General features: G+C 43.6%; 1 protein-coding gene and 1 long non-coding RNA gene across 2 annotated transcripts; both read right to left on the reverse strand.

Moving 5' to 3' along the window:
• Window positions 1-42,568: 42,568 nt before the first annotated feature.
• On the reverse strand, window positions 42,569-43,192 carry LOC115338643. The gene is made up of 2 exons (XR_003922477.1): window positions 43,076-43,192; window positions 42,569-42,978 (listed from the first exon to the last, which is right to left on the reverse strand). It is a non-coding gene; the product is annotated as an uncharacterized LOC115338643 (long non-coding RNA).
• Window positions 43,193-47,367: 4,175 nt separating this feature from the next.
• On the reverse strand, window positions 47,368-96,690 carry SH3BGRL2 (SH3 domain binding glutamate rich protein like 2). Its single transcript, XM_029997909.2, has 5 exons — window positions 96,556-96,690; window positions 95,952-96,356; window positions 73,418-73,603; window positions 52,617-52,697; window positions 47,368-51,483 (listed from the first exon to the last, which is right to left on the reverse strand). The coding sequence occupies exons 1-5, from the start codon at window positions 96,688-96,690 to the stop codon at window positions 51,469-51,471; spliced, it is 822 nt and encodes a 273-aa protein (XP_029853769.1). The 3' UTR covers window positions 47,368-51,468.
• Between the last annotated feature and the right edge of the window lie 23,341 nt (window positions 96,691-120,031).

Consider the following 120,031-nt stretch of genomic DNA (forward strand, 5'->3'; position numbering starts at 1 on the left):
AGATGGCAATGCCTACTTTTCAAGAGGAACAAGGAGCTCTGCATCTCTCCAGCCCTGCCAGGGGAACTGTAGGGTGCTGGCGTGGTGGGTGGGCAGCGATTCCCACGGCGGCAGGCCTGTGCGGCCACGCTTTCCCAATGCCTCCAGTGACTGATCCACTTGGCAAAGCAGCTCTTCTGGTTACGTTTAGTTCCTTAATCCTTTTCTTTTCCTTTCCAGAAGTGACAACTTTTCTGTTTGCACCTCCATTGCATCACACCCCCCCTTAACAGCTGCCCTGCATTTTTTTGCCTAACAGCATGTAATTAGTCAGCTCAGGTTTGTAATAAAATATGACGCCCATTTAATAGACTGAGTCACCAGTAGAGCCAAGCAAAATTAGCCGATGGGAAGGATGGCAGGGGAGATAACGCAGGGCTGTCAGCAGGCGAGGGGCAGGCCTGCCTTGCACAGCCAACGCTCTTCAGAGGCAGCCTGGGCGACACCAAGACCGAACCTGCTCGTCTTTCAGTGTTGCTTTGTGAGGTTTTGGCATCTTTTCCCACCTTAGCCAGCGCTTCTGCAGCGGGAGCCAGATTGGTCAATCCTTTCCATAAGCGATGGGCATGAGGGGAGGGTTAGGCTGGGAACTGGGAAACAAAAAAGAGCGGGTAGAGCCGAGAGGGACCGCTGCCCCTGCAGGGATGCCCGCCCTTGGGAGCACGGGAAGGGGTCAGACCCCAGCGAGGCGATGACTCTTTCGGGGGGAGCCGCCAGCCTCATCCCCAAGCTGTTGCTGGCATTTCAAACATTGGGCCGATTTCTATTTGTAGCATTTTTTGTTGCCGGTTGTGGTACAGTCACATCATTAGTCTTCATTAGAGGGTGATAAAATACGTATGTAAAACCTCCATAAAACCAGCTGATCACCAGCATTGTACTTTACGTGCTCTGGAGTGGCAAGATGCGGCAGTTCTGTGACATTATAAAAATCTCCCTCTTGTGGCTCAGAGATAATCAAAGCTAATGAAGAGTTGTTCTCGTGCAGCTGATAAGGGCTTTGGGGCCTTGCATACAAACAGCTAAACTGATTGTGGTGGGTTGACCCTGGGGGTCTGCAGGGCTGGTTCTCTCACATCTCACTCCTCTCTTCTCCGGCTAGAATTGTGTGGGGTTTTTTCCCCCTTCTGAAATCTGTTCTCCCAGAGGCACTACCCCCGTCACTGATGGGCTCGGCCTTGGCCAGCGGCGGGTCCGTCCTGAAGCCGGCCGGCATTGGCTCTGTCGGACATGGGGGAAGCTTCCAGCAGCTGCTCACAGAAGCCGCCCCTGTAGCCCCTCCCCGCTACCGAAACCTTGCTACCCAAACCCAATACCCCCTGTTTTCCAGTGCCATAGGAAACTCTCTGAAGCCTGCTAAGTGAAAGGGGGAAAAAAAAAATTCTCTCTTATCCGTCTCTAAACTCTCAAAGCCAAACCCATGGACTCACTAGCTCTGGAGAGGCTGCTGGAGCCTCCTGTGTGGTGGACGCATACTCGCAGAGCGTGTCTGCAAAGCCAAGACTGTGTGTGCTGTGGGGGCCAGTTTGTTATAAAACCACTTTTAGTGTTTGCTGATGCTAGTTAACTTCTTCCTGCGGTCCCACGCTGTCTTGTAGGTGTCTCAGAGCCCTGGCTAAGACACAGCCAGGAATGATACAGATTTTGAATGTATTATTAGTAAACCGAGGTGACTCATGGCTTTCAAAACAGCAGTGTTATCACTGCCTCATTCACGCGAGAGTGCGGGTTTTTCGTAACAGAGGAGCCAACAAGGAAAATGCACATCGTCGGGCTGTTGGGTACATCCCTGGGCGGTAGGACCGCAGCCTGGCATCAATGGAAACACTTCAAAGCAATTAGAAAATCATTGGATTAGGGAGTATAAAACTAAAAAATGCTTACACACTTGCTGGAGATTTTTACTTCAGGAAATAAAATTTTTCAATAATTCTGGAGGTTTTTTTTCAATAATGTACTTGAGTTACATCTTGTATCTCCTCCTGTACCCCACTCTTGCCTCTTTAATACTTTCACCTATCTTACTATGTGATATACCATATTTTTACATAAAATTATGGAACAATTTAGCCTGGGAGGTCTCTCTGGGGACCTTCTGGTCCAAACACCTGCTCAGGTCAGGGCCAACTTCCAACGAGTGAGAAGCTCCTCAGATAACCCCAGCCCATTACTGAAAATGTGTTCTCAATGAACACTCACCCTTTGGAAACCTCGACCAACCCAGGGACAGGGCAGAGGGAGGCTGGAGGTGTCTCAGCTCTTAGTGGAGAGGGTGGACTACGGAGGATCTGAAATAAGAGGTTAGAGAGAGGGTTCGAGGCTCAACTGGCCCATCATTTACCTATGCGTATATAGAAAGAGTCTGGTTTTCTCTTAAATCATGACAAAAGGACAGCCAGCTACTTGCTGGAAATAATGGTAATTCCCAGCAAAAAGCAAAACTCCACCCTTCTGGCTGGTTCAGAAATTGAACGTTCAACAGTGACCAACATTTGGCATAAGAACGGTGCATGAGGTCCAGCTTCAGGAGCCATGGCCAAAAGCTCCACAAGAAAAGATGATGTCAAAAAAGGACGTGATCTTACAACGTACCACCAGGAAAGGTCCAGAAGCCTTTTAAGCTGGCAGAGGTACTGTATTTTTTATGAAATATCCAGCGGACCAGCGTGGAGCTTGTGCTCTTGGAGAGAAACGAGATGTGCCTGATGGATGTCCCTGTAAAACAGCAGGCAGCAGCTGCAGCAACTCCCTACTAAAGAGATGGGGGAGAAGAGGTAAAGACAGATAAATATTTCTGTTATGCATTTAGAAAGAAGCAGGATGGTATATTGAAGCAAAATGAGAGAAGTCATATTTTTTAGCTGCTAAGTTATACGTGAGGACATTAAAAATCTGTATTAGACATAAATAGGTTTAAGTCTTGCTACATACCCAGGAGGCCTGGAAGATCTGCCTAGGAGATAATTGGCCCACTCATCTTCATCTTCAATACATCCTAGTGTACCAGGGAAATTCCCAAAGCCTTACAGAGTATTAACATTAAGCCACTGTTAAAAAAGAAATAAAGATGAGCCTGGTAATTCTAAGACATTTAGCCTGACATCAACCCAAGGCAAACTGATGAGACTGCTGACAGAGGGACTGGACTGACAGATGACAGGAACAGAAGCTAATACTGCTTGGTGCGATGAAGAGGAGAAAGGCATGGAGGCTTTTTTTCTGCATGGAGACTGTTTGTCTGCACTCTGTGTAGGCAGATATTTGGGTTTCTGTGAGTCTTTTGGTTCAGTACCATGCAACACTAGTGAAAACATTATGGGTAAGTTGTGTCAGAAAGGGTAGGAAACGCTGGATGGGCAGAGGAGAAGGGAAAATTGAGGAACAGCAGAGGGGACACCAAGGTCAGGGGAGGAGAAGGAAGGGGACGGGGGAGGAGGTGCTCCAGGAGCTGGACCAGGTATCCACCACGCTGCTGAGGACCCGCGCTGGAGCAGGTTTATCATGAAGGACTGCAGCCCGCGCAGGACCCCGCGCTGCAGCAGGGGAAACGTGTGGGGAGGAAGGAGCGGCAGAGAGGAGCTGTCAGGGACTCACGCCAGCTCCCGTTCCCATCCTCCTGTGCAGCCTGCGGGGAGAGGAGTCGGGAACGAAGCTGAGCCTGGGAAAAGGGGGAGAAGAAGACAGGTATCATTTTAATGTTGGTCTTTGTTTCTCACTACCTGAATCTATTTTAATTGGGAACAAATGAAGGTATTTCCCCCCCAGTCAAGTCTCGTTTGCTTGTGATGGTAATTGGCAAGTGAGCTCCCTGTCCTTACCTTGACACAAGACCTTTCTCACACTATTTTCTGAGGAGGGGAGTGAGTGGGCAGCTGGGTGGGAGTTTGGCTGTTTGTGAAGGCTAACCCACCACATACAGTTCACAGGAAGCGAAAAGCAAATGCATTAGCTGGTTTTAAAAAAATAGGTGATTAATAAAGCTAATAAATAAAGGGTAAAGAAACCAATCATGGGGATATATCCTTGCTCCTCCCAGGAGCTCCCTGCCATGATTTCCAGCCTGTCCTTGGATGCCCTAAGTTGGGGGCCCAATGCCATCTCAGGTTATTCCAAAAACTGAAAATGAATGCTATTGGCAGGTTGCTTTTTCGTTACAGGTATTTTTGCCCTTGTACACATCTACTAGTTCAAACAAACTCAAGCAGTTTCTCCCTCTGAAGTACTGATTTTTAATCTTGTTTTTCCCTTCATGTTTGATTTAACTAAAGAGAAGGAGCTCTTGTAAGAGTTTGCAACTCTTAGCATGTGCTGTACGTACTGTAATCCATCCCCTGTGTATTTTAACTATAAACACAAGGCTTTCCAGAGAGCTGCTGGTAAATCTCCAGAGACCAATAAAGAGCTGAGCTATATTTCCAAAAAATAACCACTAGAGGGTAGTCAATGACCTTCCAGTGAAGGCAGGCTTGCAATCTAGCGACTGGGAGAGGAAAGCCAACAGAAAATGTCACCGATAGTTGCATTAACAATAGCAGAGCACAATATAGGACCGGAAAGCACAGTAAGGAGGATTTTAGGGAAAAGAAATGTTGGACTAGCTTAAATCCAGCAGGAACATCTCTGTACCAGGGCTCCAGTGATCCCAAGCTGCCCGATGGAAACGAGGGGTTTGGTGGCCCTTTCGCCGGGAGCGTGAGCCCACGTCCAGACCCACTGCGGGACAGGAATGCGGGGCTGGCTGGGAGCCCAGTTCACAACTCCATGACAGCACACTGCTGGGTTTTCTTTCTTTTTTCCCTGCTTTTGTTGTCCGAACTGCGAGGAGAGAAGCTTTGGGGGTCATATCCGTGCTGGTTGGTTTGACACAGCGGAGGTTTTCTGAAAAAAACACATGCATTTTTTTATTCTGCTGGCCATTGAGAGAGTTAGTCTGAGATATTGGAGTATAAAAAAAATCTTGTAAAACAACAACAATTGCTATTCCACTGTGATCTATTTTTACTGTGCTAATCACTCGTGATCATTTTAAATGGGCAGCTGATGACTGTCCTTTGTAGGCAGGCTGGAAAAGGAGATGATTTTACCATGCAGGTAAGTCACAAACATTCATGGAGGCTTTATAAACCTGGCAAATCCCCTGGTCACAAATTTCTGTTTGTATTATTATTCCAGGCTTTTATTTCCCCATTAAATGCTACAAAGGGCATGTAAAACGCTAGGCATGGTCTCAGAAAGGCTGGCCCTGCAAGGATATGCCATTCATCTTTTGCCTTCTGCTTCCAAAAAATCAATAATAAGCATCTTATTTCAGGGTTGAAAGAGAAGATTTTTACTATCCAGCAGGACATCTGAGTTATTGACCTTGAACGCTAATCAGTATGTTTGAATGTTCTCACCAGGTTTAGAGCCAAGGCTAAAAAAAAAAATCTAATTAAATCAGCAGGGGGCACGATTTCTTCAAAATATCACAGGATTACCAAGCCGTGTGCCGGGTTTTCTTTCTATTACACAGGGCAGGGCTGCCCACCAATACTGTTTTTAAAGATCTAATGTGGTTTTTCTCAGTTAACCTGTTCAGCCCCTGAGCTGCCCCACAGGGAACCCTCAGGTTTTATCAGCGTAGTTCGGGGTCCTGCAAAGGGACCCTCCGCCCCAGCAGTGGGTCAGTCCTGCAGGATATCCCTTTAATCATCCTGGATTCCTTTTTTCTTCCTTTTCTGGATGTCCCAGTTTCCTGCTTTGCCATTAACCCGCAGTGCACTGAAGGAGAAGTGCTGAATCACATCTGCCTGTGGCCATGGGTCACGGGCACCAAGCCCAAAGGTCCTGGTGGGCTGCTGGAGGCTTGACTGCACCCCTGAAATCCTTCTTAGCAAGAAGCAAACTGGAAGGCAAAACTGAGACAAACATAGACTAGCATGTAACATCTAGGAGAGCCGCTTTTGGAGGCAGCAAGAAGAACATCTGGGGGGTTGTTACAGCAACACAGGGACTGCCACACCAGAGGGGACCCTAAAAAAGACCAGAGAAAGGTCCACCTAACTCAATGCCTGGGCTCTGCCAGGGGACAGCACATCTGTGGGGAAGGTGTATAAAAAGAGGGCACATTTAGGGTATCTGTCCTCTCCTTCCAGAAATCAGTCAATAGCATTGGGATTTCCTGAGGCTGGATCCGATCGATGGTGCCTTATAACCACGAGTGGCTTTAGCCACGGAAAGGCTGTAGTGGGGAGGCAAGCAAACATTTTGGGTCACCGTCCACCCAGCTGAGTCTAGCTATGGTGTTCTATTTTGTACCACATCTTGAATCTTGAAAAACTCAGGTTTTGGTCCTGTTTTTTCCTCTGAAAGCTTATCCTTAAAGGATAGGGACTCGAGCTGTCTGGCTTTACAAACAAAGAGGGATGAATTCCTGAAAAAATTGACTCTTCTCATTTTTAATTAGCAAACTGCAGTTAATAGCTATGAGTGGCTTTAGGTGTGTGGTTTGTTCCTTTCACAGACATACCCATGAAATGGCTTTACCCATTCCCAGTACATGTGCTAGCTCTCTGTCAGAGCCTTCTCTGAGGAATACACCGGTGGGGAGAATACCTGGGAGGGCTGGAGGTGACAGCGGCAAAAATAACCAGTGCTGATTATGAGCATGGATGAGGGAGCACTGTAAGCACTTGCTGCCACAAAATGTGGTGTGGCTCTTAAGGAAACCTTTTAAATGCTAAAATGCTGAAAGTGAAGACCTTCCAGTAGCTTCCTGGGGAATTTCCCCCCCCCCCCCCCCATATTTAGCTTGTTCCCTATTATGTCCCCTTGCAAACACTTTGCTTAAATATGCCTACAGACTGGATTCAACACTCAGGGACAAAGCAAAGGTATAGTCAAGGGTAACTGTAGGTGAATGGATTATATCCACTTTCAGTTCAGGATAATGCAATTTTCCCACTTCTCTAGCACACCAGCTGGGTGAACTCGCCATTTCTTTACCAGTTACACTGCCAGGTGTTTTTCACCTGCAGAATAGGCAGGACAAAAGCAGCGGACGTGCAGAAGGTGGCCAGTGGGATGGTGCTCGGAGGTGGGAAGCGGTCAGGTCTGGGTGCCCACAGCAGTATGGACGGATAACAAAAGAAGGGAAGACATCCTCCTTTATTTTTAGTATGTCATCTTGGATACCTGATCCAAAGGCTCATGACATTTTCATTACGAATTCCTATTCAAACTCCACCTCAGGTTCTTGGAAAGTTCAAGTTCACCTTCAGTCTTTGATCGTTAGAGAAGGGGATTTTCTCCTTGGCGTCAATGGCAGCGTGTAGATTTGGGGACTCAGATTGCCTGTGTTTGGTTTGTCTTGCTATAAAAGTTGGCAATTAAGACATAACTGTGTGAGTCAATCAAAGTTCAGCATAACCCTAAATATGTGGTTCATCATGGTTTATAAAGCAACACGTTAGTTATTTAAGAATTACACAGTGTCTTTTTGTTTCATCCAAATTCCCTGCCTTCACTTCAGTGCACTTATCTAGGCCTCTGATTAGGTCCCTTTGCTTCAGCCGTTAGTAACCTTTCATGTGCATCTCCCCCGTTCTGGCTTTTCGGTACCTCAGAAAACAAAATGGGGCTGGTAAGGGGCCTGTTTGGGCTTCGTTTCACAAGTCTGAGTGACAATATGATATTCCAGTTCCTGCTAAGATGCTGTCAGGAGGAGATCTGCATGCTCAAGCAAACTTCAAGGAAGATGAAGTACTTCAGCTTTGATGCTTCCCCAGTGAATACGCAGGTGTGGATTAAGGGCCACCCACCTTCAGATCTCAGGGATAAATCATGCACTCTGAAGTGGGTGCATGTTACTATGACTGCTAGTTGCTAGAAAACCTTGGTGTTGCATTTAAAGAGAGCTATTAAATGCTGAGAAAAAAACCCAAACAAAATATACAAACAACAGTTTTCCACTTGACAAATATTTTCCAACCATATTTAATGAAAAGGCAGAGGTGACAGAAGGCAGGCTGCAAAAAGCCCGCTTCTTCTTTCTCCCCAGTCCCCCCAACTGACGCACGTGCAGCTCCACGCATGTGCCAAGGACTACCTTGATCTGGACACGCAGGTCTCTGTCTCCTGCCTAGTCAAGACCTGCAGACCAGGCAGAGGGACGCTTACGCCTGCCCACGGCCCCCCTCACACCTCCTTGTGGACATATGTTCTAAATGGGTTGACTGGGCTGGATTGCTCGGTAACATGGTGTGAGCCGACTGAAGAAGCGGTGGCCACAAGAAGAGTCAGTGGTGCGGTCAGCAAACATTGGCAACTTACTGTCTGGGTATTCCCAAGAGGGGAAAAAGGAAGAGGACATACACAAATAAAACCTGATTTTGTAGCTTCACAGTTAGGGAGAGGAGCAGATATTCCACATTCGCTCACCATAAAATCCATACATCTCAACCAATGGATATAAAATAAGGACTATTTAGGTGTTCTTGATAGATTTTGGACATTTCCTTATAACCAGAGCATTCCCATTTCTTCCCTGAGCTGGTTTCTACCAGGGCACAATCTTGCCAAAGGCCGCACAAGCAAACCCCTCGCCGTCGCCGGCTGATCTGCGTTCGTGTCTCTCTTCGGGGGCTGCTACGGGGAGGATGCACTTCGTCAAAGGTGGATGGTAGGTCAGTTCGTGATTTGCGGCCCTCCATGACATACAACAAGTGTTGAAAGCCAAAGTGCTCTTTCAAGACGAAGGGAAAGCCTTCAGCTACCTCCACCTCGAGGTGGAAGTAAGAAGGCCTTTTCCCTGTGTTCACTTGTTTGCCAACCCCTCTCTGGAGCCCATCGGTTTCAGCTTCATATGTTTTAAGATGAGGTGATTAAAACGGGCTAAACCTTTCAAAATGCAGGAGGACTACTGACTTGTTAAGTGGCATTTTCTCACGTCTCTATCCCAGTCCTTTCTGTGTTTTGCTGAGGGTGCCTAGATCAGAGCCTGCTGTTGGATTATAGCCCAAAGGCTGTCCACGTCTTCTCCAAAATGGTCAGATTTAACTGAGAAATGAACAAGGGGACAGGCCAGCTCAACTTATTTCTTTTAAGGCTCATTATCTCATACTGACAAGAGCCAATTTCCTCTATCATCCTTCTTCATAAGTGCCTTTCTTTTGCCACTTTTTCCTGGAGTTTCCTTAGTCCAGGAAACACCAATTTGCCTAAAAAAGCACTGTCTTTAGCAAATTATTACCTCTGTAGTCTGTAATTTTAAGGTCTCTAAACATGTTTTAAAATGGTTGCTACATTTGCTTTATTCCAGTCTCTCATTTCTGTTTCTGTTTTTACTAAAAGTTGGACCTTTTTTGTTTTGGTTTGGTTTGGTTTTCCCCTTGTAAAGAGCTGAAGAAATCTCTTCTATGTAAGCCCTGCTCCCGAGCCAAAATCACAAGTGGTGTATGACGTGTGGGTACTCTTGAAAGTCTCTGTGACTTATATCACGTGAACCACTTCCCATTTTACTACTTATTTAGCAAAATTTAGTGACATTGTTTGCTTTTCAGTCTGCCAGTATGTTTCCAGGTAAATGCTATGTACATAAGATGAACATCATGCAAAATATTCATGAACTTAGGGACTGGGAGAGAAAGTCCACATCTATGCTTGCAAACCTGTCTGGTACCAGTCTTTGGCATAAATATATCTATATATACACAGAAATATATATATGCACACAAATATATATATATATACTGTGTAACCCGGGTACCCTCCAAAAGAAGGATGCTGCATCCAAGCTATCCGTGGGAGCTGTGCCGCTGGAAGCAGCAGGAATTAGCCAGGATACTTCCCAGCAGAGTCCATGCTTGTTGAGGAGAGCAAACGCTGGCCCAGGCGCCAATAATCTTCTTGAGCTGGAGCAAACCCCAGACTTTACATCACGGGGCTCACACCTTTCTCGCACCACTCGTAGGTGTCACCCCCGTCTGCGATTGCTGCATCTGAGCCACCAATTTGGCAGCTCAGGGCAAGAGCGCTGGGAGCTGGAAACCAAAAGGAGAAGCAGCACGGCCGGGAGGGAATTTCGGCAGGCTGAGTCTCACGGGGGCTCGTTTTGGTTTTGGAGCCCTGTGGGAGAACTGCATTCCCTTAGATATGTTTTGTCGCATTTTTAAAAACTGAGGTTGTTCAGCTGGCACTCAACTTATCATATGCACCCGTTGGGCTAAATTTCTGAAGCAAAACGAGTGATATTACAGCAGAGATGGGTTTCTCGCTTTACTAGATTATGTCGTCATATTGATGTATGGACGCCCAGGAACAAATCTATCTTGATTTACGCATTGCAAGTGGGCAATGCTCTCTTTGTTTTCCAACTTCTCAGCAATGCAGGCCATTAATTAAAATGTATGGCTCTCTCAAGTGCTATTTTAATTGCATTTCAATTCCAACTTAAAGGGCCGGCAAATAATAAAGCTGGGTATTATGTACACTTTGAAATGCTGAGGGATGTAGGAGGGAATAAACAACTCCTGCAATCAGTTTGCTCTCCCACACTGCTCAATTCCTGAGTGTGCCATTTATTTGATTAACGGATGTTATTTTTTTCTGTAAAAATCAACAATTTTAATATTGTTTTCCATCAGAAACTATTTGTGCCTTGCTTGCGGATTAAGAAGAAAGTTCTTTAGCATCTCTCCGACGTGCTGGTGGAATCATTGATCAGAGCAGCCTCTCCTGACCTGGAAGGATGGGAGCTGTACGGGGCACACCACACGTGCGCGGCTCGGTTGCTCCGCCTGCTCGTTCGTGTCCGTATAACTCCGTTGCCTGCCCTGCACCTCCTTCCAACGAACCTCTCCTTTCTTTTTATTCTCACCCACCTTTCTCCCTTCACTTTTCTTCCTCCCACCCGTTTCGGCGGGCGGGCTGCGCGGAAAGCCCACGTGCCCATCCAGGGCAGCCCGCGGTGCCGCAGGGCGGCTCGGCCGGCCAGCGGACGGCAAAGGCTCGGTGCCGCATCAGCTACAGCAACAGGGTAGAGGTTCACACCTCACGCTCCCAACCCTGGTAGGACCATTAATACCTTCACTTTCATGTTCAGCTCGCTGGCATCAAAACCCACATTGCCCGTGGTCGTCCTGCCACCCACTCCTGCCCCGCAGACCCCAGGACCCACTGCGGAGGGGACATCTCTGCAGGGGGATGAGAAGCCCCAGAACTGCGTGACGAGACCTCGATGTCACTGTCATCTCCTGCACCTTCTTCCACGGGGATCTCCTGTTCAAGCAGCTTGTCTCACTCCCACTCAGCATTTACCAAAGCAGAGCTTTAAACTTTCCCTCCTCGGTCAATACTGTTTTATCAGGGTTTTCTCTTGATAGAGAGGTTAAGTAATTATGTTGTGGTCAAGCAGCTGCATCCTGCTCCTGGTCACCACTGACTCCATCAGAAATACCTCCCACCAGCATTTCTTTCCACATGCCACTTTTCTTTCTTAGCAGGAAAATCAGAGGAAAACTGCAGGATTGATAGCTCTTTTTAAAATTACTAGAGGTACTAAAAATATATGCTTTTAAAATATAGGAAAAGCTTTCCAATAAGAAAGTCTACTCCTTGCTTTCTGTTGCGCTTGCTTTCCAGCCTCGCTTCTTCTGACTTGGCCAGGGCCCAAGTCCACCCTCAGCCCCAGCCCATCCTCCTACGTGGCTTTCCTGGACCGGGGCAAAGCCGTACTATCTCCTTGCAAGTGAAGCAGAGGAAGGCTTGCCTAGCAGTTTCCATTCTGCCAAGGAGGTTCTTTTGGCTTCAGAAGGCTCCTGGTTGTTTCTGAGCTTTGTTTGAGACTTGGTGGGTAACCTGGGGCATGACACAGCTGCCGCTGGCATGGACAACGGTTGTGTTTCAGCTCCAGCTCGCCTCTGTGAACTCAGTCTTCATCCTCCTTCTTCCCTGTTTCCAAAATGTCACTAACACTATTTCACAGTTCACAACAGGATGGTGGGTCACAAAGAGTTTCAAGAGGCTAAAGGTTGTAGATGATGTAGAGGCACCGTCGTGGTTTAACCCCAGGCAGCAACTAAGCACCACGCAGCTGCTCACTCACTTTCCCCCCACCCAGTGGGATGGGGGAGAGAATCAGGGAAAAAAACAAGTAAAACTCATGGGTTGAGATAAAGACAGTTTAATAGGACAGAAAGGAAGAAAATAATAATGATAATAATAATAACAATGATAAAATGACAATAATAATATTAAAAGATTTGGAATATACAAAACAAGTGATGCACAATGCAATTGCTCACCACTCGCTGACCGATGCCCAGTTAGTTCCCGAGCAGCGATCCACACCCCCCAGGCCACCTCCCTCCAGTTTATATACTGGGCGTGATGTCACATGGTATGGAATATCCCTTTGGCCACCTGGGGTCAGCTGCCCTGGCTGTGTCCCCTCCCAACTCCTTGTGCCCCTCCAGCCTTCTCGCTGGCTGGGCATGAGAAGCTGAAAAATCCTTGACTTGGTATAAACACTACTTAGCAACAACTGAAAACATCAGTGTGTTATCAACATTCTTCTCATACTGAATCCAAAACATAACACTATACCAGCTACTAGGAAGAAAATTAACTCTAGCCCAGCCGAAACCAGGACATGCACATACATTTAAAGGTAGTTTAAAGTCAGTATATGGCTATGTATTTGCAGGAGCAGTAGCTGTAACAGAAGTCACCATTTCTTGCTATTCATGCCTTCCCAAACATACCTGCTTACCTGCGCGGAGTATAGCACACATGTCTGCCCATTGACTTCATGTGCATATATATGAAAACTAGGATTCCTAAATCATCATTGTAGAGGAAATGTTTTTCTTTATTAACTATTAGCCTCATAGTGGCTCATTTGGATGCAGTTCGCTCTGCACTCTCATAAATTTTATACCACTCCTAGGAATATATAGATTAGTCCCGTGCTTAAGAGTGCAGCTGGTATCAAGAACAATGAGCAGTTGAAGAGACCATTGACTTTGACAAGAAGAATCTGTGTGATTCACATATGAGCAGCTGAAATGGGCAGCACCTGATGCCTGCCGTAACAACCCATTACTGAACGTCAGACATGCTTACCGCATACGAACGGTGAGGTTAACAGATTTCATGCCAAGACCCCCAAATTCTCACACTGGGACTTCTCATTTGCCATTTGAATCACAGACCTTTGAACCATTTTAGCAGACCTAATTATTAATTTCTGAAAAAACCCAGTTGCAACAGATACTTCTTTAACTTACACGGTATAATAGCTTTGCTGCCTATTTCATCACTTGTTTCACAGTATTTGGTCCAATCTGACACCTATCTGTTATATGTTAAAGCTTGGAAGAGAGCATTCCTGACTTAGGCGGTAGCAGACTTCCAATTTATTGAGAATTCCTCTCCCTCTTTTATCAAGATGAACAAGAGTCAGCTAATACAGAGATGAGCATGTCTAATACTTACTAGAAAATCTGAATTTGTCTAGTATTCCTTTAAATATTTTAATCAGACAAGTGGGAGGGGGAAGCTTGGTCTCATTAATCGGTACACTGAAAATGTTCATGGATAAGGTCCTGAGGGAAAAATCGCAGGATGTGGGTTATTTTAAGCAGCATTTGCCTGTCTATGCAGAACTGAAAATGCTTCTGATCTACAACAGTTGACAAATAAAAATTTGAGCAATTATGTGAAGCCAAGGAAACCTATTCTGTGCTGAATTACAAATAACACTACATAGACAGGTCCGAGGGAACAATTGCTCTGGCTAATGAAAGGCCAAACAAGTCTAATTACATAACAATGACATCAAATTCAACTTTTTATCTCCCCTCAGACCCATGTCAATATGAGAAAGGGAAAAATCTTGGAATGTTTAATTCATCATCAAGCATTTAAAATGTATTAAACACCTGGGGAGCCTTAAGAACTTAAAACCTGTGCTATTTTGAACAAATTAAAGTTGGCTCTGAATAAATGTTAATTTCCCTTTCACGTGTTGCCTCTTAACTCAGTCACGTGTCACCCCAAATCCTTTCCCAGCACAGTGTGCCTGGGCAGGTCTGGTCGCACCAGTCAGGTACTGATGCAGGGTACGGCTGAATTGCTTGAGCATATATACTAAATAGATATATAGGTTTACTGAAAGCACATTTTAGGTCAATGATTACCCATAACTTAGCAGCTGACTGACTTACTGAAGCTATACCCCCTGCCAGGCTGCCATTTGACAAAGGTTCCCTTTGATGGCTCCTGTCCTGCCCCATCTCTCAGAGCTCCCAGCCCCATGTCACCTCCTCAGTTTTGCCTGCACAGCTTTTGTGGGACCATAAAATGACCCCGATCTGGGTCTTAAATGAACCTTCTTTAATGGATTACTCTTAACCAGATCGGTTCCTCAGCCTGGGTCACTGTATGGCCTCACATGCAGAAGCATTGGTGTGATTTTTTTCCACCAACTGTAAGTACTGCTTATTGTCTATTTTAACAATGATTACAGAGTGACCTATAGCGTTTTTGAGTTCCAGAAATAAGTAAACAAACACATAAATAAAACATAATGGCCTTCACCCAAATGGCCAACTTGTGTAAATCTGCTTAGGTTTGCCTGATTTACAGCATTTGAGATCCCAGATCCCCTCTACCTCCCCGTATACAAACGGAGGACATGTAGATAGCATCTGAAAAGAGTTTCCCATTACCTTAGCCCTCATAAAACATTTAAGCTGACAATAGTGGTGCAACAGAGCCTCCTATTGCTGCAGTACCTCTGCTCCCTTACATGTTTCATCCAGACAAGATGACCACGGGATAAGGAAGTATCTTCACAGAAAGAAGCACAGACATTTTTTGGAGCTAAGAGGTTGACTTATAAAAATGCACGTTGGCACCCAAAGTTGAACACTTCTTAAATTTGCAGAAAAGTCTGGCATGCTGAACTACTACTGAAATGAAGTATGCATCCAAACACGTTGTCCAAAATTCACACAGGACATTTATGGTAAAAGTGTCTGCAAACAGGCCAGCTCCTCAGTCCCAGCCACAGGGAAGCACCGAGAATGATTATTTTGGACTCAGTGGCCATATTTTTGTTAGTAAATGAAAGGGACCAGAGCTCACTTTCTGGCCTTATGCTCAAGTGGCCTGGCAGAGTTCACAGAGGACATTCCCTAAATTCCCTGTCCACCCACCCACATTTAAACGTGGTGGATAATCATGTGCCAGGATTTGATCCAGTTCCCTGGCTCCATTTTATCTACTCCAACAGACATGTCCTTTGAATATCTGAGAGAAATAAATAATGAATTAACTGAAGAGATTGAAAGGAAGATTGGAAGTATAATTAAGGTCCAAGACACAAGGCAGGAATATTGTAATCACCTCGATACACCCCAAAATGCAAAATGGTTTGTCGGTGAAAAATAAAACAGTCTCTAGAAAGAGTCCAGACCTGGGCACCTGGGCTGTTGCCTTGGGTCCTATGGGGTGGTCCTGTGACACCCTTCCATTTCCACCTGCACATTTGGGCTGGCCCTCAGTGCTTCAGCCTCTCCCACATTGCCTGAGTGATCCTGGACATTGGTTGCAACCCACAAGAGTCCACGCCGGAGGTTTTGTCGGCTATAATTTCAAGCCTCATTTAGAGTCACTAGCAAGAGGCTCTTTGGGATGTGTCTGTAGAAAGGAGCGAGCTTTGGGCCAGCTTCTCCTGACGAAAATCAGGACACCCTCTGTTAGTGAATTGGAGAGCACCACGGGTCCCAAATGGCTCCCCATAGCCTTCATCCCACAGAGCTGATGGTAGGATGGGCTGACGGAGAGGATCTGGGAGTCCCTGGAAAATGGTCCCTCTTTCCCACAAAAGTGGTCTGGAAACATACATACCTGCTCTCTTCCACCTGCATTTCCACAAGGGCAACAGCAAGCTCACATCAGCTTCCAAGTTAAGGCAGGGAGACCGGGAGACCCTTTTTTAACGCCGTGGTGCCGTACTTTACCTGTTTGTTTCTTTTGAACACCCACGCACCTCAGGTGCAGACTGCAGCCATCAAAACGTGCCGCTGCAGAAACGAGCTCCTCCGGGAGCTCTCTTGAAATAGTGTCAAGGAATGGCACTATTTCAAAACAGTTGATTAGGTCTTATGACAAGAGATAGCATTACCTATCTCTAGTCCCAAACGTCTTTGGGAATCTTATTTTTTTAAGCTTCTAAAGCTTGCTATTCTTGCTGGGCAGCAATAAAACGGACAACAAAACCACAGCTGAAATATTTGGACAGATGAACTTCTATGAAGTACAGTTTTAACGACAGATGGTGGAGGTTGGCAATAAGGTTAAAATTCATTGATTTCAGCAAAGAAATAGATTTCTGCTTAAACCTCAAGGATTTGTTATAAAGAAGTACTTCCAGCCTCCAAAAGCCTCTTCAAAAATCTCTGTCATAGCCTGACTGCATGCATGGCTATTTTATTAATGATGTTGCATGGTACCTTAGTGTTTAGGGACACCAGATTCATGAGAGACATTGTACATATTAGAGAAAAGATCCCTGCCCCAAAGATTTTGGGTGAACTGTGGGCACTGGGGAGCTGAAGGTAATTCTGAGACAGTGTAAAGTGGCACAAAAGCAGAAGCCATGCTCCGCAGCTGCAAAAAAAAATTAAACTGTTGCTTCGGAGACATCTTGATACTGCAGTTGTGACCATGAAATCAAGCTGAGGTTTTGAAAGAGAATAACATGGTAGAAGGATGAGAGGATTTTGTGGATTTTTATTTATTTGAACTTCTCATTGCTCAGAACTTACCCCTGAAGCAATCTAATATCCCATGGAATAATGGCCCATGTACACTCATCTCAGTTCCATCAAATACTATGATTTAGAGAACAAACCCAACATCTTAAAGGGTATTTTGTTACTGTTGCTCTAATGGAGCTAAAAAAAAAAAACATGAAAGAAGTTAGAGATGCTGCTTGCTAATATAATTCTCCAAGTTTACTTTAGCAGCTGCATGAATCAGGTTAGTGATGTAATTGCAAAAGCCAGCAAGTTTGCTTCAGTGTGAAAAAAATGGCAATATTTATTCAGAAAAAATAACTCTCAAAATGTTTTTGTCAAGGTATTGATTATGAAATGCATGTTGGTTGTATATAAACTATATTAAGGGAGAAATTTTGAAACACCTGGAAGGGACAAAGCTGTGATTATCTCTAGTGGCAGCTAATGCACATCCTAAGAGAAGACAGAAAAAGTGAAATGGGACACTGTGCTACTATATGTCTCTTTTCCTCAGCATAACAAACCAGTACATATAAATAAGCAGCTGGTCTCCTTCCTCCCCCCGCCAAAAAAGTAAATGGATTTCTTCCATCTAGCAGGAGGATGATGTGCAGTAATTATGATGTCTGTAATCTAGGAATGAGCAAAAATACCAATTACCATAGCAAGACACTTCAAATGCCATCATTTGGGAAATCTTACATTTCTAAATAATGCTGTCTAATTAGAATCTGACTGCCACTGAGCATCTACGCACATAAAACTAAATATTAAATGCAATGAAGTGTCTGGAGTCCAAATGTGAGAGGACCCATAAAGCGAGGATGCGGATGCATTTCTGGTAAGCAGAGCATTATAGAGCAGTAACGCAGCAGCACAGTTTTGCTGATTTCAGGGTTCCTGTTTTCCGTTTGCAGTGTCCTTCCCATTATTCCTCATACATATTCTCTTCACAGAGAGAAGGTGATTTGCTCCGTGTCTTTGATAATACCGTGCCATGGTCTAACTGCCTGCAACGGCACAAGAGTAAGTTTCAGTATCATCTCCCACACCAGAAAGCACTGAGTTGTTCAGACTTCCAAAAAGCTGGGGTGGTCACGCCTCTGTCTCTGCAGTCCAGGGATAAAAGGACCATATTCACGCAGTTCATGCCTAAGTGTCTAACCCAACCTGCCCAACTCCTTCCATCAGCCGTAGGGGTAGAATATGGCAATAGAGAGTCTACATCAGTCATTGCTATCTATCTTCAACACTGGGTCTGTTGCAGATGGTCTGAACACGTCCCTTTGTGACTAGCGGCTGTTTCATATTTATTGCTTTACTAGTTAATAAAGCAGGATACTTGAAAACAGAAAGTTAGGATTTCAGCTCTCCATTGTTTTGCTTTTGCTCAGTTGTTTGGGGTCTTGTTCCAAACCATGCAGATGCCGTCTCCTGCCACCAGCAGTCGTCTAATTCTCTGCTCTGATGCTTGCGATGAGCAAGCTGCAGGAGTTACAAGGAAGATGGAGATGTCCCCGTTGGTTTTGCTACGGTGCTGATCCCAGGGTCCCAGAAGCCATGGTCCCAGCCCAGCGCCTTGGCATGTCAGGAAGGACAGAGAATAACGCCCAGCTAGAGCATCTCCTTCTGACTTCAGGCAGGGCAGGATTTTGCCAACCCTGCACTACCAAAGGGGTTCAGGGGGGCTCTTCAGTACGTACACGCTTGAGCAAAATTCACCGAAGTTTCCTTCTCGCTCCTCCTGCCCGCACTGTGAGCTCGCCTCGGGCCAGCCTTCGGTAGGCAGCAGTTCACGTTCGTCACGCTGTGCCTCAGAAAGGCTGGAAGCGAGGCCAGCCGTGCCTCTCTGCTGCTGCAGGCATGTTGTGAAGATAAGTTAATTAATGTTTGCGACGCAGCCACGTTATGGGGTAATGAATGCCACAGGAAAAAAAGGTGTTAGGGAATTAGTATTTGAGAACAGGGTTTGGCTAGCGTGCAGTAAATAAGGCCTGGGGCCACACGTTCGACAGCGAGGAGAAACAAAATATTGAGCAGCCTGCTCCCAAAGCAGGGCTAGGGCTTCCGCAGCTCCGAACCGGGCAGCAGCCTGGCACCGGCCACAGCACTCCCACCACAGCCTCCGCCTCTCCTTCCCGCGCTTTTAATTTAATTTAATGCAGCTGCGTGTGCCTGTGGCTGCGCGCGTGTGCGTGAGATGTTATCACCCAAGGAGAAGTAAAGCAAGGCACGCTGAGCCGAAGCTCGCAACCTCCTAATCCCGAGGAGCCGGGGGACGGTGCCGGATGGTGCGGGAGGTCCACGGCGAGGGCCGGCGCGGGGATTTGCTGTACCCCCACTCACATCAGGGCTGTCGCACAGCCTTAAGAGCCATAGGAAACTAATACGAGAGAGGGTAATTTCAGCCCTCATCCTGTAACCAGTCTTTTGTTTGCTGAAGGGGTTGAGTGTAGAAATGTATTTCAGCATAGAAATGTATTTCTGCGATGAAGAGAGCTTGCGGTGAGTTAATCATGCTAGCAGCGTACTTCGCACCATGGCCCAGCAGCGTTTGTCTAACTACCATAGCATCTCATTAGACTTGGAGCTCTCCCTAGGAAATACTGTTTGTGTGAAGAACTGGGAAAGGAGAAGTGTTGTGACTGCAGTGAGCCAGATGCCCTGATTTACCTCTCATGGAAATTTGGACATATAAACGGTCAAGGAAATGCAATACAGGTGCCTCGGAGCTTTATTCAGAAGATTAATGTGAAAACCACATTTCGAATCAGCAAGAGGGAGGAGGGAAAGAAATAGCCTAATTTAAGTCGTGAAAGAACACTGATTTGTTTCCATGTGGAGCTAACACGCAGGGAAACGTGCCTTCCCGCTGGCAGCCCGACGCTGGCGCGGAGGGCTCGTAATGGCACACAAACACCTTCTCGGGCAAACGCTCCGGCTGGATTTAAATCCAATGAAGCCAGCTTTCACGAGGAGTGCTGAGAGAGCAATAACAAATGATTCTATTAGTATTAATGCAGTCAGCTTGTGCTATTTATAATGTAAATATCATCTGAGTATAAAAATTGCCCCATTGGCAGAACAGAGGTAAAATTTCCATTCATCACATTTTAAAATAGCCTAATCACACAAGATGTACTTGGTAACCATAAATGAAAGGTTGTCTTAACATAAAGATGATTAATAACGGGCAGGTATGTCTCATCTATTTTCCTACTGATGGAAAACATAAATATTTTGTCCCAAACATAAAAACTCTGATTGTATAATGAAGTGTTTACATTAATCTACCAAATAATTTCTTTTTATTCCTGCAGGGATTAGGGCCTTTAAGAGCATATAAAGGAAACACAATTATATCTTACTTGGCTGAAGAAGGAAACATACTGCAAGACCTATACATGCACTTATATTTTCATGCTGTTCTGATCCACAACCTCGGGGCATGGAGCTGCACCGCTCTGAGGCGGGAGGACTGACCACCAGTTCCAGAACTCAAACACCAGCAGCATTTTGGTTGGGGATGCTCAGCCGATTTTATTACACAGATGATGCTCTCCCAACGTAGTCAGCAGAGGAGCAGCCAGAAGGCAAAGGAAAGACCTTTTTCGGGTGCAACACCTTGGAAATATCTGGAACGTTAAGTGTGAAATAATAAAAATTCCTCCCTCCCGAAGGCTTCACGGGTGTTTGAACGCAGGGCCGAGGGGCAGATGTAGCGCCCAAAGCAGAGGTGCCGATGGCCTGCGCCCCTCCCCAGCACGCGGGGGGCACAGCCCCCCTCCCAGCCGCCGTTCCAGTACTCCCCGCTGCCCACGGCGGCTACGTTTCTTCTGGGGACGAAAAGCCTGGGAGATCCTGACGCCGCGAAGCTGCTCGGAGCTTGATCTCCCGTCTCATCCACGGGAGGATTTTGAAACCAGGCGTTTCCCCACCTGCCTTGTCTGCAAGGTCCTACCAACCCAAGAGCTTTTCTCAGAGCCTCTCTGCTGAGCCAGACAGATGACACGGCTGCTCACCTGACATACAGAAGTATGGGTTTGAAACCCTGGCTTCCCCAGTTCAATCTGAAACACTTGTCCTTGGGAAATACCCAGTCGCCCTGGTCTCTGGCTAGGGTGGACGTCCCCACCTGAGCAGCACGTACTGCCACGCATTAGGGACCACGGACGCAGAACCTGTCCGACGGGAAGCTAGTGCCATGCCCCGTGTGACGTGCTCCCTGTGTCATGATTCGGACTATCCCATGAAAAATAAATTCCAGCATCTAAGTCATTGCAAGTAAGGCAGCTTAGGTACTTACTTACCTTACCTCATCCTTCCCATATATTGTTTAAATTCTGCTTTGAAAGCAGATGGCTTTCTGCATTCAGTTGGAAGTTGTTCCAGAATTTATATCACATGTGGTTAGAAAACTTTTATTTCTCAGTGTAAGTTTATTCATGACCAGTTTACATCACTTGTTGTTGTATCCATGGTGTCAATAGCTCGAATAACTCCGTCCTTTCCACTTATCCCCTCCCGCCCTTTCAGTATCTGAATGCAGTAAACACATCCCCTCTCTGCCTTACTTCTGTTACGTAAAACAAGCCAAGCTTCTCCAATGACATGCAATAAGAAGCTCATGAGTGGAAAGAGACCCTCATCACCCTTTTCCGCCCCTGCTCCAGTTTAACTTTGTCTTTCGTGAATGTGTGTGCTGGTTTTGGCTGGGATAGAGTTAATTTTCTCCATAGTAGCTAGCATGGGGCTGTGTTTTGGATTTGTGCTGAAGACAGTGCTGGTAATGGTGAGATGTTTTGGTTCCTGCTGAGCAGTGCTTACCCAGAGCCAAGGGCTGTTCTGCTCCTCACCCCACCCCACCAGCGAGGAGGCTGGGGGGGGCACAAGGAGTTGGAGGGGACACAGCCGGGACAGCTGACCCCGACTGACCCGAGGGGTATTCCAGACCGTAGGACGTCATGCTCAGCACACAAAGCTGGGGAAGAAGAAGGAAGGGGGGACGTTGGGAGTGATGGCGTTTGTCCTCCCAAGTCACCGTTAGGCGTGATGGAGCCCTGCTGTCCTGGAGATGGCTGAACACCTGCCTGCCCGTGGGGAGTGGGGAATGGATGCCTTGGTTTGCTTTGCTTGCGTGCGCGGGTTTTGCTTTACCTATTAAACTGTCTTTATCTCAGCCCACGAGTTTTCTCAGTTTTACCTTTCCAATTCTCTCCCCCATCCCACCGAAGGGGAGTGAGCGAGCAGCTGTGTGGGGCTGAGCTGCCGGCTGGGGTTAAACCACGACAACGTGGAAGACCAGCACTATACGCAGTATGCCAGACAAAGCCTATTTACTTGCTTGTTGGTGTTTCCTCCTTGTTGCTTTCGGCAATTTTCAGTTTGGCTGGGTGGCCCTGAGGTGCTCCCAGTAGCCATCTCCCACAGGGAGCCTGGGCATGTGATGGGCACAGCGCGTCCCCGAGGAGCAGGGTGCCAAAGGGTGCGTGCCACAGCTCCAAACCCTTCTGTAGGTTTTGCCCTTAGCCCTAGGAACTGCCACTGGTTTTAGACATGGAGAAAGTACCTGGCAGAGGTGGCCCGCTGGATAGTTTGGAGGTGCAGCTGAAGGTGTCATTTACATTTTCAGATGCACATTTCAGACTAGAAATATTGCCCCAAAGTAGGCAGAGAGATGAGAGGGCTTGGGTAGGATTTTGATGTAGTAGATGGGGGGAAAAAAACAGCTAAGTCAAGGACTCTTTTTGTCCCATTTTATCTAATTATTCTCATGAGTGGCGAACAAAGTTTGGCAGAGACCATGAGTATCACCCAAACCCAGATCACTCACACAAATCACTCGGAATTATTTAAATTCCAAATAATGCTCAGGAACAGTGAAATATTGTTCCAAAATTCATGTCAGAATAAAACTGCCCTTAACACTGCTGTACTGCTCTAGCAGCTGGATGTGAGCAGTGGTAGCATCCGTAACCTACTCGACAGTGACGCTTACACGCTCTTGTTCATAGAAACTGCCATGACTTGTGATTCAGCCTTCTGTGCCACCGAGTCTCCCACTAATTCAAAGGACGCAGCATAACTCAGCAGTAAGACAGGCTGGTAATGATGTAAGTAAAAATAGCAGCGAGCGATGCCTACGCTCCATTTCGAGCGCTCCTTGCTTGGTTCTCAGAAGAGGTAGGAGGCTGTGATGACAAACATCCACTACCAGGCACCATACCTGCATTTTAAAAATGCAGCACCTCACATTCCCCTTGCACCAGCAGGGTTGTGCCCCCTGTGCTGGTGTAGGAGGACAAGGGGACCCTCACAGGGACTGAAGTGGAGTTTGTCAGGGATCTGACCTGCAATTCCCAACCCAAAGGTTTGCAAAGTCTACTTTATCATGTGGCTCACCATTATGAAAACAAAAAAATAGTTCCAGATTAGTTGCTTTTTTTCATGCAACCACGGCACCCGAAGCTTCAAATTTTCGCGGAGCACAAGGATGGCTGGGTTTATTTTGGTTACTAAGCTTACATTATATTTATTGTATCAAAAAGATACTTAATGAAAAGCTTTATATAAAATGTTTGTATGCAAAGGGCTCCACTTGATTATGTCTGAAAAAGTTGCTGACAGAAAGCAGAAAAAAGACATTATAGTGTTTTAAAAGGACAGAACTGTGACCGCCAGCACTTTCCAGGAGTATGAGGATGCACAGCCAAAGCCTTACTCCAATAATCTCTCTGAGATCCAGAAACAGGTTATTCCCTCTAACCTATTAGGTAGCCTAGAAAATATTAACTGTGTTGTTGATGTGACTTGTGGAGACACTAGAAGGACCACCCTCCCATGCCCAGGGAATCCTCAGCACTTCATAAGCATCTGTGCCTGTAACACCTACTGTAAGGATAGGGGCAGGAAAAAGAAGGTTTTGAGCATTAGGAGGCTCAGATAAACATGTTCCTGGATAGGCTTTTCCTATCAGTATAGTCTGACAGAATAAACTTTACAAATAAGAGAGAGAAAGGAGGGGGAAAGGCAGCCCATGACCCCTATTCCCTGCATCCCTGCAACTACAGGTGTAAGGAGTATAATTTTCAACAGACTGTGAGTAAGTATGATACAAAAAATATCTTTCAGTTTGGCTAAACTTGCTCCATACAAGGACTCACATAAACACTGCCTAACTTCCAGCAGACATGGCTTGACCGTAAGTATTTTGGTCCTCAGACACTCATGCACGCTCCTCTGCCGCCGCCTTTTGGGACATTCTGATGTCCGTAGCATCGTCTCTGCTCATAACTCTTACCAGCGCCTCAGGTGTGATCCTGGCTGAGGCTGGAGCAGCTCCCAGACACCCACTGCCTTGGCAGATGGGGGATTTACTCGCTATTTCACCCGCCAGTCCTGGCCCAGAGGCATTTCGGAGCACACCGGCTGCTTCAAGCCTCTGCAAAACCCCGCTGCAGAAGTGCTCGGCGTGCCAGAGGAGACCGTCCTTCGCCGTGCTTGGTTCCCCTGCTGACCAAAAAGGACCTGAAACCCCAGAGGTATATTGGCTTTTTGGTAAATACTTCAACGAGGAGGCGATTCCAGTGCTGGGCTGCCCCAAATTATCTCCCTGGGTCAATATTGCATGGAGGGACACGTATTATCTCCAGTGGTTATTTAAGGGGGACGCGAAACACACACATCCTCACAGCCTCAGCTGCTTGGCGAAGGTATCATACCCTCTGTCTCCTCCTTAGCTAGATAAGTAGCAGTCACTTGATTTGCTGGTCTTCACTTAAGAAGCAAAGAAAGTAACATTTATCATGCAAACAAAATTGTACATGCTATTGCCCTGCTTTCCAAAGGTGCTCCTGTATGTACTATGATTAATTCTGCTTCTCTGTAATTTGAAAATTAGAGTTGAGTTGTGGAATTTATCCAAAAGAAAGAATCCTCTGGGCTCTGCACTGAGGAAATTGTATTATTATAAATGAAGTGGAAAAAAAATTTGGTTTCACTGAGTTGGTAAGGACAGCAAGGTTTGGCTACAAGTCTTCCAGGCAAAAGAAGGCAAACACTCCTCTAAAATTCTCTAATCTTTCTTTTGCTTCTCTCACTAGAAAAGAAAAGCAAAAGAAAACATAGGAATTCAAAAAGAGCATGTGAAATGAGATACAGAATTGCCTCACATTATAGGGTTGATCACTGGAAAAGAGCTGAAATAACAGTATTTGGAATAAAAATTGGTACTGAAATAGGCACTATGGAGTAAACTTTCCCCTTTTTCAACTACCTCAGAAATAAGATACTTTACAAAACGAGCGTTGTCTTTCAAGGAAAACCAGGCTCCCGCATTGCCATTTCTTTGTGACTTAGCTGTAAAAAACCCTCACAGGAGCACCTGAAGAAGCAATCTGACTGTTTTCCAGCAGAGATAACACATGCTAATAGAGCAGAGCTCTCGGTGAAATGCTGAGAGCAGGTTGTATCCCCTGCTTTTATGAAAGATACTTGTCAATCACACAGCTTACTTTCATGTTGCTTTATCCATGGCAGCCAACTAAAAATCATGCAAAATGGATTAGAAGAATAGAGCGGCATGGACCCAGCCTGAGAAGTAAATTTTCGAGTTATTTGGCAAGAAATGGAAGATAGACAAAACTGCAAATGACAACTGGACTTAAGATTTTAAAGTTGTAATTATAAACGATGAATGTACTTGGAAAATGGAGAAGACTTTGAGGGAATCATCTCCCAGAGGAGGGAGAGAGGAGCGACCTGGCGAGACCACAGGTCTGCGGGTTACCCGAAGATGAAGATAAGTGCAGAAGGATGCAAATAACAAATGTCTAAAAGACTCACGAGGCAAAAGGGAATTACTTATTCTCATGTCTACTGTGAGAAGGACGAAGAGCACGAGCCTTAGCCAGAGGGAGCTGGGAAGACGTAGCTGGAATGCTACGGAGGAGCTTTCCAGCCATGAGGACAGTGAAGCTCTGGCATGCATAGCCTGGGGAGCAAGAGGGGTCTCTGGCACTGGAAGGCTTTTAGGTTCCCCAGACCTCTGTTGGGGATGGTTTAGGTGTAGCTTAGCTTCTCTGGCGCTGGAGGGTGGATTAAAAGGTCTCCCGAGAGCCTATTTCTGTAGCTGTATGTTCATAATCTTCCCCAGCTACAATAAAATCTTAGTATGTCACCAGAAATAAAAAGGCACAAAAATTTAATTAATTTTAGCCATCTAGGTGCTGGTACTTGGTCATTTAGGATTCCTTGATAGCCCGGTGTGAGAGATGGGACCGAGCCAAAATTTATCAGTTTTTCACTGCAGAAGACTCACAGGAACAATTATCAGCAGCAGCCCGCATGGTCCTGGAAGTGAGCGTGCTTGGTACTGCTGGGGACACAGCCGTATCCTGCCTCCACCGGGAGTTTAAATCAGTCATTTAACCTCTGTGCTTTTCGGATGTAAGGTGGTCAAATATAAACTGTGGATAATACTGAAACCTTGTTCTTAAACACAGCTGCCCTGATGCAAGCCGTGTGGAGCGTGAAGCGACTTTCCCATGCTGATGGTGGGGGACTGAGCTCACAGTTCTGGCTCCAAACCAGGCATTTTCTTTTGAAAATGAGAGTTTAGGCTTTAAATCATTTATGCAATTTTCGTTATTTTGCATCTTGTAATAAATCACTGGATTTTCTAAGTGAATTGAATACATCGGTCAAGGCTAAAGAAATTTCAGCATTTCCTAAAGATGTCCGAATGGATTGATCTGTATCTGGTTTGAAGCAATGAGTCATCCACACTGTGCTGTTAGCAGTGAATTTTTATCTTGATACAGAAAATCAATCCTATTCTAAAGTAACAGGTTGTTTAATTTGTAACTTGAAGTGAACACCTCTTTTTTAGGAAAAAAAAATATATCTGATTGTACCTATTTTGTACAGAAACTCATTTATGTTTTGAAAAAGGTGTTAGCGAGACCTGCTCTTATGCAGCTTTGTCCATTTTGAAATGCAATCAGAAGCTGGCATTCACTTTTGGCGAGCTTACTAGAACCCCTGTTCTTAACCCTTTTTCCCATAGTTTTTTTTTTCAGTCACCCCAGGAGAGAAGGAGATGGCCTGGCTGTCTGAACTGCTTCTCCCAGGTAACCTTCTTCTCCCCTATAACTTTGAACTCATTAATCAATGATTCAAGCTACTTTGAGGAGGAAATCAGAAGTGCTGGGTTTTTTTAAAATTTTGTGAAAACTGGCTGGTTAAAGGCAAGAGAGCAGCAATGCCCCCGCTGAAGGGCACGACACCCCGTCTCACTCCTAATCTTCTAGATCAGAGACTTGGTGGGGGTCACTGTGATAGTGACCAGCATTATCAAATGTGACCCACTACAGTAATTATAGAGGAAGTGCTCGAAATGCCTACTTTGGCTTTAAGTCTTTTATCATCTTATAAACTAGAAATTAAGGATCTGCTTAGAAACAAGACAGTGTTATATGGAGGAGAGACACAAGTGTCCCATGACGTATAACGACTCCACACACAGCTCTGATCTAACAAATCTTCTTGTGGCCACGCTGGTGAAAGTAAAGTCACCACGCAGGAGAGTGGAAAGCCCCTTCTGTTAAATTGGAAACTATAAATCTGTACATTAATGAACTCTTTCTTCAGAAATTCATCCAAGCTGAGAAGACTTTTTCCCAACTTTCCTGTCTTAGAGAAACTGTTCCGGGCATTGCCACTACATTGCCTTGTGCCATTGCAGTTTTGCTCTGTTTTAATAGCTGATTTGAATTGGGGTTGTTTAGCCTGGAGAAAAGGAGGCTGAGGGGAGACCTCATCGCTCCCTACAGCTGCCTGAAAAGGAGGTTGTACCAAGGTGAGTGTTGGTCTCTTCTCCCAGGTAACAAGCAATAGGACGAGAGGAAACAGCCTCAAGTTGCTGCAGGGGAGGTTTAGATTGGATATTAGGAAGAATTTCTTCACCGAAAGGGTTGTCAAGCATTGGAACAGGCTGCCCAGGGAAGTGGTGGAGTCACCATCCCTGGAGGTATTTAAAAGACGTGTAGATGTGGTGCTTAGGGACATGGTTTAGTGGTGGACTTGGCAGTGCTAGGTTAATGGTTGGACTTGATGATCTTAAAGGTCTTTTCCAACCCAAACGATTCTATGATTCTATGAATGCTAACGGAGACCCATGGGCTGATTCTTCTACCACTGGAGATAAGTAGTCTCACCAAATTTTAGCTGTCAATCAGATTTTGAAATGGGCTTTACTAAATAAGAAACAGAGCAACTCTCTGATTTTTCTTACTGTTGAATTTCCTCTTGATGCCAGGAAAGTGAAGCATAGGAATACAAAGATTAGTAAAATCAAGCTGGAACTACAAATCTGATAAACTGTCTGATGAAAGCTGGAATAGAAGTGAAAACATTAACATTATATAAATAATGTTATATATAAATATATATAATGTTAAATAAATAATGTCATAAATTATATAAAGTATATAAAAAGTAGACACCAATATGTAGCTTTGGTCATTAAATTATAAATCAGAAATAATGAATTACTGAAATGAAGCTATTATCAGAATTCAAATTTACCAGACTCATGGATGTATAATGCTTTTTTCCCATGGAATATTTAGGAGGAACACCACTAAGCAAGTCAGAACTGTGAACTGTCTGCAAGCAAAGGCCTTTTTACTATGTCAGCACTTAGAAACCAGAATATCAGTGAAAACCTCCAGAGACAGTTAAAAATAAATGAATAAATAGAACTAATCCATAAGCTTCTGTACAAGTGTGAATCCTGCAGTTTTAAACTAACCCAGGGTCAGTATATGGCTGGTAAAAATCACTGATTTCCATCACGCTGGGTTTTTTAGGGGAAATCTGTGTTGGTTCTTGATGGGGACCCTCAGGCGATTGCAGGGAGTACATACTGGCACGGTCTGGTCCATCACGTGTGATGCTAAAGCGCTAGAAAGGGAGGACTAACGACCCCTGAGATGAAGAGGTTGGAGGGGAGCAGGGATGGTGGTGGGGACACAATTTCGGAATGGCCAGAGGCCCATTTAAGCATCACAAATCATAGCAGATGGTCGTTCCTGCCTACTGAGAAACGCTGAACCCCCATGGCGGATGCACGTATAGGTTTTCCCCACGGGGACCTATAGGAAGCTGTGCTTTGCAGTGGTGACTGGGCGAGCTGGCAGAGAGGGAAGGGTTGGAGTTTGCTACAGGCACAAACAATCCAGTCTCTTTTCAAAGGTGAACAGGGTAAGATACAGCAATGTTTTTAAATTAGGAAGGGAGCTGTAATTCCAGTAAAACAGTGAATAAATCTTGCTGAAATCTTTACCAAATCTGGCTTAAAAACAAACTCAAGCATTCCAGGGTCCCAACATATGGAAATCTGTCCTTGTTCTCCACTTCCCACACATGACGGTTTCTCATTTCTGTGTAAAATGAGAAATAGAGTATGACTTCATTTCACAAAAGGATGGGTTTTTTTTTCTTTAGGATAAACGGAGAGACTTGGTAGGTAAAGACTTAACAACAATCCTTCAAAGCCTCATAGATTTTGTAGCTACTTCATCACTCTCTGAAGAAGTAGCTGACCTCCAAAATTGTAATTGCATAATAGACTGGCTTCATGCAAAGCTGGATTAAGTCAGTCCTCCTCAAGGCAGAAGGCACTTCTCTGTGCCACTATTCCCTTTCTCCCGTTCATTTTCTGTCCCCCATTCTGCCGTTGTTCACTGAGGTCCCCACTGCGAACAGGATCGGGGAGATGAGAAACAGCAACACTTCTCAAGTGTCAACAAACTGCAGTGCCTGGGGATGGAGAAACCAAGAAGGGGAACAAGTGGCCTCAGGCAAAGGCATTCGGGGTGGGAATTTCTCAGGCTAGCATCACAGCAAAAAGAAATGCATCTAGTAGGAAGCACGATGAGATGGCAATAAACTCCAGAAGGTCCTTCAAGAGCCACAGAAGTGTGGTGGTCTTCCACGCATGGTCAGCGCAACACAGGGCAACAGACATAGCTGATGGTCTCATTCCATGATCTCCTACAAGTGTGAAGTTCATATCTCTGTAATAAGTGTGTTCCCTGCAGAAAATGATAACAAATATAAATGTAAGAATGTTAATTTTTTTTTTTTTTTTACTTTATTTACAGGGACAAAAACACTTCAAAGCCAGGAAAAAAAGAGTCCAAATTGGAAAATATTTCTGCAGAGAAATTCTAATCCATTTTGATCAACTTCACAAAAAAAAAGTATACATGAAGGAAGAGATTCCAACTATGCTCTAGTCCCTTCCTTTCATCCTAGAAAAAGAGAATGTATATTAATCATTAATGATGATAAAGAGCATGGGACCTTTAACATGATAACCGCTTGCTGCTTCTGCAAGATCTTCTAAAGGAGTGAGGAGTCATCTTATATACTCACATACCTATAGTATGGTGCCAATTTAAAATAAATGCAATGTGGAGTATATTAATAATATAAAATGATTATAGAAAGTCATGCAGAATCATTGAAAAAAAGTAGAAGATCCTGTTAAGATTAAATGCAGATGATCCCTGTGGGAATACAGCACAGATGGAAAGAGAGGTGGTCAGTTAAACTCCTCCAGAGCTGAATCCGGTGAGGGACACAAAGCAAATGGCTTCTTCAAGTATATCAGCAGCAAAAGAAAGAAAGGGCAAATGTCAGCCTGCCGATGAATCGGACAGGAGACCTGGTGACAGAGGATATGGAAAAAGCCAAGATCGATGCCTTCTTTCCTTGGTCTTTACTGGTAAAACCAGCCTTCAGGAATCACAGGTCCCTGAGGCCGGTGGGAAAGTCTGGAGCAAGGAAGACTTACCCTTTGTGAAGGAGGACCAGGTTAGGAAACATTTAAAGAAACTTATAAACTTTATGTAAGTCCATGGGACCTGATGTGATGCACCCATGGGTGCTGAGGGCACTGGCCAACTGCAAGGCCAGTCTTGACCATCTTCGGAAGGTCGTGGCAATTGGGAGAGGTTCCTGAGGACTGGAAGAAAACAAGCATCAGTTCTGTCTTCAAGAAGGGTAAGAAGGAGGATCCAGGAAACTACAGGCAGGTGAGCCACACCTCGATCCCTGGGAAGGTGATGGAAAAAGCCAAGGTACTTAATGCCTTCTTTGCCTTGATCTTTCCCAGTAAAACCAGCCTTTGAGAATCCCTGGGATTGGCTGTGGCTTCATCCTGGAAGGCAAAAGGAAGTATTAAAGACCTGATATTACACCAAGTAAATCGTCACTATAGCATTCACATCTGAGGTATAAATAAATATTTGAAGTAAGGAAATAAAAGGTTGTATAATGGCAGATTTTCAGTGATAACTTGAACAGCATCATATCACGCTGCATTTTCAAGATAGAGGCCTAATTCTATCCCCGTCCATGCAGCCAGCCCCCTCAAATTGGTTCACATTCATATTTATGTATCTTTTAAAAATCTAAATATAACATAACGTATAGGAATCTTTGTGCTTCAAGGCATTCAATGAGCACCATGGGAAAGAAACGCCTGCTCTTTTTCTGAATTTAGTGTTATTAGTTCTGCTGGAAAATGCACACTTTTTTTCCTGCAACGGTTATTTGCCTTTTGTCTATTTTGTCAAATTCTCCAAATTAACAGCAGATTATCATCATCATCACACCCAGATTTCTTCCAAACGCTCGTGCAGGCAAGAGAACAACATGCCTCTGACTGATGCAGTAGCAATAATTTTGAGTGGGGCCAGCATGCTGCCTTCGCACACAGTCTGAGACCCTCCAAAATTTGTGTGGACTGAGATGACCCCCCCCCCCCAGGCAAGGTCAGCAGGATCTCAGCCGCTTGCTTCCCCACCAGCTTAACCAGTAAGCAGATTATGAGTGCACTTGGAGAGTTTCTGATTGCTTAACCCAATGAGAGCCTTTCCGTATTTTGCACTCCCAGACCCATGTTGATGTGCAAGACTGCAGAGACCGCTGCATTCTTGATAAGACGGCGCTTAGTGCTGAACCATTATCTTCCAGAACAGATGGTTAATAGGGAACAGTCCCACATTATTAGTTTACCAGCCAGCTCATAAATAATGAACACCACTCTGTCACTTTCTAAAAGCATACATGTTTCATCATCATTCATCATAAAGAGGAAAAGCCAAGTTAACTATGTATCTCTCAACAAATATTTCACCTTAACTGCACGTGTATTAAGAAATGCCTGTTGAATGCAAAGATGTTTTTTCAGGAACAAAAAGGATGTTCAAAGCCTCATGCAAAATATCTTTTCTTTATTTTTGGATTAGATTATATTTATTTTTTAGAATGGGTGATAGCACTGGTTTTTCCAGTGGTTGACTGCAGTTTTATCTATCTGTTTGTGAGACCAAAAGCTGTAATGGCAATCTCTAAGAGTCCAGCAGATCACACCTTGGTCATTTCCAAAGGGTCCCGGCTCTGCCACCCCTCGCTGTGCCGTCCCACGCCACACGTTACGGCAGTGCAGTTCCACCCCTCTTTGCTCTACCCTCCCACGCACGTCCTTTGGACATGGACCTGATGGAGAGTCCGACGGGTTATTCAAGGGGTTTCCTCCAGCGTCCTGGTGGGCTTGGGACTTGCCCATCAGCTTCAGCACTGCCTGTAGGTGTCCATGCTCCTGCCAGCAAACATCCCACCTCCTGCTGTTTGCTGACTGATTTCATGCCTTGTTCTCCATTTTTTTCCCCCTTTCTGCTCTCCTTTTCACCACCTTTACCTCCCTTTCCCCATCCGGTCTCCTTCCAAACAAACCACCTTGTTATCCCTATTTTGCTACAACCGTTTCCAAATGTGGTGTTTCCGATACCATTACATATGCAATCTCGGCATTAAATGGCATTAATGATATGGGTTCCTCGGTACAGCTGCCCTTGCAAGGCTCTGTTCCCCAAAAGAGCCTCCAAAGTCCCCTTGAACTATGGAACTACTGGTTTCGGTTTGCTTCCCTTACATGCTTTCTGAGACATGCCATCCTGCTTGTGTCTTGCTTCCTCTATTCAGCTCCAGGTAAGCTCAAGCGCCGTCTTTTCCCATACACAAAGCATGTGAAGGCTCATCCTGTAACATGTTTTTCTCGCTGTTTTTGTGCTCACAGCGCATCCCACTCTCCGTGTGCTGCTCAGTCACAAATCATCACCCTGGACACGTTCTTCAGACACCATCCCACTTCCCGCACAGGCACCATCTCAACACCATCCCGATCCTCTGCAACCTGGCACCCTACGGCGATGCTTTCCTGGCGTCGGGAGGGACGCGCGGTCTGAGGGCAGCATCCGTCCGGACACCGCGGCAGGGGTAGGGCAAGGGGGCAGATACAACCTCCCATTGACTGGGGGCCACGCAACATGTCTCTGGGGCTCAGGTCTGCCTGGATCTGTCACTGCTGGGGGGGGGTCGATCTGCTTCGAGGGTTGCGCTTGAGCGGATGCGTGCGCTGCTGCTTCGTTTCAGGGAGCAAACACATTTTCTGGAGAACACACCTTTGATGACAATTGACCAAGTCTGAATTTGGCTAAAAAGGGGAGTAAAAAACCAAAACATTTTGCCGTGTTACTTGACATCTGATGGGGCCAATGCCATTTTCCTTTGTAAGTATCTGAGAAAGATACTTTCTATTGGCAGATATTTTAACCAGAGGTGATAAATCATTTATTGTAGTAATTTTAGTAGGAACGCAAGCTTTGGGTGACCTCTCTTGTCCCTGCAGCTGGTCTGTTGCCTTCTCAGCCACTGGCTGCGAATTCAAGACAAGCAATTACGTGAAGCTGAAAAGAGGATGCTATGATCAGGACAGTCAAAGAGAGGATAGAGGAAAATACAGAAGAAACCTGGACTTTCTTTGAAACCAAAGTGCACCGAGAAAAAACAGGCAGTGATGTTTCACCTCCCAAGCATGGGTGAACAAGACTTTATTTCTATTTCCATCATTTATAAAACACTTCATGAAGGGAGTTGGCCAGTGGGAAAGGAGTCACTTGCTCCATTGCTTGATCTTCCTTCCCAACACCTAAATCACATTAAATGCCAGTTGAGTAGAAAAGTTTGAGTGAGCGTTGTCCACATAAGTTTGCATTTTTTTCCTGTGATCTGGTACCAATAAAGACCTGATTATGTTCTTACCTGATCTCCACTTCACAGGAAATGTTTTTGAAGATTATCATTGCTCATGTCGGTAATATTTCTGCTAAGCACTGTGCCTCTCCTGCTCCTTCCTGCTGCTGCTGCCGCTGCATCCTCAGTAATCATATCAAAAAGAAAGTCATTCTGTATTGTTTCTAGTTCAGTAGTTTACTGTGGTAACAAGCCGTGGACAACGGTAGTATTTACAGAGGTAGTTAGAAGAAGGAAATTAATTAAAGGTCATTTTGAAAAAAAAGATGATCCCATTGCTTTGAAAAATAAAATCAAGACCATGCAGCTGTAACTGCTTTGGAAGGTTTACTTCCACTTTTAAAGCAGATGTCTCTGATGTCATTTAATTATGAATAAACCAGAATAGCTGGATGCTATGGGAAATCTGCTGTAAAGGGAGATGTCAGCCAAATTGTTTTAGTTCATACAAAGCACTTGTAAACTCTAGAGGGTTACAGACTCTTTTAGTTAAACTACAGACACTGTAACATATACTGCTTACTGTTCATTAAATGCTGTTCGTTAAAAGCAGCTTCTTAGGGAACATTGACATCGGCCCATTCCCTGACTCTCTTGCCCTTCCCTCAAGAACGATTCGAGGATGTTCTGCTCTTTTTTGGTATGTAAAATCAGGTACAACTGTGTTAGTATTTTATTAGCAATAAGTATATTTTCAGCCAAAAAGAAATCCAGCCTTTTGCAGAGAGAAGCACACTCATAATGTATTTTTAGGGTTGCATATTAGCACTCAGAAGGGGGGGACCTTTGTTGCCCACAGATGATGCCATAGCCTGTGTTTTGCAGTTGCTCGTGCATTGCTCGTTCCGGTGTTAAGACAGCAGGAGGTAAAAGTCAGTCAGTCACTGCATGGTGAGCATCTGTGATTCCAGGCGCTATGGCGAGATACTTCTGCATTGGGCAAGAGTCGATTTTGCTGCCAAATACCCTTCGTTAGACCACCTTTGTTTTTTAAAGATGTTTATTTGAAGAAGATAATGATACATGGGGCCTATTTATAAATCATCTTTGAGATATAGGTACACCAGTTAAAATAAATATTGAATATTTTCTGAACTTACATTTATTGTGATCAATGTAATGTAAACATACAGGTTTGGAGAAAACCTTCTTGAGCACAGCTCAGACTTTCAAAGTTCTTGTAAGACCAAATTTGGCTTCTATTGGCCTTTCATTTTATGCTGAAATAAGTTTTTTCTCTAAAAGATAACCACTGCTAAATAACCTCAAGCAGACTTTTTCTCATTTCCCTCCATCCCCAGAATCTTGCCTCACAGTGACTGTACTAAAGTTTGGGGCAATTGTAGTAGAACAAGCAGGAAGAAAACGCGTCCCTGGGAGTCTGGGAGCTGTGACAGCTGGTGCATCGGAGATGGGCATGGGATAAAATACGGAGATTAGTTATCTTCTTTTCCACAGAAGACAGGATTTGGGTCCGGGCTTAGATACCCAAATGCCTGCATTCAGGCCGCTGAACTGAGCCTTCCCTAGATGTCCATTTGCAGTAATGGGAACTTTGATACCTTGCTCGCTTAAGAACATGCGTTTAGATATCTTAAGGGGAGCTAAATCGCATCCCGCTGTTTGTATGTTTTCTAAACTGGATAAGATAACACAAAGCCAAAGGACGCATTCAGTTGTCGGACTGTAATTAATGTCAACAGAATGGTGACATGTTTGTTCAGTGATAAAGCCAGCTGATGAGGTACGGGTGATGAGAAGGTATTTATAGAGTTGCTATGATCTTGATGACATCGTTAATGTTGAAGGGTTGTAAACAATATTTAAACAGTTGAAAATGGTGCTGCTTATGTCTTGTGGCTGCTATGACCATGGTTTGCTTTAACAGAACTTGTGCTTTAGGTGGCGTGGGTTGTAAGAAAGCACATACCTGCTTTCAAAATGTACCGGTAACATCTACTGGTCACATTTTGACTGTCCAGCCAAGCAAGTGTGCGGGGACACCACTGCCAGCAAGCTTCTGCTTTCTGTGAGTGCCTCTCTGAATCCAGCCATAAGGAGGGCTAGCTTTACCCCACGAATTTTGGTGAACTTGTGTCACTGTATATAATTTCGGTCTGACTGCTCAGAAACACGTCTAGCAGAAGCAACGCATTTTAACAGGGGGCCTGTCTAATCTGAGCCTAATTTGCTGTCTGACAGCAGCACTGAAATTCTCTGAGGGGTTTTTCCCATTTCTGTGCAAGGAGAAGCATTTCGCTCCGGCTCTCCCCCAGCAGCGCAGAGCTCCTGTCAGCCTCAGCAAAACAGCTGCTTCCCTGGAGAAACCACTCCCAGGTACGCAGATACCGCTGCAGAGCATCAGCTCTTGTAAAACTGGTTTAAAATTGCATTTTTTATTTTAAAAATATATGCGGTAAATATTTTGCTCTGCATATCATTATTAATCTGTATTTCAGCTTTTCTTTAATGTATTTCTAGGCAAAGTAGGGATGAAAATAGGACTTTATATAACCCTGATGAAAGCATCTGTCAAGCAATGGGAAAGAAATAAGTACGAGAGACTTGTTAATAAAACAGTAAAAATATCTAGAGACACAGCATTACAACAAGGGAGGCTGGCGCTCTAGTTAAACCATCTGCTTTTAAAATTTATTTCCTTTAGCAATCAGCTTAAGCGCTGGGGCATCATCCCTGCGTGGCAGCGAGCTGAGCCCCCCGACCCACCTCGACCAGTCTTCCCCGGGCACGCAGGCTCCATCCTCCGCGCCGGCTGTCTCAGGGGATGCAAAACAGCCCCCAAAGCCATCGTCCTCGCGCAGGAGCACTCTGGAGAAGTGGCTTCTGTGCCAGGGGTGTGCTGTCTCCCGAGACGGGAGCGTTTCTGCCTCACGCGTACGTCTCCTTCACCGGGGTCCATGCTGAAACCATACCTGACAACCCCTCGTTTGGGGGGAGGAGGGAGGAGGAATAAAGTAACCTTTCTCCTTCCAGCCACTGACAAAATTTCCCTTGGTCTAAGAATAGTGGCTACTGGCTGGTTTGTAAAAAGTGAAACTGCCAAAGACCTGGGGGTTTGGTCCCCAGGGCACAACTGGAAGAACTTTGCAATCTTAAAGCTTTGTGAAGAAGTCAATCCCTGTATCATCCAGCTCTACTGAAAAACCGCCAGGTGTCCACCGCCCAACCACACATAACACGCTTTCATTGCAGATGAACAGGTTTCCTCCCTTTTTTCCAGTTGTGTTTGTCTACTGTTCCTGGCACGGTGTGCAGGAGGAGCAAAAGGGCTATTTCCAACACCACAGGCATGAGGACCATGCTCACTGATGATGTCTCTCTACCAGAGATCCTTCATCGATCCAATAAAATAATAAAATAAAATAAGCCCCTGGAAATGTCAGCCACTGCAAAAGCAAATGTCTAGGAGCCTTCCTGGCTGCAAAGTAGGCAGCAATGGGGGTGGTTGATGGGAGCCAGCCAGCCTGAGGAGCTGCTGGGAAGCAGTGGCACGGGTTATGCCTACCACATTACCTGCCCTCGCTGACCTCAGCCCTGTAAATCCAGAGGTCAAAGCTGAACGCATGGGCAAAGCTAATTAAATGCAGCGCTCAATTAAAATCCCTCTAAAAATTTTTTTATTAGCTTTGCGCAAAAGAGTTTCCTCATCCTTTTACAATTCTGCTCATGCTCTCTTTATGAGGACAGCCTGTTCAGGAATGCTGGAAAACCAAGGTGTGGGGTAATCCTCTGATTCTGGGAAACTGCGCCATTAAGTGCTGATTTGGCATGAGCTAAGCAGGGCGAAGAGCTGCTGTGCACATGCTCAGCCACCCTGCGAGGAAGAAGCGGCTCCTTGGCTTGAAGTGATTACCAATCGCCTCCTGGGGCAAAAGAAACCAGCCCAACCCAAAGAGCTGCAAACAGTTAAAAATAATCCCACTAAAGCTTTCTGGAAAGGGTATGAAGCGCTGTTTTGGCCCCTTCAGTTGTTTCCTACATCTGCAAAAGCTTGGTGCTGGCGTAAAGATGGAGAGAAGGTGCCTGTCTATTATAACTTCCATCTTCATCCTCTAGCTGTGCCAGGAAGAGGAGCCTACTGTGAAAAATCTGTCTCTCAAATTAAAACTAATTTCCCAGGAGCCTCCCTACTTATTGTCTTTGCTTTAAAAAGCTGTCTTACCTTGCATTAACAGGGGTTTGAACAACATACTCTTACAGATGGATGACAACAGGATCTCGTAACGCTCCCGGGCGCTCCCCCAACCGGGAGGGACCCAACCCAGCCTCCCAGCCCCAGCACAGCGGGGCAGCAGGACCACCTTGCAGCAGCAGGTCTTGCTCCCAGCAGCATCCCGCAGCATCCCGCAGCCTCCTGCCGACGCCACGCTGGGCGCAGGGTGCCGGGAAGGTGCCCACCGACCCCGGCATTGGAGCCGTGGGGGCTCTTCCAAAGCCCGGCTTCCCTTCGATCCCCGGTTGAGTAAAGCCCGTGGGCTTCACGGTCATGGTGGGTGACGGCAGCTGCCTGCGCGTTCCCCGTTAGGCGACGTCCGTCGCTGTGAGGTGGTTTGGTCAGTCTCAAATTTTGTGTGTTTGCTGGGGAGAGGAAGGCGAGAAGGGCCCCACAGAAGATAGCACCGCTGGTGGCTCACCACCAACAAAAAAACGCAATGTCGGTGTCCGGACTGGGTAAAATGCTTAAAAACAGCCCAAACACCAGTTTGGAAAGCCAGGGAGTTTCAGCTGCGAGGGCTGCTGTGCCCGTGAGCCGTGCCAGGGCAAAGGAAGACTCCTCACGCCGCAGGTTTGGTTACTTTAAAATGCTTCCCAACGTACACACTGTGCTGTCCTCTAGATGTCAGTGACAGACAACACATCCCCACTCCCACCCACACCCCGTCACGGCTGGGCCAGACTCTTCCCTCATTCCCCTTCCCTGGCTTCATTCTCTCTGCCCTACCGAACTGACCCTTCGTGGCAGCACCAAAGGAGACGGTCCTCCCAACCAAGCTGAGATGCAAACCCGTGACCTAATTTTTTGAAAAGGCCAGGCTCCAATTTTCCTGTGGTTACCAGTCTGTTGTAATATGTTTTTTTTGCTGTGCATTGGTAGGACCAGGCCACCCAGGTCACCAAGCTACCACGGGGGTGATTTCCCAAAGCCGGTACGCTCTCCTCAGAGGTGAGGGGAGGAGGATTGCTGCATCCCCCCGATCGGGACGGGGAACGCCGTGCCAGCGTGTGCTGATGGTGTTACAGGAGGATCTTCAACAACGGATAGATACGGAGGTGCAGGAGAAACAAAAGACTATTCAGCAACTTGCTATGCTAATTTATATGAGGGTGAACTTATTATTAATGGAGCTGCTGGTAAAAGAATTTTCCATCAAAGCCTTTCTCAGTGAAAAATAAGGTGGGTGAAAGTGCACAAAAAAATGGTCAGTGTACCTACTCTCTTCGGGGCTTCTATCTTTTAAGGAGAATGTGAAAAAGAATTCGTTTATTTATTGTGTGGCCTTGTTTTCCATCATTTTATTCTACAAGGGAAGTGGACAACATTTTTCTAAACATCTCTAACGTGAAGATCTTCAGTTAGCACAATGTGAAAACCATATTTACTACAGAGCCTCATTCTCTAATGTCACTCTCTTCTCATCCCCTCCTCTTTTTATTCCTGCAGGGTGTCAAAAAGGTCTTCAGGAAGGTGCAATCATCATTTAGTCTGCCTTTATTGATCCCCTACAGTGTTAAGTCTCTGTAAGAGGATCTTTTATAAGGACTGTTGTTTCTGATCGGTTGAAGACATTGCTAAGAAACAGGTATTGGGATGCACGGTTAGGTGGGATAGAGGAAGCTAAGAAAACCTGAAATGTATTTCTAGTTTCAACCGTCACCATCCCTGAAGACAGATTAATTTAAACTTTTGGTCATACATAACCCTGAGAGGATGCCGAGCAGGCCTTAATGGTAAAGAAGATCCTGTAAAGTTACAGTGATCAAAACTCTCCCCAGTCTTCAGCTGGGAAAAACTGCTGAAGTAGTCACCATTTCAGGTTTTATTCTCAGTGGGTTTAGGACATATGCAACACTGTTTTTTCTTATTATTATTAACCATAAGAGCATCCGTCCCATTGGGGTTTGGAGAGCACAAACTCCATAGCACCCCTTGGGGCAGTGATGCATCTGCTCCGTGGGCTTTCGGCTAACATAGTGAGAGGTGTTTTCTGACGGGTGGTGCTTTGTAATGGCAATTTATTATCCTGGAAAGAAGATAATCGGGATGTTTGTTACACTTCCCCTTATCAAATATCCCAAAATACCTCACGCGTCTTCATAACCTCTCAGCTGGTGACGCAAGGCAAGGAGACTGGTGTGAAGTTGGGGCGGGTGGCAAAGGGAAGAGGCCACCGGCACGGAGGTTGGGTTTGAAGACACGACAAAGCGTAAAGCGAGGAGAGAAGACTGGAAAATATAATGATAAATGTGCTGGAAGCCCAGCTAGGACGGTACGACAAGGGGGAAGGACTCAGTTGTGGGAGCCTGCTGAGGCATGCGTGCAGGGAGCAGGTTGGAGCAAACGCCACAAGAGTGATTTTGGGGGCAAACACGGTGATTTTGGCTTGACATGCAGGAAAGTCAGGCAGCAGGACCGCGCCGGGAGGTGAAGGGGAGGCAGCGGCAAGAGCCGGCAGAAGAGGGGGAACGGGGAGAGCCTGAGCCCCGGGCAGCAACAGCAGGCAGCATTTGGCTGCTGAAAGGCAGGAGACAGATTGTGCTCGGGGAAAAACGGCCTTTGCCCTTATCCCACTCGCCGCAGCACACACAAATAAAGCCACGAGCGCAACAGGTCTCAGGCCCCTCGCGTACGGGTTCTTATGCCGGGGTAACTGCTGTCTGCCATGGAGAGTCATGGTCCTTGTTCGAATTAGTGGGGAATTTGCACCTACCTTTACCAACTTTTTTTAATATATATGTCTATATATTAAACTGAAATAAATTTTTAAAAGGTGGCTGGCTACTCATGGTCTTTCCAAGATCTGTATTTCATTCCTGCAGCTGGTGTAAGTTCAAGGAGCGTATCCCAGGCTATTGATTTTTCTGACACCTTTGAATTAATCAAAGGTTAAAGTCTGTCAAGAGAATGTTTAATTCATGTATTTAGGAAACACAGTTCTTTCATCTGCCCACACAGTATGCCCAGGAAATATGCTAAATTGGAGCAATAGCTCAGTCAGGGCTAAAATGAGAAACTGTTAAATGGCAAGACTGCTACCAAGATCCTGAAAGCATCAGGATCATCTCTGTCTTCGTTACACCTCTAAATTACAAATTCTGCTAGCTGAAGTAATTAAAGAGCTCATTCTGATCTGGCTTCATGGAGTTACTCCATGCTATTGTATAGGGGAGACCTCCTCATCCCAGGGATCTCAGTTGTCCCGGACTCCGCGCCGGCTCAGCTGCCTCTTCCACCTGACAAAAGCGTAGCTAAGGCAGTAGAGAAAACCCCTGCGTAAGTACATAAGACAGGTAATTCCCGTGTGGGAGACTTTTTTAAATGAAAGGACAACAAGGATGATGGAGATAAGCTGGTCATAAATAAACTTCAGCCGGGATTTGGAAGAAGGTTTATTTTTTGGTGCAAGAGAAGCAGGATTTTGAGACAATTTTCCAACTGGCATAGCAGAGCCAAAAAAACACAGGAAAAAATATCAACCCAGACCCAGTTTGGTGCTTTTAGCTGGAGTTGGGTAGTTTTATGAGACAACCTCTGTGACGACAGAAAGGGCAGAGGATCTGGGTCTGTAACCTGAGAGATCTCCTCTAGGTTGACTATTTAATGCAGACCATGAATTCTGTTGCACGGAAATGCCGTCACCTCTGTAGGTTTCTGTAGGTGTAAGCGGGTTTGATGGATACCCACACTTTGCTCAGAGCGAGAGTGCTCCAAGGGACATGAAATGGCCACTTAGGGCTTAAGTATCACAGCCCGGCTGGAGCAGTACTGATGCTACAGCAATTTACCTTAATGACTCAAGAGCGTATTTCACAGCAACGCTGTACAGCTGTCCTGCCCTAAAAGCCCTCTCATGGCTCAAACTCGAATTTATGCCACTCACAAAAGACATCTAAAAGAAAAAAGCATATCCAACAAAACCAGGAAGAGAAACAGAAGAATTTAAAGCTATGAAAACCCAGAGAAGAAAATGTGTCGAAGGAAAATTACACGAGCGGTGCCAATGATTACAAAAGTCTCGGAGCAGGAAGACCGCGAGCTCGGGGGTCGGAGGTGAAAGCCACGGTCAGCCGTTACGCGGTGCAGCACGGCAGGACGGAGCGGGATGCCCGGCCGCCGTGGGTCGCGGTGCCGGCCAGGGGCAGCGCTCGGGGGGCTACAGCCAGCTCAGCAAGCAGCTTTCCTGTCTTTTGGAGATGACATATGGCCACGTCACCGCTGCAGGCAGGTGACGTCACCAAAGGGCTCTGCAAGGGCCGTTCAGAGAGGGTCATTAGGCAATAGGTAAAAGAGGACAATATGGGTATGTTGGCGAAGGAAGCTGAAGCAGAAAGGACTGGACTCCTGTCCAGATACAGCTTTAATTAGACAATGTATAATTAAATGATAAAAGTTATGCATTTGAACACGTTAGCATGCTGCTCGTATCATGCTTAAGAGTGATTCAGCTTTCTTAGTTCTCACATAGGAAAGGCTGGTCAGTACATCACCCATCTCTGCCTCCTCACACCTACATTCTTCCCTCCTCCCCCCATTAAGGATACCAAACCATGAAATTAAGAGAAGCTAAGTAAAAAGAAGACGGGAAGAGCTGTTAGTGCTGTTTCAAACCCGGCTGCAGGCTCCACGGGACGGATTTTGCATAAGGAGGGAGAAGGACAGACCACTTTATGTGCTGCGAGACCGGGAGCCCCGGGGCGGCTGCACCCACGCCATCTCCAGCACCGTGCGTGCCGTACTTGCAGCATTGCCCTGCGGAAGAGAATTGGCAGGGAAGAAAGAAAAATGGCTGAAATTATCCTGGAAATGCATGCAAAGGCATCAAATCTGATAACTACCCTTTTCTTACCAGGAAGGTGCGAGCTGGAAGTATTTAATGAAGAGGAGGGGCGGGCTAGCAGTGGCTGGAGAAGCGAGCTGGGACAGACCCGAGCTGTTATCTTCAGCAAATCTCAGCCGCTACAGCCCCGTGTTCTTGCCCAGGGACACCTGATCGCCCTCTGCGGGTTTCTCTCCCTGCCAGCGCCGATCTGCTTCTCACTCCTTCGGTCACACATCGGTGAAACGAATCCGTCGCACGTAGGCGCAGCTGGCAGTGGCCCGGTCCCTTTGGGAGGCCGAGGGAAAAGCAGTCACGGCTTTTGTTTGGCAGCCGGGGCTGGGAGTCCTGCTACGCTCTCACTTCTGGCACTTCAGTGAGGTGTTTGCAAAATCTTGCTGATCCTCGAAGCGCCTCGCCCAAAGAAACGAGGCAAAAAAACAAGCTACTGATTTTTTTTTTCTTTTGGTTCCCAGCAGAATAACTCACCCTGCTGAGTTTATTTACAGAAGGTGCTGTAATGCAGAGACCTGTAGGCTCAGCTTTTGTTTTACACATCTCGAAGTTCAATTTCAGTGGAATTGCTCTTCATCTCCAAAGAGGCGCAAAGAAAAGGTAAGTGCAGTTTGGTGGGCGGCACAGTTAAGGGAGATAGCACCCGGACCTGGAAGAGGCGTATAATCTTTGGGACTTGAGAGGTGCCAAACCAGCGTGCTGTTTATTCCCGTTATGTGAAAAATACCTTCTCTGTCAAGCAGCAGGGAGTGGGAAGCATTCCCAGGCGCATGCAGGGCTGCTGCATGATGTCAGGTCTCTTCTGAGGACGGCAGTAGCACCACGCAAGGGCTCTTTCCCTTAGAGGGGACCCCATTAGGGCCATCCTGGGGTGCGGGGAGAGGGATGGGGTGTTCAGGGTCTGCCTGCTTCCCCAGGCATGAAGGAAGGATGTTCTCCTACTGTGCCTACCTGGCGTTGGCTTTGTACCTGAGCTCCTCTAGAGGGGACAGGTGGCATGATTTTTAAGACACGAATCGTTTGACTTCTGAATATCGCCCTGGAATGAAATGAGTCATGGCCAGAAGCTTGTGCTTTCCCTGGAGAGTGAGGTTCCTCTCCCGAACGTAGATGTACGTACTGTGGACAGCTAAACTGGATGGGGCAACCGAGCAGCTAGAGATTGGCACACATTTCTCAAGGACTCTGCTTCTGAACGCCCTTTTTCCATGTCAGAATCTAACAATTTCTTTCTTGCTTTCTAAGCACAATTTTTCAAGGCTGCAGCTGACCTTTTCTTTAGGGTGCTAGATCCTTAATCCTGTCATTTTCTAATGTTTCCCAAATTCATCAGGGGACTGAATTACGTGCAGTGGTCACCTTTAAAGCGACCCATATGTGGAGGACTTGCACCCAGAACCACACTTGCCTGTGCCGCACCGTGCAGCCTGAGGGAAGTTACTTCAGATGAGAGCGTGAAGGCACCTCCAGCGACAGCTCCGTTGAAGTTTACGGAATGAACAAGGGATGTCCTTCTGGCACCTAAAAAGCAAATGACCCAGTCCAGGAGAACGCTCTCACAGGCCAGACCAGCTGCATTCCGGAGTAGGAATGAGGAGATGCAGACAGACTGACACATGCACGCATGCGTGCAAACACAGCGATGACTTTCAAGCACTTTTGCCCACTGATGTTCCCCCGGCACAGGGAGCCCACGCAGAGCTGGGATGCAGGGGAGGATGACAGCTAGTGGCAAAGCATCCCGCACCGTGCAACCTCTGCTGACTGCCCTCGCTGTATTCTCTGGCAGCCACGTAGGAGGAACAGCTGTGCCACGGGTTTACCCACGGAGCGCAGGCAGTGATGCTACACGAGCAAATTGATACGGAACATCTCTTCATCTTCCTCTCTGGAAATCAAGAAGTTTCCGCCCACCCCTGCAGCAAAATCTGGCTGCTTCTACCCACCGTGACACAACAGCTGAGCTGCTACAGCTCCGCTCACTTCGGAGAGGTGCTACTGATCCTACACCAGCTGAGGATCTCATTTCAGGCATTTCAGGCTTGCCTTCCCCACCCGTATCTCTTCTACCCGTCCTGTCAGAGCAGGTGGCACAGAACCTCGCTCCAGGGTACAGAACTGTCCTGGTTTTGGCTGGGACAGAGTTAATTTTCTTCCTAGTAGCTGGTATAGTGTTATGTTTTGGGTTCAGCATGAGAAGAATGTTGATAACACACTGATTTTTTCAGTTGTTGCTAAGTAATGTTTAGTCTAAAGTCAAGAATTTTTCAGCTTCACATGCCCAGCCAGCAAGAAGGCTGGAGGGGCACAAGGAGTTGGGAGGGGACACAGCCAGGACAGCTGACCCCAACTGGCCAAAGGGATGTTCCATACCATGTGACGTCATGCCCAGTATATAAACTGGGGGGGAGTTGGCCTTGGGGGGGTGGATCGCTGCTCAGGAACTAACTGGGCATCGGTCAGCGAGTGGTGAGCAATTGCATTGTGCATCACTTGTTTTGTATATTCCAAATCTTTTAATATTATTATTGTCATTTTATTATTATTATCATTATTATTTTCTTCCTTTCTGTCCTATTAAACTCCTCATCTCAACCCACGAGTTTTACTTTTTTTCCTGATTGTCTCCCCCATCCCACGGCAGGGCGGGGGGGGAAGTGCGTGAGCGGCTGCATGGTGCTTAGTTGCTGGCTGGGGTTACACCACAACAAGAAGAAGCCACAAATGGGTAGAGTTTTCATAGCAGTGTCCACACTGGAGACAATGGGCAAGTTTCAGACAGGAACAGTAAGCTATTAAAAATTATATACTAGACTGAGAATCAAGGGAAGACTGCAATGTTGCAAACCTGTACCTTTGGTCAGTCACTTAACTGTGTAAAACATATTTAAATACAGATTGGCAAAGTGGATACGCAAAACAGGAACTCACATTCCTTTCAGTGAAGAAAAAGGAGCACTCCTGAAGATTTTAGCCCTAGGAGCAAAACTTCAGCACATGAAAACTCCCTGGCTTCACTGCCCAAGCCACCCCAGAGGATGCATCCTTTGTTTCCACAGTATTTCTCAACCAACTCAAGCGCAAAACCAGAAGGCAATAAATCATCCTTTTTTTTTTTTTCTTTACTACTATTTACCTGGGGAGGACCTAGACCCTAACCCAGCAGGTATTCTGCACATCGCAATTCCCACTGAGCCACCAGGGATCAAAGCCACTTAGCATCTCAGAGCATCAGGCTCACCCATCCCAGGCGAAGAGCTCTGCAGTGCTTTCATCTGCCAAAGCAACAGGCTGTCACCAGAGGGAGCTGCAGCAAGAATAAAGACTCGGATTTTTCCACTGTTTCCTTTGGCACGTACCACACATTCCAAACGTCTTTTTTGAATTACATTTTTTATTAGACGAACACGGTTTTAATATATAACGTGTACACGGCCTAGGATGCAACGTGCTCCGTCCCCCACCGAGTTACGAGACACTGACGCCGTGACGGTGAACACCAGCTCTGCGCTTGCGACCTCACAGGGATGTCACAAACGGCCGGGAGTGGAAGCTTTGCACGCAGGTAGGTCTACGCAGGACAGGACGAAGCACATGAGGAAGGGATAAATAGGATGAAGGGAGTAAGCCGGATCTGCCCTGGCTGAAGGACTGCTCTCAAGAAGCTGTTCTCCGTTTCCCCTCCCAAATTCCTTAGGGAGCAAGAGAGCGAAGGACAGGCTGGAGTCCCGTGGAGAGCGGTGCTGTGTGGGCTCACACGCGGCACGGCCGGCCAAGGGCTCCTGTGAGAACCGCCGCTCGGGCTGCCGCCAGCAAGCCGTGGGCCGTTCTGCACCGAGTCTTCCACTCCCGCTCTCCGTGCCGGGCGAATACGCGGGGATCCCTCCTGCTCCCACTGCTCGCGCCAAGATCTAGTGAAATCAGTGGACAAGTCACTGAAGACTAAGGGGATTTGGCACTTTCCTGCTGATGACCCCACTCTTCCACTCCTGTGTGGTGCCACAAGGCACTGCCTAAAATCTCAGGGTCCTACTTCTGAATCGTGGTATTCCCAGAACTGGACTCCCTAAATAAATGGCCTGATGGGGGGACAGGGCAGGGAGGGACAACCAAGAAATCCACTGAGAGCTTGGTAGCTCCTCTTCATTTCAGTGATAGCACTTGGGCTGCTCAACACTTGAATCAGATAGTTATTTTAAAGTGCAAACATGGATTTAGGGGCTTTACTCCAGGTCTACTTCCCTTGGAAGATTTGATTCTAGACAGTCAACAAAAAGGAAAAGAAAAAAAAGAGAAAGCCACACTAAGAAAAATCAAGAGTTCAAAAGACTCATCAAAAACTGTTTCATCCTTACAAACCATGTGCCTTTTGACTCAGGCCTCAAAATCCATTTACTGCATTATTAAAAAAATAGCAATATAGAAACTACCCCTTTCTCAGTTCAAAGTTTAAGTACATCTAGGAAGACCCTACAGAAACAGACCTCTTTCTGGCAAGGCACTATCCAGTAGTGTGTGGCACAAACAAAACCACCTCTATCAAAGCCACTGGTACAGTGAATGTGCATGTGCACGTCAGCCCACACAGCAACTTCAGCTAGGTACAAAGATTTACAGTTTAATTCACACTGCTCTCCCTTTTAAAAAGTGGGGTAGTTACAAGTATTAGCTAAAAATTGGGATCATTTGGTTCTCAAGCATACCTTTATATGCAAGCATTTTAAATAGAATTAAGAATTTGTTATTTCTTTCAATAAATGGCTCTATCTTCCACAGACCTTTTCAGTTACCTGATAGTTACATTTCATTATTACAAAACTGGTTTAAAAAATTCTGGATCATCTTGTGTAACAAACTAGAACTCTACTTGCTTTCATTACAAAAATAAGGCTGTCGACAACAGACCAAATTCACATTCAAGCAAAATATATACTTTTTTTTTTTTTTAACTAGCCAGTTATAATTCAAAAGCACGTATTCTAAGGGACTTACAGTGCCAATCCATGCAAGCAAGCAGGATATCTTTGGAGCTAGTGTTGTCCTCCATACAACTGATTATGCCCACATCTGTGCTCTGAAATAAGCTAGGTTTACCTAACAGCTCTAACAGGACTAGCTCTCCACTGAACGGGAGACTTCTATTCTACAATTATCAAAATTCAAGAGGAGTTTTGTGAAACTAATTTCATCCCTGGAGAAATCAGTGTGGTTTTGCCTTTCACATCAGTAAGCATGGGATTTCGCCCAGGATTACTCATGTGTATAAACTTACACACTTAGGTAAGTTTTTTGAAACTGGAACTTCAGGCGGTTCTCAAAGTTTACAACATATCAAGTACATGATAAATCCAGGATGGCTTCTCTGTAATCATCGACTGTGTAATTATGTAAATTTATATCTGTATTCATTTGCAAAGTTAAATATTTTTCTTTAATTTTTTTTAGGAATAGTTATATTGAACTTGGTGAAGTTAACAATGTACAGCTCCACCTTATGTCACATTCCCTTCCTATAGTGAGGTTCAAGTCTCATGGAAATATGGGATTGGAGACAAGAACGTCACAATAACTTACCACAGACTGCATAATTTTTAAAAATGCACATACATATATGTACATGCATGTTATCAACTCCCATTCAGGATTCCTCTAGAGAAGGTGCTGTAGCTAAGATTTCGATGACCAAATACAACCATGGACTTGAAATCTCTGTGCGCTCTTGCTCCATCTAGCCCTTTAACTTGAGCTGAGGAGGCACCAGAGGATCCAAAGAGAAACTGATTTATGGATGGAGTCCTTTAACATCTCCTTTTCTAAAGCTTTCTTGCCTTTGTACTAGAGGGAAAAGCCACACAGCTGTAAGCAGTTTGTAGCTGAAACAACATGAACAGGAAGGTTACCTGTTCTTTACTCCAGCAACTGGTAGTCATGAATATTGTTCATGTCATACCTCTGTAGTCGTGAGTAAGCCATTGTCCAAAATCTGAGAGGCTACAGTTCCCCTATTGTTCAGCATCTTCAGCAGGGACTTGGATGATGACCTCATGTGCACACTCAGCAAATCTGTGAATGACACCTGAACCTGCTTCAGTGGTTGGTAACAGCTGGCAGAGCTTCAGTCCAGTGGCATCTCAATAACCTTGAGAACTGGGCTAAGAGAAACCTCATGAAGTTTGATAAGGACAAGTTCTGTCCTTGGGGGTGGCAAAGCATCCGTGTGGGCTGGGAACCAACTGACAAGAGTAATACCCCTGCTGAAGGGACCTGGGGATTTTAGTGAATGCCAGGTTGATCATAAGCCTACAATGTACTCACTGTAAACAGGGGAAAGCATGCAGTGCCCTACTTCAGGAAAAGTGTGGCCTGCAGGCGGAGTAAAGCTCTTATCTCCTCTACTCAGCACCAGTGAGGCCACATCCAAAATATTGTTTTGGGACCTTCTCCCAGTTCAAGAGGAATGTGAACAAACTGGGAAGAGTTGCCCTCCACCAAAGCAAAGCAGCCGGGGGCCTAAAGCACACAGCCTGTGAAGAGTCTGGTAAGAAGGTGGCTAAGAGGTGATCTAATGGTAGCCTACAACTATCTTGAGGGCAGTTACAAAAAGGATGGTGCCAATCTCTTCCTGTCAGCGCCAGAAAACATAGCAAAGGCAGCAGCCACAAATTACAGCCTAGGAGTTGAGGCTGGACATTAAAAGTTTTCACTAGGAGAGTACTGCAGGACTGGCACAGGTTACCTAGAGGGTTATGAGATCTTCATCTTTGGATATTTTTAACACCCTGCTAGACAAACCCATATCTGATCCAAGCTAGTGTTGCTGTTAGCCCTGATTTTGACAGTGCTGGACCAGATGACCTCCAGCTGTCCCTTCCAACTAACATGTCTCGGATACTGATTTTAACAGAACATGTGATTTGTTGCACAGTGTTGCTTTCTGACACTTTCTACAAGTTTGGCTTCCTTCAAGCCACACAGTCTGAGTGATGCTGTGATTGCAAAGAAGCTTTCCCACATAACGGTTGTCTTTCATTTACCCAAAGACATAAGGACATTTCTTGGAATGGCACTACCCTGTCATTATGAAATCACTTGAGTAAAAGCTACATTACAGCATAGCTGTTATTTTCCTAGCCAGACTTGATTCAAAATGCATAATGCAATTTGACTTCTGTCTAGAATGCATTTTGTCATGGTTATTGGCAAGTCACGGGCCTAAGTTCTGCTATGTGCATCAATGCAGTCCCACTGGAACAATCTCCACTTCCTTTACTTGGCTCCTGTTCCTCAGCTGAGCTGACCCTTGTGGCCTCATCCAGCAAAGCACACACTCAGCTTTCTTACTGTCTTTGAGGCACCGCCACATTTCCACACCGGGGGATATAACCAGGACAACAGCTGGGAGAGTTAGGTGTGCTCTTGGACCATGGCAGAGTGTTTAACCATCCATGTGACTGAGCCCTGGCTCTCAACGTATCCCCCCGACTCTCAAGTGGCTAATGGTGGAGCTTGAAGGTGGGTGTTATTGAAGTTAAACTCAAGGTTTTGGCAAAAATTCATTTTAAGACAGTCCAACTATAGAGCTCCAACTTTGGGTGTTGAGTCTTTCTCAGTTAAGAGATAACTTAATATTATCATTAGCTATGAGACCTCTTCGTCTGAACTACCCAGTATTTTCCATCAAGTGTTTTCCTGCACATTTCACCTGCATTTGGAACAGGAACCATGCCAAAATATTTTACTTTGGCACCTCCTCCATGATAACAACTGTTTTTAAACAGTCAGTTGCAATGTGCATCATTAGACAAATCAGGTTTTCACGAACAAGGTTAGCAGCCCATGTCTCTTACAATAAACATGATTTAGCATAAACATCACAATAAATACATGTAGAGCAAAAATACGGCAGTTATCAGCTTAGACTGAGATCTTAAGATTGACAATTTTCACCTTCTGGACCATAGCCAGCGCAAACATTCTAATAACCACCAGCACTTTAACTATCATGATGAGCTAACTTCAACTACAGTAGTTGAAAGAATTAAAAAGATAAGGAATCCAACTACATAAGTATATCCATGAACGATAGAAGCTCTACACCTCCACTCCTTATTCTCAAACATACGTGTCTGTTAGAGTATCAGTGCCAGTTGCGAAAGCAATCCAAAGACAAAAGTGAAACATCAACAATGAGTATTTTTAAAAGGAAGATGAGTAGCCTGGCCTTCATCCTGGTTCATATACGTGTTATTAACTCCACATTATTGAGGAGCACCATCTCATGGCAAGCAGACTACTACTAATGATGCATGTTTGCTCTATCACAGTGATCCATTAGGGAAGCTGTTGTGTGCTGAAGAACAGGGTCATTCATCCAGGAGATGTGCTTGTCCATACTTCAGATAGGCGTTCTAGGGTTCTGACTCCTATTTAGAAGAAAAGAGAAAAAAAGATTATTAATGCTATGAATACTTTCTCATCTCCTGTGTCAGTGACCTTGACACATAAGGTGCCCCTAACCCTGCTTCACACAGCAGCTGAGGATGCATCACTCTGAAGTACTACCAGAGTGAAGCAGTGATCTGGCCAAGTTTATAGACACACTCCTCCAGACCCACAACAGGTTATTTCCCAGGAACAGAGCTGCACAGAAGCTGCTATTTCTGATTGCAGTAGGACATCATCTTTTTCCTAGGACTAGTTCTTCAAGATACAAAGTGAGGCAAGCTGCCAAAATAACCTGTTTTTGCGGTTCCCTGCTGAGGTTCCCTCCCACTCCTGTCCCTCATGGGGGGTCCAGAAACAAATGAATTTCTGGAAGAAGAGGAACTCTACAGATACCCAAGAGCTAGCGTCCAGGCCTGAAACAGTACTACTACCAAACACAGCTATATCTACAGTAGTCAAGGGAAGAAAAATCCTCCCCTATGTGTCTGACCTACTGCAGTCTCTTTGAACAAGTGCCCAGGCTTCCATATGGCAATAAAATCTCCTTTATTATACTGCCCTCAACAGAAAGATGTTATCTGGCTTTGTGTTCTGACCCATATATATGTATTTGTTAAAACTGAATTCTTACCCAAAAAGTTGATAGAACTCCTGACTGCTTTAGCATTTCAGCATTTAAAAAAAAAAACTAAACTAATGACTAATGAACAAATGCTGTCCTGGTTGAGCCATTATGCCAGGCCAGCCCAGTAAGATGAAGTTTTGGTGACATAAGCTGCAGATATTCCAGTGATTAAGATTCTAGTTCTGTCTTTGGTTATAACTAAGTCAGTTGCTTTCAATTTAGATTGATAATGTGAAGGAGAACGTATTCTTTAAACTTAATTTATCTGCTGTCTCAAATAAACTCCCAAGTATATGCTTGTTTTCATTTAAAATGTTTTGCTTCTCATTGCAAACATTTCAATTACCTCATTAGCATGAAGTTGATATGGACAAGGTATGGATCAGGGCAGTGGTGCATCTGAACACATAGAGTTCTTTTGGTTCAAAGAAAATTCAATCTCAATATTTCAAGAATTCCATGAAAAGTCTGCAATACTACACTGACCTTTGAGGCCAAAGTAGGTTTCAATCCAAGAAAGGAGAAGACAGTGTTGCTCTCCTTTGATTCAAAAAAGCCATCATAATCCTAGAGAGAAAAAAAAAAATGAGTCAACATTTGTATTTGTGTTTTCCTGATTCATCTTACCACACCATGTATTAGACTAAAGGGTGATACATAACAATGCTCAGGAAAACACCGACACTTACCCACACACTCCTATGCAAACCTAAAAGCTATTCTAAACTGCAATGGTATCACTGACTACAATGGCAAAGAAAACCACATAAATTCTCTAACTACAACACCTTCCACTACTTTATTTGACAGGAAAATATAAACATGGACTTGCATTAAAAGGAAATCTATTGTGGGTATATTTTAAAGTTATTTAAGTGCCTAACAATGCAAGTTAAGTTCCTGACTGGGTTTCCAATTTGCATTTTAGCTAACAAAATACTTCCTAAGATGGAAACATCCAAGAAGTAGTCCTAAGGCAGCTGAACTCTTTATTTCTTCTGTGGTGGAACAGAGACTTCATCATCATTGTATCCTTTGAAATCAGCAATCATATCTCAGCCCTGGACAACCAACCACACAGTTAAATATAAAATGTTACCATAAAGAAACTTGTTGTATAGAAGGACAAAAAATCAAGCTTCATTATCATGATTAAGTCCCTTTTAGGTTTCAGCTGCTTATGATCAGGTTCTGATCTGGAAGTGTTACTACTGCTTTTACTGATTTGTTCATTGCATTGGATACCTGCTACTCTTCTATCATCAGATGAGCTGACAATATTCAGTTCTCAAGGGAAAAAGAGAAAAACAGAGTAGTTTAGTGAATGGATTTGGCATATGGCAAGAAGCCAAAAAGTTTCAGGTTCTCTTTGTGGTTTGACAAAGATTTCCTCTATGACCACTAGCAAACAATAAAACACCCCGTTCAGATTCTTTTCCTCCACCACATAACTACAAAATGGAAATATTAATCCTTGCTTAACCACTTCTGACATGTAAAATACTCTGTAAATGTCAGGAAATTTCAGGTATGTGCTCATCACTACATAGCAATTGTCTCTAAATATCTAAGATTAGTAGTTACACTTGAAAGCATTCAACAAGAGAAATCCCTTTAAATATTGACTGTGCACGTACATGCTTTCAATACAGAATAGTAACAGGCAATCTCTGTGCCTCTACATGCTTCCCATCTGTGTAACAGTCATTCCCAATGCACCCAACCCCCGAAGTTAGCACTTCTTTGGCTCCTAAACTCTAATCTCATTACTTTTTGAGAGCTCACCTCTCACTGTTACAGTTTCAGGTGCTTTCCCTGAAATTGGATCTCAATTTTTCCCCAGCAGCAGCTGCTTTGCCCACTTGCCTCCTTCTACTCCTGCCTTCTCTTGAACCTGTAACCTCACAAACCACCCCACAATCACAGGGGACCATGTAAGATAAACAGAAGAAGCTCTAATTGAAAAGCAGAAATCTTTCTCTGACCTGGCTGTTCTTGGAAGGCCATCATAGGATATGCAAAGATTAGGAACCTTCTTTTATCTTCCAACCAGAGTTTACTCATGTCTAACCAATATCCACTTGTGCTTACATTTTGGCTTCTCAGATCTTGAGCAGGAAGCAAAAATGGGCTGGGCAAGCATTCTGCTTCCTAGAATTTCACAATCCAAATCCAGTGTGAATCCCTCAATAGCCCTTCATCCCACCTGCCAGACCCAATTATAAGATATACCAAATTATAGCCTTGCAGAAGGGTGGTTGGTATTTTGTGAAATAACTTTGTAAGGAGAGTATGTGCTTGTAGATGAAGACTTTACTTCTCTTTGTTCTCTTTTTTTCTCTCCACCAACATAAAATAAAAGATTGTTTGGACAGAAAATACATAGTCACCATAGCAAGCATAATATACCTCCCACGAGATCCATAATCATCCTGCAGATGTGCAGAATTTCTCTTAAAACCTTTATGGTGCACTAGACAAAGATGCTTTACTAGCATTTCCATAATGATATACTGCTATACCAATGTGAACACTACTGTCCTAGCAAAGTGATACTTTGCATAATCATTCAAATACCCTCAGCCCAGAAAAAAACATAGCTGCACAGAGGCAGTTTCCCAGCCTAACCCTCTATACTAAAAGCATCGGCCCTGAAAGACACAGAGAGGCCAGCAGGAGTCTATGATGGTCATCAGGCCCCAGACATATTAGCTGACTTAAGTAGAAAGAGTAAACCTTCTTAAGGTGGCTTTTTGTTATCATCTTCTTAAAATATGGCATATTGCTGTGCTATAGACTAGGGCAATAAGTCAACATTCCAGGACTAAGCTTTATGTCTCCTCATCCTTTCAGTTTTCATACACATGTGTATATCTGTGTATATACACAGAGAGAGAGCGCACATGCATTTTTTCTATCTGGTTTTCAGTTCCATGGTTTTCTCTATGTGCGATACATAATTTCCAAGGAATACCATCTACTCACTTCACTCTATGGGAAGAGTCAAGTTTATTTGCTTTCACAACCAGGGGAATGAAACACATCAAAGAATAAAGCAGTTCTGGAGCAAAGGAAGGTAGAATCTCCTGCAATAATCAGCATCATAGACTGGAAAACAAGCTTTGCAGACAGATGCTGCTTATCATTATGAGCACAGAACTATTACCATTACTGTTTAAAATGCTAACATATGAAGATATTAGACACAATTTTAAGTTCCCTCACTGTTAATTTTAGGTATGGTATGGTCTGTTTTACCTAATTTTGAAATTAAACATATAATTAAACGGAGGAAATAGACACTTTTGCATCAATTTAAAAAAAATCATTAAAGGTGATGCACTGGTGCTAATTTCTGAATTAACATAAATTTACAATTAATAGCCAGAAAGTAAATCCAAATAAAATAGACAGACCTCACAACTAAGCCATGGCATAAGCTGAAACAGTACTGAAAGCAACCCCAGCAATGCCATGGATTAAAAAGGGACAATGTAATCATTGAATACCTAGAGGAGTAGTAAGTAATACTGAAGGTCTGCAGAAGGATGTTTGATTAAGCCCTGGACCTCTGCGAATGAGACTCAAAAACTGCATGGATGCTGTTAAACCTGGAAAAGGTCCAGCCTGACTCTGCTAAAGCACATGAAAAGTCATGAGGGACACGAGCTATATAAGCAACATGTGGACACAGCGCCTGATCTAACTGAGAAATAACCTTAATTTTCTCCACTGGGTTCATCTACAAGTAAGTCACACTATCTCTGGAGCTGAAGGTAGGGGAGCAGTGGATGAGTACAACCCACAGTGAGAAGAACAAGGGCACCTCCCCTTTAATATCAGGGCAAGGTTAAATTGCCTTAAGCTGCTCATTACAGCCCTGTCATCTGTAAGCAGCCAACCTGTGGGCAGGCAGCTATTGCAAGCATTTCTGCAGCAGCGTGGCTCAATACAGACATCATTTTCACTCCCTGCCAGGAGCACCCGTTTGTCCTAAGCACACAGGCAGTTTTCACGAACCCCCATCACCTGTTTGTCTCAACAGTTTGTCCAAGGAAGGCTCTCTGTTTGTTCGGGTGAGTCATCATCTCTCTTTGCTGTTCTGAGGTTCTCCTGAAGTGTCTTAATCCCAGCACTTCAATTAGCTCTAAAACCATCACTACCCTAAGATCATGTTTTTTTCATTCTTTGTTAATAAACTGGAAAGAAAAAAAAGGGCATGGAAGGATTCACAGCCTGAAAATAATGTCATAAGAAATAAGGCTGCATTCCTGGCTCTGACAATGACTTTGTGACTCAGCTAATCCACCAATCTGTGAACATCTGTTTACCTCAACCTCTGTAAAGTCATCTAAGACTTAATCATAAAAAGCTTTCTGCAAATGCTAGTTATCAATTTTTACTTCCAGAAGTACCCAGGCCTGATTTAGTATGTTTTTTCCACATTTTACATCAAACATGGATTCACTTACTGAAAAACTCGTGAAGGTTAAACAATGAACTAAACTGACTAAGTGTAGGTTTGAAAGAACACAAAACCCAATGGACTGATTGATTTTAAAAGGAGCAGAATATTTAATAACCAGAAGAGATTATCCACCAGAAGCAATCTCCCCAATGTTTTGAAATATCTGCATTGCAAAACATATTAAAATGCTATTGACATTCTTACTTTCATGGGGGTGGGGGGAAGAAGCATGATGCTTTTAGATAAAGTAGCAGTAAAATTTTAAATAGGAGAATTTTCCTACTAATCTCTGCAATGAAAACATATGATCCCAAAATATTCAAATGTGAAAAAAATGTTATAAAAACGCATAATAGTCCTATAAAAGATGAAATAAATCACTTCAGTATGGTAGTTTCTTAAGAGATTTTTGAGAAGCATGATCTCAAGGACTCATCAGTTGTGCTTTGGCATGTGGTAGGAGTTCAAAGTGGGCATCCCTGGCTTTCCCTGTAACACAGGTGAGATAACAGATGTTCCAAAAACATCCTGCCTTTGAACTTACCTTTATAAGGAGAGAAAGTCTGTGCAGATTTGGGCCAGATACATAAAGACACTAAATCCATGGGTGAGGACATGAAAATTCTTGTATCACATAAAGAACATCCCACTGCCACCCGCAGTAGATGCTGAGGCTGAAGAAGGAAAATGGTGCCAAGCTCAGTGGAAGCTGAGAGTTTCATACACAGGCAAGAGCCCAATGTGCTTGCGAGCCAATGGGTTCCACTTAGAAAAACTCTGCGGGACACTCCGCCTCCCACAGAGGAAGGGCAGCACCATCCGCGGTTTTGGCAAGGCCGTGGTTCTCCGTTTCTGCACCAGGCTTCACCACTGGTAGCAAGTTACTTCAATCCCTTTGTCACTGTCCCAAGCAGCTCTACCAAGCCAGCGGGCACCGTGGCTTTGCTGGGATCAGCTGAGCAGCGCTGTCTTGCCCCTGTGCAAGGAAGCGGCTCCCACTGACACCCTGGAGGCATTCAGAAAGCAGCTGTTAACCTAAAAATATAGGAGCACGGCCACCCACTGCCCCACTTCAAAAGGCAACTATGTGCACAAATATAATTTTGACTGTATCACTTTAAATTATGATCCTTGGTGCTTTCCAGAGCTGCTAATTACACATTATTAATGTATAAAATTCTGGCAACATCAGTAGCTGATTAAGGCTACTGAAACTAAGGGGACATAGAGACAGTGGACATGAATCATCAGTGACACATAGATGCTCAATCCCTCTGGAAAAGTTGAAAAGCCAAAAATACAGGTGATAAATCACAAAGACGAGGGTATGAAAGGTTACCAAGAATGACAAATGCCAGTTAGGAGAAAAAAATATATCTCAGGATGGTTTGAGGGGATAGATAAGTGACAGGAGTATAAATAAGGTAAGTAAAAAGCTATTTCAAGTCAGAAAAGGCTTCTTACCAGGATAACAGCCGTCTGACTGCTTTAGGCCTGGCTCCTCACCCTTAAAGTCAATGGCAGCTTGATCAGCCAACCAAATAGTCTGAGCAAGATACAGACCCTTTGTTTTACCACCAGAACAGTTACAGCATTAAAGATGCTCTAAGAGCTACCGGGGAATGGATTAGCTGACCTAGTAAGCTCTTGCTTTGTTGAAAACAAACAAAGCTAACTACTGAAGTTTCAACAGCTCACCTATAGACAAGGAAAATCTTGCTGGCCTTGCATGGCATAAAGCTCTTCTTTGCTTTCCCTGCTCCTGCTGAGTGACACTAAACTGGGATAAAGAGGCAGGCCATGACTGCAAAGGTCTTCAGGAGCAGTCACCCCAGGTGGTAATGGGAGGAAGGCTATGAAGCTCACTGCGGTGGCAGGACAGTTGGTACTAGATGTAGAGCTCAGTGGACCCATGGAGCACATTGCCAGAGCACACTAAAGATGCTAAATATTTACATGGCTTCACCAGAAGGCTGAAGTTCATGAAAGAGAAATGTAATAAGAATTACTAAATACACTAAAGTGATACTTGTTTCAGAAGAATAGCTAGAGATAGGGAACATACATACTCAACAGAAGTATTTTATATGCTTGAGTTGCTTGTAGTCTTTCCTAGGCATATGCTTATGGCCACTGTTGGGACAAAACTGGGCGAGATGGACCTTCAGACTCACACATTTAAGGCCACTTGTGTTATCTTAAGGTGTATCTTACACAAAGTTTTAAAATAATCAGCAAAGTCAAGTGATACTGTCCACTTAGTATGCTGGTAAAAAAAAAACCAAAAACCAAAACACAAGCCTCACACTTACATAGCTTTGTTTTCAAAACCTGAATCCTTGCAGTTCTTCCTGAAACTAAAATGTGCTGTGGTTGCTTTGCACCTTTTTAAAACCAGATTAATCAAAGACAGGAGAACTCTCTTAATGTCTAGTTTATGCAGAAATCCCAACAGCCATTCCCTGCCCAAATGCTACAGTAAAATAAGAGCAGCTTAGTCTTTGAGATAGTGGACAAGCATTCAGGAAATTGGGATTTAACTCCTCATTATGACACAAATGTCTTACGTCCTTCTGGCATTCATGTGGGTTTTATGCCAATTTACTCCAGTAGGAAAACTGTTGGTCCTTGGGAATTCTTTCCTCTTTAGAATCACACTTCCAGGGTAGCCTCTCCTTCTCTCAACAGCAACTGCCAAGTTCACAAAGCTCAACTTGGCTACAGCACTAGCTGTATCCCAACTGTGATGTGAAAACCTTAAGTGTGCTGTATTCCTGGTGCTGGGAAACCAGATCACTATAGTGATGTGATTACAGACACTGCCATAATTAATTTGGCTCAGCACTTTGTTAAGCAGGTACACTGAGGCTTGTTTAAATAAACACTGTCACTGCTGGGAGAAACTATCTACTGCACATCAAAGTTAAAATTGGCAGTACTGCAGATCAGCATAAATAATTATTTGTGCTTCAAAGAACATAACACAAGCGTGATGGCATTGGGTCACAGTAAAACATTAACACAAAGTAGATTTCATTTACAATTAGCAATTATACAGACACTGTCTATCCATTACTGCAACTGAGATTGGGAGAACATTATATCTAATGAAGTTTCAAAGACAGTAACTGTGAATAAAATTCCTTCCAGTAAGTTTCTTTAAATGAGCAAGTTGGCTTTCTTGCTGTTTGCTTTTAGTTTGCAACAAGAGAAAGAGCTTGTTAAACATGTCAGACAAGTCCTTATTGCTTACCACACCAAGAAGCAGAAAACCAATCCTTATCACACTAAAAAGCAGAAAAACAAGGAACCTACCCCAGTGTAGCTTGCACTGTTTTTCACAGGTTTTTTAAAATGCACTTATTGGACAGTACTTAAAGATTAGTCTATCGGCATGCTGTTTGAATTTGTTTCTCTTTGTCAATATTTTTTTAATATATGATTATGATCTCTCCATTCTTCTAATATAAGGGGCAATGTAATAGTTGGGGAATTCATAATTTAAATGCATTGAATCAGCACTTTGCTACTGACTGAGTTAATACTGTATGCTATTGAGAATGAGCTGTTAGCATCCTTCCTGAAAAGGGCAGTTCAGTTCTCTAGAACAGATGACATTCATTTACTGATCTGATTAGGATTACAATGGAAAACTCTTACTCAGCACATCTCTCCTAGGAGAATGAGTGTGTGTGCATGTGTGAGGGGTTTTTGATATTATATAAATACACAAAAATAAGAAGATCTTTTCTGCACAACACAGGACAACGTAAACATGACAGTTTTCAATTACCTAACCTTCTGATAAGATTTCTGCACAGGATTTTTAAAGAGCTTATACAATTGACTCTACAAAGCAACCTGTTACTTCTCTCCTAAGGGCCAGATGTTTATTTCAGTAATCTCTTCAGTTGTAGGCTTCCAGAAACAAAGGCTTTAATAAAAGGGAGCAGATGTCAGCTACAGCTGTATTGTTTGGACAGTACACGACAAACTCAGGCTGATGTGATGTTTGACATTCATTCAGCAACCGTGACAGGGTACACAGACATCAACTATCTAAGAACCGATATCCCTGACCTCTAAGACAGGGAGTCCAAGTGCAGAAGGGCTTCCCCCAGCTAAGCACTGAAGACCTCAAACTGGCATAGTGCCCACCTGGGGCAGGGGAATATTCAGGGGAGTCAGTGGCAGAATCAGTATGTACTATGGATGATAACAGGTGCCACGTCCCCCTTCTGTACACATTCCAGCTCATCATGTTATTTTACAAATTGTTTGGATAAGAATATTATCAAATCAGACCACAACAGGAATTTGAAAAGAGGGAGGGATGGAAATGTCAGGGAGTTAACTATGGTAGTCATCCTTTTACAGGAGGTCATGGCTAAAAGACATAAATTGACCATGCTGCACAGAAGCTCTGCATGCACATATTTTAACTTGGACACATTTTAAGGTAGCTGTAACTTTACAAGGGACATGACAACCACATGTTGGTTGGTTTTCCTCTTAGAACATTTTACTCATATCAATATTAGGTGATATCTCAGAGCGCTAAATGAAATATGGATTTTCCCCTTCCATTTGTTTATTTTAGGAATTGGACACTGGTAGAATCACCTTTCAACATTTCCTTTGTTTTCTGTGGTTCCTTCAAAGAACAGAACTGGAAAACTAGTAAAGAAAGCAAGCCACACTAATTGTAATGGCATTGCAATGTATTAACACCATTTTTACTTATAAATTGATTATAATTTCGCTGTATCTTCAAAGTGTTTCTTAGAAGATAATTATGTTAGCATGATTACAAGTGGAACAGTGGTGCACTGAATCACTTATTTCATCCTGGTTGTTCTCTGACAACAACCATGGCCTTCTCTAGATATTGTTCCAATATACAGCTACATCCATATTCTGTGTAATATTATGTGCCCTCAAAGTATTACTGCTACTTAGTAAACTTTCTTATCCTTTCCTCATATATCCCATATACCATGTATCCTGTATTTTAGTAGAACTGGCCCTTTATAAAAGACTTCAACCAAACTAGTCATGACACCTTCAAGAATAAACCCCTTTTATTCAAGAAAGTATGGCACAATAGGAAGTTTCCATTCCACGCAAAGGAGAATTAGGATCCCAAACAAAGTTGTTAGTAATTATGTCCACTTACTGATTATCCATTTTCTCCTACAAACTGTAAAGGTGACAATTCTAATTTTATACTGGTCACCTTTTTAAGTTTCTTAAAATACATAAACACCTATATTATTATATTTAGGAAACAGAGAGTCTGCAAACAGAGTAAGGTGTCTCTAGAGATGTATCAAATCTTTGACAGCTATCATCTTTATATGGTGGGATGGTTTACAAAATACCTGCTACTTCACTTTGAAACAGCTACTCATGAAGTTTAGAATGCAGAGAGGAAAGAGTCCAAATAAAAACTGCGGTGCTCAACAGGAATGTACTCTCTCCACTACAGAGTGAACAGCAGCACCACAATACATTACTGATATAGACTCATAGAACCATAGAATGCTTTGGGATGGAAGAGACCTTAAAGATCATCTAGTTCCAACCCCCTGCCATGGGCAGGGACATCTTCCACTAGACCAGGTTGCTCAAAGCCCCATCCAACCTGGCCTTGAACACTGCCAGGGATGGGGCAGCCACAGCCTCTCTGGGCAACCTGTGCCAGTGCCTCACCACCCTCACAGGGAAGAACTTCTTCCTTACATCTAATCTAAATCTACCCTCTTTCAGTTTAAAGCCATTAGCCCTTGTCCTATCACTACATGCCCTTGTAAAAAGTCCCTCTCCGGCTTTCCTGTAGACCCCCTTTAGGTACTAGAAGGCTGCAGTAACATTTCCCCAAAGCCTTCTCTTCTCCAGGCTGAACAACCCCAACTCTCTCAGCCTGTCTTCACAGGAGAGGTTCTCCAGCCCCTGATCATCTTCATGGCCCTCCTCTGGACTCACTCCAACAGGTCCATGTCCTTCTTATGTTGCGGGCCCCAGAGCTAAATGCAGTACTGCAGGTGGGGTCTCACCAGAGCGGAGTAGAGGGGGAAAATCACCTCCCTCGACCTGCTGGTCATGCTTCTTTTGATGCAGCCCGGGACACAGTTGGCTTTCTGGGCTACAAATGCACATTGCTGGGTCATGTTGAGCTTCTTGTCAACCAACACCCCCAAGTCCTCCTCACGGCTGCTCTCAATCAATTCTCTGCCCAGCCAGTATTTGTGCTTGGGATTGCCCCGACCCAGGTGCAGGACCTTGCACTTGGCCTTCTTGAACCTCTTGAGGTTTGCACTGGCCCACCTCTCAAGCCTGTCAAGGTCCCTCTGGATGGCATCCCTTCCCTCCAGCGTGTCGATCACCCCACACAGCTTGGTGTTGTTGCTCCATCCCACTGTCCATGTTGCCAACAAAGATGTTAAACAGCGCCGGTCCCAATACCAACCCCTGAGGAACACCACTCGTCATTGCTCTCCACTCAGACATCCAGCCGTTGACCACAAGTCTTTGAATGCGACCATCCAGCCAATTCCTTAGCCACCGAGTGGTCCATCCGTCATATCCATGTCTCTCCAATTTAGAGACAAGGATGTCATGCAGGACAGTGTCAAATGCTTTGCACAAGTCCAGGTACATAATGTCAGTTGCTCCTTCCCTTATCCACCAATGCTATAAGCCTGTCGTAGAAGGCCACCAAATTTGTCAGGCACAATTTCCCCTTAGTGAAGCCATGTTGGCTGTCACCTATCATGTCCTTAGTTTCTATGTGCCTTAGTATAGTTTCCAGGAGGATCTGTTCCACGATCTTGCTGGGCACAGAGGTGAGACTGACTGGCCTGTAGTTCCCCGGATCTTTCTTTTTTCCCTTTTTTAAAAATGAGGGTTATGTTTCCCATTTTCTAGTCAGTGGGAACTTCCCCGGACTGCCACAACTTCTCAAATGTGATGGATACTGGCTTAGCAACTTCATCCATCGGTTCCCTCAGGACCTGTGGATGCATCTCATCAGCTCCCATGGACTTGTGTACCTTCAGGTTCCTAGATGGTCTCGAAGCTGATGTTCTCCTACAGTGGGCAGTTCTTCATTCTCCCAGTCCCTGCATTTGCCTTCTGCACCTTGGGTGGTGTGGCTGGAGCACTTGCTGGTGAAGACTGAGGCAAAAAAGTAGCTGAGTACCTCAGCCTTCTCCATATCGCAGGTAACCAGGTCTCCCATTTCCTTCCGGAGAGGGCCCACATTTTCCCTAGTCTTCCTTTTATCACCGATGTACCTATAGAAGCTTTTCTTGTTGCCCTTGATGTCCCTGGCCAGATTTAATTCTATCAGGGCTTTAGCTTTCCTAACCTGATCCCTGGCTGCTCGGACAATTTCTCTGTATTCCTCCCAGACAACCTGTCCTTGCTTCCACCCTCTGTAGGCTTCTTTTTTGTGTTTGAGTTTGTCCAGGAACTCCTTGTTCATCCACACAGGCCTCCTGGCATTTTTGCCTGACTTCCTCTTTGCTGGGATGCATCAGTCCTGAGCTTGGAGGAGGTGATCCTTGAATATATAACCAGCTTTCTTGGGCCCCTCTTCCCTCCAGGGCTTTATCCCATGGTACTCTATCAAGCAGATCCCTGAAGACGCCAAAGTCTGCTCCCCTGAAGTCTAGGGTAGTGAGGTTGCTGTGCACCCTGAGGATCTTGAACTCCACCAGCCCATGGTCACTGCAGCCAAGGCTGCCCTTGAGCTTCACATTCCCCACGAGACCCTCCTTGTTGGTGAGAACAAGGTCCAGCATAGCACCTCTCCTCATTGGCTCCTCTATCACTTGGAGAAGGAAGTTATCCTCAACACATTCCAGGAACCTCCTGGAGTGCTTATGCTCTGCTGTGCTGTCCCTCCAAGAGATGTCAGGGTGGTTAAAGTCCCCCATGAGGACCAGGGCTTGTGAACATGAGGCTGCCCCCATCTGTCTCTAGAGAGCCTCATCTGCTCGGTCTTCCTGGTCGAGTGGCCTGTAGCAGACCCCCACTATAAGGTCACCTGTCCCTGCCCTCCCTTTAAGCCTGACCCATGAGCTCTTGGTCAGCTCTTCAGCCATCCCCAGGCAGAGCTCCATGCACTCCAGCTGGTCACTGACATAGAGGGAGACACCCCCTCCTCATCTGCCCTGCCTGTCCTTCCTAAAAAGCCTGTATCCTTCCCTTCCAACACTCCAGTCATAGGAGCCATCCCACCACGTCTCCGTGATGCCAATAAGACCATAGCCCTGCAGGCGTGCGCACGTCTCTAACTCCTCTTGTTTATTCCTCATGCTATATGTGTTTGCATAGAGGCATTTAAGTTGGGCCCCTGATGAGGCTGGTTTACTGGCTGGAGTGTCTGGAATTCCTTTGTGTGGCCCTTCAGGTGCTCCCTGCTGACCTGTGATCCCCCTCCAGGCTCTGGGCATCTATTGCTGGCACTGGCATCAAACTGGTAGGAGTGGGATGGATTGAGGTTCCCCCCTGCCAGCAACTTCAGTTTAAAGCCGTCTTCACCAGCTTGGCAAACCTATGATATATCAGTTCTAACTATTCTGAGAAGGATAAAATTCTTGGATTATTTTATTTTTATTGAGTAGCTGAGCTTCTATTTTTTAAGCCCTAACACTTGGCAGGCTGGCTACTCTACATTTTGCCTATGGTACCACACTCCCCTTTATTAAGTGCATATCACACAGAACTAAAGCTCTTTACCTCAGGACACAGAAAAGCAGTGGAGAAGTGAACAGCTAAAGCATAGGCACAGCCTGTAAGTTATAACCATACAGACCTTGTGAATGGTCTGAACGGTGTCTTGCTAACATGAAGAAGACACATGGGCAGGGGATGCCTTCCAACACCAGCTCTGCCTTCTATATTCCTTGCTTGAGAAAAGGGCTTAATCAGGAAGATCAACAGTGCTGTGTCACTGGCCTCATATTACTCACATTCAGCCTAGTCTGCGGATGCCTGTGAGCCACAAACTACTCCAATACAACTGCAAAAGGTAATTAAGAACGATTTCAAACCAAGGGCTTAAACTGGCCATACAGGAAACTCTACCTCTAATGGGAAAAATAATTAATCAAGAAAGTTTCAGCATCATCAGTCATTAACAGCTGTTACATGATCTCTGAGCAATTCATACTAACTTTTACCTAGCAAGATTATCCCTCTTCTAAAGACAGACCAAGACCACCAAGATGCTAAGTGAGTCGGGTAAGACATCTCCAAGGGTGAAGGGAACTGAATGTAGACTTGCTGAATACCAAATTAGCCTCACAACTGCCCTAGCTCCTGAAGTAAACATACCACAGCAGGCGTGCTAAGGTGAATTCTGCCACGTTGACTGAGGATCTAGAGAGACAGAGTTCAAGCTCTCTGTATCTGTAGGCACAAGAATAATGACAAACTCCCCAATGACAGGCCAGGGCAGAAACTCTGATGTGCCTCTAGCCAGTCTTCTTAAATCCTTTCTTTCTTCTTTCTCTTATCAGTGAGTAGTTACTGATTTGTCATTTGACACATATAAAAAAGGAAGAAAAGCAAATGTGTATGAATCTTTCCAGGATCTTTAAAAACAACAGAAGAGACTGATACTTAACAGTGCAAAGAAATCAGTGCCACAGTAATTGCCTGTGCACTGAATAGTTTCTCAAGAACACTGCACCTCTTTCAACAGCCTATTTTATTTCTTTCTTGTCTATAGGCCTTCACTGTTTTGATGGAGTTGATAGCCATATATTACATTTCAGGGAAGGACAATAAATATCACATATCTCTGTCTCTACTGCTGCCCACTAGGCACTCTATCAGAACTTACCCTAACACTCTAAACCATATGAGCAGGTCCAAGAAAAAAAAAACAGGGGAAAAAAAAAGTCAGCCTGCTTTGTAAATATTTTCCCTTCAGCTCAAACTCCCACCTGGAAACAGATTTCTTTTTAATTTTGATTGGACTACATTTCAGGCGATCTCACATCAGTGGCATATTTCTGCATGTAAAACTGCTACTGTTTCAAAGTGCTAACTTGCAGCTTTGTAAGGTTAAAATAAGAGAGCAGTTTCACTAGGAAGTGGAGATTTCCAATCTTCTGAAAAATCCAGGAGTCACTTCTAGTCTAAGAAGTGTTGTGTATTCAGTTGTGGAGATTTCAAAGAAAGCAGATGAGGGAGGTGTGAGGCACAGGCCTAATTTCAGACATCACTTTTCCAGCATTTCTTGCTTTCTGCTTTAAGAACTCCCGTGTCCAGTGTTCTGGCTATTGCAGATCCTGTTTGGATGCATGTACCCATGGCTCCTCACCTACCATGTGAAGAAGCTAGAGCCCCAGCTGGGGGCTGCAAATTCCACTCCAGAAGCCACATGCCCAAAAGTCAGGCATTTCAGTGCATTAGGCATTATGCTATACTACCTTTGTGAATCTGGCCCTAATGCACCAATCTGCAGTGATCTCTCCATCTGCCTGGATTTTCCATGGTCTGTGTAAAAAAGGTAATAGTAAGTAAGGATAAGTAATTATTTGTTCATTCTTTTAAATAGTGTTTTTAACCTGCAGGATACTTAATAGTTAGTACTATGTTGGATCCTACCAGCAGTACTTAAGAAAAATCTGAATAACTCACATGCAAAATCACCAATCTGGCTGTGTAAATAAATTTACAGTGGGAGGTAGAGCATTTAGAAATGTTTCTGTAACCTTGAAAGCGAAGGATTTAGTTAGTGAAAACTTAGAAAATTAACTACAATCTTCATGTTTTTACTGTGTCCAGCTGGGATGGAGTTAACTTTCTTCACAGCAACCCCTATGGTACTATGTTTTGGATATGTGACTAAAACAGCTTTGATAACACACGAATGTTTCGGCTATTGCCAAGCAGTGCTTGCACAGCATCAAGGCCGCCTCTGGTTTTCACTCTGCTCCCCCCTGCCACCCCCAGAGAGTAGGCTGGGAGTGGGCAAGAGGTTGGGAGGAGACACAGCTGGGACAGCTGACCCCAACTGGCCAAAGGGATGTTCCATACCATATAAATTAATGCTGATAAAAAACTGGGGAGCGTTTGTCTTCCCAGGTAGCCACTGCTTGGAGACTGGCTGGGCACTGGTCTGCTTTTAGGAGATGGTGAGTGATTGCATTTGCCTCAAGTGGGATTCTTCCCTTTCCTTCACTTATTAAACTGTCTTTATCTCAACTCATGAGTTTTCCTGCTTTTGCTCTTCCTATTTTCTCCACCATCCTGCTAGGGGAGTAGGGGGAAGCAAGCAACTGTGTGGTTGCTGGCTGGGGTCAACCCACAACAGTCCTTTTTGGCTCCTCAACAGGGACTCAAAAAGGTTCAAGATAATGACAGATTTGATATGGGTGTGCTAGACTGAATTTACAGCTGTTACACCTGTTTAGCTGTTACTTTGCAGGCTGTTACTTCATGTTGCTGGTCACGATGTTGACTCACTTGTTCTTGATGCTGATTTGTTTCTTCCTTCAGTTGCTCTGTTACTTGCTCGTCTTCTTCCTGTACATCAAACTCAAGAGCTTGTTAATGGCTGTTTTCAGCTTTTGCTGTTTGCCATGTTGTTTATCACTTTCTTCTGCTCTGCCTGGGAGAGCCATGATATAAGTATTGGCCTTGAGCCTAATCTCATATTTGGCCCCTGCACTGCTCCCATCCAAGTACTCTGGGAACCATCTCGTGGAGACAATTAGCAATCACACCTTTCTCCTCTTCTCCTCCAGGAACTACTTTGTGGACAAAATGAAGAATGGCATCTTCCTCTTCTCCTCCAGCACAGAGGTTTCCACCCTTGTTGCAATGGCCCTTCAGTTTCTTTAACATCCCAATGTAACCACAGGTTGTATTGGAGTGTGCGGTGACACTGATTTTGGCTTTTCATATGGTTAACCAACCAGCTGGGAATGTCACACAGGAATGTGCCCTGAGGCAACCAATTCCCAGCTGGCAAGGTGTATGGGAGAATTTGGGTAGGTGCCTAGAGCAGTTTTCACCTCCAGTGGTTTGGGACTTCACTCCTGAACAGATGTGAAATCCTGTTGAATTGGCAGGCCACTTGAAGGAAGGATGCCTTGCATATACCGTAAAGACACAAGTTTCAGCACTGTGTTGGGGCCTCTGCTCAAAGGAATGAGAGGGTCTCTGGATCTGAGGACACATAAACAGACACTGTGAGGGTCTTTGGATCTGAGGACACACAAACAGACACTGTGCATAAATCAGAAATCCAACCCTCATCTACAACACTTCTTCCTGCAGTCAGGAAGAAACAATGGAAGCATAGGTCAACCCAGTTAGTAAAGGAGACAGAACCTCCTCCTGAGAGAAAGCAGGAAGAAGAGATCGTGGACTGGCCAGAAGGCAGACATTTCAAAGCATCACCCAAGGAGGTGACTCATGCCCAAGAGGCCCCACTGTACAATAAATTACCAGAAAATAAGAAACAATATGCTCTGTTTACTGATGGGTCCTGTCATATTGCGGGAAACCATCAGAAGTGGGAAGCTGCTATGTGGAGTCCCACAAGACAAGTCACAGAAACTATCACAGGCAAAGGCAAATCGAGTCAGTTTGCGGAAGTGAAAGCCTAGACATTGCTGAAAAAGTGGCCAGTACTCTATCTCTACACTGACTCATGGATGGCAGCAAATGCCCTGTGGGGGTGGCTACAGCAATAGAAGCTGACCAACTGGCAGCACAGAGGTAAGCCCATCTGGGCTGCTGCATTGTGCCAAGACATTGCTGCCCAGGTAGAGAACCTTGTTGTCAAAGTACATTACGTAGATACTCACATGCCCAAGAGCCATGCCACCGAAGAACATGGAAACAAGGATTTAGGCAGACCAGGCCGTCAGAACTGAAATGGCTAAGGTGGACCCGGACTGGGAATGTAAGGGCGAGCTATTCATAGCTCAGTGGGCCCATGACACATCAGGGCACCTAGGAAGAGATGCAATGTATAGATGGGCTCGTGATCGAGGGGTGGACCTGACCACTGAAGCCATTGAACAGCTTATCCATGAATGCGAAATATGCACCATGATCAAACAAGTCAAGTGGGTGAAGTCTCTCTGCTGTGGAGAACAGTGGCTGGGAAAGACAGTGTGGGTTACTCCTCCCTCAGGAAAAGGTAAACCCGTTCATGGGGTTCCTTTTGCTCAAGGGCCAGGGTGCACTTGGTGGGTAACGCAGGAGAATGGGGAAGCCCAGTGTGTACCTCAAGGAGATTTAACCTTGGGGGAAAATAATCCATGGTTTGAGTTGTATGTCATAGCTGTTTGTCAAAGTACTACAGCAAGAGTCACTAAAACTGAGAATGAACCTTGTAAGGAACCGGGCAAGACACAACTGGTTTCAATGCCCAACAACCCAACCCAACACACCAGCTCCTATTAAGGCTCTACTTGTCCTTTTTTTTTTTTTTTATCTTTTCCAAATTATCTCCACTTTACTTTTCTTCACGCAAAGTGCACGAGTTCCCTCTTGGAACATGCACTAGGTGCTAACATTTCCTTACTCTTACATAGCACTAACTAGAGCAAGATAACTGTAGTAATTTCAGATTTACACTACTGTAAATTAGAAGAGCAGGTTCATGTGTCTGGTTTGTCTGAAAAGGAGACTCTCTTCTTAGACACTTAAAATGTTATAGCAATGTCACTAAGATGAAACAACAGATTGTAAAGTCATAAAAATATGTACATTATCATAGTGTCAGTGCTATGACACAGCACTGGATTATCAGTAAAATGATTTGTGTTCTTGTGTGCTCACAGCTCTTATCTTGTTCGCAGGAAATAAAAATGGTTCTTGCTGAGTACTTTATTTCAAAACCCATTAGCAGAACTTGTTACTGAAAAATTGGGGAGTGCATCTCAGAAGACTGAGAAAAGGAGAAGATAGATTGATGATTATATTTGTGATTACATTGACTCAGAAAAATTTCAAGGTCTTGCTCACACTTCAAAACATGGAGTTTGTCTGTTGGTACCAGAAGGACCCCTCCCCCCGTGGTACAAGAGATTTTGTGAACCAGTAAGCACTGGTTATCTTTTTGTACCTTTCTCCCCTCTTAAACCAGCTAGCCCATGTTCAATTGGCTGACACCAATCTATTTTGGGTACTTACTGAAAACACTGAAGACAAACTTCCTTTATATTACAGTTACATTCTGAAAAGTTATTATTTCAAATGGTAATGTCCTAGCTAGAAGAATCTATTCTGAGGTAATACCCTTGTGTGCATTGCTGAGTTTTTCTACTAAAGAGAAAATGGGGAGAAAAAAAGGACAAACTATTAATGCTTTTACTCACACAGAAAAAACAGTATGGCTATGAACATGACATTGAGTCATGGCTTGTATACCATATGCTTCTGAACCTCTGTCGAAATAACATGAACAAAATAAAAAGTGTACCTATTTTACTTTCCCTTGTCTAGCCCTCATACTTTTAGAGGAACAGCAACGGATCTGATCAGTTTGTATTGTAAGTAAGTTAAGTCTGTATTGTCAGTAACAATGTATAAGCCACAATAAGTACATAGGCAATTTCCTGGTGAGACTGTAGAACTGGCAGGCAGAAAAACAGAGAGTGTTTGTTAATAGAGCAAATTAGATTACAGATTGCCTGGACACAAATCAGGAATGATAAGCTACAATTTTGACTAACTCAACTAACAGAAAACTCAGTGGGTATTTTGTCAGTGTGAGTTATTTAATAGTGATATTTTTTTAGTTATTTATGTCAACATAAACATATGAAAACACTCACTGTGGAAATGACAAAGAGAGACAAGATGTGCCATGTCTGCTGACTTCATCTAATTGTGATATTTTAACCCCCTTTCCAGCACTGACCTCCTTTGCCTCCTGCCTAATGTTTTCCCTCCACTCTATTACCTAAGAACTTCATTAACTAATGCAGCAGGCTAACTGATGAATGTTGGAGATCCTGCACATACTTCTTCCTTCATCCTAGAAAATACAGTTTCTTTCAAAGCGTGTTTGCTGTTTAAAGATGTTCATGCAGACAGTGAGGTCTAGTAATAGGATTAACTCTGCTCAACCAAAACAGCTATCAGCTGAGCAGACAGATTAACGAGATCATCTCACATGTTGCATGACATCTTCTTCCTTGCTAATTCCAAACAGCAATTTCTAAGACTAGATTAAAACATGCTATAAAGACAAGCTGAAAGGGTAAGAAACAACAGCTTAAAACATTGTATTTCCCAGGCAAACTAAATTCACACAGAACAATGTAAATGTTGTTATTTGTAAGAGAGGGGCTGCTCTGTAAGTGAGGGTCAAAATCCCTTCCATGTCCCAGATACATTTATTTAACTGACATTTCTTACCTGGAAGTAGGAAGATATGAGTCACACTGCTGAGGTAAACAAGTAAGACCAATACAAAGCATATGGGAGGGATGTTAAATACCTCACTTCAAGAAGCCCGTTAGCTGCTGCATCATACCCAATCTGTTTGTTGCAGAGGATCCTAAATGACTTCTTATGCGCTTCCTACATTAAGCCAACATTTGAACTGCAGTTGACAGGTTCTCAGCAGATCTAAATGATCCATCAGCCAGAAGCAGCTTCGTTACAGCACTAGTGAGTCTGGCAGGGACTGAGTTAGAACCAGTTTGTGTGTATCTTCACTGTATTGCAGTCAGAAACCGACACAATACCCACATTTACTCTGGTCCAGCTATTATAACCACAGAGACCCTCTTCCCCATTTCATTCTCCTACTGAATTCACAGGCAAGCCTTACCCAATCACTTCCTGATGCAGCCATGGTGGCACATCAAACCTCCCTTTCTCCCACCAGCTAGTCTAACAGGTACCTCAAACCTGCCTCCTAAAGGATGTACAAGTCACTCAGCTGAAGTATGAAAAGATGCAGCAAGGCAAAGAGGGCCCATCTGTGGTCTTTTTACAACATTTTGTTCAAAGGTGAGTAAAAGTTCTGGGAAGATTCTCCCAGACTACAACAGTGCCCAAGACTCAGAGCTGCACCATACCATGCTGTCTAAGCAAGAGAGTAAAACATTCATATGGTGCCATTCTTAACATACCAAAGGCTACTGCTTCAGCTTGCAGTAGTGGATGGAGAAGTTATTGCAGCTTACACCATCAGAGAAACCAGCCCACCCATCAATCTGTTGTCAGATTCACACGCTCTCATGCTTAGCAGTCTTTCAGCAGAGGAGGACAAATCTCAAGCTGCTTTACTTTAGGGAAAAATACAACTATTCTACAATTCAAACAGAAAATAGTTTTCACTTATCCTAGAGATTCTGATTGCATAAAGGCTCTCTGAGCATAAATGAAATTTACACTATGACACCAGCAGAGAAGGGGCTTAATTACAATGACAATATAACTCAATCTAGCCAATATTCTCATTTACTGTGCCAAACATTTCCTTCTGAATTTGTATGCTTCGACTAGACCCAAGTAGCAAGAAAAACATAAATTCCCAGCTTATAGTGGTCTCACAAGGGACTTTACCATCAACAGGTTGTACATGAAGCATGTGATGTTACAAATTCTTACATTTGTGGAGGGAATCCACTAGCTGAAGACAACTTTAGGATTTACAGATGAACAATATAAATTTTCACTGTATGATCATTACCTGATGCTATCGCCCCAAACTGTCACCATTAATTCAGACACTACTAGAGAAAGCTCAACAGCAAGTCCCAGCTTTTTAAATGGCCAATAGGGTATACTAATATACTGTCTGTTGACAAACATAACAGCTACTTACTCCACAGTACCGATCATCACTGAATATCTGTGGTGGCAGTGGATTGCCTTGTGCGGGCTGCCTATCCTCAGGAATATTTTTATACATCCATTGTCTTTTCTCCTCTGACATTGTGATATCCACTTCTTCAAACTCTATGCGATTGGCTTCCAGAAACCTCACCACATCTTGTTGCCTCTTCTTTATCTAGATGAAAGAAAGAAAAAAAACCCAATACTCAGAGCAAGTCCACCATAACCCAGACATGCTTACAAACCTGAGAACATTCCTCCTCTCCGGTCCCACTTTCATGGGATGGGAAGTCACAGAGTCAGGAAGACTTCAGTTTTAAGTTCATAAAAGTTAAACACTGCTGTTTCTTTACAAGTTGGCAAAGGTTATACTTCTTCACCTCATTTCTAGAAGGCTGGCTCTTTAGTTAACTGTGGGAATTTCAGCCTTTACCCTCTAAAGATGCTTTAAAAAAAAAAAATCTGTACAGGACCCTTCAGAAGTAGGAGTTAAAAGAGGCAGCTGGTTTTCAAAGTCATTAGGGGCTACATTTTTTAAGTCTAGAGGCACCTAGAAATGCAAGGTAAGCAACTTGGCAAGTCCCAAAAGAATCTACTCCTGTTCATTGAGATAAACATGTCAGTACATCTGAAAAAAAACACCCCGGCTACACACATTTTTGTTTTCCTAGACACCTACACATCTTTTAAAATGCAGCTTGACAGTTCCCTGAGCAAGGCTTGTTGAATCTTTAATTAAGAGTGTCTGTCTGCATAATACACATCCCTAAAAATAAGCATGATCTCATCTCTGGAAAATTAAATTCATTGCAAAAAAAAAATGCATGAGGTTTGTAATAAATGTATGGGGTTTCTGCCCCCAAAGAGATTATCATCCTTATATAAAAGCCTAACAGAGGCAGAACACTGGCAGTTTTTAACTCATTGTAACTAACTAAGATCAACCCTTAACAGCTAGCTGGGCTTCAAGCAGATACACTTAGGTGAAGACTACTTCTGCCTCAAATACGACTTTGTATCAAGACAACAACCTTCGAAATTAAAGTCTGTAGGGCCAAGGAACGGTACCTGGGCTCATTCAGCTAGGTCTGCTCTGCATTCTCTTCAGTTTATGCTGTACTTTTTGCATCTACTTAATGAAATTAATTCTTTCAGAACGGAACTATAAATTATATGCTGTATTTTTTACAGCTATCATCAACAGTGTTATTTGAAGAAAAAAAAAAATACTGCTTTAATAATTTTACAGTATTCCTGGAGTGTCAGATCCATGCAGTTGCTGACTGGCATAAAGCCCAGGTGGATGAATCATGCCTGTGGTTATCATATGACCTAGATACTATTTGGAAATCAGAGGATTTTTAAAATGCATGTGCTAGTTGTTCTTGTCACACAACCCAGTCTGTCTATCTAAACGCACCACAAAAATAGATAACTCTTGGAGGTAATGCTGATGGAATAATTGTTTCCTTGAAATAAGAGGATAGCCATCCCAAGAAACCGCAAAGACAAAGCTCTTAAATGATTACTGTCTTTCTTAAGAAGTGGGCTGCATAGTAAGTTTGTGTCTCAGTGTCTTATTCTTTTTCCTTTTCTTACATAAACTGGTGGAGTTTTTTAGGCATATGTGAAAGGATCACTTTTCATACAGAAGGCAGCTCCTAAAATTGTGTGCCAATAATGCATTATCAACAGCAGCAAAATTACCACATCATCATCACTGCTGGTACTGAAGACAACACGCCTTTTACTATCTCCCTAAAAATTGCAAAGACAAATTCTGTAGTCAATGTAGAAGTGAGAGATGAAAATATTTTCCTCTGTCTTTCACCAAAAAAAGCTGCAAGAGAGGCCCAAAAGAGACAGAGACTGAGATTTTCTTAACACAAATATTAAGAATTTGTTCAAACAGAAATGAGACGTCTGAAATGATATGTGGGAGAAGTCATTTCTTTATAGTGGAGTACTACTAAAACCAACATGAATTCCCTCCAGCACTGGTCAGAGCAACTAGCAAACCACACAATGCCTGGGCCAGCCCTCTGGCCCTGAGGCCAAATGGCATCATCTAGCCAAGTGTCATGGTTTAACCCCAGTCAGCAACTAAACACCGCTCACTTCCCCCCCACCCAGTGGGATGGGAAACAATCAGAAAAAAAAAGTAAAATTCGTGGGTTGAGATAAAGACAGTTTAATAGGACAGAAAGGAAGAAAATAATAATAATAATGACAATAATAATAATAAAAGAATTGGAATATACAAAACAAGTGATGCACAATGCAATTGCTCACCACTCGCTGACCGATGCCCAGTTAGCTCCCGAGCAGCGGTCCACCCCAGGCCAACTCCCCCCAGTTTATATATTGGGAGTGATGTCACATGGTATGGAATATCCCTTTCGCCAGTTGGGGTCAGCTGTCCTGGCTGTGTCCCCTCCCAACTCCTTGTGCCCCTCCAGCCTTCTCGCTGGCTGGGCATGTGAAGCTGAAAAATCCTTCACTTAGTCTAAACATTAGTTAGCAACAACTGAAAACATCAGTGTGTTATCAACATTATTCTCACACTAAATCCAAAACATAACACTATACCAGCTACTTGAAAGAAAATTAACTCTAGCCCAGCCAAAACCAGGACACCAAGTCTATTAAACCTGCAGCCTCTCAGAGTGGCTGTGTGTAAAACTGTACATTGGGAATGATCCCTGGCATGCTGTACCATCTAAATCATGGCCATGAACTGTTTGTGAGACTGTAAGTTAGCCTTGCCCAAAGCTGTCTCTGCTGGCAACCATTCTTCTAGCAGTTTCACAGTACCAGAGCGCTCCACTGCTCAGGCCCAGGCCACGTACCAGTACACATGTATCTACGTGTACCCATTTTCATCTGCCCTCTTCCAGTAGTCTGTACACTGGGCACAAGTTTAACTGCAACTTAGATTTAATCAGATCCCTAATATTTTACTGCTCACACCATGACAGTTCTCCCACAAACCCACATTTCCTAATCTCTCCTTTTTATTTTTATAAAACTAATTAAGATGTTGAAGTGAAATAAATTGTGGGGTGTTTTTTTTAGCCAGAAGCCTTGCAATTCTCCACAACATGTGCATGAGTTATCAGCTGTGGATGTGCCAGCTGCATCAATTTAAACAAAATGCCCTGAAATTTTTTAGTCAAAAAAGTAGCATCTTCTCCTCCCCTAAGTGATTTGATTCAAGCCTGTAAACTGAAACAAAAGCATTAGTTACATTTAAAAGCCTATTAAATTACGCCTTATTGTTCAAGATGGATGCTCAGAGCATCTGCCACAACAGAAGCCAGCTGATTATTCCCCAAGAAAACCACAGGACCTTTGTCTTCCTCTACAACTGGATCTGTGTCGCAGGAGTGCGTCAGCCTCACAATCCTGCCTGCAGCTCTCATCTGTGGTTACTCTGAGCTCTAAAAACTTCCAGCGTTCGACCACACAAAAACACTGAGCAAAGACAACATGGCACAAAGAGCAGTGTCAGTTCTCCCTTCCTCACTAGTCTATGCAGAGGATCTGAGCTCCTTTCAAGAGCTCAGTGGAGAAAAACACATCCTCATTTGACAAACCACAGAGGTGGATACTTTAGTCCTCTTTGTGAAACTCAGTGTTGTACCTTGCTGCTTCCAAAGTTTCCAGAGTGTGATGCAACTGAAAGGAACCTGAAAAGAGTATTCATATAATCAGAGATACCACATTCAGAAAAACTTTATTCATGGCTATTCATACACCCCTTTGGGAAAGCATCTGTATTCTTACAGGATAGACTGCTTTATCATCAAAATATTTTGGTTTTCATGTTTCAGCACGCCAGAAGACACTGCCAGATACACCATCAAAATATATATCCATTGTGAAGTTTCAGAGGAAAATCTTTACATAATACGATCCTAATCTATCTTTAATGCGGTGAAGAAAACTCTGATAGAGCTAAGAGTCTACTATTATAATTTGATGTTTGTCTCCCATATTTTTAGCAGGGTGATTGTTTTCTGAACATCATTTCTCTAGGTTTGGTTTTACTGTTAATCTACATTTCCATTCTCAAAAGTAAGACAGGAGAAAATCCCCAGAGGCATCTTCATTTTATCCTGGTATTTAGAGCTGGTCTCCTTATTAGAATTAAAAAGCAGCAAAAATAGGACATCCATTTTGATATACAAAACCGCTAAAATGAGCTAATCACTTATTCAGTAGCCCAATTTATAAACAAAGTCTATCGTAGCTAAAGTATCCTGTCTTTCTGCCCTAGTTTTTGTTTCTTTATACTGATTTGCAACAGGTAACAGGAGGATACACTTTCAGACTGCTTTGGAGACATACTTCAAAGACATACTCAGGCCTGGCCAGGTGGGACCACTAGGATTATCTGTTTTGACCTTCAGCATCCCTGAATTAATTCCTCTTAGGAGTAAAGAGTTTCTTTGGATTTCTTTCCCCCTAAGCTCCGTTCCTGAACTGATAACAACAGAGAATCTGCTAGTCTTCGTAAATTCTTCCCGTAGTTAATTAACTGCCTTCACTTAAAATATTTGCTTGCTTCTGTTCAGAATTCGCCTCACATCCAGCTTTCAGCCACTTTACTTTTTATATCTTTGGCCAGACTGAAAACTCTTCTGTTACAAGATTTCTGTTTCCCACACAACTAATATGGGGGAGAAACAGATCTCCCAACTAACCTGAACAGTGATCTCTGGTAACAAGAGAAATCCTACTGCTCGTTTTAACAGCAGAATGACAAAATGAGGATGTTACCATCATAAATCATGTCCAGACTGGAGCAGAAGTTTAGCAAAATCAGATCACGTTCTCCATTCAAAATTCCCTGGAAGCTTCTCATCACTTCCAACAGGTCACAATTTCCCTCTTTTTTCCCTCTCTATGCTTCCTGAACCTGTTTTCAGAAGATATTAGAAAGGCTTGCCTACTGACAGCTGCTGAACCAGAGGAGCATATCAGGTAGTCTCTCCATTACTAAATGGCAGCAGCATTTCATTATTCTACACTATTTTAACCAAGATATTCAATACACTGCAAAAATATCAGTAGTCCAGGATTTATCTAACCCAGATAGGATAAATGAATATTACTTCTACTATACTATAGGCAAGATGACTCAAGTAGCAGTATTAATAGGAACTGTGAAATAGTCATGATTAAAGAGAACTTCTCTGCCTTATCTCATTAGCCCAGTTAATATAAATGGGACAAAGCAGACACATTCTCAGTTTCAAATGTCTTCACGGTGTCAGCAGGCATGTTGCTGAGTGTCCGGTGCGCACAAAGTGGATGCAGGAGGTTGGTCTTCTGCTCTGGACTCTAACCCCCACCTTCTGGATTTAAGGCATTCCCTGGGCTACAGTCCTCCTGCCTGCAAGTGGAGGGAATGACAACAGGTACCATTGAGTGCATTGGCTGGTAAGTGAGACGTATAGCACTGACTGTCCTACAGCCTCTTCATCCTGGAACTGAAGGGACCGGAAGCCTAACCTGAACTGTCCGCTCATTCCAGACAGATCCCAAGAACAAATAGCCTGCTTTCTAACACAAAATCCCACCCCCAAAAATATTCAGACCACACATGCTGAGAACAAGGCTTTATGATGAGTATCTTCTAAGCTGGCTTGTCAGACCACAAACACATTTTAGAAGTCTGAGATTTAAAAAAACAAAACAGAATGAATGTCTAAGTCCAGGTCAAAGACTTGTTTCACAGACTGGCATCTGTCTATCTAGACCTGTGCCTCTAAAGATGGAGATGGTCCTGCTGGTTCCCTTCCTTCTCTTTCAACCTGATTACTCTTTCCCGATGCCTGCCCTTACTCCAGAACTGCAGCAGTCATGTTATCTGCTCATTGACTCAGCTGAAAACTGAATGTATTGCATTTGGCAGGGACACCTTGAGGGTGCAGTTCGATGATACAGCTAAGCAGAACTCACCGTTGGCTGTCACTGAGATGACACAATGTTCCTCCCTCCTGCCAAGCAGCTCCTGCAGCTTTCCTTGCACAAGCATAATGCAGGAATCAGGGGAACAAGGGAAGGAGCATCAATAATGTCAGCACCACAGTCTCATTGGTTTGTATCAGTAGCACAACCGCACCCTAAGAAAATGGCTCAGCAAAGCTGAAGCATGACCAGCTACAGGTATTTGAAATATGAACTGCATAAACAGCATTTGTGTTACATAAACACGAGCTCCAGCTCACTCCCACAGCTGAAAACATCAAACAGGAGCCTCTGCCTTTACAAGTCACACAAACATAACCAAAGGGACTGTTGCAGTGTAAAATGCAGATATAATGTAGTTACTGCAGAGGATTATTAAACTTTACTTCTCATACAGATGAGGCTTAACACATACTCCCAGATAATAAGGAGATACTATGCTCTAACAAAGAGATGCAAGCCCTAACCACATCAAATGAACAGAACTCTAAACAGTGTTAACTGCAAACCTACACGTACCTTCCTTAGAAAAGCAAGGAGGAGACAATACCTCTTACAAACACACTAAGCAACATCTGCATTCTTTTCTTCTGTTTCCACTGTGTTTCTGCTTTCATATGGAAGCAATGAAAAACAATCATCTCACACAACCACAAGGCTGACATGCAAATCCTTATGGTCCTGTTACAGTTGCAACCTGTAGCAACAGAAACTTTCTGCCAAATTTCTCTTTCTGTGCCTGGCTTAGGAAAGGAGAGCACAACCGATCCCTGGCAATTTTTATTGCAGAGATGGCAGTGCTGTGACAGATCTTTACAGAGGCTCATATGATTAATTCATTGTTCTTGGCACAGGAAAATACAATTCAGCTATGTACATAGGGAAAAAGGAGATGAGAAGCTGTGGTGAGGTGAAGGAGGGTAATAAAGAAGAAATTTAAAAAATAAAAATTTTAAAAATCAGCATTGCATAACTATTCCCAAAAGTAAAGTAAGCGGCTACCTGCCACAGCAAATATTGCATTACATGTGACAGAAGGAAAACACAGTCTCCTCAGAACAGACCTCCAAATAGCTAAAAACACCTTCAACACTTCATCCTCAAGAAAATGTTTCAATATCCTAAAAATTGACCACAGAACTTTTCAATCTGAAAAGAAATGGAACAGTCCCTAACAGTGGCCACACGCAGCCTGCACTGCCCTGGTCTCCTGCTAGCAGCAATCTTCTGCTTGCATACAGAGACATAATTAAGGACACACCATATGAAATACTGTATTGAACTGGGAGGGCAATCTGTTCAGCTTTATGCAAAATAAGTTTGCAGGTCCCTGGGAGCTGCTGAGAGACTGCTTAGCCAGGCAACCTGCACACCTTTAGCTCTGTGCAATATATGTATGGTATCTTTGAAAGAGTCCAGTATTTAAGAAATGCAAGTAAAATTTGAGCCAGGTTTGTTTTTTAGACTCCTAATCACAAGCAGTCAGCAAAGGAAAACATATTGTTTTCTTTTTCTGTAAAGCTACAGAAGACAGTAAACTGCTCCATGCCCAAAGCCTGCTAACCTCATGTTTTCCTTGTCAATGTTGCACTACAGTAAAATGCATTTAAATCTATTTCTGTGTATGTGTGTCTATTACAAGCTGAAGGGAAAAGTTTCTTATTTAAGATAGTTTGTAAGAAACTTTGTTCTCTGTGCAAGTAACAAGGTAACACTCAAACGCAAAGGAGTCTTTAGCAAGTACAAATACATCTATCACTGCACAAAACAAGAGATGATGGGAGTTTTCTCAGGTGTTTACTTAGTATTATTTCAGTTAGCATGAAAAGAAAAGGAGAGACAGAAATGGAACAAACAGACAAATGGGAAAGACCAAGAACGGAAAAAGAGAAGGTTCTACAGAAATATCAGCTACAGGCAGTGTGCCATGCAGGGCGCCTCTGAGCTGTGTGCAGCTGAGAAATCCTCTAAAGTCACTCCCAAGTCTACTTCTTTTGATTTCTTCTGTATTTCAGGAAACAAGACTTGCCAATGATATACACAAATTAAGTACGTGAGTCTATCTTTTTCTTCTTGCAGTAGGAAAAATGTGTTCCTACAGTGTTGAAAATCCACTTCCATGTGAGTCTCTGATGGACTGGAGGAAAGCAGATGCTATGAGACCCAAATCTTGGCTCATTGCTTCCCATCAAAAGAATAAGAATGCCATTGAAGCTGGATCTATCTTCCAATTAATGATGTGAATTTGTATTCCGTTGCATCAATGTGAAACCAAAAAAAACGGCATTGCTTGTGGAAATAAAAAATGGCTAAAACACAATGAAACTTGAAGACTGCAACAGTAACTGAACCAGAACTTGGAAGTCCCACTGAGTGTACAGGCACGCAGCTCCAAATCAAAGAGACCTTGACAGACTAGCAGCCAGAGGACTCCATGCAGACTGAGAAATGGAGCGAGAGGACTCCCAGCCTAGCCTGGCAAGCAGCAGGTGACTGCCAGATTGAAGGTCAGGATGCACTGTTGGTTGTTCTAGTAGGGAAGCTTGCAAAACCTACTGCCAGTTTGGATTGTAACCTACAGCAAGAGCTCCATTCTGCGGAATTACACTATCCTGAAAACTTTTACATTCCTATTTGACAAAGTACATGCTTGAAATTATATTTGTGCTACAGATACAGGATCTTTCCTAGCCGTGGGTGTTTTCTTGTGAGGACACTGGGAAGGCATACTGGTTATTCTTCGGCTGGGCCTCTAGTTAAAACAGAGGGCAGATTACCAGAGCATGCTGGTAACCTGCTCTGTCTTTAAAAACAGCTCAGCCAACAACGTGCCAAGAAGTTTCAAAAATATCAGAATTATGTGTTAGGACTTTTCTTTTTTTAAACAAGGTTCGGGATCCTGGTGGCTAGCACAAAAGACAAGAGAAACTTTGAGCAGCGTGCAAGATCTCAGGGATTCATAAAGCATACTCTCAGCTATCAAAAACTTCTCCTGACGGAACCAGCTTGCAGGACTAGAATAATTCCTTTTAAAAGACTAACAATTCAAACCCTAGCTGGCAGCTAACTTCTTTCAATAGATAGATGTTTTTGTTTGTAATTTACCATATGTTTCAGTAATTCAAGAGAGTGGTTAAAAAGAAAGTGTTATTTTCATGCATTTTTTCAACAGAAACCTCTCAAAGATGCCAGAGAATAATTTAAATCTCCTGTTTAGCATTCTACATTTAACTCCTCCTTGTACTATTCTCTTTTGTCAAAGTGGCATATTTATAGCAAGTATTTTGCATCATGAAAGAAACCCTTTCAACAAGCAACTTCTATCTTCTTTTTCAAAATGTATACTACACATAAATACAAGTATGATAACAGCAACCCTTATTAATTCAGCTCCTCTTTACTACCTCCTAATTAAATGCAAGTTGTTCCCTGATCTCCATGCTATATTACGTTTATTTCTTTTGATTTCTCTAAGTTATTTGATTCTGAAGAATATCCTTTGCTTCCCAGTAAAGTCCCAGTTCAACAAGGTCATTGAGAACTGTCAAGTTCTGAACTATTGGAAACTCAGTACTCAGTCCTGCAGAGATGAGCAGAAAGTTGATCTTTGAATCTCACAGTTCCTCCTGCAGAGTTAGGAGAGCAGGGAATAGTTTGGTGTCTTGCACATGGAAGTCCAATACTGCTATAGCTGAAAATCTGCAGGGGTTTAGAGATATCACTCTGTTAACGTGAATCAAGCTTGCTTGGTAGAGTTATGATTTTGTAGACGGAAGAAAAACATGGTAACTATGTTTTGTTTCTTTATTTTCTTAGAATGTGTTAAATATTTCGTAATTGTTTAAAGTTCACTGAAATAGCACTGAAGAGAGCAGTTTTATAAGCAGGTTTTGGAAAGTAAGCAAACGCTGTAATATTTGTAGGAGTCAGCAGTATGCCCTGGCAGCCAAGAGGGCAAACCGCATCCTGGGGTGCATCAAACACAGTATAACCAGCCGGTCAAAAGAGGGGATTATCCCCCTGTATTCAGCGTTACTGCGGCCTCACCTCGGGTACTGTGTGCAGTTCTGGGCCCCACAATTTACGAAGGATATTCAGGTCCTTGAACGCGTCCAGAGGAGGGCAACAAAGCTGGTGAAAGGGCTGGAAGGAATGTCCTGTGAGGAGTGGCTGAGGACTTTGGGCGTGCCTAGTTTGGAGAAAAGGAGGCTGAGGGGCGACCTCATTGCTCTGTACAGCTTCCTGAGGAGGGGACATGGAGAGGGAGGTGCTGAGCTCTTCTCCCTGGGATCCAGTGATAACATGCGCGACAGCTGTGTCAGAGGAGGTTCACACCTGACATTAGGAAGCATTTCTTCACAGGGTGGTCAAACACTGGAACCGGCTTCCTAGAGAGGTGGTCAATGCCACAAGCCTGTCAGTGGTAAGAGGCATTTGGACAATGCCCTTAATAACATGCTTTAACTGTTGGTCAGCCCTGAAGTGGTCAGGCAGTTGGACTAGATGATCGTTGTAGGTCCCTTCCAATGAAATATTCTATTCTATTCTATTCTAAATTCTGCAAAGAAAAATAAAAGTTTAAAAACAAAAAAATGCCCCTCACAAGAAATTCACACACATTTCCTATTATTTAACATGTTTATCACCTAAACTTTCAAGATGAAAACACACAATTCTCTTTTTTTTTGTGACATGGCGAGTCAGCAGAGCATTGAAAGTATTGTGAACTAGTTCTATGCATTTATCAGTCACATTGTTTTGTCACAATGAATAAAGCATCCCCAGCTGTATCTTCTGTACTTACTGCAAATGAGATATAAAAGCAAATTTCTTGGCACTAAAAAAAATAGGTCATGTTTCTTCCTTCTCATTAGCTTTAAGCATCAAAACCCAGTGGCATAGGAATATTTATCTATTAGAATGGATAAAAACACCTAGCAGCCCATGAGAGGTAATAAGTAATTAGCCTTATTTCATCTGGGTGGGGTCTCAGTTCTGTTAGCTCAAGCTGTTAAGTCCCACTGGCCATCTCCTACCTTACCCATGAGGCTGCACTCTCTATATTTTGTCACTCAGGACCCACAGCCCAACACCCAATTACACCCAACTGTGGCTCCAGCTATTTCTGAAACCTGAGCTAGTTGATGAAGGATGTGGAGCCCTAAGATGCCACATGCAGCTGAGGTGCCTGACAGTATGGTAGAGTTTTTAAGAGACATTAAGGCAAGCTCCACAACTGCAGTACTGCCTAGCCCAGCAGTGGCATACTGGGTTTCATGGAGAACCCTGTTCCCACATAAACACAAGATGACATCCATATTTCTCCCACACAGCTACTAATCCCCCTCCATGAATTTGGGAGAATGATAAGTCCCCTTGGACACTTGGAAAAAACACTAGCCTTTCCTTAAGAAGGACTATGCTGGCATTTATTTGTTTTCTTATCCTGAAGGATCAGAGATATCATGATTCCAAAATGCCCCAAAGAATTTGAAAAACAAGTTTATGAAATAAAGCTGTCAATACTTTCACTATTTTCTCCTGACAGCTACTATCCACACAGCACAGATGTGTCATTCTGCCAACCACAGATATACACACCCTTGATAATGCACTTTAAAGTAACAGCAGTGCAAGTCATTCAGAATTTGTTGTGTTAAGTTTTTACAGATATTTACAGGTTTTCCCAGCAGTACATGAAACAGCAACAGAAAAATGCATTTGTGGCTCTAGACAAATGTCATATTTCAGATAAAATTGGACTATATTACTGCAAAGTTCTATCAGTATGTTTTTGTAAGGCAAGGATGATGGATTTTGTTCATACCATTCTCTAAACCAGGGCTGACTGCCACTGCTATTACTCAGATCAATAACAAAATTACCTTTGACTCAACTGAGAGCAGAACGAGGCTTCTAACTTTATTAACAAATGTCAATGTTATTTGTCTTTCAACAAATGCAACTATATCCGTGTAGCTTGTGTGTTCTTGCAGCTCTGTACATACAAATTACCTTTTCTTTTATGCTTCTGCAGGCCCATTTCTTAGTGACTAGCTGCCTCCCCAAACACAGTGGCCACCTGATTATTATCCCATAAACTGCAGACATCTCCCGTAAGGTCAACAGGAGTCACCTCCACATAGCCAAAGGTATCACTGAATACCACGCTGAATAAACCCACAGATTTTCAGACTCCCCTGGGGCCTGATGCTGGGAACCTTTACTGGAAAATAGACCTTGCTGCAGGCAAGCCAGTTTCACCAAGTAGGAAGGGACTGCCTGCACAACAGGGCCTTCACGGCAGCATGGCAGATGTCTTCTCTGATCAAAGACTAGTTTTGTATCTCCCTTCTAACTAATTTTAGCTTCCTAGCAGGTTCCTGCTGAAGAATGTGATGATATCTAAATCCTTCAAATGCCACTCCTGTCTCTGCTTCTATATAAACATATCAGATCACTCAATTAGAGATGCTTCAGGAAGATTGTCTGACCTTAGGAGATGCAGATCCACATCAAAGGTTTAATGCATACCTGAACTGTGTTTCTTTAGATTACACAGGGATGATAATTTCACTAACCCTGCAGCAACATAATGACAGGTTTCAGTTGCTGATGCTCTATTGTTCATCAGATCAAAGGAAGCTTTCTTTCAAATGAAAACACGCAAAAATTCACTTGCCTTTCTCTGTAAAACACAAACCCCAATTCCATGATTAAGAAACCAGTCTTTAATTGATTTGTAATGTTACTATTAAATTGTTCCAAATAATCATTCATAAAGATTTTAATAGCACAGATAATACCCGATATCATCCTCTGCAGCATATGAAAATGTCAGGAAATAAAACAAATTTGTGAAAGTTGTGGTGGAATTTCCACCATTAAATTCTGAAGAATTCTTCTTCTGAGTCACGTTCTCTTGCTTCGACTGGGATCTATCCAGTGAATTCAGAGGACCTGTATTACATAGCAGATTGGTAAAAAGGATCACAATGGGCCATATCTCTTAAGTAAGGTAAACAAGGTCTGTCTTTTTGTAAAAGCATAAAAAGCCAAAAGCCAACAGGGAAAACTTACCAGAATTTGTGAAGGGAACACACGCAATCACATTTTGATTTGCATTTAATATGGAGTACAAGTTCATGGTTTCAGGGCTCTGCCTACAAACAAAACCTCTGAGGGTAACCCCGCTGGCAGAGTTTGCAGCAGAACAGTCCCATGAAATGGGATGTTCACAAAGTCAGAAACTGTGGCTGTTCAAGGCTTTGTCACAAGCAGAAACTTGCCAGAAGTTATGATCAACCCTGCACAGTGGCAAAACTGGAGATGTCCGGCTGCTGCAGATGCTCAGTTTCACAGTCCAATGTATTACTAGCCCACCTTCAGCACCCCTGAAGGCAAACACACAAGGCTGCAACCAAAGAGGCTAGAATGTAGGCAAGCGTTCTGTCCTGGAGCTCTGCAACAGGCAGAAGAGCAACTTTGCAGTTATCAGCAGTAAGGTCTTCAACTGCCTCCGCTAGCCCTGTCAGAGCTCCCAGATAAAAATCTTCACAGCATTGTTTACACCAACGTTACCTTTTTCCTAGGTAGGAAGTGAAATATTTATGCCACCGTATGTCCCCATTAGCCAGCACAATCATAAAGGTGGATATCTTACATTGGTATAACTGTTTGGATGTTTTGTAAGCTCCTCATTATCTGAAATAAGTTACATAAGTAAAGCTCCTAAGTATAGGCCAGACACATGGAGTAACAAAGATAGGTGAGCAAGCACCATGATTTTGGCACTCCAGCTGACACATAAGACAGACATCCATGGTTACAATTCCCTAAGGTCCAGCCATTCAAATAAAGGAGCAGTCATTTTTGACAGGGCCCTGACAGATGCTGACATATCTTGAGCAACCAATGTGAGGCACCAGGACATTATCTTTATTTCTCTTCTGGGGATGCAAAAATCAATGGTTTATTTTTACCGAGTGATAATTAGCATCTATCAGTGATTCCAAGGTTAAGAAACATACACACATACACAGATATAAATATAAATAATATATAAACACTATATATGTACATAAATATATGTATCAATATATATATATGTATGCAAAACTACACATCTACGTATGTATATTCACATATGCAAAGGTCACTCCCAGGCATTAACTTCTGCAAGTTTATTCCTTGCAGTAAAATGAGAAACATCTTGCAGTTTTCCACTTCGTCTTACTAGGAATGGTGGGGATTAGTTATCCAAAGGTAAAAGAGCAGAAACAACAACAAATCCTGGAACTCTTAACTGTCAGGACAAGCTCCATCCTACCCAAGGCAGATGGGCAGCAACTGAAGGGCATGCTGTTACCGATGATTAACATGAGTCACTGAACAACCTGCACCTCTTCATAAATCAGCTAGTAAGACAGTTACTCCCCTTCCTCCATCCCAAATTCAATTACTTTATAGTGAAGTACGATATTAAATTTAGACTAAATAGGATTGTTTTCTTGTTGTAAAATCCATTTGTTTTTCTCTTCCCCCACTAATGAGATAAAAATAACTTGTTTTGAGAAGGTTCCTCATCACTATAGCTCTTTTCACCCCAAAAGAAGGATATCCACACACTTTAGACTCAGCCCCTTCAGAGTGGTGCTAAATAACTCTTACAGGGAAGTAGCACACCTGAATGGAGGGACTGCCACAGCCTTGAACAGAAGAAACAAAGATTTCACCCCCAAATACTTCACAGATGGAGGCCTAAAGCACAAGAAAGACAAGAAAGCAGGTTTTGTATCCATGCTCTCTTGCTAGGAGACAAACTATGTTAAATTAGTTGCTGGCACAATGTTTGTATCTCAGTCACCCTTTCTTCCCAGTCAAAGCATCTGAAGTTCACCAACAACTTTGAGTCATTCCTTGAAAGATTGGGTCACATTTTGCACACCTACATGAATCCCACTAAAATGAATCTGATGTTTGTTTTTAGCAATGAGAGTCAACAGTGACTTAGGTTTCTGAATTGACTCCACCTGCCCATCCAACAGGTGCTGACTAAACAACATACCAACCCCAGGATAGAAGATTAAGGAAACAACCTCATGGCTACTGAGGAACTCAGAAGCTCTTCTGAGCTATTGCAGCTAACTGCAGACTGTTTCCATTGACAGTCACAGGTAAGAAACACTACCACCACCTCTACATTTCCCCTCACCCCATCAAGAAGGAAATCCACCAACTTAAGGGACTTGCAAAATGTTAACTATCTTCTGTAAAACCTACCAAAACATTAAGCTGGTAAAAAACACTGAGATACTGGAACATGATCACGGTTTTGGATACAGTAGATTTCAACTACGAATATATTCCAAAGACTACAGCTTTTCTGGTTCATCACTCTTCTTACCAAGCTTTCACACTGCAAGCATAACAAAGATTGCAGTATTTCCTTCTGGATAGACTCCCTTATGAGGCCAGCACTTGAGGCTGCAGGTGAGGAAACTGTTGGCCTTAGCGTACTTGCTAGTAAAATGATACACTCTGGGTTACCAGCTTAGTGACAATTCTTTATCTCCAAGTTGCACTCAGACTGCTGAAGACAAAAGTGATCCTCATTTTATACAATAAAGAACTTCCTTAAATGCTGACTATTTTTGCACAAATCCTAATTTCTTCTACATTTTCCTCTTTGGATAAACAGAAGTATAAACTGTCTGAAATAATTAAATTGGAAGATGGATTGTACAGAAGAGTACCAGAGAGAATCTAACAGAGGTCAGCTGAAACATATTGCATTATAGATTTAATTTTTGCTTGGATTTTAATTAAAATCAAAAGCATTCATATAGCAAGTGAAATGGACTTATTCAGCAGTATACTTTACCAATGACAAGACTATTAGAAGCAGAATATTCAATATATCAGTTAAAACATAGGAATTTTTTTGAAGCTCTTACAAGTACTAAGAAAGGTAATTTACTCTGAATAAATATTTTCCCATTATATTGGCAAGCTTTGCTGGGCTTTGGTACTATCAGGTAACTTTGACTAGTACACTTTCACATTTACCGGTATGTCTTCCCTGTTTCTTGAATTTTATCTATAGGTCCTTAAATTTTAAAAATGGGGAAGTATTCAGGAATAGAAGAGAGACATAAGTTTGCAAGAGCTAGTTATTTGTTTCTAGCCTCACTGCTCACCAGAGTGGTGGAGTTTCAGGAAATTCAGCTCTCTTGCCTAGAACGTGGCCTGTTAAGTCATGTAACTGGTACTTACTTGCTAAGGTTTGCCCAAGGACAGAGGCTTAGGAGTCCAATACAACCCTTCTACCAACAATCCAGTTCTTTCATTTTAGGTAGAAGATTATATCCTGAGGTTCATTTCTCCTTACTGCTAATGAGGACATGTTATGTTTGCAGACAGTACTCAAGCAAATCCAAGTTGGAGCCAGCAGCATTGTACCATTTAAATGCATGAATAAAAAAATTTAGAACAATACACATTTATTAAAGTCCTGAACTTTTCACACACATGAGACACCATTTAGGGTTAATGTTTGTGGTATGTTTAATAGTAAGCATGGAAGCCACCTAGCTTGGATGAAAGCCCAATCAAAACACCCACTCCAAACAGTCTTCAGAAACCCAGTCAGAACAATACCTCCTTTGAAGTTTTATTACAGCTACAATTGTAATCACATGGTCCTACTGCTCATGACACTATGTAGTCTAAAGTGTGTTCTTCAAGCTAGCATTATTTCTGACATAATCTATCTGCCAAGAAGCAATGTAAATATTTGAAAAGCACTAGAGCACACAAGAATGGTGCAACAGTTAGGTACTGAATACCATACACAGATGGTCTAAATTCCACCTGTATCCTTGTGACCAGGGTTCTCACCCACCTCCCTCCTGAACACATTCCTTAAGCTATCTGAACCGCTGTTCAGAGGCTCTTAGTTCTCTCCATTATGAGGCAGGAGGATGTATCTAGAATTTAGACTTCTCTGGAATATAGACTTGACAGCTAGATCCACAGAGGGTCCTTAGGGAGAAAAATAGCTGAAGCCTTCAGCACTGACCTCCCTGCCTCGCAGAATTCACAGCCGCGACCGAGGCTCTCAGGCTCCCTCTGCCATGTGAACCCTGCAAAACAGGACCGACAGAAGCCAGCAAAGATGACTATGAGCCACCTGACCTGGCAATAAGAAACTTGAGGAAGGATGAGGGAACTAATTCTGTCGGTCCAAGGGACTAGATCCAGTAAGTCCCCAGATCTCTCCTATAGGCACTATGTAATTGCTAAGGTCCAAGACATGGATACACATGACGAGCCCTGTGACTGAGCAAGGATGGAACTTTACTCCCAGTATTGCTACTGGTGCTACAGCACCACTCTGTAGGTGCACAACCAAAAGCACCACCATCTTGACCTAGTGAAGTGACACAGTACGAGGTTCATGTGAGATTCATAAATCAGGCTTTGAGGATCCAATCCAACAGGTGCATCCTCAGCATGCTGACAGATGTTAAGACAATACTGTGGTTATGCATTTAAAATACTGCTATTTCCCAGGGAAATATTGCAGGATCACTTCTAATTGTAAAGATTATTGTCTCACTTCTGAAAAGCTAACTTACCTGCTGCTATGATCTGATTTTACAAACTTCAAATATTAAAAAATCATGATAATGTTTATAATTTGCAAAGCTTAATATCTTATATCATAGGTAGTTGAATTTCTGCAAATCACATACAAGAAGTTGTAAATCCTTCCAAATGACCACCATAACTAAGAGAGTTTTCACAAAAAGCACTTGTATCACTCAACCAAATCACTTTCAGTTTTGACTGTAGTGCCTTTGGGGTGCAGAGAGGCAAAAAAAACCTGTTAGATGGTGGATATTCTAGAAGTGACAGATTCTAAGTTAATTTATTCCACGCCTCTCAACAAGAAGCACATTCTTCCTGAGAAGTGCTATGAGAAATGTTGAGTTACAATGACTTGGTACAAACAAGGGTGGAGTTGAAATTCATCATTATCGCTAGGAGACAAGCTTAGCCTTAAGAATGTTAGCCTTGTATTTGTCTTCATTACATTATTCAACAACATGTGAACCAAACAAACATGCCTGCAATTATTCTGACATTCTGATGTTTTATACTGTGATTTAAAGTCATTCCAGGAAACAAAAATTCCAACTCATTTGACCTCCATAATATGCTTAAACAAAAGCAGAGCTTTGGTCTCATAAAACCAATATTTGCTATAGAAACAATTTAACTATAACTGCACCTATCTTATCAAGCTTCCTAGTAAAAAAATCCATAATTCTCTTCAGTGGCAAGAGTCAAAGTCCAAGTTTTGGTAATTTTAAAAAGTCTATTCATTTCAGGTTGGTGCTGTTCTCCTCAAACCCTCCTATCCCCCTAAACAGGTCTCATGGAGAATGTGGCTGAGCAGCACTTGCCCTTGTACACTAAATGGAATTCATTTCAGTTATGTGTTTTTCACATCTCGTTAACACACAAAAATTTCAATGGGAAAGTGTTTTGCATCTCTCACTGGTCAGAGAAGATTCTACCTGCTGTTCCATTATTTCAGTAACTCCTCTAGAATATCTGTTCAGCTTAACAGATGAAGCTCCAAAGCAATAAACTATTACAACAGAGGAGAAAGTACAAGCGAGACAGTTGTTTGAAGTGTCTCCATTATTTGAATGCTAATGACATTCCCTTACCCGATCTTCAGTCCTCTGCCTGCAAGAGGACTGAAGTCTCCTCTGGTGGCATTTCTAGTTAACTGTAGGAATTCCAGACAGAGAGTTACTTAGCTCTTACTACCAGCTTCCTGTCAAAGGTAGAGCTGCTTTAAAACACTGAAAACCATTTAACTGTGTCAATACATAGTACAGTAGCACGAGTGTAAATTTTTATTGATAGACTGGAAAATGTGAAACAGATTAAATAACAGTCACCTTGGAATGATTTGGTGAAAAACGAGGGCATAAACTATTTCCCGACAACAGTGAAGCACTGCTGAGGGAGAAAAGTAAATGTTAATTTTGAAGTAGCCTTTCTCCTAAGCACAAAAGAACACTGATTGTCCTTATCAGGGAGGAGTAGCAAAGCCTGTGCCTCCCCAGTCCTACAAAGAAGTGCTTGGAATTCGAGACACAGCTTACCAACAACAAGTAGAAATCCAGGTCAGAAAAAGTAGGAGATGGTAAGGCTTGTAGAAACATGCCTGCCTGCCTACTCAGAGGCTTCCCATTGTGATTCAATTGGATCTGCCTAAAGCATGCTTAAAACAACACAAGGTTATTTAGAAACGTACACATACACACAATGCCTCTCTCTTCCCTTCCCACAAGAAGGTCTCGGGAATTTGTCTACAGCATCCCTACAGCAAAATCCACAGTCCAGCTTCCATAAACACTGAAGACGACAACAAGCAACAAGTAGGTTTGGGGAATCTGGGAGCTCTTTTAAGCTCATGAGGCATTTATATTCACAAGTTTTATTTAAAAAACCAACAAAAAATAATTACTACCATTAACCTCTCAGGGGTCTAAGAACCTTCACATGTGAGGACAATGCTCCAGGTAGAAGTCCATGACCAAATGGAGGGAAGGTTCACGTTGTTGTTGTTGTTGGTTTCTTCTCATCCACTCCAATTATTTCCTTTTCTCATTCTCCAGAATGACCCCCAAAACATTTTATGTGCTGAACTCTTAGAATTATGTATGATTATTACATATTTTTATCTTCTTTAGCACAAAATAAATTACACCAAGTACCAGGATCAATAAACATTTCAAAAGTTTCCAGGGAAAGTTATACTTATGCAAACTGAAGTCTCTGCTGACTACACAACCAGTATATTTCTCAGGAATGTTTCAGCCAAATGCCTATCATTTGACCTGAGTTTTCTGAAGATTTCAAAAGGAGTCATATAGAAAGAGTTTAGCTCCTTATATTTGCTTGGTAATATCACCTTTCACCAGCTAACATCAGGAAATTGCTACCTATTATTTTTATTTAAACAAATCACTGTCTTCACCCCTCCCCCTCTGCAAACTCAAACCAGTTTTATTCCCGGCACAAAGAGGAAAGAGAAGTGTCCCTGCTTTAACAGCACACTGCTAGTGAGGTAACAAACGAAACCAAAAGCTTACTCTAGAGACTAGATGGACTTTTCATTTTAAAATAAAGAGTAATTTAACAAAGTATCTCTAGTGAGATTAGGAAAGTGAATCATGTCACTATGACAATGCTTTTAGTTTATCAGCAAATATTACATATAGACATTTTCAGTCAATTACAGCAGGTCAGATACTAACCTCAGCCACATGGACTCTCACAAGCAGCTAGCCTACAATTTGATTCAAGCTGACCTACAGGTGGAAATTAAACCATGGATTCCGACACTGTTTTTAGCAGGACACAGAGTAGGATCTATAAGGGAAATCATCATCCTGTCTCATGAATTGCACAGGATCCCAAAAAGTAGCTGATGTAGTTTTGCTGAAGGCTGGAGGAGACGACAAGGAATTACATGACTCAAACACTTTTTGCTTCCTTTCACTAATGTCTAGTTCGAGGAGGGCGAAAGTAAGTTTAAAACTTCCCTGTTTAGAGATGTGCAATACAGTAACCGCCCTTTTCTCCAGATGTGGATTCCCATATAACCAGCTGATAATAATTTTTTCTTTGTCATTTTCCTCAATCACTTAGCCATGATCTATGGACACCCCCTGCGAAGCCCACAGAAAAAAAGCGTCAGCGATGCAACATTGAGTACAGCAGGAACCTAGCCCACAATGAAGGTTCCTAAATGCTGTGACAACACAGATGAAGAAAAACTGACAGAAAAGAGATGCAATAGCTCTGGTCCTGTGTAACAGTACCTTCAATCACTAAATTACCTATTCTTCTCTGACTAGCCTATACTCGGACATACTGCTGTCTAGATGAAGAAAGTTGACTATCACCAGTATGCAAACTGTTATCTGCATTTTATGTCATCTTCTTGCTGTCCAACCCAGAAAAAACGTCAGCAAATGAACTGATGTGCAAATTAAATTACTTGTCAACCTCAGATTTGGTTTGCTGGGTTAATAGATAGTGAAGAGGGTTATATTGCTGCTGTTGACAGGATATGTACCTTGCACGCAGAGACAGGGGAAGGAGAGGACAGAATGAAAAACTCCAATCAGTAACCTATTTGCAGACTGGTCAGAACAGGAGATTTGGGTAGCTAATTATGTGGCCCTTTCCCCCCTCTTCAACAAAAACAAAATATAAAACTATGCATTATTGTTCAAGCTATGAAGCATGAAACAAACTAAACCTAGCAATACCGAGCTACCACAGCATGAACCAACTGCCCATGTGGGGAAGGAGATGTTTCTATTACGGATGCTTGATGACCATGGATTATAGAGTTCTGAAGACACTCTGTGTTTACTCAGTTGGCTACTGAAATGGATAATTAGTTTTTATTAGCTGTAATGCAGCCACTAAGCATTTTGTACACTTCATGCCAAAATGTATCAGAACACATACCTGTCACCATGCCACTGAACTGAAAACAAGTGTCACGCAGGAAAAGGCTGAAGGAAGTGAACACACAATAAACCTTCAGATGGGAAAATACAGTGCTACATCCTTCTGCAACGCAAAAATGCCACTGCCTTCACTGCTGAAGCATAAGGAATAGCAATTATATCTAAATCCTTCTGATGTTTCTCATTAAAGGACAAATTCAGTAGAATGCTTTCGCTCAGATTGCCTTAACGGAAATCAGAGCTGTCGCTATATAGGAAAATACGGAAATTCATAGGTCCATGCATAATGAATTCAACAAGAGAAAGCTATAAGAGCTTCAGTTAAGCAGAGGACGCAGTGATGCCTTTCAAACCCGAGTTTGAAAACAGTTGTACCTTTTCCAGGGTGTTTCTTAATGCAGAGAGGTGCTAGCGGCCTCAAGTTTGTCTCTAGGCTCTCCTTTTACTTATTTTTTTAAACCCGCGGTAGTTGGCAGGCAGCAAGGCACCTGACCGGGTTCAGCGTGCCTCAGGGCCGTCTCCCCCTACACCAGCGCGCTGAACCCCCCTCCCAAGCAGGCAAGTTTAGCCCACTTTAATGCCCTTTAAGACCCTTTAAACACACCCAACACTCGTCCCCTGCGAAGAGGTTTCGGGGGTCTTCATTTGCCAAAGGCGGTTTGCGAACAAGTTAAGCTTTGGCGGCCGTTCGCGGCGGGGGGGGGGAAGTTGTCATTTTTTTCCCCCACTGCACACGCAACCCCGGCAAATTCAGACCCGCGTCTCACAGCAGCCTACTGACTCTCAGGTCCGTGCCGGCCTGCTCCCCCTCGGAGCTGCGGGCAGCTCGGCAACCGCGGGGACGGCGAGCGGCGGCTGACGACCACCGGGCGGCTTCGCCCGGCGCTGTCCCCGGACCCGGGGGGGCTGAGCCCTGGCCGCGGCGGCCCCCCTCGCCCCGCTCCCTCTCCCTTCTCCCCGCCGCTCGCCCTCACTCACCGCCACCGAGCCCGAGGAGGAGGCGACGAAGACGCGGATCACCATCTTCACCTCATGAGCCGCGGGAGCGGACGGGACGGGGCAGCGAGGCTGCGGGGACGCCGCTCCCCCGCGCGGGACGGGGACGGGGACGGGGTCGAGGACGTGGAGGAGGACGAGGACGAGACCGCCCCGCTCCAGCCCGCCGCCGCCCACCCGAGGGCGGCCGCCACCCGCAGCAACCCCCTTCCCCGCGGCGACAGCCCCTCTCGGGCGAGCCGGGTCCGGCTCCTCGCTGACAGGAGGCAGGCGATAACGGCGAGAGGCGGGAAAGGTGGGGGCGGCGCGCAGGGGCCGACGGGCGCTGTAGTTCTCCCCGGGCGGGGGACAGCGCGCCGTTGGTCGTGCTTCACCAGCGACACCGAGCTAAGCCGGCAGCCTGCTGCTTCGGGCAGCCTTGCCCCCAGCGCCCCGGGCCGCCAAGTGCCAACGTTCGAGAGGCCGAGAAGGGGTTTGTGCCACCCCCCCCGGGCGCGCTGCCCTCGGGTCAAGGTGGCCCCGGCGCCGCGCTTAAATTCGTCCCCTCCGCCATCAGGGCTGCTCCTCCCTGACGCCTCAGCCTTGCCTGGCTGCTCCTGGCACCCCTGCCCTGCGTGGAGCCTCCATCTCCACTCTGCCCGGCCCGAGCCCAGCCCTGCCGGCCGCCATTTACAGCGGCGAAGGGGTGGAAAATGGCACTGGACAGACCACACAGGCGCATTCCTGTCAGGGCAGGCAAAAGGGACGACGCAAGGGAGGTGGGCCGTTGGGAGAGAGGGCCTTCCCACCCCATACATCTCAAAGGAGTTAAACAGCGCTGTCTGTTTTCACTCCCTGGTAGAGAGGTACAGTTCTCAATATTGTCAGCTGTGGAACAGATGTTATTAATCAACAGGGTAAGCAGATAACCCCAAATAACCCATCATCAGTCAGCTCATCTGCGAGTGACTGAGGGGAATCCCTACGGCCCTCATCAGCTTTTGGGTCTGTGAGGACGCGGCCTGTCTTTATTTAAAGACTCGGAACCGCGCAGCTGGCAGCCTTACACGTTACTACCGTCGTCACCCTCATCCTCTTACTTCCCCGCCCGCAGCCAGATGGTTACTCGTTCCCTCTGACTAAACCCTCCCTTCCCGCCGCTTCACCCCGACGGCGAAGCGCGTGGTGCCAGCCTCCTTCCCACCTTTGCATCGCCACCGCCCTCGGCGAACTTCGACCGTCCAGACCAAGCGCAGGCCTCGGCTCGCTGCCAAACGCGCCCTTAAAGCTTTCTTTACATTTTAGTATTGACCGTTTGTTTTGAAATCCTGCAGGTCTTGTGGAAGGTACCTAGCAGGAGCCGTAAAAAATAATCAGGATGCTCAGTGCTCATTTTGAGCTTGATTTATATCTGGTGGAAGTCCTTGGGAGGCTTTCCACTGACTTCACTCTCCTCTGGAGCGGAGCTCAATATCAGCAATATAAAGTCCAATCCTGTAATGGGAGTTCAGATACCAGTCTTGCAAAGATTTATAACTATGCGTTACTTTGCTTTCATGAGAGTGCTTGTCGAAAAAAGTAAACTTCATCGGAGTAAACTTAGGTACAAAGGTTAAGATTTTCTGGCTCAGTGCTCCTGTCTTCATCTCAGCGCAACTCTTACTATGGGAACCACAGACCAGTGACCAACAAGTGTTTACTGGTTAATTGCTACTGAACTACCAGCAAAAGGAGCAAAGGAGGCAAACTTTTTTAATGTTGCTTTGTAAGGTAACTCTGGGCAACTTGTTAAAATTCTGTGATAGGTGAGTAATTATAGGAATCTGCTGGAAAATCCCCATTACCTTACTCAGTGAATTTCCTTCACGCTGCAGGATTATTTCTGACAACATATTTTCCTGTGTTTCTCTAAGTTTTCTTTAAAAGATGGAGGTGTTTACTTCCCACTTACTTCCCTATTTAATCCCTACAAAAAATATTGGTTTTAATATTCTAGTTTGGCCATACTGTTATTATATGAAACAAATAAAATCAGAGCAACTCACTGGAGCTGGTTGTATTCGATTCTCTAACAGCATTAACATATAGCATTAAATTATAATATTAATAACTCCTGCCTTCTGGTGTATTTCTTAAATACAGCAAGACAGAAAAAAAGATAGCAAAGTCTGATTCTGAAGGGTGCTGAATGTCTTTAACTCTCACTAAACAGAAGAAGAGGATGCTCCTACCTCTCAGGGAGAGCCTTAACACATAACCAGTAACCTAGAGAAACCATGTGGCAATGGCACTAACTGGAAAAAGCATGAGATGTAAATAAGAAAACTAAGAAATTCTAATGGGACTGTAAAAACTGTAACTAAGGTATTTTTAAGGTTGTTTCCTCTCCTTGTAAGAGTCCTCTACTTTGTCAGCTCCAAAAGCCACAAATCTAGTCTCCTTTCCTATCTGGAAAACAAACAACTTTCATTTCAGTTCACTTGAAAGTGTTACTGAGCTGCATAAATTCTCAAAAGCTATGGGAAAAAAGAGGTGGCAGGAAAGGTAAAAGCAAGTAAAACCAGCACCCATTAGAAGAATCCAAACCCACCATTCCATTTCAAATGCCCCAAACAGATCCCCAGCCAGCCAAGCCAATGTACATTTTTCTTTTCATTGTTTTTAGAGTCTCCCCTTTGTTCCTGTAGCCCTTGGGTCAGTAGGTTCCTGCAGCATGAACTTCAAAACAGAGCCTGAGCAGCCAAACTCATGGCCGGAGTTGATAGAACCAAATTGAGCTAAAGCACCAGAGCTCATGGAGAATTTCCATCCATCACACTTGACACAGCTTCAAGCCAACGCTTCAGCATCCTTATGCCCACATATTTAGAGACACCATCAAAGACAGGGCAGGGGGCTTCCTGCCTGCATTCAACTACTTGACCATGAATGCAGCAACTTAATTAATGTGTCCTTTCGAACACCCTTTGAAACAGATTTTGAACAATCTCCAGCTATATTTCAATGAATTTTCTTGTAATCTTCAATTTTTATAAGTAATTTTATAATATTTTGGGCTAAAAATCTTGCACCTATAACTTCTCAGTATCAGCTCTGATGTAGCATGGGCATTGAGAATCCAGACAGCTTTTTCATTTCTCTCTTTTGCTAGTGTTTCCATACACACAAAGAAGCTAGTTCTGTCACGGAAGTAATCCAGAAAGTTAGGAAAAAGAAGTATTAGATTGAGAAGTTGAAGATTTCAAAGCTTGTAGAGCGGCCTCCTACTTTACATGGCTCCTACGCAGAGAACTATTACTCTGTAGAGGGTAAAACCTATCAGACATCGCCACATGACATTTTGCACTTTTGGGTGGTGTACAGGTTAAGACTGGCCATCACCCTCCATCCTGCAGCCGCTGCTGGTAAATGTCCTGAGGCCATACCTTTAAATCCTTTTCTATTGTGCAGTTCTAGAGGCTTGAAGACCAAATGGCACAAACATTTAGTTAAGTAGAAGAAATGTAATAAATTAAAAACATCATTAAAATTATTTATGAGCAGTTTTCCATGTTTACAGGAGGTACAGAAACACTGCATTCTGAGATTGGAGTTGAAAATGTAGATTTATGGGGGGCAGAGGGTAGTTTCTAAAGATTTCATGGTGAGAATGATTCATTGTTATGCCAGATCTTCATGGAAGATTAAACAGAACTTTACTGCTGCTAAGGTAACAAAGAACACATAAAACCAAGGCTTGCAAGTATGTGAAAACAGAAGTATAAAAGTACAACCTTGGACAAAGAAGATTCTAATTATGATAAAAGATTACTTGTATAGCAAGATGCAACAGGCATAGGAGAAAAATCCTGGAGAAATGGAGTATTATGTTCAGGACTAAAAAAGTGGTTAAGATAGCTTCATCTGTCACCTGAAAGGAGCAGTCTGTCTGAGGCATTTTGGAAGATTTCTGGTCTGCGAGTTGTTACTACCCATCAGTTATTTCTCTGGGTTCCGTGAAACGTTGCTAAGAAGTAGTAAGTTCACATAGACTCTCCAACAATCCACATAGTTGAAATTTCTAAAGGGGTCTTTAGGACTTTTTAAAAATTCTAGGTATCAAAACATGTTGAAAATTACTGGTTTAGAGTGTCATTAAAAGCTCTGACAGTCCTGAGCAATCTTCCTTGGTAGAAATGTGACCGTCATGCTAGGGAGCAGCAAAAGAAGAAGATAAATAGTAGAGAAAACAGAATGCTCCAGCTTCAATAGAGCTACAGACTATCATCAGCTATCTCCCACTGCAGACCCCAAGAGAAAGTAGATAACTTAAAGGCTCTAAAACATACAAAATGGCCAAAGTAATGTGATGCAAGTACAGGATTGTTCCACTTGTTGAGTAATGGCACTCGGTGCGGTGGCTGACAGCCTATAAATATCTTGGCTAGACACAGCTTGAAAGCATATGAGATAATGCTGTTTGGAGCCTGATTCTCCACATACATCCTAGAAGCCACTGTATTTTTAAGGTATCAATTTAACCACAGAAGGAACCTCCAGGGTACACTCTCTCTGTTGTGCATGAATGCCTGCAGTTGTGGGTTGTGCATACTATTATGACTCCTCTACGTGCACAACAGGTCAAGCCGCTCCTTGTCAAGATCACCCTATCCTTTGCAAAAATATCTTTGGAGGTTTTGTAAATCACACCAAAGTCTCCCAATAACAAACTCAGTTTCAGGCAGGACTCTATTCTTTCCAGAACCTTGACTGTGACAAGAGGTTTACATTCAGAGCATTTCACCGCTTTCCCCACAGTCAGATCTTAGAGATAACATCCCAAGATAAAGTTTTTTCTCTTTCAACTTGAATTACTCTGAAGCTAGTACAAAGCATAGGTGTTAAAGCAGGCTCTTGGGAAAAGACAGAGCTAGAACAATTCTGAAAAATATTTTGATTCTTGCATTCACAAATTTGTGGCATGTTAAGGAAAGCAGAAAGGTACAGCTGTTCTTGATTGCAGAATGATTTCTGTACCATCTCTTTATAACCGACAGCAAAAAAAAAAAAACAAACCAAACCCACAGAGAGCTGAGTAAATCTTCCTTCATGCCATTTAATCAAAATATACCTATATAATTCCAAAGCCGTATAAGAGTCCATTCTTCTCAGCTGCTGCCCTTTAGTTGAAGTCACAATCTGCTGCCCTTTAGTTGAAGCATGACTAGTTGTTAGTATCTGTGGCTGCTTTGATTCCTTCCATGAATTCCTAGTACTAAGGACCTTTGAAAAGAAAAACATTTTCCTGTGAAATTCATCATCTGATGTAGCCTAGTCATCTGACTTCCAATAACTGAACCTGGAGGTAAAAACATCTTTCATGCTCTGTATTAAATCATTCATCATTCCTTAAACTTAGAGCTACATTGTGTAAGAAGTGCCAGAGTTCATTTTGTACTCGTGTCTTTAAAGATCCCACTGTTGCTGAAGCCGGTGGCTCTGACTGATGAGCAGGACTCCAGGCAGGTTTCAGTCAGTGCCCAGCCTTCTACCCCATCCACTCTTTCAGCCCAAGATATTGCAAACAAACCAGGCTCAACAACGTCAAGCCCGGTAGGCTTGCATTTCTTGGTGAAACCAAACTTCTGAGCAGCTTTCTCCTTTGTTTTGTGCAACTTAGGGAAAGGATTCATCCTTATTTCTGCTAATTTGAACAACCTTTAGTACTCTACATTACTGCAGATGGATGAGGGATGAAAGCCCCCACAAATCTCATTTCCCCATCTGCAGTTCCAACAAAACCTAAATTAGCGAGCACTTGAGATGTGAAGTGCACTCAGGGAGCAGTCATAGAGCATTACCTTCCTGCCAGCCCTTTTCTGGGGGACCTTCTGCCAAGCCCTTGGAAAAACAATCTACCACCACATTCATTTTGGCTGTTTTCCAGCTGGTTTTCCATGTCTGTCCAGTTCCACTCTGACAAGGCACTTTAGAAGATTCATTTCTTGCAGGATGCAGGAGAAGTGGGTCAGCAATAATATTTATGTATACAAGGACAAAGAGCGAATAATCTTGTGGAGAATAAGAAGCAGCTGAGTACACGAATATTGGCAACTTTCCTAAAGTGTATGCACCAAATAAACTAAGAATAGTTATTATTTTTATAGTACTTAGGAGTCTGTTAGATGTTTTACAGAACAGAAAGGGGGAAAAAAAAATCTCAGACTTGGAAAGCTGACATAAATTTGAGGATAACGATTACGTGCGCACTGCATTTCAAGCACGGGTTCAAGCCCACAAATGGAGGCCGCATTCGCACTGCAGGGACGCAGGACTGTACTCAGGCACAGGTCTGAGGTGACCTTTAGGAACCAGCAGGGAAGGGTCCTTGTCCCACACTAATCCTCAGCTCAGAGCCAAGGGTGTCCCCTGCAGTGCGGGTGGCCAGGACTGTTGTGCTGGTCCCTGCCCCGTCCTGGGTGTATCCCATCTTTCTGGAGATGATGCCGCTGACTGGCAGAGCCCTTCCCTGCAGACGGGATGCATAAAAGGTGTGAATTTAACTCCGTAAAAGCAGCACAGGTGGCTGCAGCCAACCTATTGGCATCCTTCTAGTCCAGGGGAGTGCTGCCCTGACAGCATCGCAGGCTTCACGGGCAGGGGCCGAGGAGAACGAAGGGGTGGGGAAAGCGTGCGGGTCCTGTTTTCCAAACTGGAGAGGGGACTAGCAAGTCGGAGCTGGAGCTGGTGGAGGGAGAAGGCAGAAAAGGAAAAAGTGGCAGCAGTGATCAGGGATGTGGTGCAGACAGGTTGCATTGACCTGCATGGGAGCTGACTGCAATTTCATGAGCTGGTTTGAACAGGGAGGACCCCCTCCTGCCTGGACCGAAGTGGAAGAGATGTGGACTCGGAGCAGGAGCACGCTGGACGGAGACCAGCTGCCTGGCCTGGCACCATCAGGTCAGCGTACATACAACCTGTGCAACTAATACACCGAGCAAAGGAGCACGTAGGAGGCAATGTAAGCCAGGCTAAACGGAAGCTAAATAAATGACAAACCATACAATGTCTCAAGCGATGGATAGACAAATCATTGCCATTACCTGCATTGTCTTACAAGTCTCAACCCGGGCTCTTTTGTGCTAAGCATGAACCTGCCTGTCAAAGCAGATTATACACTTTTTGTATTCTTTGGCAAACTAACCCTGCAAAGTTTGCTAACATTTATTTATTCCTTTCAGATTTGTAGCATAAAGTTTGTTGCATTTTGCATTTCCATGTCCTATTTTTTGCACCGTGTATTCCCAGATCAGATCTTCAGTGCAGCTGTTCCTCAACGCTATCTGAGATTTATTTTCTACTGCCATAAAGGTACTGGGGAGGTAGCGGTTGGGAAGTAGTATTTTCCAGAGAGGACTAATTAACCTATAACTGTTGTTCAGTTCTAAAATGTAAAGTGGTGAAAATGCTAAGTGGCATTTTTAGCACTTCCCAAAAGTTAGCTACAAAACTCAGTACTGTTACCCATGGTCACATTTGACCTTACCAGCTCTTCTTTGCAGAACAAATTACATTCTTTGTGTCCATGTTTCTCCACTGGGAGGATGGCCGGTTGACACAATAAGTATGTATTACTTTTGCCAGTGAAGGCACAGCTTAGGACAGCTTCCAGACTATTCAGAGCATGACTTGGACGGTAAGAACAAAAAACTAATTCAACCCAGTTTTTTTAATTAATTGGAAAAGGATGGTGAAAGGCACACAACCGGTCTTCATCGGAAATCTGTAAAACAAACATGGCAAGGCAGATGAGAAGTTATGAGAGGTTAGCAAAATTAATCTTGCTGCAAGGAATATTATTTGCTCATTTCATCAAAATCATCTTCTCAAGAAACATACTTTCTGTTTCACCAAGCAACAGACATACCATGCAGCCAGCAGGGTCAAGTCCGCTGTTGTACTAATGGCATGGCAAGGGTAAGCATGTCAAAGCTGCTATTGATTTTTTCTAAATGCAGCTGGACTGAACTAGAATTACTTTCAGAATAGGAGATATAAAATAACTAATGAAGGTATGGCCAAGCGACTATTTTGATAAACCTAACAGCAACCTTTTGCTCTCAGATGCTTTTGGGGATGAATTTGAGTGCAGAATATGACCCTGGTCTCTGTAAAAACGCTGAAGATTAGACTAAATTTTAAAAGAAAAAATTATTAAGCAGGTTGTTTGGCAAGTAGAAATACACCTCAAGTCTTAAGGTTTGCAAGAGCAATGCATGCAAACTAGCCTATTTTAGACAGCATACCTGTCTCGATCATAAGCTATTTTAGCCATGAATTGGTCAGCATAGGCTGCTCTTAGATAACTCCTGAAAAAGAAGCTACAATTTTTAAAAACCTATTTTTTTTAATGAATTATTTCCTTACTTGTATAAAGAAAGTCATCTTTTGACCACAAATGGACAAATATGATACCACAGCTGTATCAGACCCTGAGTGGGTAAGTATCTGTGGTGACCAGTCTACTTTCTACACTTAAAAAACCAGTTCTATTTAAAATAACAGGAGATAACTTTGACTCAATATTAAATTTAATGTTCATGACTGCAGTCTAGGAAAGTCTGAGAAATATTAAACTCAGCAAATGGATACTTTGGTATCATAACTGGATGCAGCATTTCTTAATGGAATCTAGATAATAGGACATAACAACAGACCCTTTCTCAGAGTTTTTGGACTACAGAATAGGCTGCACTGGAGGCCAGTGTGAGGGGTTCCTCCTGAGATCACTCACATCATCAGTGGGTCAAAGACTAGCAAGGGTCCAGCAAAGACCTCACGGAAGACTTCACAGAAAGGAAAAATATTGTTTCATATGCCCACAGAGCCAGTTCAGCTTCTTCATTTCGATTCACTTGCCTGCCTCTCCATCTAATCACTAAAGCCCAAGGCTGCCGTCCTTACTCCCATTGAGTAGACCCTACTCAGACAAGTAGCATTCAGTGAAATAAATGGGACTATCTGTGTGAATGAATGATACTCAGCAAAATGGGTTGCAGGTTCAGGCTGTGAGATAGCAACTGTGAATCAACATGAAGCCAAACAGCAGAGTTCTTTTTAGGATATGACTGGTGAGGGCCTTACAAACCTTCCATAGCATGACCCAGTGGTGAGACACTGGCCTTCAAGCCAAGAAACCTGGCTTGGTTCTGAGTTTTGCAGCCAACCTAGTGTGTAGCAGGTATATCTTCTTTAAAGCAATTTCTGAGAGACAGTCTCCCTTTCAATGTTTCTTTTAGGATCTTTCCATTTTGTCACTCACTGGGATGTAGCCATTAAGCATGGCAAGCAGTAGATAATTGTTAGTCATGGTTTCCATAGCTATGGACATCTCCATCTTGCTCAGATTCAGCTTCACCTGTGGTATCTTTATGCTACCTCCATGTTACTGTCACTTCCAAGCCTGGGTTGTCTCACCTGTTTATCTGAAACCTGCATCTAGATGTTGAACCAATGAGACTGATTTTTTATGGGACTTGGATATAATGAAGATCACGGCTGAAGATGTAGTTTCTTGCAGAGGCTGGAATTCTTGTATTAAGAATAAACCCCTCAGGGATGCAGAGAAAATTTCTTGTGAGGCTGATCAAAAACAGTGACATGAACTTCCCCAGGAGCTAAGGGCTATTTATACTACTTTGTACAAGTTACACTAACAAATAAATAAAACCAAGTGAACTGGTTTATAATATTTCTCCTGTGTTTGGAGCTTGCTGAATTCCAACAGAGATAGGAACCGTTGTCAGTGAAGCAAATCTTTTTTGTCTGTCACAGGGAAATTCATGTCTTGCTCTAATATGGGAAATGAAAGACTGTTCCCAAATGGGTTTAGTGTCACAGAGCTGGTTCTTGCACAGAAGCAGCTCTCTTATCTACAAATCATTAGTATGGACTTATTAAATTGGAATGGCATCTGCCTACATAATACATTTTATGACATTTACATTCTTCAGGAATTTAGGAGACTAGAGGAGAAAACAAAAAAAACCTGCATGCAGTCTTAATCTCAGCTCCCCACTCTCTGGTTCCTTCTCTGACCTTGGAGTTTTTTGTAGTATTGATTTGCAGCATTTCCTAAAATATTAGTTCTTTTCTAAAGGTTTTGCTGTCCTGATTTTTTAGAAACTATTTTGTATTTGTTTATTTTAATGCAAAAAAAAAGGTTGTTTTAGTTATAATGAATGATTCATAGCTCCTGCGGATCATCCAGGGACGCCATTCATAGTTAATGATTAAAATGCAGTAATAAAACATGAAGTGTTTGAAAGTCAACAGTGATGCCTCTGAAGGTAGATCTTTGACAGAAATTGCTGACAGCATCAGAAACTCTCCCTCTATAAATATATATTCAAACATACTAATTTCTCTATTTATTTTTTCCCTTTTGTCTTCTCTCCCTTGCAGGTGTCTTCTATATGTGCAGTTTCAGGTCAATGTTCTAGCAAGATGACAGTTTGTTTATAATTTAATTTAACATTTTTCTTTCTTAATTTACATTTTTACTTATTTTTAGCCTGCAGTGATTATTTGCATGGAAAGAAATTGTCTTCAAAGTCTATATTTAGCCTGATATATCGGATTAGAAATGTAAGCCAATCATGCAATGAGGTTAATTTTAAATCCTGTGGAAATTGTACCACTCTATTCAGTTTTCTCAGCACTGGCACCCATCTTGTTTGAGGTCATATGACCTTTAACTCCAATGTCGAATGTAATTTCCCACCAAAAGGAGTACAAGCAATCCCCTTAAAATAGGCATTTTAGAATTTATAAGGAAAAGAAGCCTAAGCAGATTTTTTTTTTAAAGCTGATGATCTGAGGGCTGTGATTGTGTTTAAAACCATGCAAAGAATGAATAGAAAAGTCAAGTGAAAAAAGCACAAACTTGTGCTTGTTCTCCTTTGCCTACCACAAGCAGTATTCACCAATTCTTACTTCAGGTCACCCACCAATATTTGTAGACCTGCGTTTTAGCCAGCCCTGTATTTATTATATTTAGCCAATGTTAATATCAGTTAATACTATTTTTAAGTTCTACAGTTGCTTTAACTGCTTCCTTCCACCTCAGTTTGTCCCCATTCCCCCGCCCCCCCCCCGCCAAAGCCAAACATTTTGGATTTTTTTTTTAATAATATCGCTGTTTTCTTGGCAGTGACTGTCTAGGGATGACTATCACATTCATCACCCCCATCAAATCTATTTATATCTATTGGTTAAAATTCAGCTTGTGATCACTGAGCTGCAGATGGAGCTCCCCGAAGAGCAAACGGAGTCCACGCATCCGTGCCAGGAACAGTTGGAGCCACAGCGGAGAGGGGCTGAGAGGATCTGACGTTACAGAGTCTTTCTCCCTTCGACCTCAGAGGGGTGTCAAAAAGAGACAAAGACTACTACCCCACCTGTGTATTAGTGTCGGGGCTTTCAGCAAACTCAAGAGAAACCTGATTATTCAGGGGGTTTTGCAAGGTGACATGAATTTTACAAGTAAATAAAGAGACAATATGAGGAGTAGATGTGATTGTCAATCTTCCAATGAACTATTAACAAAATACTAAAAAGATGTAGTTTTAAAGTATGGAAAATGCAGGGTAGGAGTTCTTTTTAAAATGTGTTTTTCCAGCAGAACTCATTAAACAAGAGATCAAGGCAGTTCCATTCTAACCTATAAACTTCTGGATCATCTGCTATAGGGATATTTTTATTTTCTAGGGCATGGGCTCGCTTCAATGTTTCATTTCTTAAGTGCATGAACAGAAGCTGAAGAAAGGGTTTTAGAAAAGAAGGAAGGATCAGACAATCGGAAAGTATATTCTCCTTCAAGGCCATGAGCCATGCAGGAGGATCCCCATCCCTGTGCAGGGCTGCAGTGATTCCAAAAGGGCTCCAGATGGACATCAGGGTGTCTCCTGATGGAGCGCTGCAGAATTAGGCTAAACCGAACATATTTAATATGATCTCGGACAGCTAAGCTGCTTATCACTGTGTGTCAGATAATACATTATACAGCTGAGTGGCTAATAGATTAAACAGGGAAAGCCTGATGGCAGGGCATTTTCAGTTGCTTTGGATTATATTCCCCCCCCAGAAATGACACTGTGAACTTGGAAGGCACAGGAAAGATTCTCAGCTTCCTGCTTTTCCAGAAAACCTGCTTAAAAATACGTATAAAGTAAATACTGTCTTCTGTATGTGAAAAAATGAGCCATCCTAAAATTTTTATAGGTGATATATTTTTATTTCTAAGATTTCATAAATGTTGATATGACTGGATCTTAACCAGGAATAAGGAATTAATAATTAGATATACTTATTATTACAGAAAATGAGTCAAACATTAAGAACTCTTTAGTTGGACTCTGAAATTTCAGTTTTCAGTTTCAAAAAGGGTGTTCAGTCTACAAAAGGGCAAATGAAAGACCACTGCTAATGAAAAGATATTTGCATATAGGCGTAATGGTGTGCGCAAGCCTTTGGTGATACCTGTCCAGTATGCAGCCTGAGAAGGACCAGGATTTCACATTTGTAACTATTGCCATAAATGAAATGAATAGAATGAACAAGCTAACAGCATTTGCATGAAAATAAAGCAGTGGTTTTGTTTTCCATATTTATATTTTATGTTTCTATTTTTGGAAACTGTGTCTATTTACTTAAACCATTCCAGATGCTGGAACTCTGTCTCCTTCACTGTTAAATTGTGACCGTGGCCAGTGCCATGGCTTTCCCCCTGGTCAGCTAGCACTCTCCCCATCAATCCCCGTGCATGGTTTGGGAGGCAGCCCAGATCAGGGTGCGCTGCTGGTTTGGATACAGCTACACAATTTCAGAATCACAGACTAATATAGTTTGGAAGGGATTTTTGGAGGTCATCGGTCAGACAATCCGCTCAAAGTAGGGGCAACTAGATTGGGTTGCTCGGGGCTGTGTCCAGTCGAGTTTTGAATATCTCCAAGGACAGAGACTCCATGATCTCTCCGGGCAGCCTGCTCCAGTGTTTGACCACCCTCGTGGTGAACAATTTTTTCCTAACATCTGGTCAGAATTCCCCATGTTGCAACATGTGTCCAGCTGCCTCTCGTCCTTCCACCGGGCACCTCGGGGAAGAGTCCGGATCAATCTTCTCCACACCCTCCCAGCAGGCAGCTGTAGTCAGCAGTAAGTTCTCCCTGAAGCATCTCTTCTCCAGGCTGAGTAAACCAAGAGCCTCAGCCTCTCCTCGAACATACTGTGCTCCAGCCCCTCACTAGCTTGGTGGTCCCTCACAGGAATCACCCCAGGTTTTAAACGTTTTTCTCACTCTGGGGATCCCAGGGCACGTCGCTGACTCATGTTCAACCTGTTGTCCACCAGGATCCCAGGGCTTTTCCTGGAGAGCTGCTTCCCGGCCCCTACGTGCCTGGCGTGCGCTGCCTCATGGGGTTACTCCATCCCCGAGAGTGACATTGGGCCTGCAGGGTCTCACTGGTGGGGCCAGCCCCACAGCACCCTCAAAACCAGCAGGGACAGGCTGGGGCAGTGATGGGGTCAGCCCGGACCCCACGGTTGCCAGGCTGGTCCGCAGCCACGGGGCTGCCTGTGGATGAGCCGAGAGGTCCCATCTGCAGGTCAGTGCCCTCGGCACAAGACACACAGCTGAAAGCAGCTCCTGATGGCAAGGGTTGGCCCTGGCCACAACCCCTCCACAGCACATTCGAGACCCCCCCCACAATCCCCAGAGGTCACTCTTGGCTGCACAGGCATGGAGCTAGCCCCAAGCCCAGCAGCCAAACCTCAGGAGTGGGAGTATATACCCAAACCCTGACAAACTCCATCCCCTTGTCCAGCTCAGTAATAAAGACAATAAACAATACTGGCTCCAGTATCCATCCCTGAGCGATGCCTCCAGTCACCAGCAGCCAGCTGGACTTTTTACTGAGTCCCGTGGTTTTTGCCCACCTTACCAAGTCTCTGTCTTTAGTCTGGAGAAGAGGAGGCTGAGGGGAGACCTTATTGCTCTCTACAACTACCTGAAAGGAGGTTGTAGTGAGGTGGGTATGAGTCTCTTCTATCAAGTAACTAGTGATAGGATGAGAGGAAATGGCCTCAAGTTGCACCAGGGGAAGTTTAGATTGGATATTAGGAAAAATTTCTTTACTGAAAGGGTTATTAGGCATTGGAACAGGCTGCCCAGGGAAGTGGTGGAGTCACCATCCCTGGAGGTGTTCAAAAAATGCGTAGATGTGGTACTTCAGGACATGGTTTAGTGGGCATGGTGGTGTTGGGTTGATGGTTGGACTTGATGATCTTAAAGGTCTTTTCCAACCTAAACAATTCTATGATTCTATGATTTAAGTGTCCCGTGGAAGCTAAGAGAGTTAAAGGCGTGGAAGTGGGCAGACCACAGCAACTGGCAGCCGTGCCACCGAGAGGCTCCCAGCACCATTCGGTTCACTGCTGCAGACGCGGAGTCCCAGCCTATAGCCCAGACCCCAAACGGCACGCTGGGCCAGCTCTCCTTCTGCCTGCAGAGACCTCGGTGCCGGGCCAAGGCGATGACGTTCCCCACTAGCGCAGTAAGATGGGAGGCTGAGATGTTAAAAATAGTTTAGAGGACTCGTGGAGGTATTTTCTGCTAACAAGAGTACACGCTCGCACTGCTGGGCAAACCTCCTCCACGCACGCTGGCCGGTTGCCACACGCGTATGAATTTTAAGGGAAGATAAACGGGACCAGACAAAAAGGTTTTCTCGTTAAGCACGATGAAAGGAAACGGCCCAGCAAGCAAGCAAGCCAGTGTAAAAAAGGCAATTAGATCAAAGGGACAAGGACGAATTTACAGGCGGGACGAAGCCCGTTTCCAACCCCTCCATCGCCTTCGAGGGCTGGTTTGACTCGGTTACGGAGCTGGGCAGGCCAGCTCCCTGCTTCTGCCGGTGCTGAAGCCCCATCTAGAGCATCGCCGCGATACTGCGCCCGCTCCGCGCCGCTCCGCGCCCCGCTCCGCGCCCCGCGCCCCGCTCCGCCGGCAGCGCTGCGGGCCGGGGGTGGGTGCGCAGCGACAAAAAGCCGTCCGTCGCCTGTGAGGAAGGTGGAGATGGGTCAAGAAACGGAGGACAAAACGGTCTGCAGGGCGATCCTGCGCTTCTGCTGTGAGGCGAGGGGGCTGCGGTAATCTGAATTTCAGACTTTGTATAGAAAAAGTTAACGTTGAACCAGTATTTTCACACCATAAATATAATCGCTTGGGTGACTACAGGCAGCTTTAGCTAGCAAGTGTCATCAAGCAAACTAATAGAAATGCTGATATGGGATACTAATGAAAGAATTAACGGATTACGGATTTATTAATGTCAGTCGACACGGTTGCCCAGGAACTCAGACTGTCAAACAAATTTGATACTGTTTTAATGAGATTAAGCATTAGACTGATAATGAAGATTGTGGTTGAAATTGTGTCTTTACCAAACATATGACATAATCTTGCATTAAAAAATAACTCTAAACAAAACCAGTGTAACATAATAAATGATAATTTTTAAAACTGGTTAACAGTTAGGTCATAAAAATATACTATAGTTGAAGTGTTTTCATTCCAAGGGATTGCATACTTTGTGAGCTTATAGAGGGATCTGTTTCGGCATGAATTTTTTCAATACGTTTATCAATGCCTTTGATGAAAACATAGCATTACTGCACGTAAAATTTGGAATATGACACACAAAATGTTAATGTGGAAAACAACAAAGGTGCTATTTATCTTATTATACAGATGGACTGATCATTTGCTGAGGTAAAAAAATGCCCAGTTTTGTTAATGCAGATGTGAACCCAAATGCAAGCTCATGCACCTGAGAACCAAAAGCATCATCAAATTTCTAGAACTGGGGCTGAGTCCTGAAATGCAATAGGACATGGAGAAAGAACCCCATCAGAAGAAGAGGGGTTAATCAACAGCACTTGGGTGCTGATGCCACAGTGAAAAGTCCTAATCACAACATTGCATACATGAGAATTCAAATGATAAAGTATCTTACTAGGACCAGTGTCATCAGCCCTAGCACTCCTCGCACCTAATTCGCATTCCAGTATCGCAGAATCACAGAATGGCTGAGGTCACTGGGACCTCTGGAGATCGTGTGGTCCAACCCCCACCTGCTCAAGCAGGCTCAGCCAGAGCAGGGCATCCAGGACCGTGTCCGGTCAGGTTTTGAGTATCTCCAAGGACGGAAACTCCACAGCCTCTCTGGGCAAACTTCTTGTCTTTGATCACCTGCAGGGCAAAAAGTGTTTTCTTAGGTTTAAATGGAATTCCCTCTATTTCAAAGTGTGCCCATTGCTTCTTGTCCTGTCTCTGGGCACCACTGAGAAGAGTCTGGTTCCTTTTCCTTTACTCCTCCCATCAGGTATTTATAGGCATTGATGAGACCACCTGAGCCTTCTCTTCTCCAGGCTTGTCCAGCCTCTCCTCACATGTCAGATGCCTCAACCCTTTCATCACCTTCATGGCCCTTCACTGGACCCAATCCAGTATGTTCACGCCTCTCTTGTACTGGGGAGCCCAGAACTGGTCCCAGCACTCCCGATGTGCCCCACCAGCGCTGAGCAGAGGGGAAGGGAACCCTCCCTCACCTCCGGGCAGCGTTCCCGCTCCTGCAGCCCTGGGTACCGTCAGCTGCCTTTGCCGCAAGGGTGCATTGCTGGCTCATGTTCATGCTCACAGATCACGCATGATATAGCCTAGCACACCCTTCGTTACAGGTTATGTTCAAGTGATCAGTACCTAATTATCTCCCTGGCACAAGTACCCAGCTACTCTTTGTCACACAGAGGCTGGTCCAGACTGGAAATGACCTTGGAGCTAGGATCCACTTAAAATCACGATGTCAGCTAATTTCAGCACCCCGCTTTTGAGAACTACTCCGGCCTGCTTCATCACAATTATTTCACCAAAGTGACACGTAGTCACAGTCAGCCAGGCCTTACAGGTTGTTCTTACAGTGTAATGAGGACACAACCCACCAGTTCTGGCAAACACTGCTATGGTAATTTAGCGTGATACAATTCCCCTTTCCCCAGAAGAGCAGCTTCAGTCGCTGGTGAAGATGACTTTGGCTAAAAATACCAGATTTACTCTGGAGTACCTGAGATACAGCCCCCCACCTCCTTCTGCAGGCTCTTGTCAGAGCAGTCGCAGAGCAGACAGCTGGGGGCACCCGCCACTTAAAACTCCCACGTCTCTTCCACTGAGTTTGTCTGGGTAAAAGCACTTCCTTTCACTGTTAAAAATGTGCACTTTCTTGCTTGGAACTAGCTCCAATCTCTAATCACTAAGGTTCATTGCACCTTTTTACTGCTAGACTAAAAGCCATCTACAATGAGGAACAACAGAACTTGCTATCAAACGATCTCTCAACCTTTTTTAGCAATGAGTGTCTCCCCCTGTAACATCGAGTTTTAGGGACCCCTGGTGATTCTTGAAATGTATTTGTGAAGCCTTTTTAGTTTTTCAACACCATTTTTCAAGTGTGGACACCAGAACTGCCTACCTTATTTCAGCTGACAGGTTTCACTTGTGGCACAGAAAGATGTGATGCCACTTTCCTCTCCAAACTGGTAACTCCTAGTAGTAGCCATGGAATGAACTGGACTAAACCCCCAATGATCAATATATCTTCTCATTTTTTTATTACTTTAACTAAAATGGATTTAAACCCCCAGTTACAAACTGACCCTTTCTCCAGCTCTAGAACTGCAGTAAACTCGTGAGCCTGAAAGGTGCAGGACAGAAAGAAAGGAGCAGAATCTGCTCCGTGGTACAGGTGAAACCCGCAGCCCCAGACCCAATCCTTTCCTGAGGAAGCATTCCCCACCACCGCCTTCTCCCATCTTCTAGCAGCTGGCTCATCCCATTCCAGATGGTGCATCCAGCCGGGAGGCAGTTCGTGTCACTGTCTTGGGCTACCAGAAGGTTCCCCATGTGATGATGACCAGAAAGAGAGAAAGCAAATGAGAGTCAAGCCTACTTCACCCGCTTTCTTTGGATGGGCGTCTCTCCCTTTTTATTGATGATACGGGTTGTCCAGAGGACTAGCCCCTCAGGCCTAACGTTAGCCTTTGTAAACATCCCTCGTGCAGTCCTTCAATCTGTCTGAGCAGGCCCAGGATTTTTCCTTAACTATCTGAAATATCCCTCCCCTGTTTGTTCACCTGCAGTCCAGGGCTAGTTCAGCCACTGTCCTTGCTTTTCCGCCGACTACACAGTGATTGATCTCATTATTTACTAGGTCTTAGGCGAGGATTGACAGTTTCGGTTATAAAAACAGAAAGGGAAAAAACAGCCAGAAAGCAGTCTTCATCAATCAAAGTATCCTTGAAGCACAGTATGTAGGCACGACATGAATAATAGAATATTCTAGCTTTTTTATTCCCCCAAAAAAGTTAAACTACTGCAGATCCTGAGAAGATGAAAAAGATGTTGGTTTAATGTTATTTAATTCCAATACAGAGAATTCCAGTAAGCTGATGCATACATTGCAAGAGTTTATACACTTGAAGCTGTAAAGGCTCAGACTTACCCTAAACAGGACTTTAACAAATTAAGGTAATTAAGTCAAGAACGCTGTCTCCAAGCTGCTGTCCTAATCAGTGGTGCCCAAAGTTCCCAAGACAGGTGTTCTCCTCAGAGGCATCTCAGCCTTCACAGCGATGGGCAGCTCGGGATGTATCTCATGGATAACTTCAGGTCTGCCTACACTCCCTTAACAACCTGACTTGGGAGGCGCATCCAGAAATCTGAGGACCCAGGTTTCAACTCCCTCCTCTAACTGGGTGGGCACAAATCTCTACCTCCTCCTTGCCCAAAGTCTGTGACACATAAGACTGTGGGCTGAGATGTTGGCACTTCTCCTCCCTCACTGGAAGCATTCCATTTTACATTAAAAAAACAAAAACAAACTGATGACACGATCAGGTGCCTAGAAGCAGTGTGAGTTGCCTAGGTCTCTTTCTGAGTCTAACACTAATAATCAAGACGTGTTTTTACTTTGAATGAAGAATTTTTTTTAAGAGGAAGATCTTTCTTTGTCCCTATATGATGCTTGTGTAACTGGGACAATGAAAATGTTTACAAAGCAGTCGCATTCAACACTGAGGCCAAATTTATTTTGATATAACATCCATTCTCCTTACTGGTTTCAAAGATATATTTGACCTTATGTCTCTACAACATAATTTATATCACTAAACTCTACAGAGACAGAACAAAATTCATTTGCTATCCTAGCAATAGAAATGAATTTTAAAGCCAAAAGAGATGGATGTTCAGAAGCAACACACATTGCTTTTGATTAAAGAATATGTCAACATTATTTGGTCACTGCATTTTTTTTTGTCAAGGACTAATACACATATTGTGAATATGATATTGTAGATTATGCAAAAGCAGCAGAAACAAGTCCACAGATACCACATTTGTCCTTCAAAAACTGGTTTTCTGGAAGAATGTTACTAAAACCTTCGAAGAACAAATGCAGCATTTAACATAAAACTGCCAGATCCTGAACAATCTGCATGAAATTTTCCTCCCAGCAGCATATGTCTTCTGGAGAAAGATGTCCTTAACTGAAATGTCTCCTTTAAATTATATTTTTTTCTAATCAAACATTCAATACTTGTTTCCTCAGCATCTTCTCCACCTTCCCAGGCTTTACTGGGCTTTTTTGTTATTTAAATTGCTTATAAAATACTTGTTGCTAGCCCATAAGCAATAATTACCTTTTTTTTTATTTGAGCCCTTGTTAAAACACACCTATAGGCATAACATGAGCAGTTAAAGCTTCATATTGTAGCAATGGAGCATCTTATTTTATTATGTGGAAGTGTTAATTCATCACATTGTGAATTATATTCCTGTGATTCACCACCAACCACTTTCGTTATTCACCTAGTATTTCTCCAAAAGGCAGTTGTGAGCTCAAAATCTAAGCAGGTATACTAATACAATGAATTCTGACAAATTCGTAAAATCTCTGAAATCAGCTCGTGAAGTATACATAAATGTTTCTTTCATTGCACTATCTTTTCCCTTTAATATTTCCATATTTCACAGCCTTGGAAAATTGTATTGTTAAAAACAATTCCCCATGAACAATGCCCAATGTGCTTCTTTTATACATCTTCAAGTTCAGCTGAGTTCACGGAAGCCCATTCTCCGTTGCCTGTCAGAGACACAAAAGGGGTGTCAGTAATGCTGTAGCAGCTCCAATGCCACCGCAGTCAAGAGAATGCTCAAGAAAATCCCCTTGAGGGGTTTACAACTAGTCATAGTATGAGAAGTGACAGCAATAGACATTCTTTCAAAGAATTATAACGCTACGTTGTGAAAGGTGAGCGGTCACTTTTCAGCAGATGACTCGGGAGCACTTGAGAAAAGAAACAGCGAAAAGATTTCAGGTCACTTTAGAGTCCAGGGCATGGGAGACAAGTCTTGAAAGTGATCTTGGGCTTCTCATTTCTCAAGGTAGGTGAGCATGCAGAAAGAAAAGCAGCCGGCCTCCAACAAAACCACAGCTTATTTTGACAAATGCATTAAAAAGTACAAGGAGACCATGAATATTTATAGCATCGAAACAGACTGACATTTAATTTTATTTGCATTAGAATTTAAAATATTTTGATGACATGATTGCAGATAACTGAGAGCAAAGGGAAGCATGTGCTCATAGACAATGTATCTTTTATGCAGGAGAATATTCCAACATATGCTAAGGAAAAAACCTTCAGCTGGACCCTAGCTACATGCATACTCATGCTCTAATACAGAGATCTCAGTCATATCGTGGGCCACCTTTATGGCAGTGGAGAAAGGGAACAAGTATCTACCTGGCTGCTAGAAACAGCAGCCTGAAGTGACACTCTTGGCTACCCAGATCGGCGGAACTGCTTTGATCCAAAATCTCTTTAGTGTAAATTCCGGGATTTTGAACAAAGCTTTTCTGCAAGTGCGGATGCAAGATACTACCTCTGGTGTATATGTAGAGACATGCGTATAAATGTTTATGCATCTGTCCCAACGTGCAAGGCAGTGTCATATAGCCTATTCTGAGGGAAAGCATCAGAAAACGTGAAGGCTGAAGGAGCCAAAAGGGATCTTCTTTGGTATTTCACAATCCATCTGATGGTTTTCACCAGCCTTTGATTTTTTGCAAAAATTGAGTGTCTAAGTCTGAATCTCACAGCCAAGCTTCACATCATGCCGTACTCCTGGTTAAAGCAAGCAGCATGTTGCTTTGGCTCCCTTGTTTGTATCATCGTGCGTTCGTTAAGTCCCCACTTTTTCAATAAGTTATGGTACTCAAAGCAATACCATGAAGATTTTCCCTTTCCAAATTTGAACACCATCTTTGTTCTGGCAATTCAGGGAACCTGTTTTATCCATCGCATTAGATACAGTCATTTTAATAGTTCCTGCCCTGTATGCCACAGCCATTGCTACGGTGCAGTGGAAATCAATAGCATTTTTTCTACGCATCAGGGATTTCCCATCGATATTTATGTATAACAATTAAATGAGCACGGGTTCCACTCATCTGAATAAGCCCGAGGGCTTTATCCCTTTTGGCACCTCTGGGAATATCAAACTGCATGACACTATGACCTGATTTAGTTTTTGAAGGTTTCCACCCTCCTTTCTAGAGCAGCCCTCCCCTCATTTAAGCTCTGCGGCTAGGGCGATTCCTTTCAAGCCTTCTACTTCCCCTCCAGTTCTTGAATGAAACACTGTGTTTCAACGACCTTCCCATCCAAGCAAGCAGTTAAGACATCAGATTTGCTTTATACAGACAGAAGAAAACTGCAAAACATTATTTCTTGCTCAGGTGATTCATGTATTTGTCCTGTCCAAGGGAATGTGAAATACCACACCATTTATCTGCACTGTATCAACTGTTACGTAGAGGACAATACCTTAAATACATTATTTGTAGGTTTTAGATTAACAAACTTCAATCAATTAATCCCTATGCCGATATTGCACAATATCTGATTTTATTCCAGTTCAGCAGCCGATTCAAGTATGTCAGCATTATTCTGGATGGAGCAGTTGATGGAGAAGTCCGATGAGATGTCATTTGTTCTGAACAAGAGGCCTGTATTCAGTACAATCCAATACCGGTATTCAATGCCTGTATTAAATATACATACTGCCTAAATTCAATACCTGTATTACCTATAATCAGTAACTAATGATGAGTTAGTTGCTAACCAAGCCCCAAACGGTTAGTCATGACAATTAGTCTATAAATTATCAACACAAAAAAAGTCTCTTCCACATTTTTTAATGCTTTCTCTTGTGTTTTTTTTTTAATTGCTTTTTCTGCTTATAATTTTCCTAGCTACAGTGGGCATGGAGATGGATTATGAATCCCTTTCATCCTATTTACAGCAGCAACAGCATTTCAGATTCTGGCCTGGCCTGCTGCCAGATACAAGCAATACATTTCCTCCAGTTGCAAGCAATAAAATTATTCCGTCTTTGTTATTCTGCATTTCCCTGGATCTTTTTGAAGGACATCAATGATTCTCTGCCAGCGTTGCTGTGATGAATTATATGCTTTAGCTGTTTAGCACAAGGGTGAGCTATACAAAGCCACAGGAGGATGAATTTAAAAAATGATCCACCAGTTTTTGTTGGTTTTTTAAACCAATTTCACAATAGTAATGCAAATATAACAAAAAATATTAAGTGCAATTAGGGACACAATCAAAATTAGGAAATTCACAGACTGGTTGTTGGGGTTTTTTACATGCTTCATGCCTGTTTTCTGGGATTTTAGGATCAAAAAATTAACAGCTCCATTCGGCTTGGGAGACTCCACGTCAGGTCTACGCCTCCCAGGTGCTTTCGTGCTTTTGAAATTCCTGTTTCCATCTCCTCTTCTTTTACAGGAGTTCATGCTGACAAGTTTATGACTGCACTTGAGCCTACTCATTGAATTACGTTTTCAAGATTTTTAAGCATATTCAGAGTTTTTGTGCACAATGTGTGTGTCAGTTTCGAGAATCTCTCAATTCTGACTTTCATAACCATGAATTAATTTTTTTATTTTTCCATTGAAAGAGATACCATTTTTCCTCCTAAAATTTATATTCTGGGGGGATGGCAATATTTTAATTTCAAGTGCATTAAAACTGTATCTTCTTACATATTTCCTTATATTTTATTGTGAAGAAGATGAGGTTTTTTGCCTGAAAACATTACCTTGGTTAACAAAACTGGTACCTTGCCCTGCTTCCTCCAGGTTTTTTTATTTTCATTTAGTGGTCAACGAGCATTAATTTTGAACATTGGAAACTGTGGAGAGACAGTTCTGTCAAGCGCAAATCTGTCTTCCTCTCAACAATGTCCCGTTTATGCCTCCCTGTGCAGGCAGGTTATAACTTTCATATGAAATGTTCTGCTTTATCCTGCTTCACCCAAATTCTTATGTCACTTCCATCACTGTGCTACCATAACGTATTTCATCGGTACATTAAGCGAGGCAAGAAAGATCTGCTATTTGTTTCTTTTTCCCTTCCTCTCTCCAGAAAGAGGTTTGCTTAACTTTGTTATTAAAGGTTAGCATTAGAAAAAAAAAAAAAGAAACAGCAGTAACTTGGAGTAATAAAAGCCGAGGTTTAGAAACTCTCGTACTTCTTTGCGGAATAAAACACAACAGCCTTGTCAAATTGGGCCTGCCTTTGAATTCAAGCTTATTTGTTAGCTTTAACCAGTATTTTTATCCTTTTGTCAGTATAATCCATTTTGCTTTAAGTTCTGGGGTATTTTATAATTTGATAGCATTCCTCTTTTTTTCTTTCCGCCTGGTTTAGGTGAGTTTTGCTTTTAAATGACATCACACACACAGAGTGCATGTGCACAGACAGACACGTATACATGCATAAAACCTGCCACATACTGTTTATTCACCTAGCTTCCCATCCTACTTCAGCATTAAAGCCAAGGCTATTTCTTCCCTTTTTTCTCTCATCTCTGATCAGCAGTTACTCCCGGACGTTGCTCTGACCCA

The sequence above is a fragment of the Aquila chrysaetos genome, chromosome 2 (assembly GCF_900496995.4).
Source record: "Aquila chrysaetos chrysaetos chromosome 2, bAquChr1.4, whole genome shotgun sequence".
NCBI classification, from domain to species: domain Eukaryota; kingdom Metazoa; phylum Chordata; class Aves; order Accipitriformes; family Accipitridae; genus Aquila; species Aquila chrysaetos.

Bases quoted from the DNA above. Each gene is read 5' to 3' on its own strand.
- SH3BGRL2 (XM_029997909.2), bottom strand. From the start codon at position 96,690: ATGCGCCTGTGTGGTCTGTCCAGTGCCATTTTCCACCCCTTCGCCGCT. The intron at 96,357-96,555 runs GCAAGGCTGAGG...CTGCCGGCTTAG, and splicing joins GGGGTGCCAGGAGCAGCCAG to CTCGGTGTCGCTGGTGAAGC. The intron at 52,698-73,417 runs GTAAGTAGCTGT...TTTTCTCTCTAG, and splicing joins GTGATGATCGGTACTGTGGA to GATTATGATGGCTTTTTTGA.